The 144,179-nt window shown below is 38.5% G+C and overlaps 1 protein-coding gene across 2 annotated transcripts; it reads left to right on the top strand.

The window, feature by feature from the left end:
• Nucleotides 1-33,836: 33,836 nt before the first annotated feature.
• On the top strand, nt 33,837-119,907 carry PTPN2 (protein tyrosine phosphatase non-receptor type 2). Of its 2 annotated transcripts, XM_055324231.1 has the most exons (10): nt 33,837-34,016; nt 58,075-58,165; nt 82,554-82,654; nt 86,355-86,453; nt 90,718-90,855; nt 98,632-98,841; nt 100,664-100,816; nt 106,766-106,947; nt 112,070-112,171; nt 119,539-119,907. In XM_055324231.1, exons 1-10 carry the CDS (start codon nt 33,948-33,950, stop codon nt 119,558-119,560), a joined length of 1,167 nt encoding a protein of 388 aa, XP_055180206.1. In that variant the 5' UTR covers nt 33,837-33,947; the 3' UTR covers nt 119,561-119,907. The 2 variants fall into 2 exon arrangements, with proteins under 2 accessions (XP_055180206.1, XP_055180205.1); XM_055324230.1 differs by lacking the exon at nt 119,539-119,907 and having other exon boundaries at nt 112,070-119,532.
• The last annotated feature ends 24,272 nt before the right edge of the window (nt 119,908-144,179 follow it).

Genomic DNA, 144,179 nt, shown 5'->3' with positions numbered 1-144,179 from the left:
CAAGTCCCACATTGGGCTCCCTGTATGGAGCCTGCTTCTTCCTCTGTCTGTGTCTCTTATCTCTCTCTGTATGTCTCTCATGAATAAATAAATAAAATCTTTTTTTAAAGAAAAAGAAGCTGACAGTCTAGGATATGAGATGAACAAGGAGGAATGTGTAATAGAGTGATAGATGTTACAAGGTAGCACTTGCATGATTCACAACAAATGAGGGAAATAATAGCTAAGTGTTAAGGTACAGGAAAGAAGTCCCAAAGGAAACAAGTCTGTAAACCAAGACCTGGAGGATGGGTAGAGTAGCCAGGGACGGGATGGGAAGAAGAGGGAATTCACTCAGGGGCTCAGATTTCAGGCACTCAGTGTGAGTCAGATGGTAAAGGTCTTGTAAGTCCACACTGTGCTGTCCTTGCCCTCTGCACTTCTTTGCTGAGCATTGCGTGATCATGATTGACACCTGCTAACATCCTTGAAGGGAAACTCTGCTTCTAGTTTTTAAAAATTTGTTTACTATTATACTTTTTAAATTCTTATATATTTTTTAAGATTTATGTATTTAGTTGAGAGAGAGAACAAGCTGGAGGAAGGGCAGAGGAAGAGGGAAAAAGAGACTCAAAGTCCCTGCTGAGCGTAGAGGCTGACGTGGGACTTGATCTCAGGACACTGATTTGAATGGAAATCAAGAGTCAATGCTTAACTGACTGAGCCACCCAGGTATTCCATAATCTTTTATTTTTAAAAAATAATATAAGGGGGTACCTGGGTGGCTCAGTCAGTTAAGTGTCTGACTTTGGCTCAGATCCTTGGATCAGCCCGGTGTCAGGATCCCTGCTCAGCAGGGAGTCTGCTTCTCCTTCTCCCTCTACCCCTCCCCCTGCTCCTTCTCTCTCTCACTCTTTCTCAAATAAATAATAAAATCTTTAAAAAAATAGAATACATTTTGTGTTGTGTGTATTTTACCATAGTAAAAAAAAATAAATATCAAAAAATATCAAATAAGAAAAAAATAAATATCAAAAAATATCAAAAAAGAAAAAAATTATAAGACAAATACCCATATAGCTATCAAATGGAATAAACAAATATCAATATTATGTCATATTATATTTAATCTAAATTTTAAAAATAAAATATTACCAACTTAAAAATTGAAGCTGAGGTCCTAATTTCAAATGGGGCCTCAAGAAAACATGCCAATGATTCCCATGTTCCAAAGTAAGACCATCCATGCAAATGAGGAGGCCATCAATAAAGAAGATCAAAAGTAGTTAGCTTAAAAAAAAAAAGTAGTTAGCTTATTTTTTTTAAGATTTTATTTATTCATGAAAGACCCAGAGAGAGGCAGAGACACAGGCGAAGGGAGAAGCAGGCTCCCTGTGGGGAGTCCAATGCAGGACTCGATCCCAGGACCCCAGAGTCACACCCTGAGATGAAGGCAGACCCTCAACCGCTGAACCACCCGGGAGTCCCAAAAGTAGTTAGCTTTTATTTGGAATGAACTGCTGAAATAGTGAGCCAGTGTGATATTTCGTAGATGCCAAGCAGATCAAGATCCCAGAGGACTATATTGTGACACAAAGCAGAGTCCTAGAGCAAGACTGAGTATGTACTATTGTTCATTCCAAGTAAAAGCTAGCTACTTTTGATCCTTTTTATTGATGGATATTGAGAAGAACAATACTAACAGCTCAATAGCCACATAACAAGTTGTAGAAACTGTGTTGATTGTTCAGTCCATAGTACATGGAGCATGGCACCTGTGATTTGGGCTACCATTAGTTGAGTTTGCAGTAGGCCACCCTTGTCTGCCATGATTCATCTGAGTTATGAGGGGCAGCCAGGTAAGTGTTGAGGATCACCACCCCTCCAGCCTTGAAGTCTTTAATAGTGGTGCTAATCTCTGGAATTCCTCCTAGGATCGCTTCTAATTTTTTTCTTTTTTTTAGAGAGTGCATGTGAGTGGGGGGAGGGGCAGAGAGAGACAGAGACAGAGACAGAGACAGAGAATCTAATGCAGGCTCCATGCCCACTGTGGGCATGATCTATATGGGGCTTGATCTCTCGACCCTGAGATCATGACCTGAGCTGAAATCAAGAGTCAGATGCTTAGCCAACTGAGCCACCCACACACCCTGGATTGCTTCTAATTTTTATCAACTTGGTTGGGGGCAGTTTCAGTGACTTCTCCCTTTGTCTCTTATTCTACATTTCAGGAAATCATTGTAAGGGTTCTGCAAATTACTAAGTTTCTATTCTTATTACGCATGTGGGAGGTGGGAAAACAACCACAGGGCAGGTCCATAGACCCAGTGGATCCGCTGTAGGGTGTACTTGGATCAAGCTACATGTATTATCTGCCCTTCATAAGCCCCAACTTAACTGGAGATGGTATTTCAGGTCCTGTGGTATCTGTGTCAATCCAGATTTTCTACCCATGGCTGTAGGTTTCTTTGGGGGAAGGATTGAGGTAATATTTATCATTTATACTGTTAGTGGTGTTGCAGAGTCCTTCATAAAGGAGAACTGGCAGCCTTCCCTTCAATCAATGTGCTTTTAGGTCTGTGAATTGATTTAGCTTTGGACATTGAATAAGGTATTGTGATTTTCCATTGCTGTGGTAAATTTCAAACTTCAGCTTTCCAATACTCAAGTTTTTTTTTTTTTAATCCAAGTCAAAACTCACTGTAGTTGACGGACATATTCATTCTAGCTCACCCACTAGAACAGAGCACCATGATTTATCAGTCTCCACTGCAGATCTTTGCACTCTAATTGCCATTCTGGCCTTGCTGCCCATTTCAGTAATATCATCCTCCTTGTGCTGTACCTCGGCTCTACCACTTCAGAATCCTACCATCCACATTGACACTTGGCCGCCTATTGACAGTATCTCCCACTGGTCAACTCATGACCTACAAACTTCTCAAAGATGACCATTCCTCCCTTGCCAGGGTAGTCCTTGTGTTTTGTGACGGGTTTCTCTTCTGAGTTCTCCTAAGGAACATAGCCAGGTGGTGAGTTCTCTGCTCTCACATAGTGGACTATTCTAACATCCAACCTCCCTGAATTTTTCTAGAACTCTGCCGAGGAAATTCAAACATCTTAACCTCAATCTTTGTAGGTCATAATCCTGTCCATGCTTCAAGAAGCTATCTCAGCAATAAAGTAGAAGTGGATTTGGTGCTCTCACCAGGACTCCCAAATCACTGGAGTGTGTTTCCATATCAATATATTCTCAAGGCACTGGGTGGCTCAGTGGTTAAGCGTCTGCCTTGGGCTCAGGCAGTGATCCTGGGGTTCTGGGATCGAGTCCCACATCAGGCTCCCCACGGGGGGAAGGCCTTTGTCTCTGCCTTTCTCTGTGTCTCTCATGAATAAATAAGTAAAATCTTTTTTAAAAAAATTCTCTTCTACCCATCCTTATATTTGCCTCCTCCTTTATCCAGCACCTTTACAGTTACCCATTTTCTTCTCCTTCCTATTTGTGCATATTAGCCAGATCTTACAAATCTTTTGATTGCATATACTTTCTTTTTAGAGTATGGACTGTTTTCTCCCACTCAAGCTGTGCTGAGAGTGAACCCTGATTGGTGGCAGAGGTAAATCTTGAGAAGTAGAAGCATCATTTTGGACACCTCTTCAGGTGAGATCTTTAGCAAGCCTCGCAAGAATGAAGGTGTGCATCTGGTGCCTGGAGGTTCCAAAGACATTGAAGTTACAAGATCCCCAGGCTTCTCTACCCAATAATTCTTTTTTTTAATATTATTTATTTATTCATAGAGACACAGAGAGAGAATGAGAGGCAGAGACACAGGCAGAGGTAGAAGCAGGCTCCATGCAGAGAGCCTGACGTGGGACTCGATCCAGGGTCTCCAGGATCACGCCCTGGGCTGCAGGCGACACTAAACCGCTGCGCCACCGGGGCTGCCCACTACCCAATAATTCTAATGGCTTTGACTTTGATGAAGAAATCTTTTTATGGCTATGCATTTATTCCCCTCCACATCTCCACATCATTTTGTGTGTATGTGTGTGTGTGTGTGTCCCTGATTTTCATTCAGCACAATCAGTGGCTAAGAAGCTGTAACTTTGAACACGGCCATTGGACCCCCTTGTTTCTACAATCTGACTCAAGTTGGATATTACTGACCAAAACTTGCTTTTACTTTGTTGAAGTCTTCCAAAGCATTTGACAAAGGCCTGCCACCTCCAGAATCTTTATAATTACTCTTGCCCCAATACCATTTAGGTGCTAGAACTGTCACATAATCCAACATTTCACCTTCCACCTGTACCTCACCCAAGCCACCAGAGGTGAGATCCTTAGCATTTGTGATGTTACTGCATGCAGTTACCTCCAACAATGGGTTCCTTATTGCTGTATGATGCAGCTCCAAAATCCCATCCAGAATCTACTATCTATGGCAACTTCTGAGTTAGTTTGAATACTCTGAAAGCAGAGTCTGAGACAGGGCTTATGTGCAGGTACAATACCTGCAAAGGCACTTCTAGAGAGCAATGATGTAGGACTGGGGAGTGGAACAGAAGGAGAAAAAGTTAATAGGAGGAGAATGCCATACCATGTTGGCCATCTCTAGGGACAAATGGTGCCTATTCTTCCTGTGACCTTATAAGAAACCTTAAGAAACATATCTCAGAATTGTGTGCCTGAGGGATGAAAGAGGAAATCATCATTTGTTAAGGGTGACCCCATTTGTGCTAACTTTACCTGCACTTCTGAGTTGTTTTTTTTTAAGATTGTGTTTATTTATTTGTTTGACAGACTGAGAGAGAGAACACAAGCAGGGGAGTGGCAGGCAGAGAAAGAGGGAGAAACAGACTCCCCACTGAGCAGGAAGCCTGATGTGGAGCTGGATCCCAGGGTTCCAGGATCATGGCCCTAGTTGAAGGCAGACGCTCAACTGACTGAGCCACCCAGGCACCCCTGCACTTCTGAGTTTTGCATGTTTGGATGAACAGTGGGTACTTTAGGTTTTGCCATGGCACAGCATCAGAGAGACCCTAGGGCAGGAAGTAAAAGGTGCTCAGAAACAGAATTCATATTACTATGATGCTGAGTATAACCAAAAAGCTTTGGGCTTTTGAATGTGTATTCCATAGCAAGAATAGGGACACCTGGGTGGCTGAGTGGTTGAGCTCTGCCTTCGGCCCAGGGAGTGATCCTGGAGTCCTGGGATTGAGTCCCACCTCGGGCTCCCTGCATGGAGCCTGCTTCTCCCTCTGCCTGTGTCTCTGCCTCTCTGTGTCTCTCATAAATAAAAAAACAAAATCTTAAAAAAAAGCAAGAACATACTTCCTGTGATTTTTTCTAACGAAAGATATTAATTAAAACTGTATAGACGGCAGCCCGGGTGGGTCAGCGGTTTAGCACCGCCTTCAGTCCAGGGCATGATCCTGGAGACCTGGAATCGAGTCCCACATCAGGCTCCCTGCATGGAGCCTGCTTCTTCCTCTGCCTGTGTCTCTGCCTCTCTCTCTCCCTCTGTCTCATGAAAACATAAAATCTTTTTAAAAAACTGGATAGTCTCTGTCCCACCTAGGTGTAAAAGTGTTTTTGCAACAACATTAATTCTTTGTGATTTTTTATTTGAAAGAATTTATTTATTTATTCATGAAAGACACACACACACACAGAGGGGGGGGCAGAGACACAGGCAGAGGGAGAAGCAAGCTCCATGCAGGGAGCCTGATGTGGGACTTAATCCCGGGACTCCAGGATCATGCCCTGCACCGAAGGCAGGTGCTAAACCACTGAGCCAAGCAGGGATTCCCAATTCTTTCTGATTTTATATTAATTTCATTTTAATTTACTTTAGAAGCAGCTCAACTTACACACGAGCACAAAATAATAGGCAGTGGGGAGAATTGCAGACAAAAAGAAAGCAAAAGGAAAACAACATAGTGCCTTCAAATATCCTCAATTTGTTAAAATGATTATGGTTGGGCAGCCCAGGTGGCTCAGCGGTTTAGCGCCACCTTCAGCCCAAGGCCTGATCCTGGAGACCCAGGATGGAGTCCCACATCAGGCTCCCTGCATGGAGCCTGCTTCTCCCTCTGCCTGTGTCTCTGCCTCTCTCTCTCTCTCTCTCTGTGCGTGTCTCTCATGAATAAATAAATAAAATCTTAAGAAAAAAGAATGATTATAGTTACTAATGTTAGTAAGGATGTGGATAAACTCATATCATTTTATACTTCTACATGGAGTATACTTTGGTTCTATTCTTTCATAAATCAGTTTAGCAGTGCATTTCAAAAGGTATAGAAGCATCTTCAATAGATGCTCCAAGTGTCTTGCCCATATGCTGCAACATTCACTTCTGCTCTCAGAGGTTATCTGCTTAAAGATGTTCTGGCCATGGGCACTGTCTTAGTCCATACGGGCTGCTTTAACAAAAATATCATAGACTGAATGGCTTAAACAACATTTATTTTTCAGAGTTCTGGAGGCTGGGAAATCCAAGGTCATGGTGCCAACAGCTTTAGTGTTTGAGAGGAGATAGCTTTCTGGTTCACAAATGGCCATCTTCTGTCTTCTCCATGTGACCTTACATGGTGGAAAAGGAGCAAGAGGGCTCTCTGGTGTCTTTTTTATGAGGGCACTACTCCCATTCATGAGGGCTCCACCATTATGATTTAATCACACCAAAGTCCTCATCTCCTAAAACCATTGGGGGTTTGGATTTCAACATTCAAATTTTGGGGAATACATTTGGTTTATACAGGAATATACTCAGCTTACACACAGAACAAGCTGGAAGTGCCAGAGGGCTAATAGCTTCTAGAAGCATTCTTCAAACCCTGATTGGGCATTGGTGGATAATATCCCAGTTTCCTTGCCCTTCAGTTTGGCTAACTCAACAATATGCTCCATACTTCCTCTCAGAGTTCCCCAGTGGTACTGAGGTCTGGTTGCTTATGGTGGTAACTGGTTGTTAGCAAACCCTTTATTAGCTTCCTTTCTTGCCCTGTCCCCCTTCCAAACTCTCTTACCAATGTTTCCTGTAATCACCTCCCACATGGCTGACTTACACTCAAATCTCCACTTCAGGGCTTGCTTCTAGGAAAATCTTATGGAGATAACAATGACACTTTTTTGCCAATAATTCTCCTTCTGGGTAGTTATCCAAGTGAAATAATCCTTAAAAAAGGAGGGAGAGGGCAGCCCGGGTGGCTCAGAGGTTTATCGCCGCCTTCAGCCCAGAGTGTGATCCTGGAGACTCCAGATCAAGTCCCACATCAGGCTCCTTGCATGGAGCCTGCTTCTCCCTCTGCCTGTGTCTCTGCCTCTCTCTGTGTGTCTCTCATGAATAAATAAATAAAATCTTTAAAAAAAAAGGGAGGGAAAAGTTATATCCAAAAAAGATTTTTAAATGATAGGAAAATTGCAAACAATGTAAATGTTCATCAAAGATTCATTCAATCATCCTGCATCTGTTATATTCTAGGCACTATGCTGGCAGTCAGGATATCCAAATGAAATGCCATGTAATTGGATAAGATGGAGACAAATAGGAAAATGATGAAAATGAACTAAAATAGTAGCAGGAGGAAACAGAGAGTATAGTATAGATTTGGAAAATTTCTTAGACGGTATGAATAAACAGAACCAAATAACCTACGATAAAGGAAAATGTTGAAGAGAACTTCCAGGTTTGTGGCTTGGGCAAGTGAGTGATGCCATTAACCGGGACAGAGACTGAAGGAAAAGAAACTATTTCCTTTCTTTGACATTAACTTTTTCTGTAGTTTATAACTGGATTATCTTTAAATTTTTACATATAACATATATATGCATATGTTTTAGCATGTCTGAAAATATATTTATTCTAACTCTGAAATTGAGAGTTTGAAAATCCCTGCTTCCCTCTATATGTGTGTGTGTGTGTGTGTGTGTGTGTGTGTGTCATTCTTTTTTTCTAGCTACATGCTTTCTCTGCTTCTCTGGCCTTAATGGTGTAAAGCTATTAAATACTAGGTCAAAAATTAATTTATAAAAAATAAATAAATAAAATAAAATAAAATATTGTTAAAATAAAAAAAAAATAAATAAATAAATACTAGGTCATTAGGTGTAGTATTTTCATTCTATTTACCTCCAGAGACAAACTGATAGGCCTGATTCTAAATTCCTGAGAGAGAGAGAGAGAGGTTCCAATTGGTTCAGCTTGAGTTTGGCATCCATCTCTAGTCCAGTCAGCTGCACATGTATTACTTTTTAAACCAGAACAAAGATATTATTTGTCAATATGTGTAAAATCCTTAATTGCCTTTGTGCCAGATAGCCTGCATTTGCAACTGCAGATGCATACTTTACCCTTCTCTCCATCTCGTGTGCCCAGAGATTGACTTCGATAGACCTCAGGGTTTTCTTGCCTCTGCTACCTGTTTCTCAGCAGTGAGAGATACTAGCAGGATATCAGGGACAGGAGAGGGAAAGCAGGTAATGTGTAGAAGACAGAACCATGGCCCCTCAGACTGTCCATGTCCTAATCTCCAACACCTAGCAAAAGGGACTTTGCAGATGTAGTTAAATTAAAGATCTTAAGATGGGAAGATTACCTGGGTGTGTCCAATGTAATTACAAGGGTCCTTTGAAAGATGAAAGAGGGAAATGAAAGAAGAATAGAAGAATAGAAGAATTGATATGACAATGGGTGCAGGGGTCAGAGTGATGCCATTGCTGGAAATGTCCATGAGCCAAAAAAAATGTGGGAAGCCTTTAAGAGCTGGAAAAGGCAAAGATCAGATTTTCCTCTTGAGCCTCCAGAAGGAACACAGCTCCACCAACACCTTGATTTTAGTCAAGTAAAACACATTTCCAGATTCAGAACTCCAGAATTTAATATAATAAATTTGTTTCAATCCACAAAATTTGTGGTAACTTGTTACAGCTGCAGTAGGAAACTAATACAGTGTGCCTTCCCGCTGAAGTCATGGGATTGCAGTGTCTGTGTTCCTCTAAAGAAAGCCACTGTGCCCATCTGGCAGCCCTCTCCTACCTGCTATCTGGGTTTGATAACTGTCCCCTTACCTTGTGCCTTCAGACCCCTACCTATAGGATTTCTCCACCATTGCTAACCTAAGGTGTGTCATCCCGTTTTATTGATTTCCTTTAATCTTGTTCACGACTTTGTGAATGGTCCTGTCCATCAACACTCTTTAATTATTCTTTTTGAGTGTACCAGCTTTTCCTTCATAGGACATTGATGGAAACATCCAGAATTTCAAGAATTAAGGAGACTTAAGAACCATCTGGCACTTACAAAAGATTATGGTTATAATGAAGTATTAAAAAATGAATTATTTTAAAATCCTGGTCACCATTACCCTGTTTTTGCCTTCCTTCATCCATTATTTATACTTCCTTCTAAGATTGCTCAAGGCAAAAAGATGTCACAAGTTACATATTTATCCGTCTCAGGCAACTTCTCCTTTAACAGATTTTTATGCCACTTTTGTCCTCTGGGATGGTTCAAAGTGCCTCTACTTGCTAGAGCTTTACTTCCCCCAGTCAAAATGTACTTATTCATCCTGCTGGAAAAATTGTGGTTGCTCCAGTTCTCACCATTCTGGTGGGGATGAGAAATTATGTCACTGTGGATTTGCTTTGCATTCTCTAGTGACCTCTTGAAATGTCTAATGGCCATCTGAATATCTTCTTCATAAAATGCCTATTCAGATCTCTTGTCCATTTTCCTATCCAGTAATCTTTTATATACCAATTTGTTGCCATTCTTCATGCATTCTGCACTTGAGTCATCTGTTAGATCTATCCTTTGGAACACTTCTCCAATCTGTGGCTTACCATTTCCCTTTTTTAATGCTGTCTCTTGCTGAACAGAAGTTCTTAATTTAAAGTAGCCTAACATATTTTTTCTTGTGTCCCATTAAGGTTGCAATATGTCTTTTTTCATGTTTCTTTTCCCCAAATCTTTATTATTTACTTTCCATGTTTAGCTCTCTAGTCCTTCAGAATTATTTACTGTGAATGGTCTGCAATAGAGGGTCAAGATTCATTTTTCCATATGCTTATCCAATTGACTCAGCCTCATTAATTTTGTTTTTATCCTTCTTTTTTGACATAATTATTTATTAGGGAAGGGAGTGCATAAGGCAAGGTAGGTGAATTCCATAGAATGTGTATCATTCATTCATTTATTCAGTAATTAAATATATCCAGTTATCAAGAAAAAAGTGTGGACTTTTCTTCATTCAAGAAGCTAAATTTAAAAGCATAGTTGTTTTTTTTTAAAGCATAGTTTTTAAGTCTTTTTATTTCTCAGAGTATCACTCTGGGTCTAATCAGAAGAGAGAAATCACATAATAACTGAACAGAAAAAAATTAATGTAAAGATTTAATAACTATAGCAGAATGCTGGAGTAACAAAGGATTTACTAGAAAAAGTACAGGGAACTCTAAAGAATATGAGTAGTGGGTATAGGGGCAACTGGGTAGCTCAGTCTGTTAAGCATCTGCCTTTGGCTCAGGTCATAATCTTGAGGTCCTGGGATCAAACCCACAATGGGCTGCTTGCTCAACAGGGAGTCTGCTTCTCCCTCTGCCTCTCCCCCTCACTCAACCCCTGCTCAGCCTCTCTCTCTCAAATAAATAAATGAAATTTTGAAGAGTAGTAGGTATAAGAAGCAGCCATCACCCCTGTAGCTGAAGATAGTGCCCAAGCAAGAACACCCCCTCTGCTCACCTCCTGCCACAGACACCCCCTTGGGGCTGAGAGCCAGACCTTCTTGAGAAGCCATGCTCCTGACATTCTGAGTGGCAGAGAAGTCCCCGTGGTGCTGCAACAGTGGAACTTGCTGGAAATCCTGTACAGCTGGCTGCCAAAATTAATCACCACAAATCTAGTGGCTTAAGAACAGCAATTCATTCTTTCCCAGTTCTGGAGGCTGGAAGTCAGAAATCAAGGGGTCTGCAGGGTTATTCTCCTTCTGAAGGCAATAGGGGAGACAGGAAAAGATCTTGCCTTGTCTCTGCTGGCTTCTGGTGGCTGCAGGTATTCCTGTGGCTCCATTGCTCCAATCTCTACCTCCATCCTCACATTGCTATTTCCTGTCTCAAATGTCTCTCTGCTCTTCTAAGGACACCTGTCATTGGATGTAAGAACTACCCAGATAACTTAGAATGATCATATCATCTTGAGGCCCTTACCTTATTTCAACCACAAATATCCTTTTGTGGTTGAAATAGGGCCACACTCACATGTTTGGAGGACACATATTTTTGGAAGGCTGCAATTCAATGCACTACAGTGCTTTCTGAAGGCTGCTGGGAATCAGCTGTCTAGGGTGCACAGGAAAGCTGCCCCTGGGAGAAGGTAGTCTGCTACAAAACTGCCCAAGGAACAGGGTGCTTCAGGAGCTTAGAGTTGGAGAAGACTGCTGAGCTACAGGAGCCTGCTGAGCTACACTAGAGTCAGGAAGCAAACTCTTTGCTCTTGCAATGTCTCTCTACTGACAATGATTGACATTGTGTGAGCTGCCTTCTAACACAGGGGGAAAATGCTTAAAGGGCCCAGATCTCTTTTCACAGAAAAGACAAGAAAATGACATGTTGGAGCTTTAAAGCAATAAATGGATAACCAGTATACTCAGATACCATGAAAGTTCTTTTGAGAGTCTATCACATATGCTGTGATATGCAGTTAGTTTTGAAAAATTTTCAAGGTTTTAATTTTAATTTCAGTATAGTTAACATATAGTGTAAGTAATATTAGTTTCAGGTGTACAATGTAGTGATTCAACACTCCCATCACTTTTTTAGCCCATCCCCCTGCCTCCTTCCCTTCTGGTAACCATCACTTTGTTCTCTGAGATGAAGATTCTGTTTCTTGGTTTGCCTCTCTCTTTTCTCCCCTTTGCTATTTGTTTTGCTTCCTAAATTCTACATATGAGTGAAATCAGATGATATTTATCCTTATTTGACTGACTTATTTTGCTCAACATAATACTTTCTAGCCCCCAACCACATCATTGCAATGGTAAGATTTCATTCTTTTTTTATGACTAATATTCTGTTGTATATCTATTCTGCATCTTCTTATCCATTCATCAATTGATGGACACTTGGTTTGTTTCCATAATTTGGCTATTTTAAATAATACTGCAATAAACATTGGGGTGGATGCATCCCTTTCAATTAGTATTTTTATATCTTGGGAGTAAATACTCAGTAGTGTGATTGCTGGATCATAGGACAGCTCTATTTTAAAAAATTTTTAAAGATTTTATTTATTTATTCATGAGAGACACACACAGAGAGAGAGAGAGAGACGGAGACACAGGCAGAGGGAGAAGCAGGCTCCATGCAGGGATCCTGACGTGGGACTCGATCCCGGGACTCGATCCCGGGACTGCAGGATCACGCCCTGGGCCGAAGGCAGGCGCTAAATTGCTGAGCCACCCAGGTATCCCCCACTATTTTAAATTCTTGAGAAAACTCCGTACTGTTTTCCAGAGTGGCTGCACCAGTTTGCATTCTCACCAATAGCGCAAGAGGGTTCTCCTTTCTCCACATCCTCATCAACACCTATTGTTTCTTGTATTGCTGGGGAAATTTATTTAAAGCTACAACTTATTTGGGCTTTTACCAAAGCTATTTTGGAGGCTATGCATGAAATTGAATAAGTATTAGCATTTTTGTTAGATACATTAATTGCATTTGGTATAAACTTAGACCGCAGATATAGTTTATGGCTCCAAAATGTGGACTCATCTTAATCCCTTGAGCTTCATATCCATACATTGTTGTTGCTGGCAATTTGAGAAAATCAAAGTGCATTGTGTGGCTTTGTAATCTGTGTACAGTTTTTTTTTATATTCACTAGATGACATAAGCCTATTAAATACCATGTGAGACATATTTCTAAATATATTCATAAATATAATAGTACCACTGACCTTTTTAAAAATTTGAGTATTCGGGACACTTGGGTGGCTTAGTGGTTGAGTGTCTGCCTTTGGCTCTGGTTGTGATCCCGGGGTCCTAGGATTGAGTCCCACATTGGGCTCCCCACAGGGAGCCTGCTTCTCCCTCTGCTGTCTCTGCCTCTCTGTGTCTCTTATGAATAAGTAAATAAAATCTTTTTTAAAAAATAAAATAAAAATTTGAGTATAGTTACAGTACAAATGATGTTACATTAGTTTCAGGTATACAACATAGTGTTTCAACAACCCTATAAGTTATGCTATGTTCACCACAAGTGTAGCTACCACCTGTCACCATACAATGCTAATATAATACCATTCACTATATTCCCTATATTATGCCTTTTATTCCCCAGACTTATTCATTCCATAACTGAAAGTTTGTATCTCCCATTCCCCTTCACCTGTTTTGCCCACCCCCGACCCTGCTCCCCTCTAGCAATGATCAGTTTGTTCTCTGTATATGTAGGTCTGATTCTGCTATTTCTTTACTCATTTGTTTTGTTTTTTAGAATACACATATAAATGAAGTCAAATGGTAGTTGTCTTTCTCTGTCTGGCTTATTGCACTTAGCATAAAACCTTCTAGATCTATCCATATTGTCATGAATGGCAAGATATCATCCTTTTTTATGGTTGAGTAATATTTCATTATATATATAACACGAATATTATATATGTATAATATATATAACATTATATATATATAATATAAATATAACCTCACATTTTCTTTATCCATTCATCTATAAGTCGGCAATTGGGCTGCTTCCATAACTTGGCTATTGTAAGTAATGCTGCAATAGGGCCTCCCGGGTGGCTCAGCGGTTTAGCAATGCCGGGATCAAGTCCCACATCGGGCTTCCTGCATGGATCCTGCTTCTCACTCTGCCTGTGTCTCTGCCTCTCTCTCTCTCTCTCTCTCTCTCTGTATCTCTCATGAATAAATAAATAAAAATCTTTAAAAAAAACTTAAATGTATAGCTCAATAAATCATTATAGACAGATATACAAATATGTGTATATTATATACAACCCAGATTAAGATACAGAGTATTTCCAGAATCTTATAAATTTCTCTCATGCTCCTTCACAGTCAACATCTCCATCCCCCTGGCTGCCATATAGGTACTATTCTGCTGCCTCTTCTCAAATGTTGTATAATCTTCATTTAAATGTCTGCTGCCTATGTTTGAACTTGATATAATTAGAAACACATGGTATCTACTTTTTTGGAACAAGCACCATTTGAAGACACCTTCATTTCCTCATTGTACGAGTCAGCCTCTGTGAAATACACACACACACACACACACACACACACCCATATATGTGTGAGCCTGTTTTTTGACTTTCTATTTAGTTCTCCTGTTCAGCTTGTCAACTCTTGCATTAATATCACACTCTATTGTAGACCTTAATACCTGGAGAGATGAATCCTCCAGATCCATTCTTCTTCTTCTCTACTCTTGGAACCTTGAGTTTGTTTCTGGATTCTATCCTGTTTCATTCTATTTGTTTATTTTTGAACTTTTTAAATTAGCTTTAGAATATGTATTAACATCTAGCAGAGCAAAACCTCCGGTTTCCTCTTCCTCAAGATTATTTTGGCTATTTTCAGCTCCTTGTATTTTTATATAAATGTTAGATTCAGCTTGTCAATTTCCACTGTTAAAGAGAATTTGGGCCAAATTCAAGATGGAGTTACCTCCTGCTAAGCCCCATAGAACTGCTAAGCCCCATAGAGTCAATTTCCACTGTTAAAGAGAATTTGGGCCAAATTCAAGATGGAGTTACCTCCTGCTAAGCCCCATAGAACTCACCTTACTTTCTACCCTTGGCTCTCCCAGAAAAGAAAGGCCTAAGTCAAGCAGCCTGTACTTGCCTGCTCAGCACAACTTGTCTGACCCAGAGCCAAGACTTCCCTTTGCCCCATACAAGGAAAATAGCCCTGCTTTAACCAGTCAGCAAATGCCCATTATAACTTCCTTTTACACCAGATTTTTAAAAATTAAGCATAAAAGTCTTTTGCTCACTTTTGTCTATACAAATCTCTCACCTTGTACAGCTCTTTAGAGCTCCTTTCTACATGCCAGAGTGGAGGCTACTCAAGTCATGAATTGCTGAATAAAAGCCTACTAGATCAGTAAATCATCTGTGGAAGGTTTTCTTTTAACGCCACCAAATAGGATCTGGCAGGGTTTTGACTGAGATTGCATTGAATCCATACTCACTTTGGGAAGTATTGGTAACTTTATAACACTAAAGTTTTCAAGCCATGAGCATCATCCTTCTGTTTATGTAGTTCTTTAGTTTCTTTCAGTAATAGTTTGTGGTTTTCAGCCTAGAGGTTTTGTTAATCTTCTGTTAAATATTTCCTTCCACAATTTATATTATAAAATTTTAAATTTTCTATTTGTTTGTGGTTAGATAAAATTACAATTGACCCTTATAAATATTGACTTTGTATTCAATGACATTGCTAAATTCACTTATTAATCTAATAGTTTGGTTGTAGATTACTTTGGATTTTCTGTTTGTATATTGTATTGGTTGTGATAATATCAACTTTGTTTGATCTTTTACATTCATTATGCCATTTCTTAATTTTTCTCAGCTGTATAATGTTGAACATAAGTGATAATGATGGACATCATTGTCCTGTGTCCAATCTCAGGGGAGTGAGATTGTTCTCTATATATGTGGGTCTGATTTTGCTGTTTCTTTACTCATTTGTTTTGTTTTTTAGATTACACACATAAATGAAGTCAAATGGTAGTTTACTACCATTTGACAACTACCAGTCGACAACCACTCATAAATCTGTTCAGCAATGTATGGTAAAGCTGAACACAGACATACACCCCAAACTGAAAATAACCAAATTTAGAATAAATAAATAAACAAATAGTGGAATAATCAAACAATTGAATATTATTTAGCAATGAGAATGAATGAACTATTTCTACATGCAACAATATGGACGAATCTCACGAATGTGTTGAGCAAAATAAATCAGACACAAAAAAGTATTCACTGTATAATTAAATAAAGTACAATAAAAGCAAAACCAATCAGTGGTATTAAAGGGCAGGGTGCTGATTACCCAGGGTAAATATGGCATCTAGGCTAGAGCTAGAGGGGGCTTCTGGAGGTCAGCTAGAACCAGAGTATTGATGTACAGCTGTGTTCACTTTGTAAACACTCACTGTTACACATTTATGATTTGTGTATATTTCTGTATGTGTACTTTGTTAAAAGATGAAATTCAACTGAGTAAATTTGTTTTTTTAAATATTTATTTATTTATTATTTATGATAGACATAGAGAAAGAGAGAGGCAGAGACACAGGAGGAGGGAGAAGCAGGCTCCATGCTAGGAGCCTGACGCAGGACTCGATCCCGGGACTCCAGGATCGTGCCCTGGGCCAAAGGCAGGCACTAAACCACTGAGCCACCCAGGGATCCCTCAACTGAGTAAATTTGAAGACCTAATTGGTTATATTCAACAATTCATAAGTTAGGCAGCATCCCATATAGCAAGGAAAAAGAGCTCTGGAGAGCTGTATAGAATGGAAGACTTTTATAGGCAGAAGAAGGCAGGGCAAAGAAGTTATTGTAACAGAGTGGATTGTTTCAGACAAGGTCACCTTCCTACTGGTGACAGTAGGGATCTACCATGTGGGCTACTACACTAGTGCTGACCAAGTGACTTCACATTGATTGGTTAGAGGTTACATTCCTGGGAGAGGCTGAAACTGCAAGTAGTTCAGATATGAGGTCTTTGTTTGCTGCCATAGGGCCTATCACATGTGACTCCATTTTGGACTTTAAGAAAAATAATTTCTTATTTATTTATTTATTTATTTATTTATTTATTTATTTATTTAACAGAGAGAGAGAGCACAAGCAGGGGGAGCAGCAGGTGGAGGGAGAAGCAGGCTTTCCACATGGAGATTGATCCCAGGACTCCTGTATCACAACCCAAGCCAAAGGCAGACGTTCAACCAACTAAGCCACCCAGGGACTACCACCCATTTTTTTAAAAAAAATAATTTCAATAAAAGTTTTATTTCAAAAAAATATATGTACTTAATTGATGTTCCATTCTCACTGGAAACTATGCAACATAACAAAAGTATGCTCAGCTCTGTAAATGTACATCTTCTGTACAGACAGTACACTTTTTAGTTATGTTTTGATATATTTGTCCCTTTGAAGTTCCAGCTAAGGGGCCTAAGGGCAGTAAGTAGGTTTGCCCTGAAAGGGTTATAAATTTCTGATGTTAATTTGGGGAAGAGGAACTTCTTAGGAAATGGAAATTCAGAAAGCAGGCCTTATGCTAGTGAAAGAAGGGACTCTAAATTCTTGCCATGCCTCATTTCTTTTGGTCTTGGCTAGTGGTTCCCAATCTGTGGCAGCAGAAGCTGAATGGGCCAAGACATTACTATGATCCATCAAGCGTTATCTGTAAAATGAATAAATATCTCATATACATACATATATATATGCATTTAAAAATACACATGGGGGGACACCTGGGTGGCTCAGCGGTTAAGCGCCTGCCTTTGGTCCAGGGCGTGATCCTGGAGACCTGGGATGGAGTCCCACATCAGGCTCCCTGCGTGGAGCCTGCTTCTCTTTCTGCCTGTGTCTCTGCTTCACTCTCTCTGTGTGTCTCTCATGAATAAATAATAAAAATAAAATCTTAAAAAAAAAGAAAATACACATGGGTGCTTTTTAAAATTAAAATGTATTTTATTTTTATCTTTATTTTTATTTATTTATGATAGGCACACAGTGAGAGAGAGAGAGAGAGAGAGAGGCAGAGACACAGGCAGAGGGAGAAGCAGGCTCCATGCACCGGGAGCCTGATGTGGGATTCGATCCAGGGTCTCCAGGATCGCGCCCTGGGCCAAAGGCAGGCGCTAAACCGCTGCGCCACCCAGGGATCCCTTAAAATGTATTTCAAAAAGAATTTCTAAATTAACAGATTTGTTCGCTGTGTATTTCCTTAAATTTCTAAATACATGTACATAAGAGTATAGCTACTATCAAGGGGACTTCAACAATGTAGAGGCAAAAGGTGAGCCTGATACTTAAAACTCTTGAAAACTTCTGATTTCAATTTCAGATTGGGCAAAGGTCTAGGTTTGCAGCCCTTGGAATTGGCAAGGTAGGACCTTGTTGGGTTGGGCATTATACCATAGAGAACAAGCCATCCTGTGTACATAGAATATCTAGAAGCAAGTTACTTTATTGTTTTATTTTCATCTCTGAGCGTTTGGAAAGGCTTGTACACCTATTCTTCTAGAGCAATAGTTTCAAACTTCAATAGTGTAAGAATCTCCTGAAGAGCTTGTAAAAACAGTTTCCTGGACTCCCATCACCAGATATTTTGATTCAGTCCCCCAAGCTGGGGACTGAAATTTGCATTTCTAACAAGCTCAGAGTTGATGTAAATAATGCTGGTGAGAACCACTGCCTTAGAAACTTAGCTGCACCCAGCAAACTAAGGCAGACTGTTAGAGGAGCAAGCACTACTCCCCCAACCAGGGAGGTGGACAAATGAGTTCCAGAGGGATGGTAAATATCTGGATTGTTGCTTTTAAATATTTTATTTATTTATAAGAGAGAGAGAGGGAGAGAGAGAGAGATGCAGAGACACAGGCAGAGGGAGAAGCAGGCTCCATGCAGGAAGCCCCATGTGGGACTCCATCCCAGGACCCCAGGATCACGCCCTGTGCTGAAAGCAGGCTCTAAATCTCTGAGCCACCCGGGATCCCTGGATTGTTGCTTTTAGATCAAGATGCTCTTCCGTTTAGGAAAATACCCCCACTAATGCCAACTTTGGAGAAAATTGGTTCATCTAAATGGGCAAATGGATTGCCTTTCCTTATTGAACAGTATGTATTTTCAGGTTAGAAAGCAATCTGATGAGCTGATGGATGCTGAAGAAGTTCAGAACAAGTCTCCCCCAAATGTGCCACTTTGGCATGTGGACTATTTTCAGCTGATGGCACTCAAGACCCAGCAGACTCAAGAAAACCTTTAACCTCTCCCTTAAACTCCCTAAAATAATTTAAATAGGGGGCCTGGCCCAGAAAGAAAGCTATTCCCAAGAGATAACTTTTCAAACTGTATGGCAGGACAAACATCTAATTACCAAACATCTGCTCTTTTTATTGTCCTAGCCCATTCCTTCGCAAGCCTCAATTGCCAGGCTGTCCCTGACTCTCATATTCTTATGGGGCTCTCATATGTATGTAATTAAATTTGTTTCTCTCCTGTCAAATTGTTTTATGTTAACTTGATTATTAGACCAGCCAAAAAACCTATAAGGGTATATAATACAATTATTTTCCTTCCCAACAGTGGGCACAGTTGGCAGGATACCTTGCTGGCTGGACACTGCTCCTTGCTGTAGCAGAGAGATCCTGGGGCCTCTGACAAGTGCCAGAGAAGATAAAATTCTTACTTCATTTATCTCCTGGAGCTCTACCTGTAGAGTCAGGTGGAAATGAGAGCGGTGAGAGTCCTTTTTATTTTTCTACATTTAGATTAGCAAGAGAAAATATCTGTGGAACTGTTTCCTTGGGTATAGTGACCCTGTTAAAGATTTGTCATGAACACTCTTGGTTTTATTGATCCTTTTCCTCGCAGAGATGGTTGCTGTTTTTCTTTGTTTCTGTCCATTGTGTTGTTTGTTTTAGGGAGGAAAACCCATAGTGCAGAATGCAGGCATAGGCCCTATTAACCTGCTGTTCAGGCCAGCCTCATAGACTGGTGAGTTCATGGTTTTCACTAGACTGACATTTGTTTAAACAAACTTTACTGTGGCTCCTGATGAAGTTTTGCAATATAGGTGAGGTCTGTAGCTGACGACCAATAAAGAATTCTTGAGATGTCTTTGGTGTAAAATGGTGGTTTTATTAAACCTGAGGACAGGACCCCTGGGCAGGAAGAGCTGCTGCCCCAGACCTGGGAGGGGTAGCTAATTATATACCTGGGAGTTGGGAGGGGCTTGGGGATAGCTACTCTCTAAGATAGACTGCTTTCTCAGTCTAGGTCTGGGAGTGAATTTTTTAGATCTTTAGATCTTGTGAGGGCTACATCTTTTGCATTCTTTTGTGGTAATGAGATCCTACTCATCAGTGGCCAGACAATGGATCCTTTGAATTGTCCATATCTGAAAGAAACAAAAATTTCTTTTTAGAGAGCTCTCAATCTAAACAACCATATTATTATTATTTTTTAAGATTTTATTTATTTATTCCTGAGAGACACAGAGAGAGAAAGAGGCAGAGACACAGGCAGAGGGAGAAGCAGACTCCCTGCTGGGGGCCCGATGGGGACTTGATCCCAGGACCTCAGGTCATGCACTGAGCCAAAGACAGACACTCAACCACTGAGCCACCCAGGCACCCCTCTTACTGGTTTTTATGGGAGGACCAAATCGAATAGGAGACACACAAAAGTATAAGGGCTAGCCTTAGAGAATTCCTTAATAAGATGAAAGAACAGAAGTTAGACTTAGAACAAAAATTAAATGCAATGTAAATGTCCCTTCTCAAAATCCAGACTATTAACTTCCATCCATCTGCCTATTTTAACTCCCATCTATCTGCCTATTTTAACTTCCCTTTCCCCTATAAGCTTTATAGAGAGCACTCTGGCCTGATGTTCCCAGGCCCAGGTATACAGGTGTCTTGTGTACAAGCTGAAAGTCAGGAGCACCTGGGGCTGGCGGTAGCGCTTGCTTTGCTGGGTTCTGTAATTTGGCTCCACCAGCTTCAGGTCTTCCCGCGCAGTGTCCTTCCAGATATATCCTAGACTCTCACTCAAAGAATTCATGTCCCTGAGCAGCAGCAGATCCTTATAAAACTCCCTTATCCCCACTTTCAGAGGACCCCACTGAATTTGAATTTAAAAAGAAATTAAAAAGGATTAATGGCTATTTATAAACCCATTTAAAAGGAACTTGTTTGGCTGCTGAGGGGAATCCTTGCATCCATGATTATATTGCAGCTATCAGACAGGGAGACGACCCTCTGGAACATCCCCCTTCTGGAGGAAACAGATGACCAGAATTTCTCCTAGGTCTTCCTGCAAATGATTAGCTGAGAGTCAATATTCAGGGGCTGATAGAGAGCCCTTTCCCCTAAGGTGAATTGATCCAAGGTTGAATCCCACACTCAGAAGGAAAGCCTTTGTTAGAACACTTTATGCGGACTTTACAGAGACAGATTGCATTAAAGGCTGAAACTGGGGATCCCGGGGGTGGCTCAGCGGTTTGGCGCTTGCATTCGGCCCAGGGCCTGATCCTGGAGTCCTGGGATCGAGTCCCACATCAGGCTCCCTGCATGGAGCCTGCTTCTCCCTCTGCCTGTGTCTGTGTCTCTCTCTGCGTCTGTGTCTCTCATGAATAAATGAATAAAATCTTAATAAAATAAAATAAAATAAAATAAAATAAAATAAAATAAAATAACCCTGAAGCTGTTTGTCCTGGCTGAAAACTGGCAAGATGGCTAAAAGACTTTTTTTTTAATTTATGATAGTCACACAGAGAGAAAGAGAGGCAGAGACACAGGCAGAGGGAGAAGCAGGCTCCATGTACCTCAAGCCCGACGTGGGATCCGATCCCAGGTCTCCAGGATCACACCCTGAGCCAAAGGCAGGCGCTAAACCGCTGCGCCACCCAGGGATCCCATTTTATTTTTTTAAACGTAGCTCTGTAGTCAAAAGTTGGCCAGATTAGAAACTGATATTCAGCCTGATAAAAAAAATTTTAAGGTCTTTTTCGCTAAGCTAAAGTAAAACTATGTACCTAGAAGGAAAGAACCAAATCGAGGATAATGTAGTTGGATGGGTAGATCAATCTATGATGCCATTTAGGTTGTAACCCAATTCCTTGAGGGATTAAAAGCAACTGTCCTGATTTTACAAATCCTTGCAAAAGGAAAAACATGGCCCCAGAAACTATTCAAAGTCAATCTTTCCTTCTAACCAATTCTCAAACCTCCACTCTTTATCTCAAAAGACTTGTAAGTATTGTCTTCAAGAAACCAACGTTTTTATTGGAGGAACTTGGGCACTTTCTTGGTGCCTTTTTGAGGAAGATTTTCTATCTCCCATTTTCTCTAGAACCTAAGAGCCATTCTTTTTTTTTTTTTTTTTTTTAAGATTTTATTTATTTATTCATGAGAGACACACACAGAGAGGCAGAGACACAGGCAGAGGGAGGAGCAGGCTCCATGCAGGGAGCCTGACGTGGGACTCCTGGATTAGGCCCTGGGTGGAAGGCAGCTCCAAACTGCTCAGCTACCCAGGCTGCAGGGCTGCCAGAGCCATTCTTTGAAATGCATTATTTAGAGAGAAGTTTCTCAACAGAAGAAGAAGAAAAAAAGAGGAGAGGGAAGTATTGGAAATTGGTCATAGAAAAATATGTACAAATATTACTAACTGTAAGATCTCTGCATCAGTCTGTATGTCTATGTATTTCTATGTGGATATATTTAGATGTGTGATATTTTTCTGTCCCTGAAAGATATTGCTAAAATTAATTTGTAAAGGAGCTCTATTTAATTGGCTTAAAATTAATCACTTATAAATTAAGCATTTCTAAAACTCAGAAATAAAATAGAAATTAATCCAAATATTTCTCAAATTCTTGTGATCTAGAATAATTATAAGTAAATAAAATCTAGTTTAGGTGGCGCAGCAGTTTGGCGTCTGCCTTTGGCCCAGGGCAAGATCCTGGAGACCCTGGATCGAATCCCACATCGGGCTCCTGGTGCATGGAGCCTGCTTCTCCCTCTGCCTGTGTCTCTGCCTCTCTCTCTCTCTCTGTGACTGTCATAAGTAAATAAAAATTAAAAAAAAAAAATCTAGTTTAGGGGTGCCTGGGTGGCTTAGTTAAGTGTCTGCCTTCTGCTCAGGTCTGATCTTAGGGTCCTGGGATCAAGCCCTGCTGGGGCTCCTTGCTCAGTGGGGAGTCTGCTTCTCCCCCCCCCCCCCCCCGCACCTCCCCAAGGCTTGTGCTTTGTCTTTCTCAAATAAATAAATGAAGTCTTAAAAATAAATAAAATAAAAACAAGTTTAAGTATGTTGTTTTAATTAATACAGACATGTCTCTAGTATTAAATATAATACTTTTAGTTCACTTAGGTTTACTAAAAGTCATATGAGTTCATGTTATCTCTGTTACAGAATTTATCAGCAAGAAGCTCATTTAAGATGAGGCTTAGGGGATCCCTGGGTGGCGCAGCGGTTTGGCGCCTGCCTTTGGCCCAGGGCGCGATCCTGGAGACCCGGGATTGAGTCCCACATCCGGCTCCCGGTGTATGGAGCCTGCTTCTCCCTCTGCCTGTGTCTCTGCCTCTCTCTCTCTCACTGTGTGCCTATCATAAATAAATAAAACAACAACAACAAAAAAAAAGATGAGGCTTAGTTGTTTAATATCACATCAAATTGTCATGACTAATTCAGACACAGTTGTTAAGCAAAATGAATTAAGTAGATGTTAGATAAAAATTTGTAAATGAACTTGTCAGCAATATTTATGTTTTAAATACCTCAAACCATTTTGGTAACTTGAAAACTTAAAGTTTTACTAAGTTAAATTAGATGATAATTATTAAATATCTAGATAACTTCCAAATAAAAGAAAATATTGAACATTTATTACTGGGTCTTCTGCCAAAAGTCTTCCATTTTGTTCAGCTCCATGGATCTCCTTAACATTTGCTACATAAGATTCTGTTTGATTCATGCATTTTGCCAATTACATCATCAAATATACTCATCTGAGCTTTGTGGGATTTTAAAAACACCATTACAGGGAAAATGTGTCATATTGAAATATTATACTGTGAATAAGCACATGCTTCTAGAAATTATGAATGTATTAGTAAATTTGTGAATGCAAAGAGTGCTAGTATGATATGGTTCACAATTGCTTACTTTTTAGTTTTCACTAGGAATTAAGGTTTCCGAAGGTTAAGAATTCTAATTAATATATGTGATTAGAGCTACTGAAATAATAAGGGAAACATCTTCATGTGCAAGGAAAGTCAAATGTATGTTTTATTGAGGAAAAAGAAAATTTTAAAAGGTTTGTGGAAAAGGAATCTTTGGAAAGGATTTTTTTTTTTTGGTATGGTCAGAGGTGTTTGGGATTGAAATAAATTTAATTAAGTGAATGAGCTTAAATATCAAAAGTAGCTGATACACAATTAAAATTTGGTTTTCTCTCTGTTAAAAAGACAAAGCTTTCTTGGAGTATTGGTCTGCTCTTGATAATAAGAGATTGTGAAAGGATTTTCCTTACCCTTAAAATAATCTACCTAGAAAACAAAAATTCTGTGTTTTGTCAAAATGTCCTGTGCCTGGAGAGCCTGGGTGATGATTCACTTGGTTAAGCCTCCAACTCTTGATTTCAGCTCATGAGCTGACTTGGGGTTGTGAGATTGAGGCCCCTCCCCAAGTCTTGTGCTATGTCTTTCTCAAATAAATAAAGTCTTATGCTCAGCATGGAGTCTGCTTAGGATTCTCTCTTTCCCTCTCCCTCTGCCCCTACACCCACTCACACATTTTTTTCCTCTCATAAATAAATAAATAAACAAACAAATAAATAGTAAAAAAATAAAAATTAAATAAATAAATAAATTTATTTAAAAAAATGTCCTGTGTTTCATTTTGTCTTTTTTTTTTTTTTGAAGTTTATTTATTTAGTGGGCTCAAACTCACAACTCCAAGATCAAGAGTCCTATGCTCCTCCTAACTGAGTCAGCAAGGCACCCTTCCTTTTGTCTTAATTAGATATTTGGGGCACCTGAGTGGCTCAGTGGTTGAGCCCCTGCCTTTGGCTCAGGTCATGATCCTGAGGTCTTTGGATGGAGTCCTGCATCAGGCTCCCTGCAGGAAGCCTGCTTCTCCTCCTTCTTCTGTCCCTCCCCCCTGCTCCTGCTCTTTTTCTCTCTCTCAAATGCATAGATAAAATGTTTTTTAAAAAATCCTAAAATTCTTGTGTCCTGGTATAATAATTATAGATATGATCTTCAAATGTTGTATGTCACAAAAACAACCCAATTTCCTTGTCAATTACATTATAATGAACTATCATCAGATCTTTAACCATGCGCATTTTTAAGTTTTTGTTATTTATAGACAGTTATTGTTTTACTCTGATGCTTTTGCAAATATGTTTCATCTTCAAGATTTGTTGAAAGGATTTTGACTAAGATAGGTTTCTGGCAACTTTAAGATTGTGAAACTGAAAAAAAAAAAACATTGTGAAACTGAACTGGGTAAGAATTTCTAGAACAAATGGGAAACAAATCTGGATTCAAGCAAAACAAGTGTTAATTACATGGGACTACATGAGCTAAGGAAGATAATTATAATTATTTATGAGTTTTTATTTAAAATATTGCTGATTCCTGAGGTACTTGCCTGGCTCAGTCGGAAGAACACGTGATTCCTGATCTCAGGGTTGTGAGTTTGAGCCCCACATTGGGTGTCAATATTACTTAAAAACAAACAAACAAATAAATAAATAAACTTTAAGAAAAAAAGAGAAAAACAAACTATTGCTGATTTAAAGGTTTTTACTTTACAGACATAAGGTCTTTCCTCTCAAGCTAACAATGACTTACAGAAATTTGGTAAATTATTCCCTTATAAGTAGAGGTGAAATAGTTTTTTTTTCTCCCTGCTGGATCTCTGCAGAATTCAGAAGCTATTAGTGAGTATTCCATTTATTTATTTATTTATTTATTTATTTATTTATTTATTTATTTATTTATTTTTGGATTTTTAAAATTTCTTTGACAGAGAGGGAGGGAGCCAGAGAGCACAAACAGGTCGAACATCAAAGAGAGAGGGAGAAGCAGGCTCCCCGCTGAGCAGGGAGCTCAGATGTGGGGCTCCATCCCACGACCTGGTATCATGACCTGAGCCAAAGGTAGACGCTTAACCACTGCGCCACCCAGCTGCTCCTTACTGAGTAATCTTATTTTCATGGCAGTATAGTTTTTTCATAAGTTCAGTAAGAATCTGTTCTCCTGGGGATCCCTGGGTGGCTCAGCGGTTTGGTGCCTGCCTTCGGCCCAGGGCTCGATCCTGGAGTCCCAGGATCAAGTCCCACGTCGGCCTCCCGGCATGGAGCCTGCCTGTCCCTCTGCCCTCCTTGTAACAGGACCCAATTGGAAACATTGGTTATGGGGCACCTGAGTGGCTCGGGGGTTGAGTGTCTGCCTTAGGCTCAGGTTGTGATCCTGGAGTCCCGGAATCGAGTCCCACATCAGGCTCCCTGCATGGATCCTGCTTCCTCTGCCTGTGCCTCTGCCTCTGTGTGTGTGTGTGTCTCTCATGAATAAATAATTAAAATCTTTAAAAAAAAAAAGAAACATTGGTTATAATACTAAGGCCTTAATCATATTTGAGAGAAACATAAATAGATTTAGATACAACAAGATAGCTTTAAGGAACTAAAGTTGACTTTACGGAGCCAATAAAGTCCATTGGAAAATCTGGCCTGGTACCTTGCTTATAAGGTTCCCAACAGCAGGTAAGAAAGGTTGCTTACTGGCAGGCAGGCACAGGAATCTTAGGGTATTTTGGGGACCTAGAGAAAAGAGGAATTCACCCAACTCTATAGGTATTGCAGGCACAGTCTGATGTGAGTCCTTGGGGCGTCTTCTTTGTCTCAAGAGGCTTTTAAAAATTCAATCTTAGATTCCCTAGGAAAAGTTCCAACCAAGGACATATAAAAGAGCCTATGTGATCAATCACTATCCTTGATGCACTTATGTAAATAATCAGGCCGAGTTTATTGAAATTAGATTTGATTTGCAAATGAATTAGTCTTGCTGTGATTATCTTTGATACAAATGAGCAAAACTGTAGAGGGAAAAATTGTGTTTCAGTAATATAACTTTTTGGGTATAAAATTCTAGTGCTATTAATAGTCTTTGAGATTTTGTTTTCTCAACAATTGGACTAGATCCTGTATTCTTCTAATTTACTCAAAAATTCACCTATTTCTCTTCAATGTTTCCAATTTTCTCAGCCTTTTGACTTGGAATCATTGAGAACTAAAACTACCCTTTTTCTGAAGCCATGCAAACTAAAACTGGACAACTTGATATAAACTTCAAAGAAATCACCACAACCATTCCCGTATAGACAATTGTCATGCCTGCTACTGTGTAGGCCATTCAGAAAGACCACCAGGGACATTCAAGCTGCAAATCAGGAGAATCTATCAAACTGTTACTGCCTGCCCTCACTCCATCCAAAGATGCTTCAAGCTGGACATTTAGAAATCTTCTTGACCAGCTGCCTTCAGAATTCAGAAACTGGGATTATGATCAGCTCCAATTATTAACCTTTGTTTTTCTTTTTGTTCTTCACAGATATGCCTCTTAGTAAAATACTTGATTGCTTGCACCATAGGCCTAACATTGGGAGCCCACTTGCATCACTGTCTCTTGAAATGAGACACAACTGTTTAACTGAACTGGCCTATTCTCAGGACTGAGACCCCTGGTTCATTGAGCTGGAGCTTAAATTCTGGACTGTGAAACTTCTTGGCAAAGTTTCAAATGTATGAGGTAAGGAGTTCAGAACAAGTCCCCGCAAATGTGCTACTTTGACATGTGGCCTATTTTCATTTGAAGGCACTCATGACCCAGCAGACTCAAGAAAAACTTTTACTTCTCCTTAAACTACCTAAAAAAATTTAGATAGAGGTCTTGGTCCAGGAAGAGAGCTTTTACCAAGAGATATATTTTTTTCTTTTCTGTGCGGCAGAATAAATATCTAATTACCAAATATCTGCTCTTCTTACTGTTCTGTGAATTACCCTCCTCCTCTTTGAAACCCTAGGCCCCTATCCTATTCCTTAGCTCAAGATGGCATATTAGTCTCAATTGCCAGCCTCACCCTTTAGTCTCATAGTCTTATGGGGCCCCATATGTATACAACCAACTTTGTTTTTTTCTCTTGTTAATGATTTATTTTGAATTATTTGAAACACCCAAAGAATCTGAAGGGGTAGGATAACTTTTTCCTTCCCAACAATCTTGGGAGATATCATGCTTTTAATAGAAATAATCAGTTACAGTGACAGAAGTTTAGAAACCAGGACCATTAGATTGTGGGGTATTTCTGGAGGAGGTGCCATGTATTTGTAAATTACACCATGTAAGGAGAAAGGCTAGTTGGCTGCTTAATTTTCTTTTTTTAAAAAATATTTATTTATGATAGTAATGACAGAGAGAGAGAGAGAGGCAGAGACACAGGCAGAGGGACAAGCAGGCTCCATGCACCGGGAGCCTGACGTGGGATTCGATCCCGGGACTCCAGGATCGAGCCCTGGGCCAAAGGCAGGCGCCAAACTGCTGAGCCACCCAGGGATCCCCTTAATTTTCTGTTACTGTGATTTCTTCTACCTCGCATAGTTTACTGTTTTTACTGGTAAAAATTTTCACTATGCGTCTAAGGACTTTTTTTTCCCTCTATGTATTTTAATCCTTTCAAGCAGCTCTGTCTCATAGAACTCTAATTTTTATTTAAATTCTACTTAGTTAATATATATAGTCTAATACTGGTTTCAGGAGTAGACTTAGTAGAATTCATTACTTACATATAGCACCCAGTCCTCATAATAACAAGTACCCTCCTTAATACCCACCACCCTTTAGCCTCACCCCCACCCACCTCTCTCCATCAACTCTGTTTGTTCTCTATCATCAAGAGTCTCTTATGGTTTGCTTCCCCCCTCTCATCCTCTTTTTTCCCCCTTCCCTCACAGTCATCTATTTTATTTCCTAAATTCCACATATGAGTGAAGTCATATGGTATTTGTTTCTGACTGACTTATTCCACTTAACCTAATACACTGTAGCTCCATCCATGTCACTGCAAATGGCAAGATTTCATTCTTTTTGATGGCTGAGTAGTATTCCATTATATATGTTGAATATATATAATATGAATTATATATAATGATCAATTATATATATAATGATATATATATGTATATAATTCATCAGTCAATGGACACTTGGGATTTTTTTTTAAATTTTTATTTATTTATGATAGTCACAGAGAGACAGAGAGAGAGGCAGAGACACAGGCAGAGGGAGAAGCAGGCTCCATGCACCGGGAGCCTGACGTGGGATTTGATCCTGGGTCTCCAGGATCGCGCCCTGGGCCAAAGGCAGGCGCCAAACCGCTGTGCCACCCAGGGATCCCCGGACACTTGGGATTGAACTAAGTACTCAACTTTATTTTTTTTGTTTTATTATTTTTTTAATAATAAATTTATTTTTTATTGGTGTTCAATTTACCAACATACAGAATAACACCCAGTGCTCATCCTGTCAAGTGCCCCCCTCAGTGCCTGTCACCCATTCACCCCCACCCCCCGCCCTCCTCCCCTTCCACCACCCCTAGTTCATTTCCCAGAGTTAGGAGTCTTTATGTTCTGTCTCCCTTTCTGATATTTCCCACACATTTCTTCTCCCTTCCTTTATATTCCCTTTCACTATTATTTATATTCCCCAAATGAATGAGACAATATAATGTTTGTCCTTCTCCGATTGACTTACTTCACTCAGCGTAATACCCTCCAGTTCCATCCACGTTGAAGCAAATGGTGGGTATTTGTCGTTTCTAATGGCTGAGTAATATTCCATTGTATACATAAACCACATCTTCTTTATCCATCATCTTTCGATGGACACCGAGGCTCCTTCCACAGTTTGGCTATTGTGGACATGGCTGCTAGAAACATCGGGGTGCAGGTGTCCCGGCGTTTCATTGCATCTGAATCTTTGGGGTAAATCCCCAACAGTGCAATTGCTGGGTCGTAGGGCAGGTCTATTTTGAACTCTTTGAGGAACCTCCACACAGTTTTCCAGAGTGGCTGCACCAGTTCACATTCCCACCAACAGTGTAAGAGGGTTCCCTTTTCTCCGCATCCTCTCCAACATTTGTGGTTTCCTGCCTTGTTAATTTTCCCCATTCTCACTGGGGTGAGGTGGTATCTCATTGTGGTTTTGATTTGTATTTCCCTGATGGCAAGTGATGCAGAGCATTTTCTCATGTGCGTGTTGTCCATGTCTATGTCTTCCTCTGTCAGATTTCTCTTCATGTCTTTTGCCCATTTCATGATTGGATTGTTTGTTTCTTTGGTGTTGAGTTTAATAAGTTCTTTATAGATTTGGAAACTAGCCCTTTATTTGATACGTCATTTGCAGATATCTTCTCCCATTCTGTAGGTTGTCTTTTAGTTTTGTTGACTGTTTCTTTTCCTGTGCAAAAGCTTCTTATCTTGATGAAGTCCCAATAGTTCATTTTTGCTTTTGTTTCTTTTGCCTTCGTGGATGTATCTTGCAAGAAGTTACTGTGGCCGAGTTAAAAAAGGGTGTTGCCTGTGTTCTCCTCTAGGATTTTGATGGAATCTTGTCTCACATTTAGATCTTTCACCCATTTTGAGTTTGTCTTTGTGTATGGTGAAAGAGAGTGGTCTAGTTTCATTCTTCTGCATGTGGATGTCCAATTTTCCCAGCACCATTTATTGAAGAGACTGTCTTTCTTCCAGTCGATAGTCTTTCCTCCTTTATCGAATATTAGTTGACCATAAAGTTCAGGGTCCACTTCTGGGTTCTCTATTCTGTTCCATTGATCTATGTGTCTGTTTTTGTGCCAGTACCACACTGTCTTGACCACAGCTTTGTAGTACGACCTGAAATATGGCATTGTGATGCCCCCAGCTATGGTTTTCTTTTTTAATATTCCCCTGGCTATTTGGGGTCTCTTCTGATTCCACACAAATCTTAAAATAATTTGTTCTAACTCTCTGAAGAAAGTCCTTGCTATTTTGATAGGGATTGCATTAAACGTGTAAATTGCCCTGGGTAACATTGACATTTTCACAATATTAATTCTGCCAATCCATGAGCATGGAATATTTTTCCATCTCTTTGTGTCTTCCTCAATTTCTTTCAGAAGTGTTTTATAGTTTTTAGGGTATAGATCCTTTACCTCTTTGGTTAGGTTTATTCCTAGGTATCTTATGCTTTTGGGTGCAATTGTAAATGGGATTGACTCCTTAATTTCTCTTTCTTCAGTCTCATTGTTAGTGTATAGAAATGCCACTGATTTCTGGGCATTGATTTTGTATCCTGCCACGCTACCAAAATGCTGTATGAGTTCTAGCAATCTTGGGGTGGAGGCTTTTGGGTTTTCTATGTAGAGTATCATGTCATCTGTGAAGAGGGAGAGTTTGACTTCTTCTTTGGCAATTTGAATGCCTTTAATGTCTTTTTGTTGTCTGATTGCTGAGGCTAGGACTTCCAGTACTATGTTGAATAGCAGTGGTGAGAGTGGACATCCCTGTCTTGTTCCTGATCTTAGGGGAAAGGCTCCCAGTGCTTCCCCGTTGAGAATGATATTTGCTGTGGGCTTTTCGTAGATGGCTTTTAAGATGTTGAGGAATGTTCCCTCTATCCCTACACTCTGAAGAGTTTTGATCAGGAATGGATGCTGTATTTTGTCAAATGCTTTCTCTGCATCTAATGAGAGGATCATAAGGTTCTTGGTTTTTCTCTTGCTGATATGATGAATCACATTGATTGTTTTACGAGTGTTTACTCAACTTTAAATACAGACTGGGCAAATGGGAGTTTATAGCCAAGGTCCAGGGTGAGGCGTCAGCAGATAGGAAATTACTAAACAAATTCAGCAGATAGGAAATTACAAAACAAAATTCAATTGAATAAGTTATAATGATAATACTGGCTTTGTTCAATGATCCATGAATCGGGTATCATCAAATTTAGCAAACGGAAATGACCTGAGGAGCTGTACAAATTGAAAGACTTTTACAGGCCAAAGGGGGCAGGAACAAGTTACTTATGCTAAGCAAAAAAAAGGAGGTTATTGCAAGATTACTTTTTCTCAGAGGATGGCAGGGGTCTATCAACAGATTACCTAACTAGTGTTGATCAGGTGACTCCTAATTGACTCATTTAAGATCCCATTTCTTTCTTTCTTCTTCTTCTTTTTTTTTTTTTAAATATTTATATATTCATGAGAGACACAGAGAGAGAGAGGTGAGGCAGAGACAGGCGGAGGGAGAAGCAGGCTCCCTGCAGAGAGCCCAGTGAGGGACTAGATCCCAGGACCTGAGGATCACGACCTGAGCCAAAGGCAGATGTTCAACCGCTGAGCCACCCAGGTGCTTCAAGATCCCACTTCTGAGAGAGCTGAAACAGAAATTAAGTGTAGGTTTGGTGACAGGACGCTTAGCAAGCAACTCCATTTTAAGAATGTTATTTTGTTTTTTTGTGTAAGATTTTATTTATTCATGAAAGAGAGAGAGCGAGAGCGAGAGCCAGTGAGAGAGAGAGGCAGAGACACAGGCAGGGGGAGAAGCAGGCTCCATGCGAGGAGCCCGACGTGGGACTGGATCCTGGGACTCCAGGATCACGGCCTGGGCTGAAGGCAGGTGCTAAATCGCAGAGCCACCTGGGCTGCGCTGTTATTTTGTTTTTAACACAAAAAACATCAGGGGCATTCTGACTAAACTGACTTACTAGGATTCTTGCTGAAGGCAGGCAAGGGTGAAGTGCCTTGTGGAAGGATAGTGGAAGATGAGAAATCTGATTAAATATTGAGGGTGATCAGATATGAAGAATGGGGGGGACCTGGATAAACTGACTTAGCATGATTTTGCTAAAGAGAAACAGGGAAGTCCAAAAGTCAATGGCTAGTTGAAAAAGTGCTCAGAGGAACCTGAGTAGAATTTGTTTGAGGAGTGAATCTTTGTCATGTCACTTAATTTTAATTAAAATGTAAAGGATGGGTTGCCTGGGGGTTGCCTCAGTCGATTAAGCCTCCACTCTTGATTGCACTTAGGTCAGGATCTCAGGGTCCTGGGATCAAGCCCCAGGTTGGGCTCTGTGCTCAGTGAGGAGTCTGCTGGAGATCTTCCCCCTCTCCCTCTGCTCCTCCTCCTCCCGTGCCCTCTCTCCCTCTAAAATTAATAAATCAATAAATATTTAAAAAGATCTTTAAAAAGAAAAAATTTAAACGTCAATATTGGATAGCACCGCTAAAAGTTTTCTTAATCCTTCACATTTGTTAGGATGGTGATGTAACAAGCTACCGTAAGCATGCAGTCTACCAACAATGAATTACCTTAATCTGAAGCGCGGTCACTTCTATAACCAGCACGTTTGTGCGCTGTAACAGATTATTTGTTCTTTTTATAAGTAACATTAATGTCTAAGTTGTGTGACGTTTACTTAACCACCTGTATCCTCCGTAACTGCCGGAGAGGTTGCCTCTCCCTTTGCCGGAGAGGCTTATCTGGCACAAAACCCATAGGTATATAGGAGCTGGCACCCGGGCTGGTTTATACTCTCCCAGAGGGCTGAGAAATTTGTCTCGAAATTGGACACGGTCGCTACACTGATCTAAATGACGCTTAAAAATGAAACGAAAATACTGCATTAAAAAATTAAGACTAGAGCGAAAACCAGAAGTGGGACAGCAAGAGGTCGGGAGGTCCGCTCCAGGGAGTTCCGTTCCTGGAACTCGCGTACAGCAGCTCCCGCCTCCGACGCTGCTCCAGCCGCTCGAGCGCAGCCAGCCACCGAGTCCCCGGCGCCCTCGCACCGCAGCCTCGGCGCGGTCCCCTGGCCCCGCCCCACTCCACCTGGGTGCCCTCGGGACCACGCCTCCTCCGAGCGCCCCGCCCCGCCCCGCCGCCGTGCGACTCCGGGCGGCGCGAGTCGGCGCGCTGACGTTCGACGCTTCAGGTACTTTCCCCGCGGCCGGCCGGGCCCGGCGTGGGGGCGGGGCAGGGCACAGAGCGCGCATGCGCCGCAGCGCCAGCGCTCTCCCCGGATCGTGCGGGGCCTGAGCCTCTCCGCCGGCGCAGGCTCCGCTAGCGCCAGCTCGCTCCCGCCGCCATGTCTGCCGCCGTCGAGCGGGAGTTTGAGGAGTTGGATGCTCAGAATCGTTGGCAGCAGCTGTACTTGGTGAGTCGCGGGCTCGTGCAGCAGCCACAGTCCTCACCGAGGACCCGGGCTCGTGCCCGCCGGCTCCCTCCCGCCTCCCCCGCCTCCTGCCCGGGGCGGAAGTGGTGGCGCGCGGGCCGCGTCAGGGGCGCGCCTGCGCCGAGCGAGTCTCTGGTCCCTTCTGAAAAAAAGACCTCAGACGGGCGGGGGGGGCGTGTGTGTGTGTGGTGGGGGTACTTCTCGCGAGCGCGAGCGCGAGCGCGAGCGCGGAGCTAGTTCTGGAAGGCGGCTCCACAGCGGCGCCTGGTGGCGGGCGAGGGCGTGCTCCGCCGCCCGGGGGGGACGAGGGAGGCTGGGGGTACGGGGGAGACCGGGGGCGGGGGGCGTCCGCCAGGCTGGTTTAGACTCTCCCCTTCGCGCGCCCTGGTGCCTGCGTCTGCCCGCCGATACCTCGTTCCCTGGCCGGGTGTCCTGGGGCGGAGCGGGGCCGAGCGGGGCCGGCGCGGCGCCCGCTCCCGAAGGCTCGACCGGCCCTGGCCTTGCTGCCGTGGGTGGGCCCGGGGCCCCCGAACCGTGCGGACCGCCGCGCTCCCTGCGAACCCGCCGTCTTGGTGTTCGCTGGCAGCCCGGCGTCTCAGCGCCTGGGTCGTCCCCACAGCTTCCAGGAACGAGAGTATCTGGCTTTGGTTGTGCTCGTTAGAAGAATAAGGATGTTCCCTTTTAAACCTCTTTACTGGGAAATACTTAACATACAGCAGAACTCACAGGTTTTATGTGTGGGGTCAAGCGAGTTTTCTGGACACACAGTCCTGTGTGAGTACCAGCCAGGTCACGGTAAGGAACCTGCCCGTTCCCCCCGCAGGTGCTGTGCTGCCTGCACCTTCTTCCATCCCTTAGACCATCGCTGCTCATTCCTTGCCGCCAAACGATCATCTTGCCTATTACCGAAATCGTGTGAATGGAATCATCTAGTTGAATTCTTAGGAGACTAGTTTTTTCACATCAGGGAACCTTTTAATTCAGATAGAAATTTATGTCTTTGAAAATGATTTAGGTGCCTGTTCTGTACTGCTTAATTATTAGCCTATTATTCCCAAGATTAAATTGAGTGGTTGTTCAGTTAAAAGTTGTTTCTGCTGTTCCGTTCACTCTTTATACAGGAAAGGGGAAAAAAAAAAGGTTTTCCTATAAATCTGGATGATCTTAGGTTTCTCCCCATTTAAATTCATTTAAAGGACAGTAAGAATTGTTTGTCTTTATGTTCAGAATGTATCAGTTTCTTCTTGAAGACATTAGCAGGAAGTATAATAAATACCCTGACTCACATGACTACAGAGTATGTTAAAATAAGAGTACTAACCTTTAAGAATGCTGGTAAAGGCCTTGCCAAATATAGAAAATTTTAAATGCAAATTCTAGTAGGAATCTTTATGTGAGAGCCTGCCAGCTGTGTCTTCTCCAGTTACATTTGTTTAAATAGAAGCTACTGTCTCCAGGTTGCTGGTGGTATATCAAAGTACAGATCTGAGAAGAGAAAGGTGAATGCTATGATTTAATTGAGCTTAACATTTTGGTTGGGGGGGTGGGGTGGCAGTAGCATTAATATCTTTGAAAAAAATTTTTTAAGGTTTTATTTGAATGAGAGGGGGACAGAGCACGAGCAGGGGGCAGAAGCAGAGGGAGAAGCAGGCTTCCCGTTGAACAGGGAGCCAGATGTGAGGCTTGATTCCAGGACCCTGAGATCATGACCTGAGCCAAAGACAGATGCTTAACAAACTGAGCCACTCAGGTGCCTCAGTATCTTTGGAAACTTAATGAAAACTGTAATCCCTTTGACCAGAAAAGTATACTTACTTGCATCATCTGAAAATTTCACATTCAATTTCAAGGAATTCAGGAAAACCTTCCATGGACTTGTGCCAAGGAATCCTTTAGTGGGTTGGTCAATGTGCATACTTTTTTTTTTTTTTTTTCCCTAATGGAAGAAGAAGAGTATTAGTTTGGTCTTTAGAAATCATGCAATACATACTGGTGTTATAGTAAAAGGTCACAAAACAAGAAAGTAATGGAAAGCAAGTCGAGGAAAAGGTTTTCCTTTGACCCTAGAATATCCATTCAGCCATACTATAAATTTGTATTGAGCACTAGTGGTGTGCCAGTCCCTTCTCTGGACCTTTGAGATTTGGCATCTTGAAAATACAGTGAAGTTTATTCTCTTGAGGAGCTCACAATTCTAGGACTTCTTCTTTTGATGATTTCTTCACAGTTCCCTGTTTTCATTCATTGACTCCCAAGGTGCCTATTATGTATCACATTAGACTGAGTTCCAGCTCTCAAGGATCCAGCCTGGTGGGGAGTAGTAAATGGGTAAGAAGATGAAAACATAAAAGTGAGAAAGGCAAAACTGGTGTTAAGCACAGAATGTTGTCTAATCACCCAAAAGGGTGCACCTGGGAGTTCTGGTGATGCTTCCTGCAGGAGGGATAGCCTTCCCTAAGCCTTGAAGGACAGGTTGGCCAGGTGAAGAAAATAAGGGAGGGTGGAAAGAATTAGTGTTCCAGAGAAGGGAGGAATGTGTGCAGAGGCACAGAGCATAGAATGCCAAGAGGACTACCAATAAATTAGCCTCGTGAGGATAATGGAATGAAATTGAGATGCTGGAGGGATAAGGCTGGAGAGTAAGACAGAGTCTTACTGTACCTGTAGATCAGACTGGCATGTGGGCTAATTGATAGGACTCATCGAGGAATTTTAAGCCTGGAAGTACCATGACCATACCATATTTACTTTTTAGTAAGATCACTCTACTAGTATAATTGATGGGGCTAACCATAGGAAGGTAGTGCAGGGAAGTGGTCTGTTGGAATAAACCTGACGAGAAATGTTGACCTTCTAAACTAAGGCAGTGGCAGAAGAAAGGAAGGGGAAATACAGATTTGAAGTGGTAGGGGATAGATGTGTTTGGCTTGGAAACTATTCAGTTCAGTTGAAATACCTATAAGAGGGATCCCTGGGTGGCGCAGTGGTTTGGCGCCTGCCTTTGGCCCAGGGCTCCATCCTGGAGATCCGGGATTGAATCCCACGTCGGGCTCCCAGTGCATGGAGCCTGCTTCTCCCTCTGCCTGTGTCTCTGTCTCTCTCTCTCTCTCTCTCTCTCTCTCTCTCTCTGTGACTATCATAAATAAATTGAAAAAAAAAAAAAGAAATACCTATAAGACACCAATATGGAAATAGGTCCAGGGGAGGCCTGAGCTGTAAATAAGGTTTGGGAAATCATGAGCACATAGGTGGTGTTTGGGGTCCTAGATATGGATGAACTCATCCAGGGAAAATATGGAAGGTTTGGAAATGCTGAAGCCCAATGACAGAAATCTTGACCACCACCTACAATTAAAGGCATAGGTAGAGAAAGGAGCTTGCAAAAAAGACTGGAGGGAAATAACCACAGAAGTAGGGAGAAAATCGATTGTAGGTGTGAACAGAGTTGATGGTCAGGAGCGCCACATGCAGCAAATGGGACAAATAAAGTCAAAACTGAAAGGGCCCATTGACTTAAGGAGCAGATGGTCAGATACCTTTGTTTTTATTTTATTTATTTTTTTAGAGAGAGAGAGAGGGAGGAAGGGAGGGGAGGGCAGAAGGAGAGGGGGAGAGAGCGAATCTTAAGCAGGCTTGGTGCCCGGTGTGAACCCGACGTGGGTCTCAATCTCACAACCCTGATGAGATCATGACCTGAGCCTAAATCAAAAGTCGATGCTTAACCAACTGAGCCACCCAGGTCCCTTCAGATACCTTTAAGAAGAACAATTTCAGTGGAGTACAGAAGACAAGCTGGGCATTGAGAAGAGAACATGGGAAGAAGTACAACCAAGTAAATGTAAACCATTCTTTTAAGAAGCCCATATTGACCAATGGAGTGGGGCAGGTAGCTAAAATGAAGCAGTTATGTCCCTTACTGAAAACCTTCAGTGGTTTCCCATTGCTCATAATGTAGACCTCAGATTCTTCTGTGGCTCACAAGACGACATGGCCTGCCTCTCCGTATGACTTTCTTCCTTCTTTCCACTGGATTCTGTTCCTTGATATGTGTCTATTCTGTCCTGAAGACCTTCATAATTGTAGCTCTCTTTGCATTAGCACTACTTCTCCTCCTTTCCCCTCCATTTTTGCTTAACTACCTCCTACTCATTCCTGAAGTCTCACTTCCTTGGTGGGGTCCTTCCCGATCCTCTCATGCAGGATATGATCCTCTGTTACATACTCTATAGTGTTCTATGACTTCCCCTTTCATAGCAGTGTGTTGGATGTCATATGCAGCAGATTATTTAAGGAACACAAATTTGCATTAAGCAAACAACTATTTCTTGAGTAAGGAAAAACTGCTTAAGTGGGCTCTGCTTTGTCACAATACTGAGTGCTATTTGTGTTCATTTTTTTGGCAATGTTAATTGGATTAGGAAAAAGGCTTTGATCTTGGGCAAAAACTATATAAAACTAAAGTTGAACTTAGTAGTGTGAGAACTTTGACTTTACACCTTACTGAAAGTCTTGCAGGAAGAGAAAAATGAATTGATTATTTTCAGTCTGGGACTGGCCCCTTACTCCTTTTTACCCAGTTTTGAACAGTTGCTTTTATAACATAGTTTTTTTTTTTTTTTAAGGTTTTTAAAAATTTATTTGATAGAGCCAGAGAGTACAAGCAGGAATATCGGCAGAGGGAGGAGAAGCAGGCTCCCCGCTGAGTAGGGAGCCTATATGGGGCTCAGTTCCAGGACCCTGGGATCATGACCTGAGTGGAAGGCAGACGCTTTTTTTTTTTTAATAAATTAATTTTTTATTGGTGTTCAATTTACCAACATACAGAATAACACCTAGTGCTCATCCCGTCAAGTGTCCCCCTCAGTGCCCATCACCCACTCACCCCCACCCCCCGCCCTCCTCCCCTTCTACCACCCCTAGTTCGTTTCCCAGAGTTAGGAGTTTTTATGTTCTGTCTCCCTTTCTGATATTTCCCACACATTTCCTCTCCCTTCCCTTATATTCCCTTGGAAGGCAGACGCTTAACTGAGGCACCCAGGTGCCCCTATGACATAACTTGTGATAATAGGTTTCTTGGGAATGGATTATGGGGTCAGAGCAGAACAGACTATGAATTTATTTTCTGCACTATCTCATCAGAGCTTCATGCAGGCAGTACCAAGGTCTTGCATAGCATCAGGCACTTTTAAATGCATGATAAATATTTGTGGAGTAATGACTTCTTCCCAGGGAAGGGTAACTTGATATGTTTACATGAAGTAAGGGGTGGGTGGGTGGGGGAGGTGACAGAGGATGAGCCTAAAGAGAGAGATTGGAAGTTGAAGACATAGAAGGGATTACTGTTGGAATCAAAACCCTTGGAAAGTAGGTGCTGATGGGAGCAAGAGCACACAGATGGAAGAACTGTCTTGAAAGGGCACAACTGGCAGAGGTGAGATTGCTGGAAAAGCCTAATTTGGTTTGACAGACAAACTAGTGACATTTTGTTTTTAAGATTTTATTTATTTATTCATGAGAGATGCAGAGAGAGAAGCAGAGACGCAGGCAGAGGGAGAAGCAGTCTCCCTGCAGGGAGCCCAATGTGGGACTCAATCCCGGGATCTGGGATCATGCCCTGGGCCAAAGGTGGTGTTAAACCACTGAGCCACCTGGGCTGCCCTATTTTCTTTCTTTCTTTCTTTCTTTCTTTCTTTCTTTCTTTCTTTCTTTCTTTCTTTCTTTCTTTCTTTCCTTCCTTCCTTCCTTCCTTCCTTCCTTCCTTCCTTCCTTCCTTTCTTTCTTTCTTTCTTTCTTTCTTTCTTTCTTTAAGATTTTATTTATTTATTCACGAGAGAAACACACACACACACACACACACACACACACACACAGAGGCAGAGACACAGGCAGAGGGAGAAGCAGTCTCCCTGCAGGGAGCCCAATGTGGGACTCGATCCCAGGACTCGGGATCACGCCCTGAGCTGAAGGCAGATGCTCAATCACTGAGCCACCCAGGGGTCCCCAATTAATGACATTAAGGTAGTCTGAGGTTAACTGGCTTTTTGAGAAATGTTCATGATTGCTTTTTTGTCTTTAGTCACTGCTGATTGCTGTCTGAATCAGGCTGGGGTATGAGAAGGGCAAAAAAAAGAATGGAGCTTTTATGAGATTTCAGGGAAGGGAATAAAACTATAGGGAAATGGAAAAAAACAAACAACAAAAGACAGCCAAGCCATGGAATAATGTTTCTAGTAAATGGTGGCTCAGAAAGAATCTAGTTGACTAATCAGAGTTTAGGAACCATGAAACTCTTAACTGGCCATTTTTCTTCATTAGAAATTTGCAGTTCAACTATTGTCAGAGTAAAAGCCACTTGTGAGTCAGCTAAGTTTTAGAAGTAGGGTATCAAGGGAAGTCTGTTTTTGTAGTATTTATAACGGGTAGCCAAACGATAGATCAAAGCTTTCTTATTCTAAAACAGTTCCTTTGCAGTGTGTACTGCACATTGTCCTACAAATGTTTAACCCTAGGGCTTGGAGTTTTACATGGTTGCATGTGTTCTTGCTATACAGAGTCCTTGAGTTTCCTTAAAAATAGCCTACTTCTCACACTTTTGGAATCTTTGCACATGTTGGATGTATTCTGTGCCTACCTTATCTACCTAGAAAACCTCTTCAAGACTAGTCTCTGGTCTCTTTAGGTAAGGTTATATGTTCCTTCTCTGACTCCTTATTAGAGAATGAATCACATTGTTTTATAACTGTCTACATCGGTGTCTAGCTCTTTCAGGGGTACTTTGTTTTTCTTTCCCCATCATTTGCCTGTAGTTCTGAGACATGTTAGGTGCCCAGTATTCACTAAACAAAAAGAATGCTGTTCCCCTTTTAAAATGTCAGTACCTTGGGGTGCCTGGCTGGCTCAGTTTGTGGAGTATGTGACTCTTGATCTTAGGGTTGTGAGTTTGAGCCCTATGTTAGATGTAAAGATTACTTAAAAATCTTAAAAATAAATAAAATGTCAGCATATTGGTTTATTCCAGCCCCTTTATTCACAGCTGAGGAGATGCCCCTCCAACATGAGATTGTGACTTAGGTAAGGTTACCACCGTGTCTAACAGTGACATGGGTGGGACCTAAATTTAGTCCTTATAATTCTCATTTCTGTGCTATCCCAGTTTGCCACCTGACTGCTTACACTGCTTTCTCCTTAAGATCTACCTGAGAATAATGATGCTGAGGGAATCACTTAAATTTTTCATAGCAAGGAGAGAATGGAATGTGTTAAAATAGGTGGGGTCATTTTGGGATTGGAGGCCTTCAAGACAGTATATGAGATCCATGGATTAAACTGGAAAGTGATTTCCAAGTCCCCTGAAACTGTATGTTGAATCATGTGTATGTGTGAGTGTACTTGGGTATTTTTGTCTGTAGAGATTCCATAATTTTTGTCACATTCTCATGTAGATCTCTGTGACTCTTCAGTAGATAAGGACCCCAGGGGATGCCTGGGTGGCTCAGTGGTTGAGCATCTGCCTTCGGCTCAGGGCATGATCCCAGGGTCCTGGGATGGAGTCCTGCATTGGGCTCCCTGTGGGGAGCCTGCTTCTCCCTCTGCCTATGTCCCTGCCTCTCTCTGTGTGTCTCTTATGAATAAATAAATAAAATCTAAAAAAAAAAATAGGTAAGGACCCTATTTTTAAAGGACCCAGCTTTAAGGGAAAGCAGCCTTGGGAATGGTGCCCCAATAGATAATATATAACTAGAGATTATAACTATGTTTTGCCTTTGATATACGTTCTGTAGTTACTGATACTGCCTGTAGTTGTGGAAATCCAGTCAGTGTTTGTCCTCTAGCCTTTTTAGCTTGCCTTTTTCAATTTCTTGATTTTTTTTTTTTTTTTTTAATGGGCAGAGGAGCAGGATAATCTTTTTTTTTTTTTTTTTTTTTTTTTTGAGCAGGAGAATCTTAAGCAGGCTTCACACCCAGCACAGAGCCTGCCTGATATGGGGCTCCATTTCACAATCCTGAGATCATGACCTGATGAAGAGTCAGATGCTTAAGCAACTCAGCTACTCAGGCTCCCCTCAATTTCTTGATTTTAACTAGAATCTCCAAGAACTCTTTTTGGCTTCTCCCAGATAGCTATGACGCACATAATTCCCTTTTGCCAGTTAGAGATATATTATGGCTCTTCCAGTCTCCTGTTTGCCTCTTGTTCTGTCTCCCTGCTTGATCTCCTCTCTTATCCTTCACAGTCTCTTTTCAGAGACTAAATCAGAGATGAGGACATATCAGCTCTAGGAAAGCAAGATTAAAAATAACACAGGTGTGCTTTTCACATTCTCAAATGAGCATACATAGGATTTGTCTTCCTTGGAAATTCTTTTTTTTTTTCCCTTGGAAATTCTTATCCAGATTCTCTGTGTTCTCTGTTCTCATCATGGTGCATGTGGTAGTTTCACTTAGTGCTCATTAAAGTAGCTGTTTCTTGGTAGTAAGCTTTTGGGGCTTGTTTATTTATTTAGAAGAGAGAGAGCGAGCATGAACAGGGAGGAGCAGAGGGAGAGAGAGAAGCAGACTCTGCTGAGTACAGAGCCGGACGTGGGGCTTGATTCCATGACCCTGAGATCATAACTTGAACCGAAATCAAGAGCTGAACACTCAGGCAACTGAGCCACCCTTGCAACCCTGTTGGGGCTTCTTTAAACTAACTGGCAGATTAGAACTTTTATAATACTCTCTATTATTTTGGGTAGCATGCTTTAGCTATGTACTAAATCAGTCTAGCATGTAAAATTTAAAACATAGCAGTTGATAATTGAGGAAGAAATATGGTTTAGCATGATAATTTTAAAGTATGTAAATTCTGACTACTGTTCTGAGTAGAATACTAAACTTAAACTTTTCTTGTTACAGTCTTAATTGGAATGATGTTCTAGCTTGCCTGGCTATTGTCTGAAATAGCTATTAAAATTAATGTCTTTAATGAATGCTAATTTAATGTTCTGTTTATGGTATAGTAGTGATGGTTCAGGCAGTTGTTTTGGCTTAACAGTGAAATCCTTGCTTTTAAAGATCTTAAGCAACTTTAGACACCTTTCAAGTGAAATGTATGACCAAGAGAAATGTCTGCATACTATAAAATCCTCTAAAATTTAGCATGTCATTTTAGAGTGCTGGGGTTGATGACCTCTGGGAAAAAAGTCCTGGTCGTCAAGAAACTGATTACACATTAGACACTTCTATCTATGAATTTCTGGTGCTTTTCAGTGTGGTATTTTCATGTTTGTTTTAATATATGCATCTTATTCCTTTTGCAACCAGTATGTTTGATTTAATATGCTCTTTGTTCTGTCAGTTTAATTTGGCTTATGTCACTGATCTTTTGTAACTTTTTTTCAAACTGCTTTCATTCCTCTAAAGAAAATCTCATACTTTGTTTTTTCACTGTATTTAGACAGTTTTATACTCTGAAAGCTATCAGTTCCTTTTTTGCAGTTTCTAGTTGACCCTTCGACAATCAGGGTTAGGGGCCCCAACCCCTGCACAGTCAGAAATCTACATATAACTTTTGACTTCCTTAAACTTAGCTGCTAATAGCCTATTGTTGATTGGAAGCCTTATCCATAACACAGTCGATTAACACATATCTTGTATGTTATGTATATTATGTACTGCATTCTTACAATAAAGTAAGCTAGAGGAATGAAAATGTTATTAAGAAAATCATAAGGAAGAGAAAATACCCATTTTGTTCAAGGATCAACTGTACTTAATGGTGCTTCCAGGAATTCTTTAGATGGGTTAGAGTTAAGGTGGTATGGCTCCCAGAGTCTGTTCCTAGTCAAGGGCTGGTATGCTCAGGTAACCTTAGAAAGTTGCAGTTAGTCCATGACAGAACTGCTTCTGCATTGATTTATATTTTAATCATTGCCTGCTTCCCTTTCTACCTCCCTCTGTCTATCCCACCCCTATGAAACAAATATTAGCATTCTGTTCTGCACCTTACTTTTTTCGCATTAAGTACACTTCCATCAATGGTATAAGAAAGTACTTGTTTCCTTATACTTTCACCTACCCAGTATATTCTAAAACTTTCTCATTTTTACCTGATAGGTGAAAAATGGTCTTACTGTAGTTATAATTTGCAATTTCTGTTGCAGTGAGTGAAGTTGAACAACTTCTCTTTTTTAGGAGCTATTTGTATTTCCTTTCTCTTTTTGGTATGTAGGAGTTCTTTACACATTAAGGAAGTTAAGCCTTTATCATGTATTGTAAATATTTTTTTAATGTCTCAATTACCTTTGGCCTTGTTGATAGTATTTTTTTCCTGTAGAAAATTTAAATTTTTATGAAATCAGATTTATCAGCCTTTTCTAGGTTTTCATGCCACAGCTTAGAAAGCTCTTGTCTATTCTATGATTACAAAAAATTTTCTCCAATGTTTTCTTTTTCTTTTCTTTTTTTAATATTTTATTTATTTATTCATGAGAGACAGTGAGAGAAAGGCAGAGACAGGCAGAGGGAGAAGCAGGCTCCATGCAGGGAGTCTGACATGGGACTCGATCCTGGGTCTCCAGGATCCCACCCTGGGCCGAAGGTGGCACTAAACTGCTGAGCCACCGGGGCTGCCCTCTCCAATGTTTTCTTAAACTATTTTATGTTTTTTTTTTAATGTTTAAATAATTGCTCAACTAGGATTTTATTCTGATAAAAGGAATGAGGTAGACATCCAGTTAATTTTTTGTGATAAAATATATGTAACAAAATGTTCCATTTTAGCCATTTCTAAGTGTACATTTTAATGTCATTGATTCCATTTGTAATGTTGTGCAACCATCACCACTGTTTCCAAAACCCTTTTAGCACCCTGAATAGAAACTCTGTACCCATTAAGCAATACTTCCCTATTTCTCCCTCCCCCTGGTAACTTCTGCTCTTCTTTCTTTTTTCTTTTTTCTTTTTCTTTTTCTTTTTCTTTTCTCTTCTCTTTTCTTTCTTTTTCTTTTTTTCTGCTCTACTTTCTTATCTGTGAATTTACCTAATCTAAATACCTCATACAAGTGGAATCACACAATGTTTGCCCCCTTGTATCTGGCTTATTTCACTTAGCATAATGTTGTCAAGGTTGAGCTATGTGTTGTAGCCTGTTATCAGTTTCATTTCTTTTTATGTCCAACTAATTTTTTTTGTATGTACCTACCACATTTTGTTTCTCCATTCATCTGTTAACAGACACTTGTTTCTACCTTTTTACTACTATGTATAATGCTGCTGTTAACATTGCTGTGCAGATAGCCATTGGAGTCCTTGTTTTTAATTCTTTTGGATTTGGACCTGGAAGTGAAGTTGCTGGATAATACGGCAATTCTATGTTTAACTTTTTGAGAAACTGCTAAACTATTTATAGAAAACTATAGAAGTGGCTGCAACATTTTATATTCCCATTAGCGGTGTTTTGAGGCTTCTAATTTCTTCATATCCTCCCAAACACTTTTTCCATTTTTAAAATTATAGTCATGCAAAAATAAAATTATAGTCATACCAGTGGGTATGAAGTGGTTGAGATATGCATTTCTGTAATGACTAAGGATGTTGAGTATATTTTTCATGTGTTTATTGACTACTTGTATGTTTTTGGAGAAATATCTTTTCAAGCCCTTCACCTATTATTTTTCCTAAGACTTCATTTTATAAGAGCAGTTTTAGGTTCACAGCAAAATTGAGGGGAAAATACAGAAATTTCTCATATACCGCCTGCCCCCACACATGTATAACCTTCCACATTATCAAAATCCCCCACCAGAATGGTTATGTATGTTAAAAGTTGATGAACCTACATTGATATATTGCAAAGACCCAAAGTCCATAGTTTATCTTGGGGTTCATTTCTTGTGGTGTACATTCTGAGGGTTTGGGCATATGTACAGGTGTCCCATCATTATGGCACCATATATAAAAATCCAGTTCTCTCCCTTTTCATTCCTACCTTCTCCAACCCCAGCAACCACATTGATCTTTTTATTGTCTACATAGTTTCACCTTTTCGAAATGTTCTATAGTTGGAATCACATGGTAAGTAATTCTTTCACTTAGTAATATGTATTTAAAGTTCCTACATGTCTTTGACGCTGGAGAGTTCACTTCTTTTTAACACTGAATAATACTCCTTTGACTGGATGTACCATAGTTTGTTTATCCATTCATCTGCCGAAGGACATCTTGGTTTCTTCCAAGTTTTGGCAGTTGTGCATTAAGCTGCTGTAAACATCTGTGTCCAGTTTTTGTGTAGACATAAGTTTTCAACTTCTTTGGGTAAATAGAAAGGAGTGCAATTACTGGATCATATGGTAAGAATATGTTTAATTTTGTAAGAAACTGCCAAAATGTTTTCCAAAGTGACTGTACCATTTTGTATTCTCACCAACAATGAATGAGAGTTCTTGTGCTTTATATCCTTGTCGGCATTTGGTGTTATCAGTGTTCCAGATTTTGGCCATTCTAATAGATGTCTTCCTTTTTTATGTTGTTTATCCTTTTATTATTAAATTGTAGAAGTTTTTTGTATATTGTGGCTTATGATCCCTTGTCAAATATATGATACCCAAATTTTCTCCCAATCCAAGTGTTTCCTTTTAACTGTATATTGATGCACAAAAGTTTTAAATTTTAAGTCCAGTGTATTTTTTGGTCACCTGTGCTTTTGGTGTCATAATTTAAGAAACCATTACCAAATCCAGGATCATGATGATTTTCAATTCCTATGCTTTCTTCTAAGAGTTTTTTAGTTTTAGCTCTTACATTTGGTCTTTGATCCATTTTAGTTAATTTTTGTATATGGTGAAAGTCAGCTTCATTTTTTTGCATGTAGATATCTAGTTTTCCCAACGCCATTTGTTGACTTTTCTTTCCACCTTAAATGAATTTGACCTGCTTGTTGAAAATCAAATGACCATAGATCTGAGAGTTTATTTCTGAGCTCTGTATTCTATTCCATTGATCTCTATGAACATTTTTCTGCCAGACTACTCTGATATGATTAACTATAACTTTGCAATAAGTTTTATAATTGGGAAGTGTGAGTCTTCCAACTTTGTTACTTTTTCAAGATTATTTCAGCTAGAGTCCTATAAAATTCAATATAAATATTATTATTTTTTTAAATTTTTATTTATTTATGATAGTCACACAGAGAGAGAGAGAGGCAGAGACACAGGCAGAGGGAGAAGCAGGCTCCATGCACCGGGAGCCCGATGTGGGATTTGATCCCGGGTCTCCAGGATCGCGCCCTGGGCCAAAGGCAGGCGCCAAACCGCTGCGCCACCCAGGGATCCCCAAATATTATTATTTTTAAAAAGATTTTATTTATTTATTCATGGGAGGCAGAGACACAGGCAGAGGGAGAAGCAGGCTCCATGCAGGGAGCCCAATGTGGAACTCGATCCTGAGACGCCGGGATCATGCCCAGAGCTGAAAGCAGATGCTCACTGCTGAGCCATCAGGTGTCCCCCATATAAATATTATGATGAGGTTTTTATATTTCTGCAAAAATAGTCACTGGAATTTTGATAGAGATTACACTGAATCAGTATATCACTTTAGGTAGTGTATATTCTTAGTATTTAAATCTAATTCATGAATACAGGGTATCTTTGCATTTCTTTAGGTTGTCTTTAATTTCAGCTGTGTTTTGTAGTTTTCAGTATACAAATCTTTTACCTTTTTGGTTAAGTTTATTCTGAAGCATTCTTCTTGATTCTGTTGTAGATGGGCCGGCCCTTCCTTCCTTCCTTCCTTCCTTCCTTCCTTCCTTCCTTCCTTCCTTCCGTTTGCTTATTCATGAGAGACACAGAGAGAAAGGCAGAGACACAGGCAGAGGGAGAAGCAGGCTTCATGCAGGGAGCCTGATGTGTGACTCAATCCTGGGACTCCAGGATCATGCCCTGGGCTGAAGGCAGGCGCTAAACCGCTGAGCCACCCAGGCATCCCCTTAAGTGGGATTTTCTTAATTTCCTTCTTTGGAGTTACTGCTCGTGTATAGAAATACTGATTTTTGTGTGTTAATTTTGTGTTTTGCGGCTTTGCTGAATTTATTAGCTCCAACAGTTTTTTGTGTGTAGGTTCTTTAGGATTTTCTACATATAAGATCATGTCATTTGTGAATAGAGATAGTTTAACAACTTCCTTTCCAGTTTGGATTCCTATTTATGTATTATAGCCCAGCTGCTCTGGCTGAAATTTCAGGACTCTGTTGAATAGAAGTGGTAAAAGCGTGGGATGCCGGGCTGGCTCAGTTGGTAGTGTGTGATTTTTGATCTTGGGGTTGTGAATTTGAACCCCATGTTGGGTATGGAGATTACTTAAAAATAAAATCTTTAAAATAAATAAAATCTTTAAAAAAAAAAAGAAGTGATTAAACTGGGAATCCTTGTCTTGTTCCTGACCAACTTTTTTCTAAATAACTACCAGCTTTTGTCTGTTTGCTGAGTATCTCATCCCTCTTTCCTCCCTCTTCCTGCTATTTAGAATACCATCATTAGCTTCCAAGATCAGATGAGATCGAGTGTGTTCACAGTGGTATGGCCGTAGAGTACCATCTTTATAGTTTGCAGAATTACTGTGTGTGTATTGGGTAAATGAAACATGAATAATTGCCTATATAATCTGACCTCTCTGCACCTGTTCATCTTCATTTCTTGGATTGTCCTCTCTTGTCCACCATAAGTTTTGTGCTGCTTACACTTCTTTTTTTTTTTTTTTTTTTGGTGTTCAATTTGCCAACACATAGAGTAACACCCAGTGCTCATCCCATCAAGTGCCTCCCTCAGTGCCCGTCACCCAGTCACCCCCACCCCCCGCCCACTTCCCTTTCTACCACCCCTTGTTCATTTCCCAGAGTTAGGAGTCTCTCATGTTCTGTCTCCCTTTCTGATATTTCCCACTCATTTTTTCTCCTTTCCCCTTTATTCCCTTTCACTATTTTTTACATTCCCCAAGTGAATGAGACCATATAATGTTTGTCCTTCTCGGATTGGCTTATTTCACTCAGCATAATACCCTCCAGTTCCATCCACATCGAAGCAAATGGTGGGTATTTGTCGTTTCTAATGGTTGAGTAATGTTCCATTGTATACATAGCTTCTTGATCCATTCATCTTTCGATGGACACCGAGGCTCCTTCCACAGTTTGACTATTGTGAACATTGCTGCTATAAACATCGGGATGCTTACACTTCTTTTAAGACATCAGTTATTCATTCTTCCATTTGTTCATGTTTATTTTTTCATTTGTCTTTTTAAATGTACTTTCACATCTTTGCATAAGCTGTTTTTTTTGCTTAGATCTGTCATTCTTGTTTACATGGCATAGCCCTGGTCATTCTTTTTTTTTTTTTTTAAAGCTTTTTCTTATTGTAAGTAATCTTTATACCCAATGTGGGGCTCGAACTTGCAACCCCAAGATCAAGAGTCTCATGCTTCTCCAACTGAACCAGCTGGGCACCCCTCCTGGTTATCTTTTAGGTCTGTTAATGTACTGTGCCCCTTACTCCCCCAGGTGAAAATAAATCCACCTTCTGTGTTTATTTTATTTTGTTTTTTTTTTAATTTTTATTTATTTATGATAGTCACAGAGAGAGAGAGAGAGAGGCAGAGACACAGGCAGAGGGAGAAGCAGGCTCCATGCACCGGAAGCCCGATGTGGGATTCGATCCCGGGTCTCCAGGATCGCGCCCTGGGCCAAAGGCAGGCGCCAAACCGCTGCACCACCCAGGGATCCCCCCTTCTGTGTTTATTTTAAATATGAGTGTACTTTTCTTACAGCACTGGCTCCTTGATAGTCTTAAGGAAAATTCTGAGGCCTGATTCCAAAAACAGTTGTTAGACACAGTTGTACAAATAGCAGTGAACATTGACAAGAATAATGATAAATAATGAGAAATGCATATAATTCTTCAGGTCCTTAATCCCATGCAGTAGAAGCTTTTTTGTTCTTATTTATCATTGAAATGAGTAAAATGCAGTGATTTAAAAAAATCTACATTATTACTTGGCATCAGAGAAGGGTCTTACCCCCATATGTTTGAGACTTAGAGGATTTTCAGTTTTATTAATAAATGATTGACATGCATCACTGTATACGTTTAAGGCATACAGCTTGATGACTTGATTTATATGTATTATAAAATTATTACCACAGTTCGTTCTGCTAACATCCATCTTCTCATATAAATACAATAAAAAGACAGGAAGGAACACTCATATGAATGTTGTGCCTCCCAACACATGATGAGAACTTTAGGATTTACTCTCAATAACTTTTCTCCGTATCACACAGTAGTGTTCAGCTATAGTCATCATGTTGTACATTACCTCCATAGTACTTATTTATCTTATAACTGGAAGTTTGTATCTTTTAACCAGCTTCTTCCAGTTCCAAGATTTAGGGGATTTTGATATTAAGCAGTGGGAGCATCCACAAAAACTTGGTTAAGACTTGATGCCCGTACTTTTCTGTGAAGATGAACAAATGTTACAGCTGAAAAATTCAGCACCTCAAGAAGATGAGACTAATTGGACCATTTAGAGCATGTGAAATAGTATAAGAAATAGGGAAAACTGGAATTCATTTCCCAAAACAAGAGGAGGTTATAAAAACAAACAGAACAAAAGGATTCTTAAACTTATAAAAACATACTTATTTAAAAAGTTAAGACTCAGTAGCAAAACAGATGGTGCAGAAAATACCAGGTTAGTTTGAGAAAAATCTCTGAATTCAGGAAAAGATATTTAAAGTGAATATTACGAGAAAACATTTAAAACACGTAAAAGTCTCAAACCTCTGTGTTACATGGTTCTGAGAGAACAGCAGACCTTGAGATGAAGCAGTGACCAGAGAAATAATGGAAGAATGTCTCTGAGCTGAAGAACATCTTTAATTTCAAGATTAAAAGGCACCACAAAGTCCTCACCAAGACTATATTTAAAAAAACAATAAAAATTTAGGTGCGTCCTGGTGAATTTTCTAAATATTCAAAATAAAAGAAAAAGCCCTTGCAAGGTAGAAAAACAAGTTATCTTACAGAAGAACCGGTCAGACTTGCATCAGACTTAACACATTCTGACATTGAATGCCAGAAGATAATAGAAAATATTACTCAAGAGCTGAAAGAAATAAGTATAGAAAGTAGGTTTGGGCATTGAAACCAAGTAAAATATAGAGTTAATGCTAAATAATTATAATTATTGTTGTGAACCTTACTATAAATGATAGTTTTGAAATAATTGAAAATGTAAAAAAATATGGATTCAAAGTTCTAGATTATTTCAAGAAAATATGGGAGATTGGTCTATAGGAAGAGGTAAGTGAAACCTATGATAATTGTACCATAGATATTTTACCAGATGGGAATTTATTAATAGATGCTTTCACACTAGTAGAAAATAAAACTTCAAACATGCTTTTACAAAATTTTAAGACTAATCCCCACTAGGATAGAAATGACACTTTTTCCCCCTTAAACTACTAGAGGGAAAGAGGAACAAAGAAAACTTGATAATACAGAAAAAATGGGGAAAAGGAAATAAAGAAGCATAACATATGGAAAGCAGCAGCTGTTACAAATCATTTTTGGATGAAAGAATAAATCAGTACTGCCATTAGAGACTCTAGAAAATAACTAGATGATGCTTTTCTAAACAGGATTTGGCCAGCCTTTAAAGCAAGAAGGGAAAAAAAGGATATTAATAGGCTAAGCATTTCATTCAAGCTTGAAAATAGTAAAATGAAACAAAGCTTTAGAAGGATTGATTGAATAAAAGGAAAGGTAAAAGTAAATGAGTTCGCATCTCCCCTTCCAAATAGACCGTTTAATTTTATCTATGTTATAGTCCTTAAGTTCTAATGTGTCATTGACAGTATCTAGAGATATAGTATAGAACACCATTCCCAAATTCTGGGAATATAAAGATGGTCAGTATGAGGGTGTGTAATACTTTGTAATTCATCCTCGTTGATTAAAGGAGAAGAAAAGTGTAGTCATGTTAAAATCAGTTAAAATAAAAATTTTTAAATATTTAAGAATAAACTTAAATGTGTTGGATTTGAGGCACATGAGTGGCTCAGTCAGCTAAGCATCTGACTCTTGATTTCCTCTCGGGTAATGATCTCAGAGTTGTGGCTTTTAAACAGCTGCATGATATTCTGTTGGATGTACATTATTTTTTTCAATTAGTCTTTCCCCTGTCATTGGACATTCAGGTTATTTCTAGCTTTCAACATTATTAATAACTCCACAAAAGAGGTCTTTGTACATGAGTTACCCACATCTTGGATTATTGCCACTAAAAGAGAAATAACTAGCGAGTCAATTATTTGAAACCTTTTTTGAGCAAAAATTGTAAAATGGATGTAAAATTTTTTTTGTTATTCTTTAAAAGAAGATCCTTCCCATTTAGATTTAGCATTAATTAGATAAGAGTTGGTATTAGATTAGAACAGTGGTTTTCAACTGAATGATTGATAGGGCATTTGTGGTAGATCTTGCTGTCCATGGGAATTTGACAATGTCTACAGAGTTTTGTCACAGGAGGAGGGATGCTACAACATCTCATGAGTAGAGAGGCCAGTGTTGCTGCTGCTAAACATCCTGTAGTGCACAAGACAGTCTCCCAACGAAGAATTATCCAGCCTCAAATGTCAGTAGTGCTGAGGTTGAGAAATCTTGGATTTGCAGGTTTTGGTGCTGACAGGAAACATCTTTAGTCTTTAGGGCCTCTGTTTATGGGTTGTCTCTGCTTTAGGAGGGAAATGTTTTAGCATCAAACATCAATGGAGACCGATTTTCCCAAATACGATACAAACATAGTGAATAACTCAACACCGATTTTCCCATTTCCATTTTGAGAAACACCATGAGTTTTATTGTTTATACAAAGTACTTATAAAATTATTTATTTTTGTATATTGAGTGTTCTTGAAAATGACTCCTTCAGTGTCAGACCTAGTTAATTTAACTGAGATTTGGCCATACCATGAGTATTAGAGATCTATGTTTAGCTGCATGAGGAGGAACATCAGGCAGTAGCTGACATAACAGATAGAGGTTTATTTTTCTACTACAGTGAAAATTCTGGAGCTAGGAGTCCGGAGTTGTTACTATGGCTCCATGAGACTGCATTTCCTCTGTTTCTGCTTAGCCTTCCTTAGAATGTGCTTTTTGTAGGCCCAGGATATATTGTGCCCATTCTCACCCTTCACCCCCAACATCAAGGCAGGCAGAATTGAGAAGCAACAGGTCAGCAGAGCCAGCCCTTTGGATAAAAGCTTTTCTGCAGCCCAGTCCAGGGATTTCTGCTTGTTCTCATTGCCTGGGACTGTCTCATGATCATTGTTACTTATACGGGAGGCTGGAAAATACAGGTTGTTAGTTGGGCTAACAGGTTGTAAGTTAGAAAGTAAAGTTAGAAAGTAAAAATTAGAAAATTTGAGTAATAAAGAATGGATATTGGGATATGCAACTAGTATGGACCTCTGGAGGTACTTTTTAAAGTATTGGGGGTTCTTTGTTGAGCTTGACTGTAATCCTGCACAGTGAAGGAAAGATGTATTGGGAGTTCTGGTCTTCTTAAATGCACTGAAATTAAAGGTAAAGAGGAACAAACATTGGAAATTTGAGAGAATGGACTCTTACAGAGTTTTGTGGGGGGTTTTTTATTGGTGAAAAAATAGAATGTGTTTGTTATGAATGTATTTCTTTACCCCCCCCCCAAACTTGGCTGTTTTATGGTGTTTGGGAAATTAAAATCTCTTCGATACCTCTGTTACTTGAGACTACCCTATTTAAATTTTTTTTCAACGTCAGTAATGACTTGTTGTGGTATATACAAATAAGTGTGTTTCTTTAGTTTAAAAATGGGAATCAGCAGCTGAGAGATAGATGCACTTAAGTGTGGAACATAGGTGTCTATGCATAACACAGGCATTGAAGAAGGGCTAGTGTAATAGAGGGACCTTCTTTGCCCATTCAAAAAATTTTTAATTGGAGTTGTATATAATCTGGATAGCAGTCCTTTATCAGATAAATGATTTACTTCTATTTTCTCCCATTCTGTGGGTTGCAACAGCTTTTCAATGTGATTTTTAAAACTATAGCATTAGAACTGATATTAATACTAGTATTTATTAGTGTTTTAGCTAGTTTAAAGTAATCTATGAATATATGGTTTGAAATCCAAATGGCACAAAAAGTGTCCAATAAAAGGAGTTAAAAGGGCAGGTTACTTTAGAAAGAGAGAGGGGCTGGGATACCTGGGTGGCTCAGTGGTTGAGCCTCTGCCTTCAGCTCAGGGCGTGATCCTGGTCTGGGGGATCGAGTCCCGCATCGGGCTCCCTGTGACAAGCCTGCTTCTCCCTCTGCCTGTGTCTCTGCCTCTCTATCTGTGTGTCTCTCATGAGTAAATAAATAAATAAAATCTTTTTTAAAAAAAGAGAGTGAGGTAGGATAGGGGAGAGCATTTAGCTGTATCTGATATGTAGAGGTTTTTTTTTTTTTTTTAGTTGTGTAAGTTTCAGGTGTACAGCTTTATATTTGACATCTTTATACATGACAGAGTGATGGCCACCACAAGACTAATGACTATCCATTACCATACATTTGTCCTCCTTCACCCATTTCATCCACTCTCAAGCCCCCTTCCCCAGAGGTAACCACTAGTTTGTTTTCTGTATATGTGAATTTGCTTTTATTTTGTTTGTAGTTTTTGGATTTCACATGTGAGTGAATCATGCAGTGTTTGTCTTTCTCCTGTGATTTATTTCATTTAGCATATCTCAAGGCCCATCCATGCTGTAACAAATGGCAAAATTTCATTCTTGTTTTTGGCTGAGTAGTTCATTGTTTTATTTACATTTGAATACTCTGGTTTCTCTTCAGATCGTATAAATCTTTCGCCTTTTACATTTGTGTGTGTGTGTGTCACATCATCTTTATCCTTTCCCCTATAAATGGGCACTGAAGTTGTCCACATCTTGGCTCTTATAAATAATGCTGCAATGATGTGTTTTATTCCTTTTCTTAAAAAAGAGATTTCAGAGCTCCGGGGTGGCTCAGTTGGTTGAGCATCTGACTCTTGATTTTTGCTCAGGTCACGATTTTAGTTTCATGGGATCGAGCCCCATGACAACTCCATGGTCAGTGTGGATGGAGTCTGCTTAAGATTCTCCCTCTCCCCTTTGCCCACTCTGCTGTGCACACTCTCTCTCTAAAATAAATTTAAAAAAAAAATAGAAGATCTGAAGCAGATATTCAAAAGTGGCAATAAATGTTTAATGTCACTGATGGTAGCAGTGTGATATGTATATTTTTCTGTTTGAAATATTTCATAATGAAAACACATTTTAGTTACATAAATCTGTACCCTTCCCTAGATGTTCAGCCTTCCATCAAAAGTTACTAATTTCTCATCCCTTCTAGAATTACTCACTGTATGCTAGACATATTTATGTTTGAGTGGATTGTTCCCTCCCTGTCATAGGAGCATATTCTTTTGTGCTTTTTTCACTATGCATAAATCTTTGCACGCAGGTGTGTGGCTATGGGATACAAATTCCTAGTAGATAAAATTGGTAGGTCAGATTTATGATCTTAATAAATCATTCTCAACCATTGTATCTGTTTACATTCTGCAGTAATGTATGAGAATACTTTATTCTCATCTGCATAGTGTTATCAGAATCTTTTATTCTGGCCAATGTATTTTCTCTACACTTGATACAGAAAAGTCATTAACAGAAAACTGTTTTTGTATTATTTTAAGGTAACATTTTTCTATCAGTTACTAACTTGAAATATAAAATTTATAGTGTTTCAGCTCTATAAAGTGTTTGAGGTTATGCAAATAACTTTAAGCCTAGAACTGAATGTGTTTAGTTTTACATATAACATTTATTATTTAATGTTTAAAAACTTACCTAATTAATGTGTAGTTAATAGTTAACACTTTTTCATGTTTTCGGCTAATTACAATTATTTGTTATAATATGCTTTCGTGGAAAAGTATTTGAAACTGAAAGATAGTATTTCTGTCCACATTATTATATGAGGCTATATAAGTTTCATACTAAAACTGAATAAATCATATAAAAATAGAAAATTGAAGGTCAGTTTACCTTAAAAACATAGATGTACATCTTATGTAAAATAATGGTGGTTCATCCAGACAATGGGATATTATTCAGCACTAAAAAGAAATGAGCTATCGAGCCATGAAAAGACATGGAGGAGCCTTAAAGGCATATTACCAAGTGAAAATGTGTAAATTGTAATTCAGCACATTACCAGAGTAAAGGTGAACAGCTATATGATCACTTCCATAAATGCAGGGGAAACATTCAATAAAATTGAACACCCACTCATAAAAAATGTTTACCCAACTAGAGATTGAAGAGAACCCTTTTAACTTGAAGAGTATTAACCAGAAACCCAAAGCAGGTATTACGCTTAGGGACAGTTGTTTTAAAATCAGGGGGAAAAATATCTACTTACTATTGAATAGGCAATCTTAGCCAATGGAGTTAGATAAGAAAAAGAAATGAGATATTAATAAATAAGAAATCTGAAGGATAGGGAAGAGACAGAATTACCACTATTTGATAGTATTGAGAAATTCAGAGCCACTCCAAAAAATTAGAGAGCTCAATGAGATTGCTGGATGAGAAGGAAGCATTAAAAAGTCAGTAGCAGGGGATCCCTGGGTGGCTCAGCGGTTTAGCGCCTGCCTTTGGCCCAGGACGCGATCCTGTAGATCCGGGATCGAGTCCCACGTCGGGCTCCTGGCATGGAGCCTGCTTTTCCCTCCTCCTGTGTCTCTGCCCCCCCCCATGTCTATGTCTATCATAAATGAATAAATATTTAAAAAAAAGTCAGTAGCAACAGTTGTAGCGAATATGTAGTATGTGTTTCTGATTGTGTGTGTGGCAGATTGCATTTTCCAAAGTGGCTGTACCAACAATAAGTTATGTTCCACATGCTCTTTGTATGCACAGTGTGACTGAGATTCCTCCCCCTGAAAGGCTGTGTTCCCTACTCTTTGCATCTTAAACCGTGGACGAAAATACAGGCTAGAAAGTTAACCTGTTCTGAGGTTGGTGACATACAAGCATGAGGAACCAATAGTAGGGGCATTTGTCAAGAAGTGACTTGAATGATTTATTTATGCTTAATTTATACAATTGAGTGGTGCCTCACTTTTGAAAAGTGGTGCTTTTTCTTATATGTGATAGTGTGAGCCAAAACCCAATTAATTTTTACTGTTAATGCAAATATTTTTTAATGTTTCTGTTTTTACCTGAATTCTCAAAATAATATGTTCTATTTGGGTGAAAAAAACATACACCAAATAGCTGAGTGCTTAGTGCACTTATGGAATTTCTTATATAGTGGAATGCAGAGAACTGTAAGGGTCCTAGAATGAGCTTCTGGCTTAGTAATGGCTGCTGTTTAAGGCTCTAGAAATAAAATTTGAGGATATTTCTGGACTCAAAGTAACAGTAATAATGGCACGAAGATGAAGAAATAGATGAAAGTTTTAAGATGGAAACTCCAAAATAGAGGTGGATATTACTGAGAGTTTAGTGAGAATCTGAGTATGATGTTAGCGTTAGATACACCTCCATTGCATTAGTTTTGTGTTACATATAGTGTTTAATGTTGCTTGTAGGGGTTGAATATTGCTTGTCAGTATATAAATACCTCAAGAGCAGAGACTCTGGTGCCTGAAGGACGTCTGTGGAGTCCTGGGTCCTGCCACTTTCCTGGCTTTGTGAACTTTGGCAGGTTGTTTAACCTCTCAAAGCCTGTCATCCCTCACATATAACCAGGGATGATAATTGTTCCTGTTGGTGTTGTAAGAACTGAATGAGATAATGTTGAAAATGAGTTCTGTGTTGTACTTGGCATATCATCAGTGCTTGATAAATGTTACTTTATACTGGCTGGGAAAATATCTGTTTTGCTATATACAATTTAAGAGGAATGTTAAAATATATTTTTGTTATTTTAAGGAAATTCGCAATGAGTCCCATGACTATCCTCATAGAGTGGCCAAGTTTCCAGAAAACAGAAATCGAAACAGATACAGAGATGTAAGCCCATGTAAGTACTTGTGGGTTTGTGTGCATGTGTATGTTTGTTGATTTGTTTTAGGAGTCAGGATACAATGAAAAAGAAGGTTTGGGATCAGGGTTAAGTACAGTGGTTTTCTTCATATTAACATAATACATGTTCTTTATTTTATTTTTTTAAAAATATTTATTCATGAGAGACACAGAGAGAGGGAGGCAGAGACACAGGGAGAGGGAAAAGCAAGTTCCTCACAGGGAGCCCTATGTGGAACTCAATCTCTGAACCCCGGGATCACACCATGAGCCAAAGGCAGACGCCCAACCGCTGAGCCACCCAGGGGGTCCCAATACATGTTCTTTAAAGAAAAACTTCTACTACATAGTAAAAAGGAAAGAAAATTGCTCATAATTTTTGCATCCTTCAAACACAGTCACCATTATTTTTGTGTATGTCCTACTAACTTTTTTATCTTATGCATAATTTTTTTCTTTAAAATAATTATCACATGTGTGTATGTGTATATATGTATATTTTCTTATTGTTCCATAACCTTTTAAATATTGCTTAAAATGTTAGTTAGTTTGCTTTTTTCCCCCAAATTATAAGAGTAGTATTTGCTTAGTGTAGAAAACTTAAAACAGAAATGTGTAAAGGGAAAAGCTTCATGATTTAAAAAGAAATGTAAAACTTTTGGATTTATATTCTTTTTGTATTTTTTTCCTGAATAAACATACATACATACTTTTATTAATTTTTATTTTTAAAATATTTATTTATTTGAGAGAGAGTGTGAGTGTGCATGTGAGCAGAAGGGGTGGGAGAGGGAGAAAATTTCAGGCAGGCTCCATGCTGATCGCTGAGCCTGACGTGGGGCTCAGTCTCTTGATCTTGAGATCATGACCTGAACTGAAACCAAGAGTCAGATGCTTAACTGACTGAGCCACCCAGGTGCTCCTACACACGTTCTTTTAAATTTGAGATTAGAATCCTTCACGTATTAAAATTGTGGCTCTTTTCCTACCTCACAATATGTTGTAAGCCTTTTCCTGTCATAAGTCTTTCAGTGTCTTTGGATATGCCATTCTTTTATGTAATGGTTCCTTTGTGGTTGGACATTTGGGTTCCAATACATGTGGTTTTAAAAATGTGTTTATCCTGAGGTGATTTTATTTTTTGTTCTGATTGATAACCATTCGTTCAAATACTAAATTAGGCTGCCTTACTATTCCACAGTGTTATCCCATATTTGATTTTAGTGGGCATAGGTGTTTTCTTTAGGGCTGCTTGTTAGTAGGAACGTTTAAAAAAAGTACTAATTTTGGTTCCTGCTTGTGTGTAGCTCTTTTCCTCTAGTTGATGAGGTATGGTGCTAGTATGCTGAGGCCTCCTATGTAGGCTGAATAAGCTCACTCTACTCAAGGCCAAAGAGTATATACCCTTATTTATGTTGTATTCCTTGTTAGGAGGCTATGGATATACCACTGAAAATCTAATTGCTGGGGAAAAGGTCCGTACTTCCTTTCTTAAAAAAACAAAATGTTTGTTTTTCTGTTGCCCAAGTACATTTTCATGAAAAGTGTATTGGCTGATTTTGGGCAAATCAGAGATTTGAGACTACTTTTGAGAAGTAATCTCCTGGGCACCCCCGGTGGCGCAGCGGTTTGGCGCAGCGGTTTAGCGCCGCCTGCAGCCCGGGGTCTGATCCTGGAGACCCAGGATCGAGTCCCGCATCAGGCTCCCTGCATGGAGCCCGCTTCTCCCTCTACCTGTGTCTCTGCCTCTCAGTCTCTCTCTCTCTCTGAATAAATAAATTTAAAAAAATGCTTATTAAAAAAAAAAAGAGAAGTAATCTCTTAAAATATTTCATGTTTATTTTAAATTACTTACTGAATATTATGTTCCTCTGACATGTTTTCTTTACCAATTAGTGGTGTTTGTAAAGATAAGTCACAGCGGAGAGTGGTTTTCTATTGTTCTTCACTTGCAGCACATTTGAAGATATGACAAGCTTCCTCTGAAACCTGGCTCACCATGGCAACAATTCTGGGGGTGTGTGCAGGGAATGGGGGTGGTGTGGGCAGAGGTTCTAACGTGTAGGTGCCCCTTCACCCTCTCAAATTTCTGTTGAGTATCATTGAGCTAGAACACTAATCTCTAGTGTTTACCATGAATTTTAAAGACTGTTCCAGTGGTACACCTTGCTTTGTTGCCTCTAATTAAAAAAACCCAAGCTTCTTATTTTGATAATTGTAGATTTGTATGCATTTGTGAAAAATAGCACTCAAAGATCCTGCATACCCTTCCCCTGGTTTTCCCTGGTTGTAACATCTTGCATAATTGCAACCAGGAAATCGACATGGATGCCATCCATCCAGATCTCCCTGGTGTCACCTACACTCATTTGTGGCTGCGTTCAGTTCTGCTCAGCTGTGTTACATGGTAGAGTCTGGGGTCTCCACCACAGTTTGGATACAGACCAGTGGAATAGCTCTGCCACGAGATCCCTCCTATCTTCCTGTGCCAAGCCACGAGTTGCCTTTGATTTTTACATACATCTGTTGTAATTGCAATCTTTGGATGTGATAAACTGTGTTTGAACCCTCTCATTAGTTTGAGAATTGATCTAAATGGAGGAATTGTTAAAAATTGGAACTGAGACACTTAAAAGTAATACATTTGCAACTTAAATCTGTCTCAAGTATGTAAACACGTCAATGAAACTCTTGTGATTTTTCTCTTACATGTTAGACTCATGTACTCAACTGCTTGTTGGACTGCAAGGAGAGCTTGATTTACTTACTGGTGTACTTACTAACTCCACCTCCAACCTCACTAGCTTGAGCTTTTTTTTCTGTGTGTCTTCTCAGGAAGGGAGTCATTTGCTTTGTGTAGGTACCTAGTATTAGGAAGAGACGTTTCTTCCTCAGAGAAGATGTGATTCAGTGCCCCTCTGCTGTCTTTCTGGCCACTGTATCTATGACATCCCCTGGAGCTGCCTTCTGCTGTGAGCATGCCACTCAGCTAACCCTCTCCCCTACACCTCCTTGAAGCCTGGCTCTTCTCTGAGTAAAATACCTTTCTGTCTCTCTGAGGTAGAAGCTACTTATTTTTGCTTCCCATGTAACCAGAGTTTCCTAAACTAGGCCCTTATTCTCCAACTTGCAAATTAAAACGATCTGCTCTGAGGCTTGTGCCATCCAGACATGTCACATTACCAATCTTGTATCTGTCCTTACCTGACTTCATAGTCCCTGCGTGGTAGCCACCTCTCCCAGGTTTGCTGACGGCTTGAATGCTGACGAGCCATTCGTTATCTTCCTCTTTGCCCTCTTCTCTCAGTACCTCTTTCTTTGTTTCTAGATGGGATTGTGTCTCTGAGAAGGGACCATATGATGCCTTAGCCTTACAGTTCTGGACCTCTTTAGCTCTCAACCGGAAGTCTTAAATGCTGCTACCTTGAGGGCTACTCTCTGTTTTCCCAGCCCTTTGACTTCATCAGGATCTTTAGTTTGTTGACTTTTTCATTTATTACAGTACATTACTTCCTTCTCCACTTTACTTATTACTTAATGACTTTCTTGCTGTTCTGATATGTTAGGAAAATAATCTCTGTGGCTCTTTAATTCTCCCTCGCCTATGAAACCTAGTGTCAGATAGTCGTTTAGTTTCTGTAACCTTGGGGTTCATGAGTGTACCTTGGGTGGGCTTGTGCACTGACTAGACCTGGGGGTGTTTTACTGTCTTCCTACATGCCCTTGTCACTCCCACTGCCCCATGTCCCCCGGGAAACCAGCTCTCAACCCACCTCCATGCCCACCACTTGTAGAATGTGATCCGCCTTTAATTCTGCAGAGAAACATTTTAAAAATTCAGAAATAACTCTTCAACTTCATGTTCTACCACCCAGAAACTTACTTCTCTTTTCACTCCTCTTTTCATGAAGTCCCAGGGGGAAAAAAAACCCTTCTCCCTCATGTCCTAGGTTTATATCCTGATGCCTCATTCCTCCTCAGAGACCTCATTCACCATCAACACCACTATTACTCTGTCTTCAACCTCTTTCCTGTAGCTCCTTTCCCTTACTATGTAAATGTGCTTCAGCCTCTTCTCATCTCAACCATTGTATCCCATCTCAGCTCCACTTACTCTGTTACCTGTGTGGGTACGAGCACATGCACACCTGTGTGCACACACAGTCTGAAAAAAAAAAAAGACACCATATTATTTGTCTCTCCAACCTCAACACATGTACATTCTTTAGCCCATGGTTCTACCCCAGCCTCCCCACTGAAACCTTTATTCTTAAGTACTATTTTCAAGCTTTCTAGTTTTCAAATGCAGTGAGGGACTTTCCATTGGTTTATTTTCTTATCCCTCTATGACTTTTGACATTGTTGACTCTGCCTTGCTTCCCTAACACTGTATTTTTTTTAAAATTTTGCTATTATTTCTCTGGCTAGTCAGGCATTTTCAGAACTTCTGTTCCTCAGTTGACTATGTTCTTCAGGGTTCTGTCTCCCCTTCCTTCTTACTCTAACACTTGTGTGAAGAATGGTCTCATCTTCTGTGGGTTTGGTTACCATCTGCTTGTCACTCTAAATTTCATCTGTAGCCTAGATCTCCTTTTAGCTATAGATCCATTTATGCAAAGCACTCATCTCTGTGTGGATGTTCTGTAGCTGCCTCAGACTCAGTATGTCTAGATACTGAGTTAGCATTGCTCCCAACGTAGTCCATTGATCCTGACCCTGAGACCTGCTTTTTGTTTTATTGCAATGTTCATAAATGGTATTACTATTGACACATTTGCTGCAGCTAGAAACTCAGACTCCTCTCCTATTCAGCTCCCGTATCTACTTGATAACTAAGTAATTATAATTCCATTTCCATAATATTTTATTTTTTAAATTAATTTTTCTTTTTCTTGAGAAGAAGAGAGTGTGTGTGCACTGAGAGGGAGGTAGGGTGAGGAGGAGCAGAGGGAGAGGGAGAGAGAACCTCTGACATAAGGCTCAGTCTCACAACCCTGAGATCATGACCTGAGCTGAAGTGAAGAGTCAGACATTCAACAGACTGAGCTACCCAGGCGTCCCCGCAATGTGTTTTATTTTTTTGATTTTAAATTTTTTTAAAGATTTTATTTATTGAGAAACACACAGAGAGAAGCAGAGACACAGGTGAGGGAGAATCAGGCTCCATGCAAGGAAGTTGATTTGGGACTCGATCCCAGGACTCCAGGATCACGCCCTGGGCTGAAGGCAGGGACTAAACCGCTGAGCCAGCCAGGGATCCCCCCACAATGTGTTTTAAATCTCTTCTTCATTCTGTTAGTACTGGCTTGGTTCAGGCCCTTACTCTTCCTCTTCTGGATTTTTATAGTAGCCTCTTAACTAGTTGCCTTGTCTACATTCTGTTCCTACTTCAGTCTGTTCACCATATGGTATCCAGGATAATCTTTGTAAAAAGCATGTCTGTATTCACTCTCCCCTCCAGTAGCATTCCATAAGTTTTATGAGAAATTAGTTCTGTATCATTATCACACAAGATCTTTTGGGGACTGATCCTTCACATACTCAGATTTTTTCTACCCATTTTCTTACATTACTGATTTTGGTAAAACTGAATCACTTAGAGTTCTCCCAATCTGACCAGTTTCTAAGATTTTTTTTTTAAAGATTTTATTTTGTTATTTTTTAAAAGATTTTATTTATTTATTTATTCATGAGAGACACACAGAGAGGCAGAGACATAGATAGAGGGAGAATAGGCTTCTCTGTGGGGAGCCTGATGCAGGACTCAATCCCTGGACCCGGGATCACAACCTGAGCCGAAGACAGACAGATGCTCAACCACTGAGCCACCCAGATCCCTTAAAATTTTTATTTTTAAGTAATCTCTACATTCTATTATGGGGCTCAATTGAACTCAAAACCATGAGATCAAGCATCACATGCTCCTCTGTCTGAGCCAGCCAGGCACCCCCAAATGTGACCAGTTACTAATAACTCAGTGTCTAAAAATGTATCATTCCCTTTTTGGAGCATGTAAGTCAAAATCCTCTTCCAAATATCTCCATGACCACTTCCCCTTGGGTGTTAGTGGAGGAGGTCATGGAGATGATAGCTCTCATTAAGTCTAGACAGACCCAGGAATGTATATTTTTTAAACACTCCCCAGATGATGTAGATACACCTTTCGTTATTGATAGTCATTGTATCATTTAAAAATGTATTTCCATACATAATACTTAGCATTGTTGGTTTGGTTCAGAACATGTGTATTGAAAACCAGCTGTATAGCTGACTGACACTATGCTATGCACTGAGAATACTGTGAATATATGTATCCTGCCCTCTGATAATTCACAGTGTAGTGAGGGAGATACAGGCCCATTGTGCTGTATATGTATCATGAGATAGGAGCATGTATTGGTGGATCTGTGTCTAGGGAGTTAGGGATGGCTTTTAAGAAAATATATGATAACCAGCTAGTTAAAGGGAAACTGGACATAAATTATTTTTTATGAGTCTCAGATTTTTTTCTTGATTTTGATTCAGTAGGTCTGGAAATCTGTGTTTTTAAACAGTTTCCTTACATGATCCTTATGTACCCAGCTCAGCACCAGTCCTAAGATTAACATATAGAAACTACATTTGGAGGAGTGAATATGAGAAACATAATCAAATGGGGATATTTTGAAACAGAAAGAACTTGAGGAAGTCCACAATGTTCCTATAATTGCCATGACCAAAAGATAACCTCCATTGTCTCAGTTGTGAGACAATTGTGAAAGAGATAAGCAAGAACTTGGTTGGTTGAGAAGAGAGTAAAAGATCTTAATAATCACTTCGAGAATTGAATTTATACTACTAGAGACTACTGCTAATCTGCTAATTTTGAAATTTTCCTTACTTTTTGCCTGACAGGTAGAAATTCTGGAAATCTTGTGTTTGGTCTAAAAGGAGTTGTCAGCAAGACTTAGTGAACTGTCATTGTTTTTACTGACCCTGAAACAGTTTGTTGCTTTTTTTTTTTTAATTGTGGTTAAAAAAACACATATAAATTTTACCCTCTTAACAATTTTTATATGTACATTGATATAGTGTTAACTATATGCATGTTATTGTACAACTGATCTTTTCATCTGCGTGACTAAAACTACCTATTGAACAACAGCAAACATACATTTCCCCTCTAGCCCCTGGCAACCACTATTCTACTTTCTGTTTATGAGTTTGATTACTTCAGATACTTCATGTAAGTAGAATCATGCAGTATGTGTCTTTTTATGACAGGCTTATTTCACTTAACATAATATCCTCAAGGTTCATTCATGTCAAACTGTTAGTTTTTAAAGGAAGGTGACACAGAGACTTTTGATTCTAGTAGTATGGCAGATTAGATAGTCCATAGCCCCTTACTGCTGCAAAACAAGATTTTCAATAAACATACTTTTTTAAAAATTACCAGGTGTGGGGTGCCTGGGTGGCACCATCAGTTAAACGTCTGACTCGATTTCGGCTCAGATCATAGTCTCAGGGTCATGAGATCAAGCCCCATGTCTGGCTGGTTCCCTGCTCATTGAGAGGTCTGCATGAGATTCTCTCTCTGCCCCCCCCCCCATATACATGCACACTCTCTCAAATAAATAAAGTCTTACGTAAAAATTTAAAAAAAAATAAAAAAATTACTAAGTGGGGAGGAAGTAAGAATTCCAGACCTCCTTCACCTCACCATTCCCTAAAAAAAGAAATCTCAGCAAATGGCATAGCTACTCTAAATGAAAATGTCAGTATTAGCTCTAAGATTTGTATAATAAATGTATTTGTATAACAATAAGATAGCCTCAGGGTCACTGAGTGTTATGCTATATGTTGGCAAATTGAACTCAATAAAATAGCCTCAAGGTATGTTAACCAAAACTCAATAGAATTACAGGAAGAAATCAACACTTCTATGTTTATGGCCTTTTAGTAAGACAGAATATTGGTAAAGAACTAGAAGATCAGCCACATAATTAAGCTTATTTAATTTTTTATTAATTTTTTATATTTTTTAAAATATTTATTTATGAGAGGGAGAGAGAGGCAGAGACACAGGCAGAGGGAGAAGTAGGCTTCATGCTGGGAGCCTGACGCGGGACTGGATCCTGGGACTCCAGGATCACACCCTGGGCCAAAGGCAGGCCCTAAACTGCTGAGCTACCCAGGGATCCCCAAGCTTATTTTAATAAGAAAAATATATAGAACCTTACGTCCAACAATTAGAGAATACATTTTCTTCTAGGACTTTGGAATATTTATAAAAAATGGACCATCCAATTGGCTGTAAAGTAAATCTTAACAATTTAGGAATTGCTGTCTTATAGGCCATGTTCTTTGACCAGAATGCAATTAAATTATAGATTATTAATAAAAAGGCAAAAGTTCACATAAATTTGGAGATTTAAAGATTTCTAAGTAATTTATGGGTCAAGAAGAAATCATAGTGGAAACTTTAAAATGCTTAAAAGTGAGCAGTACATAAAATACTACTTACCAAAACTTTTGTAAAACAGCAAAAACAGTAATGCAAAGAAAATATGTTGTCTTGGGGTTCCTGAGTAGCTCAGTCAGTTAAGTGTCTTGTCTGACTCTTGATTTTGGCTCAGGTCATAATCTTAGGTCCCGGGATCAAACCCTGCATCGGGCTCTGCGCTCAGTGAGGAGTCTGCTTCAGGATTCTCTCTCCCTCTGCCACTCCCGTTGCTCACTCACATGCAGTTTCTTTGTAAAATAAATAAGGAAATCTTTAAAAAAAAAATGTTGTCTTAAATATATTAAAACAGAATGATAAAAATTAATGTGCTAAGAAAAAGGCCTAGTTCTTTCTGTGAACTTGTTACAGAACTTGAATAACCAAACCTGAAAAGTTTAATAATAACACTAAAAGTTACAGGCGTATTTCCCTCACGAATATAGATGCAAAGATTAGCAGACTGAATATAGCAGTCTGTAAGTTTATTTTAGGAATAAAAGGGTGGCTTAACATTAGCAAATCTTTTTTTTTTTTTTAACGTTAGAAAATCTTAAAGATGTTGGTTCACCACAGTAATGAGGTAAAGGAGAAAAAGTCATATGAATATTTCAGTAGATGCAGAAAGATTATTTAAAGTCAGTGCTTGCTCATGATTAAAAACAAAGCACATAGCAAACTGGAAAGACCTAATATTAGCTACTTAAGAGACACCTATAATAACTTAAGTCTGAATGATAACAAGTTAGAAACTTTTTTTTTTTTTTTTTTTACAAAATGAAGAACAAGACAAGGATGCCCACTCTCACTACATCTACTTAACATCATGCTTTAGGTCCTAGCCACTAAAGAAAAAAAAAGAATAAGAAATAAAAGGCATACAGATTGGAAAAAAAGAAACAAAGCTACCATTTTATTTGATGCTATATAACAAACCACCCCAAAACAGTGCCTTAAAACCATAGCAGTCATTTTTCATCAGTGCAAAATTGGGGGTTAATTGGACTCAGGAGATTCTTGCTCAGGGTCTTGCATGCAGTTATAGTTCAGATGATAGCCGAGGCCTTCTCACTCGGTTATGGGCTGTCAGCTGGAACACCTACATAGGGCATGACCATGTGACCTGGACTTCTTGCAAAGAGTAGCTGGGTTTTAGGAGTGAGTGTCCTGAAGGAGCCATCTGGGAACTGAAATGCCTTGTACCACCTAAATTTAGAAGTCTCATCATTCCATCACATTCTTTTCATTAGTGGCCATTCAGGTTCTAGGAGAGGAGATTGATGCTCCACCATTAGATGGAAGAATTATCAAAGAATTGTGGACATGTTTTAAAACCATCACTATTTACTTCATAATCCAGAAAATGTACAGACAAGTCAAAGAATTATGAAGAAACATTTTGGTAGTCTCAGAATAAGAAGACAAAAGACCTTTGAATTATTAAAACAGACCTTTATACATGACAGGCATCTGTCATCTTTCTTAGTAATCAAATTTAGATAAAAGCTGTTGTATAATAGTAATCAGAACATGTATAGATATAACTTAAATTTTATAGTAACTCTTATGTAAATATTTGCTAACATTCTCCCTTATCCCATCTAAGCTTTAAAAATAAAGACCAAATGCACTTCACATTTTCAAACCATTCTATTGTCAACTTTTTTGCTTAAAGGTTTTCTCATTATATGTTAGGACTTTGACCTTTGGTTCTCTTTTTAATTTTGTTATGTTTTTAATCTTCAATTTTTATCCATTCTAAATCAAAGATATTTTAATAGTTTATTTCTACAGATCATTGATGCACTGGAGTGGATCCAAGAAATAAGAATTAGAATTCTTGGAGCACCTGGGTGGCTCAGTGGTTGAGCATCTGACTTTGGCTCAGGTTGGGGTCCCTGGGGTCGAGTCCCTCATTGGGCTCCCCTCAGGGAGCATACTTCTCCCTCTGCCTATGTCTCTGCCTCACTCTGTATGTCTCATGAATAAGTAAATAAAATCTTTAAAAAACACAATTCATAGTGAAGAAGCTAGAATTGATTAGATGGGGAAAGAAAACTTATACTGAACAACATGATAGCTGACTTCAGATATCTGAAATTCATACGGTAAGGGATGTGTTGTCCTCTGTTAAGCTTGAACAATAGAACTGCAGTTCATGAATGGATAACACTGTTGGTGAATTTCAGGTCACCAGCTTTTTGACCTATAGAACGTTGGTTAATTATTTTTGAAATACCTCTTGTATGCTTTACTTCTTGCCCCATTCCTTGTCTCTTCCTCACTTTCTTCATCCATTTACCTTTTTCTCATCTTACACTGTTGATTCCTTAACAGGTGCCGCCTTTTTTTATTTAATTTTTATTTATTTATTTATTTATTTTAAAGATTTTATTTATTCATGAGAGAGAGAGAGAGAGAGAAGCAGGCTCTGTGCACAGAGCCCGACATGGGACTTGATCATGGGTCTCCAGGATCATGCCCTGGGCCAAAGGTGGTGCTAAAACTGCTGGGTCACTGGGACTGCCCCCCCCTTTTTTAAACTGGACTACCTGCCCCCCCAGTAAAGTTTTGTTGAGTCTTCAAGACATAGGTGTCACTCCTCTGAGAGGCACTCGCTAGAAGTTACTAGTTTGTTTCTATAGCACTTTATTTCTATACTTAGGCACTAATCTTACTGCCTTATAATTTAATTTATTACATATACTCTGTAGAGGAGTGACTTTCATTCAACAAGGGTATTTACCATTCCCTAAGAGACATTTTGGAAATTTGTGGGGGCTTTTTTCTTCTAGTGTATTTCTACTCAACTATTTATATATATTAAACTAGATATTATCTTATTGTAAACTATTTTCCATTTATTTTGTTATATATTTCAGCTAGGGCATTATTGATATTTAAAAAATTATATATAGTTCCTGTTACCTCTAATAGTAGGATAGTAAAGGAAGTATTAAAGACTTCATTAAGCCTCTCCTCTCTCCTCTGAATAATTAAGCCTAAAAGCCCTTGGAATTGGGGACCAGCATGTGGAAGGCATGTAGATAAGAGGAGGGCATGTTTGAAGAATGGAGGAAAGGCGGAGTGAACCCTGTGATGTTAGACTAGAATTACTGTATCAGTGTATGAACTCATGGTTTTCAGTGAATATGGATATACAGATACATAGAAATGTATGTGTGCTTATATTTCCTAGCCCTGACTCCTGAGAAGCCTTGGGAATAATGACACCTTCTTAGTATTGGGCATGCCTAGCTTTTCATATCTAAATTTCATTCTCCACTTAGAGGAAACAGGGCTCCTTGAAGAAATTACTGATTCCAGGGGTGGGGCAGGGAGAGTATAAGAGTAGCCTGGAATATCTTGTAGTCCCAGAAGGTAAGGTTGATCAAGAAATGATGAGGCTATGTCAAAAAGGACACAGAAACCATCTTGAAAGCTCATGCTCCAAATCTGGTGTTGATTTGAACATTTGAAATTAATAATAGTTATAACCTACTGAATAAAATAGGAATCCATGAATTTGCACTAGTATAAAGAAATATGAATAAATACATGGGGAGAAAGGAAAGATCTACCTTAGGTTGGCAAGTAATAAATGTTGAAATAGATGGTAAACTCAGTGGGTAAAATGCTGATGAGGAACAGAAGATTTACATAGTCTTAAAAAACCCTTACATAAAATAGTTATTAATACAAGAGGAGAATAGTAGCTGTGCAGAGAAGTTTGGCAGAATAAACGAATAATCAGGACCAATAATGAAATACATCACATTGAAATCCTGAACTGCCCCATAGAATGCGGTGAGTATACAGCATCACACTGCTGAACTTGCCAGAGTATACAACATGTACTCCTTCTTGAGGAATATCAGACAACTCAAATGGATTGATACTCTGTAATCTTTAAAGAGTTATAAAACTCTTCCCAGGGAAGACTGATGAATGGTTCTAGGTTGGAGACCAAAGACATGTGACATCTAAACCTGTTATGTGTTCGGGGCACCTGAGTGGCTCAGCCTTGGTTTTGTCCCAGGTCATGATCTCAGGATTGTGAGATCAAGCTGGATCAGGCTCTGCACTCTGCACAGAGTCTGCTTGGGGTTCTTTCTTCTCCTTCCTCCTCTGCCCCTCCCCCAATGTGAGCACACTTGTGTGCTCTCATGCATGCTCTCTCTCAATAAATAAAATCTTTAAAAAAATGTAACATGTGATCCTGTATTGGATCCTTTTATTTAAAAGGCATTATTAGGACATTTGGGGAAACTTGAATAGGGTCTGAATTAGTAAAGTATCACTTAATTTTATGATTTTGATGGCTATACTGTGGTAAGTAGATTGAGTCCTTTGTAGAAAATACACAGAAAAATATTCAGGGGTATTATATCATGTTTGTAACTTGCTCTCATGATTTAGGGGAAAAAAATCTTTGTGTTTTTCTTGGCATTTTTCTGTAAGTTTCGAAATTATTTCGGTTTAAAATTTTTAAAAGATTATTTAAAGGGTGGGGGATATTCTAGTAAATACATGAAGGCAAGAAAAGGAAATAAAAGGTAAACAGAATTGAAAGGAAGAAATAAAACTCTTTGCAGAAAGTCTAAGCATGATAGTCTACATAGAAAATCATAAAGAATCTACCAGAAAAATCTCCTGGAACTAATAAGTGAGTTAAACCAGGTTGCTGTATATAAGATCACCATGCAAAAATTAATTATCTTTATTTAATTACTATCAATAGACACATGGAAACCAAGATTTAAAATACAAAGTCACACACACAAAAAAATAAATAAAAAATAAAAATAAATAAAATACAAAGTCATTTAGGGGCACCTGGGTGGCACAGTCAGCTCAGGCCATGATCTGAGGGTTGTGAGATGGAGCCCTGTGTCAGGCTCCATGCTCAGTGTGGAGTCTGGTGAAATTCTCTCTCTCCTCTCCGCCCTTCCCACTCATGTCCTTTTTTTCTTTTTCATTAAAAAAAAAAGTCATTTACAGTTGCTCTTAAGAAATGAAATATTTTGAAATAAATCTAATAAAACATGTATAGGACCCACATGTTGAAAACAACAAGACACTGATAAGGGAAACCAAATAAATGGGGAAACATACCATGTTCATGGATTGGAAATCTTAACATAGTACAGATATCATAGTACAGTTCTCCCCAAATTTTTGTAGGTTTAACACAATTCCTATCATAATCTCAGGAAGATTTATTTATAGATACAGACAAGCTTCCTCTTAAATGTGTGATGTACTAAAATAAAATAACTTTATAAAAGGTGAGAAGGAATCACTCTGATTTTTAAGACTTATTGTATAACTATGGTATCAAGATGATGTGGTATCGGCAGATGGATAGAAACACAAATTGGTAAAACTAGAGAATGCCTGGGTGGTTCAGCGGTTGAGTGTCTGCCTTCGGCTTGGTGTGATCCCAGGTCCTGGGATTGAGGCCCGCATTGGACTCCCTGTAAGGAGCCTGCTTCTCCCTCTTCCTAGGTTTCTGCCTCTCTCTTTCTCTGTCTCTGTTTCTCATGAATAAATAAATAAACCTTAAAAAAAAAAAACTAGAACAGAGAACCTAGAAATGGCCTCATGTATATATGGTGAACTGATTTTTGATAGAGGTGCAGAGCAATTTAATGGCAGAAGGATGATCTTTTCAGCAGTCAGTACTGGAGCAATTGGACCTCCACAGTCCAAAAAAAAAAAAAAAAAAAAAAAAGCTCAACCTAAACATATAAATATATAAAAAAAAACAAAAAATTTTTTAAAAAATTTAAGACAGAAAATTCAGGACCTAAGGTTAGATAAGAGTTCTTAATGTGATGCCAAAAGCATAGTCTACGAAAGAAAAAAATCAATGAATTGGAGTAAACCAGAATTAAAAGCCTTTGCTCTGCTAAAGACCTTGCTAGGATATTGAGGATGAAAAGACAAGGACAGACTGGGGGAAGATATTTATAAACCACAAAGAATTTGTACCTAGAATATATACAGGACTCTTAAAATTCAAGAGTAAAAGGCTAAACTATAAAACCAAAAAAAGTACAGTTAGGAAATGGGCAAAAGATTATGAACACAGATGGCAGGTAATCATGTAAGCATATGAAAGACATCATTAACTGTTAGGGAACTATCATTAACCATTAGGGAAATGAAAATTAAAACCATGTTGGTTTTAACCATGTTATATACCCACTGGAACAGCAAAAATAATGAGGCTACAATATTCCAAGGATACAGAAACTAGGTCTCATATAAGGCTAGTGAGGACATAAAATGTGTGGCCACTGTGGAAAATTGTTTGACAGTTTCTTGAAAAACTAAACGTATCTTATATAACTCAGCCATTGTGCTCCTGGGCATTTATTCCAGAGAATTGCAACCTTCTGTCCATACAGAAGTGCATTTCCTGAATGTGTATAGCAGCTTTGTTTGTAATAGCTCCAAATTGGCAACAGCCCAAATGCCCATCAACAGGTAAGTGGTTAGCAAACTGGTTTATTCATACCTTGGCATACTACTCTGCAGTAAAAAGAAGTGAGCTATTGATAACATGCAACAAGTTGGGTGGATCTCAGAGGACTCATGCTGAGTCAAAAAATCTAATCTCAAAGGTTACATATTGTATGATTCCATTTTTACAGCATTCTTGAAATGATAAAATTATAGAGATGAAGAATAGATTAATGGGTTAGGAACAGGGTTAGGGGAGAGTGTGACTATAGGGGTTGCACAGAGGATCTTTGTGGTAATGGAACAGGACTGTATCTTGATTGTGGTGGTGGTTTCACAGTCCCCACATGTGATAAAATGGCATAGAACTATACACACCCACACAAATGGATGCTTGTAAAACAGGAAACTGGAGTACAGTGTAGGTTTTACCAGCATCTTTCCAGGTTTCTGAATTTGATGCCTTGATTTAGGTACTGGGCAAAGGTACTGTGCTAAGCAGTGGGAATACATGGTGAGCATGACAGGGCCCTGGCTGCAGATGGCTGAAAACATAGGTGCACCAAGGCTGAGTGGATCAAAATCTTGCCATAACGGTAGCCTTCTAACAGATGGCCCCTGCTGTAGCCACAGCTCATCACTTGGGCAGCTCTGCTGTAGAGTACTTACTTACACTGGGGACTAGAGAGAGGAGCACAGTGTGCAGGGAGGGTACTAAATGTCCCAGGGAAACATGGCACATCTTCCAGGACCATTGATTATACTCAGAATGTGGGGAGGGAAGGTGTGGTTACCTATATATTAAAATACAGATGCATAATGAAGTAGAATTTTTAAGTTCCTATACATTTTTTCTTTTTTAAAGATTTTATTTATTTATTCATGAGAGACAGAGAGAGAGAGGCAGAGACATAGGCAGAGGGAGGAGAAGCAGACTCCATGCAGGGAGCCCAATATGAGACTCAATTCCGAACCACGGGATCACACCCCAAGCTGAAGGCAGGCGCTCAACCTGAGCCACTGAGCCACCCAGACGTCCCAAGTTCCTATAAATTTTTAAGATGAAACAGGAGTTTTCAAGGAGTCTTACTTGGATGCTAATAATGTTTCTCAAGTAGTAGGTTGCTCTTTTCTGTATAAATCACAGCTGTGTCTGTGGTCACATTAGTTGGTAGATCCAGGACAGACATCAGAATCTACATCTTTAGGCCCCCTTAGCCTTCTCACCCATTTTCTTTCATTAGTTCCAGATAGGTCTACTGAGAAGTTCTGGAGGTGTCTGAGCTTGTTCTTTTTGTTGAATTAGGTCACTCTTCAAGTCAGCTAACATAATCTCCTCTCCTCTGTTGGTTTCAGAATGGTTTATTTTATTTTATTTTTTTAAAGATTTTATTTATTCATGAGAGACACAGAGAGAGGCAGAGACACAGGCAGAGGGAGAAGCAGGTGCCCTGCAAGGAGCTGGATGTGGGACTCGATCCCAGGACCCTGAGATCACCCCCTGAGCCGAAGGCAGACACTCAACCACTGAGCCCCCCAGGCATCCCCTCAGAATGGTTTAATAGTGATTTGTCATTCTAACAAAATTCTATCATATTTTGATAATTTGAATATGAAAATTTTCTGGAATTTGTTGTCTAAACAATGCTTGAACAGTTGCCAACCTAAGTTTTTATTTTTTTTATTTTTTTTTTATTTTTTTTTAAATTTTTATTTATGATAGTCACATAGAGAGAGAGAGAGAGAGAGAGAGAGAGAGAGAGAGAGGCAGAGGGAGGAGAAGCAGGCTCCATGCACCGGGAGCCCGACATGGGATTCGATCCTGGGTCTCCAGGATCACGCCCTGGGCCAAAGGCAGGCGCCAAACCGCTGCGCCACCCAGGGATCCCATTTTTTTTTATTTTTTTACCTAAGTTGTTTAGAACACTCTTCTAGGTAAACACTTAAGGTGAAAGTACAAACTTTTTCTCTCAGTCAAGTTTATAAAGTTAGACAAATGAATCAGTACAGATTTTCTTGATTCTCTGAACCTAAATTGCAGCCTGCTTCTCTTCCCTTTGTTTCTGGGCTCAAGCTCTATTATCTGTGTCCCTCAGATATCTTAGGTGCATACCCACCTTAAGGTATTTACTCTGTGCTTGGAAAGGTCTTAACCAAAATATTCACATGATTGACCTCCCCAAGTCTTTGCTTAAATGTCACTGTCTCAGTGAGGCCCACCCTGCCTACCCTATTTAGAATTGCCTCACTCCCTAGCATGACTCGGCTTTTTTTCCCCATAGCATTTGTTACTGTGTAACATTTATTTAGTTGTTTTACTTATTGCTATCTCCCTTTCTGAGAAGGTAAGGTTCACAAGGGTATGGGTAGGTCCTAAACGCCTAGAGCCGTCCTTGAATATAGAAGGAATTTAATAAATATTTGGTCTACGTTGTTTCCATGGTGTCCCATGGACTTTTGGATGTTAAGGAAAGTACTTTCCCCCCCCCCCACTCCCTCTACCCCCCTACCCCCCTCCCCCGTTTTAGGCTCTATCTCTCCTTAAAGGAGAGATCTGACTTTCGAAGAAAATAGTGAGACACTTACTGATAATTAAATTTAGTATGTCTTATTTTATACAAAGTATCAAAGAGGAAGATGTCCATGTTCCATAGTACATTAATAGATTTTATACTTTTTTAAGATATTTCCCAGGTGTTCTTTTCTTTGCAGAGACTCTTTGGGCTAAAGATCTGTTTTCAATTTGGAGATGTGTGGAAGACAGATTTAATCAATTAATATTGTGTATCAAGTTTAGGAACTTGAAATCTTGGTGGATTGAAAGAGATTGAAGTCACAGATGGTCAACCTATTGTTTGAAGAAGAACCTACTCGGTGTTTCTTGAACAATGCGTACTTGGTTAGCAAGTTGGTGATGTTGTGCACCCACGATGTGCTTCACTGTAACTGTCTCCATTCCTGCCACTGTTTGGTTCTGTACTCATCTCTAGATTGAACTGTTAATGCATCAGTGCATTGTCTTCCTTCTTCCTCCAGCTGGTAGTTATTTTCTTGAAATCAGATGTGCTTCTGTCAGTCCTTTAAAGAGCTTCATTGAGATAGCCTTAACATGTTTTGGGACCTCTTCAGCCTTTTTGAATTTGCCAGTCCTTCATGATATTCCTTTTTACTCCTTTTTGTGTGTATGCTCCTTCTTCATCTGTGTAGTGAAGCCTGCTTATCTCACTCAGCTTCCTCAGGTATCAGTTGGTCAGCTTTCTTCCTACAACACATAGTCTAATAAAGATGACACTAGGAATTACTACTTAATAGAACTTTTTCCTGGGACACCTGGGTGGCTCACCTGTTGAGTGTCTGCCATCAGCTCAGGATGTGATCCCAGTTCGGGGAATCGAGCCCCACGTCAGGCGGGCTCCCTGCTAGGAGCCTGCTTCTCTCTCTGCCTATGTCTCCGCCTCTCTCTTTCTCTCTCTCTCTCTCTCTCATGAATAAATAAATAGCATCTTTTTTAAAAATAGAACTTTTTCCTTTTTTTTAATTTCAATTTTTTAAAAAATAGGCTCCCCACAGAGTATGGAGCCCAATCCAATGCAGGGCTTTAACTCATGACTCTGATATCAAGACCTGAGCCAAGATCAAGAGTTGGTCACCTCACCAACTGAGCTGCCTGGGCACCCCTAGAAAGTTTTCTTTTAAAAAGCTTTAAACAAATTATGTGTTATCTTTATGTCACTTGCCTGGCTCCTAAAATATATTATTTGAATGAAAATTGTATATAAAGTTGTTGAAGAATATAAATGTAAAGAACGGATCTTCATGGTGGTAGCCTCAGAGAGGCTATTTAGAGCAGATTAAGTCCTAGTCTGGATCTTCATGGAATTGAGCTTTGTGTTGCAGAGATGAAGACAGTAATCATACCTGATGGAAAGAACGGTGTGAAAGGTGATTCCAAAAAGAATTTAGGATGTGTGCAAAGGAGTAAAGTAACCAACCTGGACATATCAGAGATAATGTAGTGTGGAAAATAGTCTCCTCAATCGTACAAACCTAGTTTAAATCTCCTCTTGTGCTTCTCTAGTGTGTGTATGGTAATGACTTGATTCCCCAAGTGTCAGTAAAATGAGCATGATAATGTCAACTTTATAAGGTTGTGAGGATTGAGAGCGGAAATGTAGTAGGATGTGTCATATAGTACCTGACAAATCGTAGGTGCTAAATCCTATATGGTGGTCATAGTTGGTTATGTCATCAGTAAAGAAACTATTCATCAAATCAAGTTTTATTTTCAGAAGAAACAATTAAAATGTTAATTCTCTGTGTGTACTAAAGTATGTGATTCTTCATTAATATGGTAGTGCTTTTACGGTGACTTGGATTTTAGTTCTAGCTTTGCTTTTTGACTTATTTCTTGATTCGAGAGAGAAAAATAACGATATTTATGTCTCAAGTATTTAATTTGTAGAGTCAAGGAGGATAAACATGTCTATGAAATGCTTTGCATTCTTGCAGGGAGGAAACATGGAAATATAGGCATCAGTATTTGAAAACTTACAGTTTTCCCCTGGTTGAGACAGAAGAATGAAAGGGGAAAGTCTTTCAGTGCTGTATTACTTACTAATGGAGCTAGTCTTCTTCCCCAGTTGATTATAATGATTATCTCTACCATGGTATAACCTATGGAGGATAGTTATGATGAGTGTGAATCCTTTTTCCTGTTTGACTCACCTTCCAAAAGGAGATCTTTTTTACAATAATGATGAAAGGTGAATCAGTGAAGGGGGTAAGGGATGTTAAAAAAAAAAAAGACTTTTTATGACATTGTTGAAAGAGGAAGCTAATCTGTATTGTCAGCTCAGGCCACAGCTAGAGCGTCATTTCTTGACAGATGAAACCATTTCTCAGAAAACATACTGTTTGAGGGTGGGAGGTGAAGGGAATCTTCATCAGAAGTTTGCTCAAATTTTATCCAATTTATAAGCTACAATTCTATTGGATATTGTATTTCTTCATTCAATTGGTGGCAAGAATTAAGAACAGATAGGATATGTAGTGTAAATTTCCTTCAGGGGAGCAGTTTGATACATTAAAAATATATAGATACATATTCTTGATAGCTGAGCTTTTGGTGTTATTGGATGTTATTAGACATTGAAAAATAAGATTTCCTGTGAAGCATGGTTTGATTGCTTTTCGTTATCTCATGCAATGTAGTTTGAACGGTCTTCATTTTTCTCCCTTTGCTGGATTTTTTGAAAAATAAGAAAGAGGAAGATAACTATATACTTACTTAATGATGATAAGGTACTGTGGGCTTTGAGTTTTATTATTTAGAGCCAAAGGACTCAATGTGATAATCTCATTTCAGAGGTTTCTGGACAGAATAAACTCTGGGAGAGGAGAAAGCATTTAACTTTCTGGTGTTTTCATTTTTGCTTTTTGTACTAATTCAGAAGTCAGAAGTTTGGTTTGGAATGAACATTTAGTAGATTTTGGGCTGACTGATAGTAACAGGGCAGAGAAAGGGGACATTTGACTCCCAGGGGACCTGTGAGGGGACCTGTGTCCACGGTCACACTTTAAACCATACATGAAGTGATTCTTAATTGGAGAAGAAGCATTGTCTGTTATCTTTGCTAGAGAATATAAATCATAGTCATAATTTTTCATAAAAAGGCTTTGATAGTTTCACTTCCTGAAATGTACTGTATAGTTATTATCTTTGTAGATAATTTGAACGTGATATGTTTTACTTAACACTAGAAACTCTTACTTTTCCTTCAGAATCAGTTAAATAACTTTAAAGTTTTTATTAATCTATTATAGAGCAGACGAATTAAAATAAATTTCTAATAATGTAGGTGAATTTGAGAGTTTTGTTTTTAATTACTCCTGAGGAGAAAATATAGATTCAACCAACATTTGTAGCCAGTTCTAAATAGTTAGTTTTCCCAAGGATTACCTTCTTTTTTTAGTCTTAATCTGCTAGCAAAATTTTTTTAAAAAATTTATTTTTTCCTGAAAAAATTCATGTTCCTTTGCTTTTGTTGACTATATAAGTAAATGTTATAGGGAAGCAGAGGCCAGACTCTGCAGAACTCTGGATGTCTTTCAGGTAGCACCCTGTTCCCCTTTGGTCAGACCACTGGGCTCCAGGAAATATATCTGTTGTTTTACCATTGTATAATTCGGTATTTTCAATGTATTAAAGTGACAGATGATGTAGATTTTAAAGGTAGGGAAAACAACTGAATTCTAGTTCAAGGTCCTGAGGGCAATGTGTCAAACACTCTTAAAAACAAACTGCCGAAGGTCTTTCTCTGGGCTTGATTTTTCCATAACTCTGGATGGCAACCTGCAAGATAACTCAATTCCCAGGTTCCTGCAGAGGAACCTTCCCAATTTTTATGGATTCTTGTTTCTTTGGCCAAATTGCTTTTTTCACTTGTGCAAGAGATATGATTAACCTTTGGGGTTTGTGTTCTTTCTGTGATTACAATATGAGGAAACACATCCCTTTGGTATTATATTCTAGTGAAACTAGAATTTTATGGGTAGTAAAAGCATACATTCTCCTGATAAATCAGTGTTTTCTAGGAGATATATGGTCTTTGTTTTGCTAATTGGATAGCTGACCTTTTTACCATCTCACATAATTTAACAGTTAAAAGGTGATTAAACTGTTAAAAAAAAAAGTGACTTTAAAAAAAAAAAGTGCTTGCTGACATCATCTTTCCGAGAACACTAGTATAAGTGATTTACTATAACAAGATCTTAGTTTTTCCTGTTGGCAAATGACATGTAATATTTACAGAGGTCTTGAGTTCAGGCCAGCACATACATCTCAGATAAATTGATGTGTGAAACTGTAGCCATTTAGCATTTTCTTTCATACAGAGATAATGTAAACAGTTTTTTGTTTTAGTTTAAAAGTGGAGAGAGAAAGGATATTTAGTGTAAATTTCCTTCGGGGAGCAGTTTGATTGAATGTATCCTCCAAAATTAAACATCAAACATGTTTGGTTTAAAATTCAGTTACATTCTTCAGATGGTTGCATATTTAGGATACTAAGCCAGTGTTAACTCTGTTATGATGCACATACCTTCTCTTCCTGAGAAAACTCCTCCTTTGCCACCAAAATGATATAAGGTCAAGTTTTGTAGTCTACATATTTAAATCAGCATAAATTCTAAATCTATGAGACTTTTACTTTTTTCCCCCTAAAGCATGGTTTTTAATAGCTCCATCAAGGTGTAATACATCTTTCATATATACTGTAATTTGCCTTCTGTTGGACATATTGGAGATTTGTGTTATTTCCTCTTGTGTCTGTTACTGTTAATCCCTGTGCTATGTCTGGCTGTATGTGTTGGTTTCATTCACAAAAATGGAAACCTTGGATTTTAAAGGATTTACACCTGTTATTCTAAACCAGGCATATGAAAATTCTCTTATAGTTTCATCTAGTGCTTGCTAAGGGGCTAGACATGGCCTCGGCAGCACTGGGCATTATTTAAAAAAAAAAATCTGCCAAAAATTTTTTAATTAAAAAAAGTTTTCATTTTAATTTGCATTTCTTTGATTAATAGTGAGATTAAACAAATGTTTTTCACATTTGTAAGTCCTTTGTGTATTCTCTTTGTTCACTTTTTAAAATGGGGTTCCCTGCCATTTCTTACTGATTTGTAGGTACTCTTCATATCTTAGTGCTTTGGTTGTATATGCTGCAAATATGTTTTAATTTTGAGGCTTCTCTTTTTTAAATTGATATATATTGGACATATATTAGTTTCAGGTGTGCAATAGTAGTGACTCAACATTTATATACATTCTGAAATGCTCACCACAATAAGTGTAATTAGGTCTGTCACCATAGAAAGTTACTACAATGTTATTGACTATATTCCCTGTGCTGTACTTTTCATCCAGGGGCTGGCTGACTTAAAACTCTTGTAACTCTTAATTCCCTTCACCTATTTTCCTCACCTCCCCACCTTCCTCCTCTCTGACAACCACTGGTTTTGTTTTTTTTTTTTTTGTTTTTTTTTTTAAATTTTTTTTTTTTGATTTTTTATTTATTTATGATAGTCACAGAGAGAGAGAGAGGCAGAGACACAGGCAGAGGGAGAAGCAGGCTCCATGCACCGGAAGCCCGATGTGGGATTCGATCCCGGGTCTCCAGGATCGTGCCCTGGGCCAGAGGCAGGCGCCAAACCGCTGCGCCACCCAGGGATCCCCCAACCACTGGTTTTGTTCTCTGTTTATGAGTTTGTTTCAGTTTCTTGTTTGTTTTGTTTTTTTAGATTCCATGTATAAGTGAAGTCATATGGTCTTTTTTTTTTTTTCTTAACCTGTTTATTTTAATTGGTATAATACCCTCCAGGTCATCCATGTTGTTGCAGATGGTGACATTTTTACTTTTAAAAGGTAGAAATATAATTAATTTATAAAAAAAAAAAAAAAAAAAAAAAGGTAGAAATATGGGGTACCTCGATGGCTCAGTCATTAAGTGTCTGCTCTCTGCCTTTGGCTCAGGTTATGATCCCAGAGGTCCCTGGATCAAGCCCCACATTGGGCTCTCTGCTCAGTAAGGAGTCTGCTTCTCTCTCTCCCTCTCCCTCTGCCCCAACCCCAGCCTCCACTGTCTTAAATAAATAAATAAAATCTTTTAAAAAAATTAAAAGGTAGAAATATATCTAAAATAGACATTTGTCTATTGTGTTATAATACAATCTAAGTAATAGAAGCATCTTTAGTTGTCTTATAAAGAATTAGAATATTCCAGGGCATGGCTGTTTGAATCAGTAGAGCATACAACTCTTAATCTTGAGTTTGTGAGTTCAAGCCCCATGTTAGGCATGGAGCCTAGTTAAAAATAAAGAAAAAGAATTACAATATTCCATCTGCATTTAAATATTTTTAAATCTTAATTTAAATATAGTTAAGTACTCAAAATTACTTAAATATAGTTGAATGCAGATTGGTTGAGGAATGAAGAAAATGAACTGTAGTTACCATGGGAATCTAGTCTCATCTATTTGAGGCCAGTTTTTTTTTTTTTTTTTTTTTTTTTTGTAGATAGACTTATCAGTTCTTAGGCACCAAGACTCTAAATGATCTTTTTACTTTTAGGAAGATAGGTGCTTTATTCCTTTTACTATGTTTTACTCTTTGGTCAGTTTTTCTAGTTATAGTAGCTATCGTATTACAAACAAAAGCATTTCTAATACCACAGTAACAAACAAAAAGATTTCATTTTTATACTTACTTCAAAAAGAAAAAGAATAATTTAGGATTTGACTCAACTCTCTAATGGTGCTAATTTATTTTTCTTTGTTTTGTTCTATCATTCTATAAATACCTAGAACATTAATATTAAAGTAAAAAAGAAATGGGAATTTTTAAATGACAATTATGGTTTATCATTCTCTGTTTCAGATGATCACAGTCGTGTTAAACTGCAAAATGCTGAAAATGATTATATTAATGCCAGTTTAGTTGACATAGAAGAGGCGCAGAGGAGTTACATCTTAACACAGGCAAGTGATGTGATGTGAAACAAATGCCTTGACAGTGCGATTATTATGGTTGGTCTGCTTTGAAACATAGTTAAAGTATGTCTTTACTTCTTTTGGAAATGAAATGCTATTTCAGTTTTTTCTGTTGTTACATGGTAAAATGTAGACCTTTTGATGTTTTATATGGTTTTGCAGGTTTGTATGTGAACATGAAATTAAAGTTATTTTTAAAAAGGAAAAATTTTTAATGAATGTCATAGGCCACTTCTTTTAAGGCAAATTATCTTCTTGCTTTATATTGATACAAGGCATTTGTTAATGCTTTGTTAAGTTCTCTTCACATAATCTGTATCATAATCAGAGGCTCTTTGAAAGCACTTCTCTGGCATATATTTTCAGAGAGTATGAACATCCCTTTGATGGTGGTGTCTGACATTTGTTCAGAACAAGGGTGGTAAGACCAGGTGCCCAGAATACTGTCTGGGAGACCATCAAGTGTGATGGTTCCTTGTGAAATTCTGCTTGCATGGTACACTGGCTATACACATAGTTGAGCACTACTGTTCTTTTGTTTTTTGATAATAGAAATTATTTTGGTTTGTCCACACCAGCTACCCTTTATCAAATCAGAGACTTAGTGAACAGTGCTTTTATATCCCCTGGTGAATGATTTTTAAATTCAAAATATAAGTTGTAGGGCACTTGGGTGGCCAGTGGTTGAGCGTCTGCCTTCGGCTCAGGGCATGATACCAGGGTCCTGGGATGGAGTTCTACATCGGACTCCCTGCAGGGAGCCTGCTTCTCCCTCTGCCTATGTCTTTGCCTCTCTCTCTGTGTCTCTCATGAATAAATAAATAAAATCTGCAAAAAATAAAGGTAGATAGTATACCTATGAAAAGATACTCAATTTTTCTAGTCCCTAGAAATATAAATTTAAACCAGTGATCAATTACAGCTTTTCACCAGTCAAAATAGTGGAGAATTAAATATTTATAAAACTTAGTGGTTAAATGTGTACAGATATAATGATATATGAGAGTGTTTATTGCAACTTAATTTTAATAGTACAAGGCCAGAAATAATAGTATAGAAATAATCTGTGAGGGACTGGCTAAATAAATTCTACATATACCATTAATATTGGTTATTTTAAGAATTAGGAATAAGTAGACTTTAATTTGCCATTTTCTGCCTTTTTTGTAATATTTGGAGGTTTTCTTACAAACATTCATGACATTTTTAATAAATTCATTTATAGAATTTCAATTTACTTTGTACCTGAAAAAACTATAATGTTCAAGAATAGAAAAGAATAATTACTCTAAGTCACTTACCATACTTCTTTCTTCTTTTTCTCTCCTTTTTTCCCAGTCTTGTTTATTGGTTCTTCTTTCTCATTGTAGTCCCAAATTTTGTAGGTGATTTTCAGGATTCTGATTTAGGAATTTTTTCCCCCTTTTTCATTCTACACTTGAGACTTCAGCTCTCTGGCACCGTATGTTCAACCCTAATATCTTAAGGAAATATAGATGTTGGATTCACAGTATCTATGCCCAAATTCCAGTCCAACTACTTTATTGGATGTTCATTCATCTGACGAAGATTTATTGACTACCTACTGTCTGGTAGGCATTGTTTAAATAAAACAGTGGAGCATCTGGGTAGCTCAGTCAGTTAAGTATTCAAATCTTGATTTCAGCTCAGGTCATGATCTCAGGGTTGTGAGATCGAGCTCCAAGTCAGACTCCATACTAGGCATGGAATCTGCTAGGGATTCTCTCTCCCTCTCCAGCTGCCCCTCCTTCCCTTAAATTTTAAAAAAAATTAGACATTAAATAAACACTGTTGTTATGAACTTCACATTGTAGTGGGAAATAAAATTAATAACAGCAATTTTGTAACATTCTATACTTTATATGTTTTGTATAATTTAAGGCTCAGCATAACTCTCTTATAAACGTTGTTATCACCCTGGTTTTATGCATGAGGAATTATCTAAAGAGACCAGGAACATTAAATGACTTTACCAAATCCATTTAAGTGAGTTGAAGCCAGAATTTGAAGCCCCATTGGCTCCATTGGTCATGCCCTAATCATTCAGCTCTGCTACCATAAAACTGCTGTGTGATCTTGGGCAAGCTACCTAACTCCCCAAGTCTATATATACATATCTATGTCTCTATTATAGATGTATACCTATATTATCTGTGAAACAGTGTTGAGTGAAACTCTTATAGTGCCTGGTACTGTGGTAAGCCCTCCATAGATTATTGGTTGTGGCATTTGTTACTGCTTTGTAGTAGTAGTAGTAATAGTAGTAATAATAATCCTCTTATAAAATATTGTAAATCCCGTCATAACAGAAAATACTTACTAATTGTGTTTAAGCATCCTGTCCCTGTTGGGCTGCTCTGTGTGTCCTGATAGAGCCGTATGTATTTAGACCTGGGGGACCCAGAAGGCTGTTTTCAGCTTTTTATTCTTTCCCTATATTTTCCAGGTCCTCACTGGATATTTTTACGCAGATGACTTGTTTACTCACAAATTCTGCATTTTCTACATCTTACTCTCTTTTTCCTTCTTTCTTCTTCTTTTTTTTTTTTTAAACCAAGCCAGCTTGGAATGGACCCTGACTTGATCCCTGTCCTTCCATGATGCTTCCCTATATCAGTGCCGTCCTCATTTTTAAGGCTCCGCTATAGCAGGAAGATCTGATGGCTTACCCTTTACTCTTGTGGCACTTCATATGTTTTAGTTAGTAGGACTTGTAGCACTTAATATGTTTCAGTTAGTAGGACAAGGACTTCTTGCTTCTTAGCAAGCTCTTTGAAGGCCAAGAACATTCTACTAGAGAAAACTAGAGATGCTGAATGTTTATTATAACCTTAGCTGTTCTGATTGTCTTTTGTTACTTATTTTTGTCATATTTTTCCTCTGAATTAAAAAAAATGTATCAGTCCTTGGTATAAATCTCCATTTCGTAGAAAAAAAATTGATAGTATTGCTTGTAGGTGGAAGAGTTGAGAGAGACCCCACCCCCACCCCAGAACCACTGATAGAATGTGTTTTGTGTTTCCAGTATATATACACACTAAGAAGTGACTTCTCTGGTGAATCGTTAGATCCATTTGTTTTTAGACGAAAGAAAAAGCATTCATTTTACAGGAGATTTTCTCATTGCCCTGTTTTACATTTACACTTTGTTTTGTTTTAAAGTAGATCACATAATAGATATATAGAGTGAGGAGAACAGTATCTTCAAACATTTGGTTGTCATTTCTCAGGATTCTGAGTAGATTTCTAGCCTTTTTATAACTTTCTAAGTTATTCAAATAATATTAACGGAGCATCTGCTACACACCAGGGAATACAACTGTCCAAAAGATGCTTTCAGCCTCAAACCATGTGAATCACCGTGTTTGACATTGAAAGCTAAAGTTGGGGATCCCTGGGTGGCGCAGCGGTTTAGTGCCTGCTTTTGGCCCCAGGGAGCGATCCTGGAGACCCGGGATCGAATCCCACGTTCGGCTCCCGGTGCATGGAGCGAAGGCAGCCCTAAACCGCTGAGCCACCCGGGCTGCCCTCAAGTGGATGTAAAGTCATGATTTACTTACTAGGATTTGATACATTGTTCCTAAACTAGAGCATACTTGAAGGAATTTTCCTTGAGCTTTGTTGAATCTCCTTTGTCTTATCTACTTTTTCTTCTCTGTTCTTACAGGGTCCACTTCCTAATACAGGTTGCCATTTCTGGCTCATGGTTTGGCAGCAAAAAACCAAAGCAGTTGTCATGCTAAACCGAATTGTGGAGAAGGAATCGGTGAGTAACACTTAATATTTACAACTTAGTGTACTGCCTGTATCTTTCACTTGTAAATGTTTTCACATTTCTTTTGGGATACTCATTTTTTCTTAAAAGTAGTAGTATATCATTTTCCTTCTTGCCTTAACTATTTAAATAATAGTTGTATACCACTACCCTTCCAAGATGTAAATATAATGAAACAAATATTGACCAATAGTGACATAGATCTTTGGAATCCTTAGGCTTTATTAGAATTTTTATAATTTATTATTATCAAAATCTCAAAGAGTTTGTAAAAGATTAAAGTGACTGGTTTTTGTTAACCTATATGAAGTTTTATTGGCTCTTAGTCATAAGACAGTAAGTATGGAAATGTATGAGTTTATTGAAACCTGAAGTACAATTTAAACTCAGTGCTAATTAGTTAAGTCTTAACTTTTGTAGCTTTAGATTCTTTTACTGTCAGTGAAGCAAATTGGAAAGTATTGTCAGCCTAAGATCTTCTTCAGATTCCTGATTCTTACTTTTTCTAAATTCACAGTTGGTGGCTTTCAATGGTGGTGCAAGTTATTCTACTCTGTTTCTAATCTGAAGTGGCACCCACATACCAGGATGTCTAGCAGTGTTAGCATAGTTATTTACAGTGGCTTTTTTATGGCTTCCAATATGACTTAAAAATTAAGTGATGATATTTGAACAGTTTGAGCAGTATTGCAAACTAGATGATTTAGAAGATTCATCTCTCTTTCTGGAGTATAATTACTATATTAATACGATAAGACTGCCACTGGAAATTAGAAATCATATTTATGGTGGGTTGGCTCTAGATGCTTAATAAGATTCAGATTTAATTATTTTCAGAAAGCTACTACATGGGTGATATTGCTTTGTTTATGAAGAGGCCCATAATGTCTGATTATCTTTCTTTTTATGGTGTTAGCAGCCTTTGCTGGTCTTAGTTCTTCAATTAGTTAAGGGTTACAAAATAGTGGTATTCCAATTTTATCATTCCTTCTTAAATTTTTGTTGGAATACTTCTATAGAAAGAAACTTTGAGCACCTGGAGGCACAGTTGGTTAAGCATCTGACTCTTGTTTGGGCTCATGCACTGTGATCTCAGGGTCGTGAGATCTAGCCCCACGTTGAGCTCCACGCTCAGTCTCTTTCTCTCTCCTTCTCCCTTCTGTCCTTCCCCACCCCATGAGGGTGTATGCACATACTTTCTCTCTTTCTCTCTCAAATAAATCTTAAAAAAAAAAAAGAAAAGAAACTTCCCTTCTAGTTAGTTGGCCACTTTTATATAGAAAAAGCAATTTTCAAAATAAGTTGATTCCATAGTGTCCTCAACAGGTGACCAATTAGATTTTTTTTTTGGGGGGGGGTGTGAGTCAGGGGAAGGGGGAGATGAATTATTATGAACTCATAGATATTTATTATTTATTTTTTTAAAGAATTGATTGATTTGACAGAGCACACAAGTAGGGGAAGCAGGAGAGGGAGAAGCAGGCTCCCCACTGAGCAGGGAGCCTGATGTGGGGCTCGATCCCTGGACTCTTGGGTCATGACCTGAGCCGAAGGCAGATGCTTAACCTACTGAGCCACCAAGTGCCCTGAACTCATAGGTTTAAACATATTTGATGCACTGCACTTCAGTGCAGTTATTATCCATCTTAGTAGTTCAATTACTTCTCTGTTGCCTAGCAGGAATCTCTTCAAGTTGGGCTCTGAGTCAGAAACCTAAGAGACAAAACCAAAGAGTCTTTAATAATTTTCTTACTCTCTGAAATGACTAATTGTTGCAGGCTCATCTTAATCTCTTCATAGAATCAGACATTTCTCTAAGGAGCCTTAGTGTTCTTACAATGGGCAGTGGTATTTCACAATGACAATAAAAATAGTGATGTTTACTGCTGCTGGGTTGATCATTATTTTTAGAGCTTTTTGGTGAACAGAGCGAAAGAAAAAATGGTGTGTTACTTAACATATTTCAAGGGCTCATACTGATACTTCCGATTCAAATTTAGGACTGCTTAACCCTTTCTACCTTCTATCTTTTGCCTCCTTTTTCCATATCATGAATCCTGCTTCTCAAAGATGCTACGGATAAAGAATATCTTATAATGACTCATTTACTTTGTCCCATATTACACACAAATAATACTCATAATAAGAGTATGAACTCACCAAAACAATTACTGAAAAAGTTTTAAGTTTAGTTTTTCTCATCTCTTTCTGTTTTTATGTTGTATTTTACCTGCATTGTCAGAGTATATAAAATACTATATAATCTCTCTCTTATATCCCTTTAAAAAATCTTAGTTCTACATGTAAGCATATATTTAATTTTCCTTGCTAGTCTTGTTGATGTCTCTCCAGTTGTTCTGTATAAGCTCATTCTGTAGTGGATCCTAAGAAAGGACTCATGGGTCTTACAGTTCCTGATTTCCTACCTGTCGATGAAAGTTTAATCTGCTCTCTTAATGCTTAAAAATCATTTTGGCAGGATATAAAATCTTGGCTCACATTTGCTTTTCTTTGAGCAACTTAAATACATTACTCCATTTCCTTCTGGCATTAGAGATTACTGACAAAGTCCATTGGACATCTGATTTTATTTCCTTTAGAAGTCATATGTTCTTTTTATTTAGGTTACCCAAAGGCTTTTTTTTTTCTTCAAATCCTACTAATTTTACCAAAATATATCTTAGTGTTGGTTATTCTGGGTCAGTTTTTCCAGGTGTGTAGTATGCTTTCAGTTGTGATTTTTTAAAGAAAAAACATATTGATTATACTTGTTAGTGGTTACTGTTTGCTTGCTTTGGTGTTCCTCTTTGGGTCCCTATTATACGTGTTAGATTTTCTTTGCTTATTTCTTTTAAGTTCTGTCTGTCTCTCTACTTCTCTTTTTTTATTAAAAATGTTTCTTTTCCTCTTCTTTCTTTCCTGAGACATTATCTGCTGCATTATTCAGTCTCTTTTCCTCTCAGTTTAGTCTTCATTTCTGAATGACGTATTCTTTGATTCCTAATTTTTTTTCTGTCTCATATCACCTCCTTTCTGAGTTGTTCTCATTCTCATTTATGCTCTTTCACGTCTTGTATCATATTTAAAATGTCTTTTAGCACATTTGGAAATATCAGCTCATAGTAATTATTTGTTGGAGATATTGTTGCTGTTTGTGATTTGGAAAAAGAAGAAATGACCGTATTTTATAAGGATATTTTTGTGGTGTTTTTTTTTTCCTAATGAAGTGGCTCTTTATCTTACCTTAACATAGTTCACTGGCCTCATAATTTGGCTTTTGGGAAGATGCTTTTATTGTCACAAATAGAAATTCCATATCAGTTCTGCCAAAATGTACCAAATCTAGTTAAAGAGGGCTTTTCTTCTTTCTCCTCTTTTTTTAAAAAAGATGTTATTTATTTATTTATTTATTTATTAAGGAGAGAAGGGCAGAGGGAAAAAGATAAAGAGACAAGCAGGCTGATTGGGGAGCCTGATTCTGGTCTCGATCCCAGGACCCTGAGATCATGACCTGAGCTGAAGACAGATGCTTAACTGACTGAGCCACCCAGGTGCCCCAAAGGGGGCTTTATTCACTTCCCTGACTTAATTTTAGTAAGTGAATATAAAATGTTTTTTCTGGATAAGTAATATTTGGTAGCAGATTCATAGTATTTGTAGAAAATACTTGTAAAATAAAGCCTTTCAGTACTGTTTGAAGAAAAGATTCTTACAAGAGTTAGACAGTTTTAGAAATATAAAGTGAATACCAGTATGATGTTGAGGTACAGGTTATCATGCTTCAGAAATGACAAATTTACTTTTATGGACATATCTCTTTGTGGTTTTTCTATTTTTTTATTTTTTTATTTTATTTTTTAAAGATTTTTATTAGTCATGAGAGAGAGAGAGATTGGCAGAGACACAGGCAGAGGGAGAAGCAGGCTCCGTGCATGGAACCTGATGTGGGACTCGATCCCGGGACTCCAGGATCACGCCCTGGGCTGAAGGCAGGTGCCAAACTACTGAGCCACCCAGGGATCTTCCAGTTTATGGCTTTTTTAGTATAAATAATAGGAACATTTTATAAACCTGCCTTGATAAATGTCAATCTTATTAAAATACATTAAGTAAAAAAATACATTAAGCATCAAATATAGTGTAATTGTTCATAGATTTATAATGCGTGTGTGTGTGACTTCCTTTCCTAGCTTTTTAGGGTTTCATAATGTCTATGAACTAATATATATATATATATATATATTCTTAAATTTAGGTTAAATGTGCACAGTACTGGCCAACAAAAGACGATCCAGAGATGCTGTTTAAAGAAACAGGATTCAGTGTGAAGTTCTTGTCAGAAGATGTGAAGTCATATTATACAGTACATCTACTGCAGTTAGAAAATATCAATGTAAGACCTTTCATGCCTAAAAGATTGGACTTTATATACTGATTTTCAGAATTATTTTTTGCCATTATATTTGAAGTTTGGGGTTGCATACACATTTCATAGTATCTATAATAGTATATAATCATAACCATTGTGTTTACACTGTGTTTCTTATATGTAGTAGCTAGCTCTCTGAAGACTCTTGAGAAAACTTAGAAACTAAGGATTTTAAAGTTCAGGTTGATATATAAGGATTGAAGATAATTTATTAAAATTAGTTGGGGATTAAGGGAGAGAACTTTACAAGCAGGTCAACCTGGATTCAAATCCCAGCTCTCCTGTTAAGTAGAAAAGTCCTTGGGACTTGTTCCTCAGCATCCCTCATTATTTCCTCATCTGTAAAGCAGAGATTGTAATACTGTTGTGGAGATCAAATGAAGATATGTATGCAAAGCACCTGATGTAGTTACGAGTACCTGATTGTACTTAAGAGAGTGCCAGGCTGTTCAAGGAAATAACTTGTTAATTCAGATGATTCACCGCAGAGAAATTTGTCCTTACTGAATTGGGGGAAATGGTGAAATTAATGTAGCATATGGTCTCAAGAATACTTACTTGGGTCTTTCCAGAAATATAAGAATTGTTCCTTATTTCTTTGTTGAGATACATGTACATGGTGGATTGTGAACCTGCTCTTGTCGAGTTGGGGATGAAGACCTTTCTTTCCCTTCCAGCACCTCCCTGTTTTGTCTTGTGTTGTAATCAGGATAACTGGAAAATGTCAAATGACAGTGATTCCGGGTTGCTCTTAGGAAATAAGAAAATGTTTGTCAAAAAATGATTTCAGCAATGTATCTGGTCTGTACAATGAGATACTTTTAGTTAACCATTAACTGAATTAAATGATTAACATGGACTCATTGACCAACAAGTTTTATAGAGAAGGGATATATAAAGTGTGTACACACACACACACACACACACGCACTTTTAGCTATGTAGAAGTACATTTTATGGTTGATCTCTTGGAATGCTTCTGTTGTTGCTGTCTACTCTTCAGTACAGGTGCATATATGCACACAGGGGGCCCAGGCCCAGCTTCTCATCATATCCATAACTAAGCTTTTTATGTGATCCCTTGGGTTATCTAAGAAGTCTCTCGGTTGGGTATTACAAGACTTCAGATTTATTTATAAGTTTCCCTTACTGTAGTTATTTTGCACCAACTATTCCATTTCCTTATGTCTTTTTTTTTTTTTTAAGATTTTATTTATTCACAAGAGACACACAGAGGCAGAGATATAGGCAGAGACAGAAGCAGGCTCTCTGTAGGGAGCCCGATGTGGGACTCGATCCCAGGACCAGGTCATGCCCTTAGCCCAAGGCAGATGCTCAACCACTGAGCCACTCAGGTGTCCCACATTTCCATATCTCTTAAGCTGCCCTGAGATACATCAACAACTTTGATTTTTGTTTAAGATTTTATTTATTCATGAGAGGAAGAGAGACAGAGACATAGGCTAAGGGAGAAGCAGAGAAGCAGGGTCCTCTCAGGGAGCCCAGTGTGGGACTAGATCCTGGATCCTGGGATCATACCCTGAGCCAAAGGCAGACACTCAACCGCTGAGCCACCCAGGTGTCCCTACATCAACAACTTTGTGATACTAGATTGTGCAGTACTTATTCCCAGAAACAGAACTGCTTTCCTTTAAACTTCTCATAGTTCTTCAAATCATCTTCTCATGGTATTTATCCCAGGTACCTCATCTGCTTCTGGCATTAAGACTGATTTGGATGGAGAAGGGCATAGATGTTTTTCCCTGTTTCTGAAACCTATCCTAATTAAGAGTGGATTGTACCTTAATAATAAAATGAAATGACTTTTATATTTTACCATTTTGTAAAGCGCTTTTATATATATGCATCATTTGACCCACAGCCTTCCTCTAATTTGATAAATATTCTTAATATTTCTGTATTTCCTGTATTTTTTTAAACCTAAAATCCACTAGATTATAAATTTTTTTCCTGTAAATAGATTACTCAGCTAATAAGTGACAGGCTGGAACTCAAATCCAGATCTCCTGACTTCTAATGACATGCAGCTAAGTCTTTTGAAAAAAGTGTTAATTGTCCTAGTAAAGGAAGAGTCTGGTTCTGAAGGATCTTTCTGAATTTGAGGCCAGCATGTGAACTGGCCAACCACTGTTTTAGTTGCTAGCAACTCTGTGATTTCTTATTGGCCTGGGTTCAGAGTCCACTATAATTAATAGCAACAATATGTTTACATTCTACCTTACAATCTTTAGTAAGAACTAGGAATATTAGAAGAACAAAGTAGCTTTTCGGTATGAAAAGCAGAATTGCATTTGGCTAGACTACCTGAATTTATTTTATTTTTTTCAAAGATTTTATTTATTTGCAAGAAACACAGAGGGAGAGAGAGGCAGAGACACAGGCAGAGGAAGAAGCAGGCTCCACGCAGGGAGCCTGACGAGGGACGCAATCCTGGGTCTCCAGGGTCACAACCTGGGCTGAAGGTGGCGCTAAACCGCTGGGCCACTGAATTTAAATCCCAACTCTACTCCTTCCGGCTGTGTGATTGGTCCCACCTATTTACCCTCTATGCCTCAGTTTCTCATCTACAGAATGAGGATATGGAAACATGTACCTGAGAGGGGTGCTGTAAGGATTAAGTGAATTAGTGCTGTAACGGGCCTAAGACTCTGCAGAATTCACAATTACTAGCTTTAGTTGTGCATCTGTTTCCTTTGTAATGTAAATGAATTGGGAAGGACTGTAGGAGCAGGGGCAGTTGAAAAGAACAAATTAAGGAGTAAGAAAGGTGATGCTGCAGGAGGGGAGTGGTCATGAACCTCACCCTGAGCTGTGAAAACCAGTTTGCTGCTAAAGGAGTCTGACACGTGTGTATTAACAGGTCTGGGGCCAAAGCTGTGATCTGTGTGGGCTCTGCACACCAGCAGCCCTTTCCAGTGTCTTCATTAGAGCTAAGAGTTTGAACTTTTGCCCCTGAATGAGGAGATTCCATCTCTGCTTTTAAAGTGGCCCCATGGCTTAAGCTACTGAGAAGGTTTTGCAGGGCTTTTAAAATATAAGGTCATCTGGAGTGCTTATTTGTCTTTCAGGATTTTCTTTTTAGTTGCCCTTCACTGTTTTCCATAATATTGTTGGCCAGCTTTATGTTTATCAAGTTCCAGGAATGGTATTGTAATGCTGGCTGCCTTCTCTGTTCCTGTGGATTTGCCGGAAACCGGATGAGTGCCTAATTATTATCATGCTCATCTGGGATTTGATACAAAATAGTTTAAACAGTTAATTCCACCTGGAATGTCCTCTTCTCCTCTCTGCCTATTTATATCCTGCACATCCTTCAGGACCACCTTGTGGCCCGTTTCTTACTTAGATCTTTCTTAATTCATCTATGACTCACTCATTCTTAATAGCTATGATCTTACACTTCTCTCTGTAATTTAAAATTTTACCATTTTTCTGGCTTGTTCAGTACTTGTATACGTATGTACTTTGACTCTGTAACAAGGTTTTCAGCTCCCCGTGGGTAGAGCCCTTACCTGTTGCCTTTGTGTTTCCCTCCACCATTGCACCAAGTGAGTGATTATTCTAAAACATAGGCATGACCCTTCTACCTTGCTCTAAAAAAATCCTCCCATGGCCAGTGCAGAAGAAATCCAGGATCAGCCCAGACTGGTCCTTCCTCCTTGTTTATCTCCACAGGCACTCAGGGTTTCTTCTTGCTAACAGTCCTACACTTCTCAAATAGCTTGTTCCTTGGGGGCCCACATCTCTGTGTATTGCTTTTCTCTCTGCTTAGAATGCAGTCCCCATGCCTACCTGCTTCTGTCACTCCCCCATCCTCCTGATGGTGAGTTCTGTTCACCTTTCAAAATGAAATTACAGTAACTAAATATTTAATACAGACCATATAATGATCCTGGCAGAAGTTGATGAGAGATTGAACTAAGGCACTTACAGTGAGCTACAGATCTGATATAAATCTGTATTTAGGAGCTAGGGTTCACAAACTTTGCTACTCCTTGATGTATAGGAAATATTAAGCGAGGCAATTGAAAATGTGGAGAGGTTTACAATTGAGTGGAGCTTACTAGGGGCTACAATAGAGACAATTAGTATGGTTGTTTCAGAAAGTTATCTGTTAAGCCTTTACCATATGCAGGCCTAGATTAGGTACTTTACATTCAGTCTTTCATTTATCCCTCACAATAGCCTTATAAGGTAAGTACTGCTTTTAACCATTTACAGATGACCAAAATGGGCTTATGACAGTCTTTTGGAAACATAATCTTAGTACTTCTGTAAATGTCCAAAGTGTGTTAATAATTGGGCCCAGGACCAAAGAGCTGCACAGATTTTTTTATATTAATTAGAAGACTTATTATCTTGTCTATCTATATAAAATAATAGTTAACTTGAATGTGAATGGCTTTAGATGGCATACACTTAAATTGCCATAAACCTGGCTATTGGCCGTTGTCTTATTGTACCTACTGAGTTCCTAGATTGTCTTCCTGGCCTCCGTATACAATGAATTAGATAACCTTACTCAAGGATAGAATTCTCCTTCAAGAAAAGTAGATAAGATTTTGCCTTAAAAAGAACAACGAACCACTGACATTTTGTGCAGTGTGTGGTATACATAATGCAGTGTTTTACAAAGAAGATTTGGCAAACACATGCAGATGGAGATGGGGATGCATCCAGATGGCCATGTAATTGTGGATGCAACCAGGTGTTGCACACACGGGGTGTGAGGTCAGCAGTAGAAGGGGATGGAAGAGGCTAACTGGGCATCACAGGAGGATTGATGTGACTTGATGACCTGGGAAAAAGAAAGGGGGCTTCCACCAGTTTTGAAATAAGGAATTTGTCAAAAATTGTAAAGTCTACATATATAGCTTGTTTGGAATAAAGATGAATTTTGTTTTAGCCCTCTAGCCTTTGGCAGTCCTTCCACTCCCCCCTTTTTTTCCAGCAGGAAAAAGAGGGAGAAGAGGTCCAATCAAGCGTATAAACATTTCTTTTCTATCTTAGTAGTAAAACATATGGATCTTATTGCTTCATGAAGAGGTGGTCCGTTGGCAATTGTATGACTTTTGTGGGCCATGATTTTGAATCTTGTTTCTGTAGGGACACATTAATAAAAATTAATTTCTTAAGAAGTTCTTTAATCTGGTCTTTAATCTGGTCCTGATAGGGAAAGAAAAACACTGATTCTCAAAAATCTATTAGTGGGGAAGACTGCATTATAGAAACAGTTGTGAACATTTCTGGGAATTGGCTTTGAGTATCCCAGACAGCGTGACCTGAATTTGAAAAAAATCAAGAGACTGCTAGTCTTGAACCAGAATTATACAAGTGCAAAAAAAAAACAAAAAAAAAAAAACAAGTTGTTCAGGATTGTGGGTTAACTCTAAGTTTTAAGCCAGGAGGTGATGCAGTAAGTGAGCATAAGTGAGTATACAACCATATGGGAAGACTGGGCCATACCCTGTAGAGGTGAGCAGGTGAGCAGGGTTCTATCCCCCTTCCCTAAGCGCCCCCCTACCCCCCAGACCTGGGAGCTCCACATGGGATCTGGTTTTATTCATGATGAAGTCTAGCCCTGCTATGGGAGGTCAGTGCTTCATGGTTGCAGATGACCACAGCACAGCCATTGTCAGGAGGAAAATGAGGATAAATACTCCCATTGGAGTCTTAGACCCTATTTAAAGGAGGATATGACTGAGTTCTCCATACCCCTGGGCTACGTAAGGAACGACCACTGTAGCCCATTTCTCTGCTGTTACTGTGTTATCTATTTATGGCTAGCCTTCATAATTTAGAATATTTTAAATACGTTTTTTATTTTTTAAATTTATTTTATTTTTTTTAAGATTTATTTTAATTTATTTATGATAGACATAGAGAGAGGCAGAGACACAGGCAGAGATTGAAGCAGGCTCCATGCCGGGAGCCCGATGCGGGACCCGATCCCGGGACTTCAGGATCATGCCCAGGGCCAAAGACAGGCGCGAAACCGCTGAGCTACCCAGGGATCCCCTAAATACCTTTTTTAATACAGTAAATTTAATTCCCCACCTTTTTTACATATAATAAGCTGTAATTTTAAAAGGAAATGTTTTGATATTTAGTAATCCCAATGACCCTAGTAATAAATTTCTATCTTCTAGTACCTTCATTTTATTGAGAACCTATGGATCAGAGTGTATTTGGAATTATGAAAGCTGAATGTTAAAATTACTCACTAAAAGTATATAATTTGAAATTTTTAAAATAATTTCTGCACTGTATTTTATCAGTGTTATACCTCATATAACCAAGTCTGGGGCTTAGGAGTCTTAATTTCTACTAAAAAAAGGGGGGGGGGATTTACTTTGTAAAAAATGAAAGTTAACTTTAATTTTGAAAACTTGTACTGAAAGCAGGATGCTGTAATAATCATCTTTAGCTGTTAACCATTACAGATATCATGTTTTGTTTTGTTTTCTGATGTTGCTTGTATGGCTTCTCCCTCCAAAACATCCTACAATGAAACTGAGAAATTACGCAGAGATATGTTAGAGGATTACTGCTTTGGTTTACAGAAATGAAGACTAGAAGGCACCGAAGTGCTTCTTGGGGCAAAAGGCAGCTGGCAAAAGCTTAGGAACATTTTCATAATGAGTTAGTCAGAAATAGAGCTCATCAGGAATATCCAGGAAGTGATAGTGAATGCCAGGCAGGCTTTAAGAGACAGGAAGCATTTAGCATATTGGTAAACCATTTTAGCACATCAGCAAAGTCCTAGAAACAGTTTTAGGATTGGAAATTATTACCAGGGGAAAAGCAGCAATTAGAAGAACAGTTTCAACAAAAAATATAGATTTTTTTTAAATTAATTCTTGAGTTGCTCTTCTGAGCCTATGTAGCAGAATCTACAAGATAACTCATATAATGAGAAAAATTATATCTAAAAATGTTGGACATTCTTAAATAATTAATTAATTAATTTATTAATTAATTAATTTATTAATTAATTAATTTATTAATTAATTAATTTATTTATGATAGTCACAGAGAGAGAGAGAGAGGCAGAGACACAGGCAGAGGGAGAAGCAGGCTCCATGCACCGGGAGCCTGATGTGGGATTCGATCCCGGGTCTCCAGGATCGCACCCTGGGCCAAAGGCAGGCGCCAAACCGCTGCGCCACCCAGGGATCCCCAGTGTTGGGCATTCTTAAAAAAGGAAGCCATTGAAGAATGTAAAACTATACTGGTAGGATTTTTTTAAAATAGAGGTGGGAAAACAGTAACACTCATCATGATGTATGAATTAAAATATTGGCAATCTATATAGGTCAGTGGCTAAGAACCCAGACTGCTGCTTCAAATTCTGGCTTTGCCATTTTCTTAAATGTGTCACCTTGGGTAAATTATTTGACCATTGGCCTTTGTTATCTCATCTGGAGAATGAGTTTTATTAGGGTTGGTGTATGGATTGAGTTAATACATAAGCTTAGAACATGCCTGCAAAATAATGTTTTAGAAATGTTAGCTATTATTAATAAATTCCAAATTCTTCTGAAGAACTCCAAACTTGTGTAAGTGATTATCAAAACAAACTTTATGGCACAAAGTCCATAAGGATTAAAAGTATTACATAAAATACATATTCTCTTTGAGGTAGTTTTTTTGTTTTTTGTTTTTTGTTTTTTTTTTTTAAATTAGAAACTAACTTTTCCCTTGATTTTCACTTTTTAGAGTGGTGAAACCAGAACAATATCTCACTTTCATTATACTACCTGGCCAGATTTTGGAGTCCCTGAATCACCAGCTTCATTTCTCAATTTCTTATTTAAAGTGAGAGAGTCTGGTTCCTTGAATCCTGAGCATGGGCCTGCAGTGATCCACTGTAGTGCAGGCATTGGGCGGTCAGGCACCTTTTCTCTAGTAGATACCTGTCTTGTTCTGGTAAGTGCTTCTTATGATCTAATTTTAGTCTTGTTTAATTTTTTATTTTATTTTTTATCAGCAGAAGTAGCTCTAATGTCAGTATCCCAGAACTGTGATTTTTAAACTTAAACTTCTGCCTTCTTTAGAAAACCTAAACAAAATTTACTTATATACCCTTTATAACTGCCTCTTATTTGTGAAGCGGTGGGGCTCTGTCTGAGAGGATTCTTAGAGATCTCTGAGAAACCTTTTTCTCCTGGTAGCTTTATATTAAAGAATAATAGATTTCCCTTCTTCCTTGTTTTTCAAATATAAATTGATATATAATATTGAATTCCTTCCAGCTCAAACACTTTATTTCTCTTGCCCTTAGTTCCCTTATTTACAAGCTAAGGATAATGATACTATTTTCCCCATAGGGTCGTTGTGAGAATTAAGTGAATTAGTACGTTAGAACACTAAGAAGAGACCCTAATGTTTTCTAAGCACTCAAAAAATCTTAGTATTGTTATTTCCTTGAGATTCCAATCTGTGCCCCTGATGGCCGGATTCTTTCTCCACCAACCTATTCCCAGCTCCACCTTGATACAGGCCTGTGCCTTTTCTTTTAGAAGAAAAGGTCTGTTTTTCCTTACTTGGGACTTAGGGCATCTCTAGAGTATAGGAATGGTTGAGTCTGTATTCCCTTACAACTGTATTGTATTACTTTACAACTGTATTGTATGATTACATATCATACTGTATTCTTTACAGAATGTATTACTTTACAATTCTGCCTATATGTAATATGCTTAAATCAAAAACAGTATTGTTATGGGGCACCTGGATGGCTTAGTTGGTAGAATGTGCAGCTCTTGATCCTGGAGTCATGAGTTGAAGCCCCATGTCAGGCATAGAGCATATTTAATTTAAAAATAATATATATTTTTTTAAAAGATGTTTAAAAGAAAACTGGGTTGGAGCACCTGGGTGTTTCAGTCAGGTAGGTGTCTGACTCTTGGTTTTGACTCAGGTCATGATCTTGGGATCATAAGTTCAAGATCCAGGTCGGGCTCTGTGTTCAGTGGGGAGACTGCTTGAGATTCTCTCCCACTCCCTCTGCACCCCCCCTCACATTCTCTCTTAAGTAAATAAATAAAATCTTAAAACTGATAGTTACATTAAAGTGAACTTCAACACATTTAAAGAAAACTCTGTTCACTTAATGGTGAATGACTATTAAAAACTGAATTGTGTATTTGTGCCTCTTTCCTGCCAGACATAACTTCCACTTTTTTCTTTTTCAGTTGGGGTGAGGGTTATGTTAGTTATAATACCAGATTGATAGTCTAGGGCTGATGCAGTGACTTAACGGTATCATTGTGGATCTGGGATCTTACTATCTTGTCCACCATCTTTAGATGGCTGCTGGATACAGACATGAAGGCAGAAAGGGCACTGGGCAAAAAGGTTTGACTTCTGCCAAGACTTTAAAAAAAAAAAAAACAAAAAAAACACTAATCTCCATGGATTTATCTTTACATTAAGCTAGAACGGGTCATAATTACTTCCTTAAGACAAACACTGGCCAAAGTAAATAAGATTACCATGATTGGTTTGGAATCAGTTGTGTATCAGCTAAAGGCCTCCATATACTGCTCAGACAGTTGAGATGTGGGGAAGTTGGTGGATTGAGGTAACTGTTTTGTACAGAAAGAGTTACAGCTACTGTGGTAACTTCATGTTCTTGGGGAGGGGCAAACTGCACATTGCAAAATGCTTTGCAGCTAGCTGTTCTGTATTGTTTCTCTTTCTTGGACTCTACAACAAAAGGCTTGAATAATTTTTACCTTTCTTACAGATGGAAAAAGGAGATGATATTAACATTAAACAACTATTACTGAATATGAGAAAATATCGAATGGGACTTATTCAGACACCAGATCAACTCAGATTTTCATATATGACTATAATAGAAGGAGCAAAATTTATAAAGGGAGATTCAAATATACAGGTAAACTTTTTTAGGGAAATAAATAATACCTGTGTATTATATAGGATTAACATCAAATAACTGCACTCCATTTAAGCACTTGTTTTCTCCCTTTGTTCAAAAAAGCAAATTTAAATTAATGTGAAAAACCCAGCTGGCCATCTTAAAATTGCAAAGTTTAAGTTCACTTCCTCATGTGTGTTTCAGCATCATGGTAAATCTTAGATGCCTTTTACTCAAAAGCCCTAGTGGGAACAAGATTTCATTAAAGAAAGTGAAATTTTCATGTAAGGAGGGTTTAAGCATTTAATCATTAAAATAAACCAGATCATTTTGGTAATTTTGGCACATTAAAAAGGAATTCTACATAAAATTATAGAATACTCAGTTTACGTAATAGATTCTTATTAATTCTTTTAACAGTGAGCAACTCCAGTACTTACAACCAACATAATGAAATTCCAGAGAAAGAGAAAGTTCTCTGTCTGTGTTTGGTGGCGATACTCTCTTGAAGATACTTTTATTCCACATTTGCAAAAACTAAGTTCAAAGACTGATGATCAGAAATCTGTGTTATGTACTAATATAAGATACAGAATGGAAACAGAAGTAACAGACCCCCATTTCTTGTTTGATCTGGTCACATAGTATTGCTCATAGTAGATCTAATGTCTGTATTTCTCTTATGAACACATAACTGCCTCTTTAATTTCTATAATTACTAGGTGAAATAGTATTCTAAATAAGCCTTCTTTAACTCAAACCATTTTATGATAATGATAATGGAATTAAATATAAGTTAAATGTGTAGATTTCAAAGACATGAAAATAATCTTAAGCAGTTCTGTTTCTCAGATAACTTTTGTTCTGATCATTAGTATTGTAACTATTCAAGACAAACTATTATCAGTAAAGCTTTAAAGTTTTGTTAAAATCTTGCCATTTGCAACAACATGAATGGAGCTAGAAAGTATAATGCGAAGCGAAGTAAGTCAGTCTGAAAGACAAATACCATAGGATTTCACTCACATATGGAATTTAAGAAACAAAACAAATAAGCAAAGGGGAAAAAAAATAAGAGAGAGGCAAACCAAGAAATGGACTCTTAACTATAGAGAACAATGTGATGGTTACCAGAGAGGAAGTGGGTGGGGGGATGTCTTAAATAGGTGATGGGCACTTGTGATGAGCCCTGGATGATGTATGGAAGAGCTGAATTATTGTACCCCTGAAACTAACATAACACTGTATGTTGACTAGCTAGAATTGAAATTTAAAAAGTTTCATTTAAAAGGTTTTTTTTCATATCTTTAAATAGCAATAAGAATACTCTTTAATGAAGAAAAATATTTCATCAGTCCATAAAATACTCAGCATGTAGATTAGGCCCACAAAACATGAGATCCTTCTTCAGAAGTTAGACCTTGGGAACCCTGGGTTTGCTTGGCAGTGAACAATGTGATTCAGAAGTAAAAGTTATCTCAAATGTATAAGTTTAGGATAATCTCTCTCTCTCTCTCTCTCTCTCTCTCTCTCTCTAATCTCTGTGAACTTCTCTCCAGTTTAAATCAAGTTGAAAAAGAGTTAAATGGGTACACCAAACCTTTTTCACACATTTGTAGGTTCCTTGGTTGTTTGTTGCTTATTTCCTGGATGTTCTTACAGACAAATTATAGGGAAAGTATACTGTCCTTTGGATAGTATTCCTTCTGCCACTTTAAAATTTTTTCAAGTTTCCTTAGTTTCAGAATATATACTTACTCACTTTGAGGGTCTACAGAGATGAGTTTTATGGTGGTCTTTATTATTATGATGGTGTAGTTTGTGGCTTGGGAAAGTTCTTTCTGTTTCAATTTATCTGGTACAGTTATAGCCATCAGAGTCTCTGTAGCTTTATCCAGCACTCCTTGTAAACCCAAGGCATTCTCTGCCCTTTCATCAGGTAGGACGTTGGAAAGGTCTCTATTTTTCAGTACTCAGGATCAGAAAAATCTGTTACCCATTTGGAGGGGTCGATTTCCACAGAAATAGTCTTAAGCCTCCTGTAATTTATGTGGGGCTGTAATATTTTTTATTATAAGGATAATTTAATGAGTATATGTATATTAATGAGTAAATGTATATGGATTTGTTTATTTTACATAGATCTTTTTCTCTGCCTGGAACTTTGCTATCCAATACTATAGCCATTAGCCACATGTGTTATTGAGTACGTGAAATATGGCAAATCTGAATCGAGATCTGCTTAAAGTATAAAACACACCAGATTTTGAAGATTAATATAGGGAGAAGTAGTATAAAATATCTCAATTTTTAAAATATTATATGTTCAAATGAATATTTTTATATTGAATTAAATAAAACATTGTTACAATTCATCTTTAAAAAAAAACACAACTACTAGACATTTGAAAATTTTATGTGTGGCTACCATTATATTTCATTGGGCAGTACTGTTCTAGAACCTTAGCTTAGAATAAAAGTCTAAGAGAAGTAAAGTTCTCTGAAATTCTAAATCATAAGGTCTAAAGTTAATGTAGAAACCTTAAATTGCATGAATATAACTGTGACCCATAAAAATGTTTCTTTGACATGTAAAGATAAGATAGCCAATTTATAAAAAGACTCTTTCTCTCCATATGTCTACCTCTTCCTCTTTACCTCTGAATTTTGGGAAAAGTTAATATTTGTAAGAAGAAAGAAAGGAGCTTCTTTCTGGTGTGAGCCCTGTGGCCAGGAGTGTGGGAGGGTGATGTTTCCTGAACCTCTGTATCTTCAGAAAACTGTTCAACAGCACCTGAGCCATATTTCTTTGTTTCTTGTACTTTTTCCTAAAGGGAAAAACTAAAGGGGCATCTGTCTTCACCATCAGCCTTAATTTAGATTTATATTATGTGAGTGGTATTTTCATTGGATCCGGTTTTATGTTAATTTTTCTGTGAAGATTTCTGACATATGTAGACATAAAGTGATCTAGAACCTGTTGAGATAAAAGAGAGCTGTTAATATTCACATCTAAAGTGATGGTTTCTGAAATTAGTAAATACATGTGTTTAAAATCACACAGCATGTGTTTACTTTTGTAAATACCTAGATAAATAGAGGTAATTTCTTGTTGTCTCTAAAAATATATCATTTACCTTACATTTTCCTTGGCACAAGGTTGGGCATAAAAAGACCTTGTAATTACTGGTATTATCACTTATTAGCACACTCCCAGTATCCATGATGACAGACAACCTCACAGAGTAACATATCTAGATTGATAATTCAGAGTTGATGTTGTAAGACCTCTAACTGGTAATTTGAAACAACTAATAAAGTAATTACAGTGTGTTTCAAGTTTAATGACAGGACTTTAACTGCTTCTTTGAGGGACTTTCTTCAGTGAGAAATGAGTGGGGTTGCAGGTGGTATGCAGAGAGCATTGCTCATAGCAGCATGTGACATGTGGGAGTGTGGTTCAACATGAGTATAGGTTTAGGAAGATAAGAAACTCTCAGTCCAGAAAGCTGTACTCCAGGGCTCAAGATGAGAGCTTGAATGAAGTTGTAGCTGAGTGCAGTATTGATTCCTTGACTTCCCAAGTCAGCAGTGACAAGCCAAGACAGGTGACTCTGGATTGTCAGCTTGCTGCTTGTAGGTTACAGAGAAGGCAAAGTTGAGTGAGTTTGCTGGCCAGAGATGTGGCAAAATGACAGTGCTTTTTTTTTTTTTTTTTTAATTCACCACCATTAAATACCTCCTATTCTCTATCCCCATTCCCTTGTGCTGAGTCCTTTTCTTGTTGAGAGATTCTGAATTTGTTGCATATTCTGGGAAGTAGTCCAGTGAAACTTGACTTTTGTCATTGTCCTGTTTATTGACATTGTTGAGTTTTGTCCAACTCTAAGGCCAAGTTGTTATAACTAGGTCCCAGTGAAGAATCGAAATTTTAAAAAATTGAACAGCCTAAATTTTGGAGGCAGTTTTCATTTTTTTGGGGGGGGGGATCTTTATCTGGTATATGAAATTGATGAAATTTTCAGAGATACAGATAATCATGAAGAATTATAACATTAAAGTTTTGGCCCATCTGTTAATTAGCTGCGTGGCATGGGCAAGTTACTTCTATGCTGTTAACCCATCTCATCTGTAGAAAGGGGATGATAATAATAAGGGTAGTAGCACCTACCTCCTGAGATTCTTCTGAGGATTAAGAGCTGGTGCAGTTGAAGCATTAGGTCAGTGTGGGTATAGTAAATGTTTGAGAAATTTCTGCATGTGCATCTTCAATATACAAATCTAGACTGAGTAACAAAAATGTAAAACGAGAAGAAAGAAAACTGACATAATCATCTAAAGTGAAAATACCTACTCTTAGTTCCATTATAGCAGTCTCTCAGGTATTGGTAAAATATTCTTCTGGATATGGTTTGTATCCTCTTAGGTCCTTGCTCAGGAGACGTGGGTTCCATCCCATTGTTTAAATTAAGTTCAGAGCCATTCTTTTCCTTGAGGTCTACTTCCTTTCTGGCCTCATCTCTCAGAGTCAAGCTCTACACGTTCTTCATCTTCTACCAAACTGACCTACTCGCTGTCCTCCAAATGTAGCAAATTACAGAATTTTACATTCTCTTTTTGTAAATCAGCTACTATAAAAGAGATATGTTAATTATGCATCTTAATAAAATAGCTATATATGGGAAAGGTGGAGTGTGGTAAATGCCTTTTTCTTTTTAAAATTTCTTTGTTGTAGGATAATGAAATAAGATAGGAACTAACTTATCAGTGTATCAATGAAATTTTCCAAAGATTTTTTTCCCCTACAAACTAAATATACAAGTGCTGTTTTTAACAATGCCATTTTGTACCAAAGCAACTCCAGGGAAAGAGTGTTTCATTAAGTTCCAGACAAGTATAAATTGCAATGTTCCATCTGTGTTCGAAATAATTAAAGTCCTCAGGCAATAAGTTTATAGAGTCTCTTATTCATAAGATTCTAGACTCCTTGCTTCTGTGATAAGATCTTCAAAGAGGGCCATCCCTGTCCATACCAGATCATTTTGCACCAGTGTCAGAGTCCTAGATAATCAAACCATTGGCTCTCACTGCCATCTTTCCTACTCTTAACTATTGGCAGGGAGATGGGTGGTTGTATTCCCAGCCCTTGAAGGACTCGAGGAACCAGAGGTCCCCCCATGGTGAAGTTATACCTGCCATCTCCCACTCTGGCTAGCACTTTGTCACTGCCCCTCATCTTCCAGGGGCTGAGATATACTTTGCACCACTTCCACTCTTCCTAGGGATGGTGGCAGTGAGAGCAAAGGAATCTAACATTTGCTGGACATGGTGCTAGGCATGTTATGTCATTAATCACTGCAGGCTTCCAAGGTAAGTGATGACGGCCTGTTTAATAGATGAAGGAAATGGAATTTCTCTTCATCTTGGGCTGAACCCCACCTCTTGAAGTCTAGACATGCAAGCGGAGTTTTTTTCTAACCTGGTGGTGGGCTACCTGGAGCTGCTAGCATACCTGATAGGAAAAAACAAAATTAAGGTCCTCTGGCATCAGAAAGAACTGCCTGGAAATCTTACTGTTGTTTCTCTGTTCCTCACTGTTGTTCTACTGGCAGGGAATAAGGAGATGCCAGATCACATTCAAGTGCCATCTTAGTCACTGTTTCCAGTGTTAACATACCTGTGGATTAGGAATCCAGCAGAATCTGGCTCTAGCTAAAATCTCACTTATCATGAATATTTTGATGAGGTCCTAGTATAGTTTGTCTCAAATAGGTTAAAGTCTACTTACTTTCATTAAGACTATTATATTCAACTGCATATAGCCATGTACATAAATATTAAATGCTTTATTATTTTTTAATAATAAAGCTTAAAATAGATAACATCTCAATTGATACATCCTTTTTATTTAAAGAAAAGTAAAATTTTAGTGTTTGTATTGGTTTTTCACTTCTCTTCCCTACCTAGAAACGGTGGAAAGAACTTTCTAAGGAAGACATATGTCCTGCTTTTGATCATTCGCCAACCAAAATAATGACTGAAAAATACAATGGGAATAGGATAGGCCTGGAAGAAGAAAAACTGACAGGTGACAGATATACAGGACTATCCTCTAAAATACAGGATACGACGGAGGAGAACAGTGAGAGGTAAGCTTATGGTAATAACATGCTTGAAAAGATGAAACATTTTTCTTTCAATAAGGTTAGTGGATATGAACTAATCTAGGCCCTTTGTTTATTGAATTAATGTAGCTATTCATTTATTTATTACCTAAGGGTATTTAAGTAGTATATGATGACATCATCGATCTCAAAGAGCTTTCAGCCCTATTAAAGAAGCCGGTACTTACAGACAGAAACCAGTTGGAAAGTGGTTTAACTCAATTCTAATTTGAGTGCTTAAATTAATACAGTTAAATGCTAAAATGTATAATAGGATACAGAAAATAAGTGGTACAAGTATTAGTGTTCATACTGTAGTTGTAATGTAATTGATAATGTGCCTTTAATGAAATTATAAAATATTTAAATGAATATTTAAACTTCATTCCATTATTGAAAGGGGAGAAGTCTTTTAAAAAAATTACCCAAAATGCCCTTTTACACTTTTCAAGAGTTTTGAATCCATATGAATGTGTAAACGATTTAAGTTTTTGAATTAAAATGTTTACATTTCTAAGGCTCTAGTAATCTCCCACCCATTAGGAAACTGGTATCCTAAGGTGTGAGTGAATGAGTGTGTTCACTTCCCCTCTTCAGTGCCTCTTAGAGATGTTTTCTCTCTTCTTTTTGTCAAATATGCTTTTTATTGTGGCACATTTTATGTTTTAGTCCTATTTGTTACATTGCAATGCTGAGGTACCATGAAATTTGTTGAGGTCTCCTGTAGATTATAGTAGCTTCACTTATTTCCCCAATTTAAAAATTACCTGAAATCTTATGAAAGGTAACATTGCAATAAATACAGATATATGTGTTGTTAAGTATTCTACTGAAGAGTTCATTATGACTTAGCCGTATTATTCCTTATTTATGGTTCTAATGGTTTTAGACTATAAGCTAAAGCATTAAGATGCTATTCCTTCCTTCATCATAAATATAATAGTTTTAAATCAAGAAATGTTTTAAGTTACCTTATCTTTTTCAGTAATAAGATCCTCATGTTCCTAATGTTGTTTTGGCTAGTACCATGTGCAAAATTAAATGGAAAACAGGCTTGATGATTGAGTCAGTGTCCTTAGTTGTCGAGTTTTAATTTTTAAGGACACAGACCCCAACAAGGTACATCATGCATTGTTCAAGTTCCATAGTAGCTCAGGAAAACCACTCAGGAATTACAGAGTGATTGAAGAGGTGGTTTTATTAGGGGTGAGGGGGTGGTGTGTGTATATGCTGTTTGTTGCCCCCCACCCACAGGAGAGAGGAGACCACATCATGCTTGAAAGCAGAGACAGAATCCCAGAAGGAAAGTAAGGATTTTGAGTAGAGAAAGCTAGTTGAAGGAGCAAGGTTGTAGAAAAGTAAAAGCATAAAGATTGCTGTGAAAAATTGTATTGTTGAGCCTTAATAAACTTTAATACTAATCTATAGTTTTGTATTAGGGAGGCTAATAAAATCAAAATCTTACTGAAAGAATTTCAGTTTCAAGAGAGTAGAACTCAATACTTCATTTTCTTTCGTTTTCATTATTAAATATCCTTCAAGACAGTTTTTTCCTTTTTTTTTTTTTAAGGCAGTTTTTTCCTATTGAAGGTCACATTTCCACCATCTTGAAACCAATTTAATGAGTCATAAGAAAAGCATTTTTAAAATAATAGGATAAAATAAAATAGAAATTAGAGTTTAAGTTAGAGAATAAATCAGTATCATAGATAATAACTAGGTATTTTAACATTTTTATGTATACATAATATATAAATTCTACATATTAACATAAATATTGTGTATGTGTATAAATATGTCTTGGTGTACAGTTACTTTGTTGTGATGGTAGGGTATTTCTTGCTGTTAAGGTTTAGCATCAAAGCTTAAAAGCTGATGTTCTCAATTATAGTGCAACCCATAAGCCCAGATCACTGAGTGAAGAACCATTCAGATAAATGAGAAGTCAGGTTATTTGGATCCTTCTCCTATGTGTTTGCATAGTGTGAAGTATGCCTGTTGAAAGCTGTATGGGCTTTCATAGCTAACACACAGCCTGCTATGTGTGCCACAATGAAGAATTCTACATGGTCTTCTGTAGGCAAGGGTCCACAGGAGTCCTTTCCTGCCAATTTGTGGGTTTTGATTACATAACCGTGTAGGAAGACTTGGGCAGTTTATCACGTGGACATAATTTCCTGAGGCCAAACTAGGTATAAAGATTTTATTGTATCACAAATGGAGAGTGGTTTTTATTTCTCTGAAATTGCAGTCTTAAAACTAAGTGATGCCATCTCTTGGTACTTTAATTCCATTCCTGAAAACATATGTATAGTACATTTTTTGAAAACAAGAATCTCTATTCCTTTAATAATTTTAAATGGGAAAAATTGTGTTCTTAGCCCAACCAAAACCATAACCAATTTCTCTAAATATCATAAAAATCCTCTTTTAAAAATCCTCTTGGGATCCCTGGGTGGCGCAGCGGTTTGGCGCCTGCCTTTGGCCCAGGGCGTGATCCTGGAGACCCGGGATCGAATCCCACGTCGGGCTCCCGGTGCGTGGAGCCTGCTTCTCCCTCTGCCTATGTCTCTGCCTCTCTCTTTCTCTCTGTATGACTATCATAAAAAAAAAAAAATCCTCTTAAACTGCTGTTTATTTGAAGCACTAATTACATAAATCATGTGACACTCCATGAACTCCTATTGGGTTTATATGGTAAATATCAACACTGAATAAAAATTGTAATTATCCTCTGTACTGCAATGAAAAAAAATTTTTTTAAGATTTTATTTATTTATTCATGAGAGACACCCAGAGAGAGAGAGAGAGGCAGAGCCACAGGCAGAGGGAGAAGCAAGCTCCATGCACGGAGCCCAACATGGGACTCAATCCCAGGACTCCAGGATCACGCCCCAGGCCAAAGGCAGGCGCTAAACTGCTGAGCCACCCAGGGATCCCCACAATGAAAATTTTAAATGAAATCTATTCAAGAATCCACCTAAATTGGAACCTGGTTGTTTGGTGGCCTCAGGCTCCTGACAGAAACAAATACAGGGACCCATGGAAGTCTGGCCCCTTGGATGGGACTCTGTATTCTTTTTACATATTTTATATATGCTTTGCTTTCACTTAAATACAACTTAAATTTTTTTCACTGATAGATATACACGGTATTTGTACATGTGAATTTTAAATTCAGAGAGTGAATTCTGAGTAACAATTTTTGCAAGCCATCATAGCAAATATTCAAAGTTCAGACAGCCAAAGATACCTGGTTATATGATAGGTAAAATGAAGAAGACATTAGAAATCATAGGGTACACAGAGACAGGCAAAATAGAGTCCCTGAGTTGCAAACATATTTAGGGGGTAAAATAGGATCCCAAATTAGCAACATAAGTAATTTACTATAAGTTAAATGCTGTAAGATAAGAATAGAGGGGCTCTGAGGGAGAAATTCAAGAACAGAATTGAAATGAGAGGACTAGAGAGAGGAGAAGATTTCTAGTTTAGAAGGGAACAAATTTGGAGAACAGCAAAACAAAACAAAACAAAACACTTGAGCAGGAACAAAGTTGTGCAAGGCCGGTGAATACTGGCTAGTGTTTGTGTGCACAGGTGTTTTCCAGTTCTCTTGGGAATATACCTAGGAGTGCAGTTGCGGGGTCATAAGGTAACCTTAGATTTCACATTTTGAGGACCTACCCATTTTATGTAGCATCTGCATCCTTGTACATTCCCACCAGCAGTGTTTGAGGGTTCCAGTAGTCCAGAGAATTTGAACATTGATAAAATTACCTAATATATAGTCGTTATTCACATTTCTCTAGTTGTCTAAAAAATCTACCCTATAGCTTTATTAAAAAGTAACTTTGAAATATAAAGTTCACTCATTTCGCTTGATGGAATGAGCACTGGGTGTTATACTATATATTGGCAAACTGATAAAAACAAATTAAAAATAAGGTTCACTCATTCAAAGCATATACTTTAGTAGATTTAGTGTATTTACGAAGTTGTGAAGCCATCATCATAATCTAATTTCAGAATATTTTCATGATCCCAAAATTTCTTTAGCTCTTTAAAGAAATAATCCAAGATATAGTCAAGGATCATGCATTGTATTTGGTTGGTTTGATTCCTTAGTCTCTGTTAAATTGAAATTGTTTACCACTTTCTCTTTTTCCTTGCTTTGACCTTGACATTTTTGCAACTGCTATACCAGTTGCCTTTTAAAACACTCCACAAAAAAAATAAAAATAAAAATAAAAATAAATAAAACACTCCACAATCTGGATTCCTCTGATTGTTTCTCATTATTAGATTCAGGTTAAGCATTTTGGCGGGGAAAAAAGTTGGCTCTTAATGTAGTACACTGAAAAGGCATTCAAGATTTTTAATCAAGCTACAGAACCAGAGAAACCATACTGTAGAAAAAATTACTGTGGTGATAATACTTAATTCAGAGGCAAAGGTTAGGTTTTTGCTATATTATAGGCAATAAGTGAAAAGAAGAGATAGATTTTGAGGAAGTTTTTTAAAGTGAAGAAATAATAATTTACATGTTAGTCATTGGTCATTTTTTACAGTGTTCTAGGACCATGTGTCTTGGGAGCCTGAGAGCTTCCGTTGGAACAAACGTTCTGTGGATGTGAATAGGAAAATGGAAGCCAGAAATATGTGTGGACAAACAGCAATAGGCATCCCATGATAGAATCTTTACAAAGTATTAAATAGCTTTTACCAGTGACCTTTGACAAATCACGTGTAAACATTAAAGGGCCTTAGATGCCAGGGACTCTTATCCCCCACCTCTTCCAGCTGGTTAGCAAGAAAAAAAGCTGACAGCCACCAGCTCCCATTTCAACGAAGAAAGCACTATGCTTATTTTCAGGTCTTCCAAAAAGTATTTATTAGTTGAATATTGTACCAGAAATTGTTGATGAGATATCAGAGTACATCTCTAGACCACTTGGAATATTGAAACTTTCCCTCTTTTTTTATTCCAGTGTTTTAATGAGTTTAAAAATACGGGGTTTAGGGGGCAGGTATTTGGGCTTTGGTGCTCTGTATTAGAGTAATTAAATCCTGCCATGAACATCCTTTTGTTTTTATTTTTTCCTAGCGTTCTACGGAAACGTATTCGAGAGGACAGAAAAGCTAACACAGCTCAGAAGGTGCAGCAGATGAAACAGAGGCTAAATGAGACTGAACGAAAAAGGAAAAGGTGGTTATATTGGCAACCTATTCTCACTAAGATGGGGTTTGTGTCATTCATTTTGGTGGGCGCTTTTGTTGGCTGGACACTATTGTTTCAGCAGAATGTCCTATAAATAAACAATTCTGCCTAGCAAGCCACTGCACTAGTAGGTGACAGTGTTGCATTAGTCCCAAGGGTTTGTCTCTCAGCAGACTCCTTGCACCCCAGAAACAGTGCAGTAGAATAGACACCAACCAGATAAATGATATATTCAGACCCCAGCCCAACATCTCAGGGCGCTGTCCCCTAACTGTAAACGGCTATCTGAAATAAAGACTTGAATACTTATTGAAAACTGGTACATTTTGCAACTGTATTCATACATGTTAAGTGTAATATTTCCTGATCAGATTGAGAAATCCTTTATCACAAGGATTTGTTTTTGGAGGCTCTCTGGATTTTAACCTGCACTTGATACAAGCAATAAATATTGTGGTTTTATCTACATTATTACTGGAAAGAAAATGACCTTTAAATAATGCGTGTAATGTATAATGTACTGTTGACATGAGCATCAACATTTTATATTCTTAACCATTTCAGGGTAAATATATTTTATAAGTATTTAATCTTTTGTAGTTAAATGTACTTTTTAAAAGCTCAATTTGAAAAATCTGTTAACATAAAAAATAAATTGTGTGTTGATTCAATTGTACTGAATACATTTTCCTAAAGAGAAATTTGATATGAGCAGTTAAAACTAGCTCTAAGCAGTTTTTATTGTATATTTGCATTTCTTTTATGTTTTACAGTTTTCCCAATTTTAAAAAGAAAAATAAAGAAACAAAAATTTCCCTAAAAATTTCTTTGAAGGAAAACTCCTTACTGGCATAGTCAGGTAACATTTGGTTGAGACTTTGTAAAGAAAGTGGTTTCTGTAAAGCCCGTGATGAATACTGTTTAATTTTCATGAAAATGTCTATGTAATTACCCTAATTTATAATTAGGGTAAATCATGACTTAGAAAATAAAAATAAGGAGCAGCATTTTATTATACATCATTTCAGTTTACTAGACTGAAGTTTTGAAGTAAATTTTTTTTCAAGTTCTTTCTATTCAATAAATAGTATGATGATGTACAAACCTGACCTTGTCCCTTTAACTTCTTAATGGGTATTTTTAAAGCATATTGTTTGATGAACTTAACTGCTCATTTGAGTGCTAGCCTTCTTCAGATCCCAACATTCCATTCAGTGTTTAACTTAATTTAAACTTTAAATAGTTGTTATAGATTTAATTGCTAATATAATAAAATCACATTATTTCAGTGGTTTTCAAGCCATGCTCATTGGATTTCTGAGGGGTCTCCGAGAGGTGGTTGGAAGGATTCCAAGCTACCAGCCTGTACTTTCAACCAGACCATCTCTATTTTTCCTATTTTCTACATTACGTACAATCTCTGTATGAGGTGTAATTATTTTAAGGGAACAGTTATAATTTTTAAAACAGTTTGAAAACTATTTGTATAGATAGGTATTTTGAATTGATTTGAGTAGCCTTCTTGAATGTGTTGAATTATGCTGAAATCTGAAAGCAGGATGTAGGTGGTACTACATATTAAATCAGATTTACATAACTTGTGCCTGTGTCCTAATTCAGTATTACTGTGTCCTGTAACCTTTAAATGGAGAGGAGGTAAGAGGGACTTTTTTTTTTTTTTTTAAATGTCTATCTGCACTAAACCTGTGTTCAGGTACCAGGACCCGTCATTATTGGTTTAAAACCTTTCTAATTTTCCTAATTTGCCTTGGTTTATATTTGTAAAATACAGTATATTACTCTGTAAGTCAAATACGGATAAATCATACTAAATTTCCAACTGAAGATAGCCTTGCCTTAAACAAAAAGGCAGAGACTTCTTACAGGAAACAAAGGCTGTTAATGATGCACATTGCCCCTTTGCAGGGTAAGTGTGCTTCACTGGATTCAGGATTTTAGCTTTGCTGTTTGTCTTCTTTCTGTTCTCTGACTGGTGTATGTTGTCATATATCTTAACATGATACTCAGTGAAGTAAACATTTGTTGATGAACTTCTGCAAGGGTTATTCATCTTTCCTCCTTTCAAGCAGATCCTGAAGGATAGTGTGTTAAGTTTATACCAGTAATAATATTTTTGGGGTCCATGTATTAATTATTTAAAAATGTGCTGTAGTGCTTGGGGCTATCATCTTGACCCTTTATTAAGTGGGAAAGACACAGGGCTCCTGCCTTCTCAGGTAGCAGCCAGAGGACAAAGTTAGCAATCCACGATAGATTTTACATTTTACAAAATTTGTGCATCCTTAAGTCTTCCTAATATTTTCTAAATATAACAGACTTTTTTTTTCAATATAACAGACTTTTAAAGTCAGTTGTATAGTTTGATTTTAATGAGGTAGTGTTATTTTTTGAACAAGGAAGAAAATAAGGTTTTTAGAAAACCAGAGGCTTCATTATTTCTAAGAAAGGATATTTGCATTAATATATAGTACATTCGTGTTCATATGCCTCTACTGATAAACTGACAGCAGTCTGACTTAATGCCATCTTCTCTCGATATACCAGCTGGTTATGTATCTGTCTCCAGGTTTAGCTAGGTATTCTATGCTGGCCTCTTAGCAGTTTTAATCTATGCTCACATATATAGAACACGTAAAAATATAATTCTTCATTTTTCAGTTTATCCATATATAAAATAAAAATAATACCTTTTCTTGAATTCTTAGATGATTAAGAAAAATGTAGTGTCTTAAAGTGTATAAAGAACTTTAGAACAATATAAAGATCATTCCTCATGTTTAGGGAATACTTTATAATATATGCTCTGTCCTTTTCCTATTCTATCTTCAAATTAATACTGACTGTGTATTAATATTTCTACCAAAAAATGAACAAAAAGAGAAAGGAAATGAAATATTGACTTTTTTTTTAATAGCTCTGCTTAACAGGTATGTCACAAGAAGGAACTGTAACTCTTAATTTTATGTGTATTTGTGCTTGTCCCCTTCGTTTCAAATAAACTAGAATTGATGGTATGAATCAACAAATATGTATTGGTTTGAAAAGTAGTTTATGATATGTAACTTTTTATAGCAAGTTCTTCTTTGCTCTCAGTGTCAATTGAGAATGGTGGTTGTAATCATTTATTGATCATTTACTATGTGCCAGGCACTGTGCTAATAAGCACTTTAATAGATTATCCCATTTAATCCTTACAACAAGCTTTTGAGGTAGGTGTTGTTATTATTCACCCATAATCAGCCTGAGACTTGACAGTTCTATATTCTTTTATGCTGCTATTGTTGAAAAGTCTCCTATATGTAGTATATTTTAGAAGTAGGTTATTCTCAAAGACAAACTTAGCTTTTGCAAGTCATTTCCCTTTTAGAAAAATACATCTGACTAGATTCTATGTAAATAGACACAGGCCAGAACCTGATTGTATTAGAAACACTGTCATTAACCTTTGTATACTCTACTTCATCGAGTACCTACATCCCCAAAGTGCCTGCCTGGTTATTGTACAGAGTTTAAAATCTAGTCTGCCTTGATTTTTACTTTGAGACACAAAACTTACAGAGGTTTTATTTTAATGTAATCTACTATAAGCCTGGTGCCATTAGGTATATCATCCATGTCTTCTGTGTTTAGGCAGAAGTCTAGTAATCACTCCTTCTCTAAACATCGATTGATTTTTTTTGTCCAACAGTCAGTCCACATGGATTTGTTGCGGGCTTAGGGAGTAAGGAAGGAGCAAGGGTGTGAATCTCTAGTCTGCTGCACCCCAGTAGTGCGGGGAGCTGAGGTCAGACCTTGGTGCAGTGATCCTGGTCTGAAACTAAGGTGTTTCTGTGTTCTCATTTCTGTGTCAGCAGATAATGAAGTTTCTCTCACTTTAAGAAATCTTTAATTTGGCCTTATTTAGAGGATAGAGGCACAAAAGCTTACAAATAAAATTTTGAAAGTAATACTCTTCCACAGGACAAAACTAAGTTCTCCTGAGTTAATTTCCCTGGATGATTTATTCCAAAATTGACCTGTTTCTTAGGTCTTTTTCCCTAGTTCATTTGTTTGGATTTGATTTTTTCTTATACTTATTTTCAAAGCAGTATTTATAGGACAGTATCACCAACAGCTCCTATGAGAGTGAATGAGTATTTTAGAACTTGCAGCTCTCTTGTTCCATTAGATATGTTACATATAAGTGATGACATGCCTTCATGGGAAGAAACTCGGGTTGTTTAAGCTACACAAAACCTCCTCTGCCTGGGCAGGAATCCCCAGTCCAGATACTGCACACTTTAGGCTATATTTCATGTATTCACCATAATATAGCTATTCTGTTGTTCATCCAGATCTGACAATGTAAGCTTTTAATTTAGGAATTTTAAGTTACTCACTTTCTTGGGTAGTGTTTGAAAGAACAGACTCCTAGGAGAATGGTAGAGTTTGGCCATCTCATTTTTTCCTTAGCAACAGGAATTTTCTGAATATTTACCACATTCAGATTTCTCCAAGAACACCCAGTTCTGCACAGGTGCTTTTCCTCAACACTCCTCAGAGAAATGGTTATCTCCTTTGGCTACTGATTTCTGGAAACTTCTTTGGGGAGAGTGTTTTCCTCACTGTCCTTTATTCTGTCACAGAGCATTGCTAAGTGGAAGCAGTGTATCAGACAAGAAGCTTGAACTTGGTTTGAAAGGCTTTGTCTTCATCAGTAACAACCCCTGACAATGAAAAAGTTTTAAAGAGCTCTGGCCATCTCTGAAGTCTGCTGGGAGAATGAAAAGTTCAATTTTTGAACTCTTTCTATTTTGGATTTATAATGTACAGCAGAATAAAGAAATTGTAGGATATAGTGACAATATACTTATGGAGTCCAGTACTGTCTGGTTTTTCATTACATAGTGTATTTTGGGAAATTATAAGGAGAATTGCATGGGGATTTTCTTTATGGAGACCATTTTTGAAAGAACATCCATTCTTTATTGTTGCTCTAATTTGACAGATTTTATAGAGACGAAGGTGTTGGTATTTCAAATTACTACCATAAAATCATTGAAGTTATTTTGAGTTTGGTGAATTCGGGAGAGGGAAACTAGATAAGTTTGTTTTGTCTGTAAGGTAATGCTTTTGCTCACCTTACAGAAGGTTTTTGATTCTTTTCAGTAAAAAAAAAAAAAAAAAGTGTGAATATCTGGTGGCAAAGAATACTTTGGATGCAGTTTGACTTTCTATTACTTCGGATATGGAGCCAGCTTGGGAGGATCATTCTCTGTTTGTAAACCTGGCCCAGTTCCAGAATAAGGGCAGTGGGCAGTATGTGCAGGCTGCTTTCTCCAAAGAAGGAAGCAAGCATGGTTAATTATTCCACTTAATTTCTTTGAACCCAGTTTACTTTTGACTTATTGAACAAATCAGCAAAAAAATGATTCAATTGAACATATTTTTTTCCTAAAATAAAGCCCATTTGTCTTCAGTTTTGCAAATAGATACATTTTATAAAAGTTAATACTCCCAGTGATTTTACCTTATTTCTTATCCTTCAGAATAATATTTACAAAGAAAAAAGTGAATTTTAAAAAACACTTAATTTTTTTTAGTTATTACAAACAATAGTTTATCCTTCATAGGTGAATCTCTGTCACCGTGCTAGGGAAAACAACAGTGCATGTTGGACACTTGCAGTGCTGCCAGTCAGCTGACCTGCATAATCTAAATTGAATCTGCTTCATACCTCATCTAGATGCATCACCCTGTTTTAAAGTAAGAAAACCAGGTCAGAGAATAAGTAACTTGCCCATGATTGCACGGCTATTACATGAGAGCTGAAATTCACACTCCCGTCTGTAGAATTCCAGTAACTCCAAACCACATGCTGCTTCCATTATGACATGTGGGCTCTATTTTTTATGGAATATTCAAATATTTAAACAGAAAGAATTAAACTGCTACTTTAACTTATTAAAATTCAAAGTAGTGCTTTTTTTTTTTAAGTCAACCAAGTCAAACTTTACCTCCAAAAAAAAAAATTGTGAAAACAGTCTGCACTGCCACTGAACCAAAGAAATACTGAAACGTCAGAATATTCTCTAAACCAGACGATTATTTCATTCACCTTGATTGATTGAATGGAGTTACTTTGATGAGCAGGTTTTCTGAATGTGTGGGAAATAAATACGTATTTTGCAGCAGAGTCAGTAAGAGGTCCCTTTCCTTACTTCCATCCAATGTGGTGCAGGGTTCATTAGAACCATGCAGTAAGCACCTGTAGTAGGTTTCGTGACTTACAGACATCTCCTTAGAAGGTTTTCTTGATACCTTGACATTTCTGTGTCAATGTTGGACAATAAAAGAAAAGGACTGTTCAGAACACCACCAGGTGCTTGGTATTATTCTTTAGTAGGAAGAGTCAATAGTCAGGAAGAAGCCCAGTTTGCAGTATTTTGAGGGGTTTTTGACTGGGGGGTATGTGTGGGCATGGTTTATATTCCTATTTATATATGTGGAGACACAATGACAGGTATTTACATTTGGGGTTTTTTTGTTGATGTTATGGTGAGGGAAGTCAGGAGAAGAACAGAAATATCATTTACCTCAAAAGTTCAGTTATTTGCAAATATTGTGAAATACCATCAAAAACTGCACTTAAAATAGTTATTTCATCTGTTGCTTAAGTTCTCTTTCATCTTTACTTTTCAATATTAAAATACAGTAAGTCTCAATTATTTTATGTCTCTGTTTTTTTTAATACTTTAACTTAAATCATGTCACTTTGGTTCTGTATTACTATAATCATTAGTATTATCCTTCAGGACCAAAAGAAGCATGCTGCTAACAGTCTGATTTAAAGATTTAAGCCAATTTTATGTTAAGACATTACATTCATAGTATTTTTAACAGTATGATACAGTGGAGGTTCAAATTGGATTAGACTTTTGCATTGAATTCCAAAGTATTGGTAAGTCTAGCACATGCCATAAAATCTTGTGAAACTGTTGTGGCTACATTTTTTGAAAACCTTTCCATCTGTCAGTATCTCACATGGAGGTCATTTCTTAATACAGGATGACCTGAGAAATTCAGAGTTGGTAATTCTTTAAAAAGTCATGTAAGTTATGGTGCTTTAACATGAGTCTACCTCACACCACCAATTCTGTTTGAAAATTGAGTATGTAAGCAGATTTACCAGGATAACAGTGAAGCACTTAGTGTGGATGAATGTGACATGTTGGAATGTTTTTTAGTTGACTTTTTATTTCACTGTTAGTCCTTTTATGTTTGTGTGTATCTGTGTATGTCTGTGTGTTTGGTAAATATGAATTGAATAGATGACTTCTTATTTTATGTTTTAGGCCAAGATTGACAGACACCTAAATATTCATGACTTGAGAATATTCTGCAGCTATAAATTTTGAACCATTGATGTGCAAAGCAAGACCTGAAGCCCACTCCGGAAACTAAAGTGAGGCTTGATAAACCTGTAGATTGCCTCACATTTGTCTGTTTACAAAGTAAACTTTACATCCAGGGAACGAAGAGCATCACCAGCAGAAGACTTGGCAGAACCCTCTAATTTGATGTATTGTTAAGTTTTTTAATACATGTATGAAATGTAGAAAGATGTAAAAGAAATAAATTAGGAGAGACTACTTTGTATTGTACTGCCATTCCTACTGTATTTTTATACTTTTTGGCAGCATTAAATATTTTTATTAAATAGACTATGTTGGTTTGTGTGCATTATCTTAGGTCAGCTCTGCTTCAGATAATGTTTCCTTAATGGTTTACTCTCACTTTTTTATAACTTAAATTGACATTTAAATTGAAATTGGTTCAAAATGCTGGTCACTTGCTTTTTGAGATCTTTTTTAGTTACTTATCAAATAGTCTTCCTATCAAAATAGGTTAGGTGAAAGCACAAAAGAAAGTTAGAAAAAAAAGAGTATTCCTTTTGTTACTTAGAAAAGTATTTATGGATAGATATTATCCATTAATAATAATGGTATTAAATTATTTTCAAGTGAGTACAGCAGTTCAATGCGGTTTTTAAAATCACTGTGTTATTCTGTGTTGGATGTTGTGCTTTCCTCATTTTCTATTATAAAGAGACCAGAGTTCTTCCTGAGTGAAGCTTTGGCTTCTTTACCATCTAATTTCCCAACCAAGTGTTGAGTCTGGGCTAAATATCCAGTCAGTTGTCAGGTTACTGGTGATATATTCTTGTTGTCTAGACAAGACACTCAAGCCTCTGTCACATGAGCATCACCTTAACAGTCTAACAAACTCATAATTGTTTTCATTTTGCCAAATGTGAAAGTTTGATAATACCATTCATTGAATATATCTGTTTCATCTTTTAAAAATGTAATGACTCACCTTATGTTCCTTTTGCCTTGTTTTCCAGCATTTTTGGTTTATTTTAGGAGTAAGCAAACTTTCAGTCCCTGGTAAATCTTTCATAAAGAATGCATGTAAGGTCCATTATACCACAAAGTAGTACAGGAAGATAATCTTTTTGTGTCAAGAAAGTTCTTGAAGGTCATCTACACTCAACTAATTGCTTCTATTTCCCATTTCCCCTTTACCCACCTAGTGTCTGACTTTCTCCTGCATCACTGCAGAAATGACCCAGGATAGTCATCTTAGCTCGTACTACAGCCAGAGATAGTTTACTCTTCAGTTTTTACCTTACATGACTTCTTGACTTCAAAGGAGCTCTTTGAAGCTTTCTCCTTTGACTCAATAAGACTTTTCTCTGCTTTCTTTGCCTCAGTTTTTCTGACTCTTGATTTATTATGGTAAGGACACTTAACATGAGATCTACCCTCAACAAATCTTTAAGTGTGCAATATATTATTCTTGACTATAGTTACAGTGTTGTATAGCAGATTTCTAGAGCTTTTTCATCTTGCTTAGCAGAAATTTTAAGTTTGTTGAATATAATTCCCATTTCTTCCTGTCTTCCTCTCCCCAGCCATTGGCAGCCACCATTCCACTCTGATTCAATGAATTAGACTATTTTAGATATGTAAATAGAATCACCCAATATTTGGCTCTCTTTTTTTAAATTTATTTTTATTGATTTAGTATTTGGCTTTCTGTGACTAGCTTGTTTTACATTCACATAATGCTCTCAAGGTTTATCCATGTTTCTGCATATTACAGAATCTCCTTTTTTAAGGCTGAATAGCATTCCATTGTATGTATACAGTTGACCCTTAACAACACAGGGGTTAGGGACACTGACCCCCCCATGCAGTCAAAAGTTTGTGTGTAACTTTTGACTCCCCCAAAAGCCTACTGTTGACTGGAAAGCTTACCAATAACAAACAGTTGACACCTATTTTATGTGTTACATGTATTCTATACTATATTCTTAAAGTTGGCTAAAGAAAAAATGTTCAAAAAATCAAGGAAAATACATTTAAAGTACTGCACTATGTTGATACCATAAGTTTATGTTCTCTGTTTATAAAATGAATTATCTGCCAGTACCTGTATCAGTATTATACAAAATACTGGAGATGTGATACATATCACTAACACTAGACATCAAAAATGAAAAGGTAATGTGGAAAAGAAATTCAGATTTCTTTAGAATAATGATTCATGCATTGATAACAGGCAGCAATATGATGGCTTTATGGTAACCTAATGTAATCAATACAATTGCTTCACAGTGGCCTACTGTAAACAATATGGTAGCTTCCAGGTAGCCTAGCATTACATAAATTAATGAATCACAAAATTTTTATGGCATATAGTATTACAGTTATGTTCATAATACAGTATTGGAAACATTAACACTTAGTAAATCTAAGCAACATGGCTCATCTGTGTTTTCAAATTGTTGCAAATCTCAAAAAAATGTGTCTAACATAGTGAAAAAACATCTGCAAATAAGTTGCAGTTGAACACAGTTCAAACCTGTGTTGTTCAAGGACCACATTTTCTATATCCATTCATCTGTCAGTGGACTCTTAGGTTGTTTCCACATCTTAACTATAATGAACAGTACTGCAGTGAACATGGGACTGCTAATACGTCTTCAAAATCCTGATTTTTAATTCTTTTGGGTAAATACCCAACAGTAGGGTTGCTGGGTCATGTTGGTAGTTGTATTTTTAATTTTTGAGGGAACCTCCATACTTTATAGCAGCTGCACCATTTTATATTCTCACCAGCAGAGCACAAGGGTTAAAGCTTCTCCACATCTTCAACATTTGCCAGTATAAGGTGATTGTGTGTGCACACATTTCCCCAATTAGAGCGTTTTTTCATATACTTGTTGGTCATTTATATGTCTTTGGATGGCTGTGTATTCTTTGCCTTTTTAAACTGGTTTATGAGTTTTTCTGCCATTGAGTTGTAGGAGTTCCTTATATATATTTTGGAGACTAATCTTTCATTGAGTACATAGTTTGTAAATACTTTCTCCCATTTAGTAGGTTGCCTTTTCACTTTGATGGTTTCTCTTCTGTCTGTTGAATATTGGAGTTCCTAAGAACTCCATCTTTGGGCTTTTGATTTTAACACACTTGTCTTGAATGATCTCATATTTGCCCAAGTCTTTATCAAATTCCTCTGTGCTGATTAAATGCAACTTCCTCCACTCCTGCCCTAGTGTTAGGTCTGAGTTATAAACCACATACACAATTCTGTAAATGGTAATGGCATTATTTCTTATATTCCAAAATTGAGTGTTATCTCCCTCATCCTGAACTCCCCTTCCTTCTGTCTTTTCTAGTTAATTTGTTGGCACTCATCAGAAACCTGAGATACAGGACGCCTGGGTAGCTCAGCAGTTGAGCGTCTGCCTTCGGCTCAGGTCGTGATCCTGGCGTTCCGGGATCGAGTCCCACATTGGGCTCCCTGCATGGAGCCTGCTTCTCCCTCTGCCTGTGTCTCTGCCTCTCTCTGTGTGTCTCTCAGGAATAAATAAAAGCTTTAAAAAAAAAATAAAAACCTGCGATTCGTTCTAAATTCCTCTACTGGGCTCCACATCCAGTTGGTTACAAAGTTCTGCTAACCCTACTTAAAACTTTAATTACAGATGAGGAGCACAGCAGTAGACTCCTGCCTCCTGTGCTTCTTTGTACCAATCCACTCTGCACAGCCTCCTAAGTGATTTAAAATACAGATCTCCGTGTTACCCTCAAAATTAGCTAATGGCATCTTAGAAAAACTTGCCTTAATTTAAACCCCGAAGACCTTAATACATATATTAAGTGAGATTATACAGTATTTGTGTTTTTCTTCTTCCACTTAGCATAATGCCTTCAAGGTCCATCTATGCCACAAATGGTAGGAATTCCTGTTTTATTGTGGGGTTTTCGTTTTGTTTGTTGTTTTTTGTGATTGAATATTCTACCACACAAAGCACATCTCCCTTATCCATTCATCCATTAGTGAACACGTAGGTTATTTCCATGTTTTGGCTATTGTAAATAATGCTGCTATTAACATGGGAGTGCAGATACCTTTTTGAGTTCATTTTTAAAAATTTTTGGATATATTCCGAGAAATGGAATTGTTTCACGACAAGTAGTAGTAGTATTTTTTGAGAAGCCTCCATACTGTTTCCCATAGTCACTGTGCACCAATTTACACTTCAACAAACAGTGCACAGGGGTTCCCTCTTTCCATATCCATCCTTTTTTTGATGATGGCTATTTTATCAGGCATGAGGTGATATCATGGTAGTTTTAATTTGTATTTCCCTAATGACTGGTGATACTGAACATTTTTTCATGTACCTGTTGGCCATTTGTATATCTTTGGAAAAAATGTTCAGGTACTTTGCCCATTTTTTAATGGATTTTTTTTTTATTATTTGGATTCCCTAGCTATTGAGTTGTATAGTTTGGATATTAACCCTTTATCAAATAGATGGTTTGCAAATATTTTTTCCCACCTTGTTGATGATTTCTTTGTGCAGAAGCTTTTTAGTTGGATGTAGTCCCACTTGGTTATTTTTGCTTTTGTTGTGACTGCCTGTCCTTAATGGGCACCTTAAGGGGCAGCTAGACCAGACCATTTGGAATTAATGGAATAATCCTTGCTCATTAATTTGTTGAATGAATATTTATTGAACATTTATGTGCTAAGCACTAGGCCTTGTATATTCATTGAGGGGGGAGAACACGATTGTGGTCTGCTAGTCTTGCCGGGGAGAGCTAAACAATAAGCATGTAAATAAGCAAATATGCAAATAAAACTAGTGATGAAGTACTGTGATGAACAGAGGTACTTACTTAGATGTGGAGAAGTGGGCTTTCCAGATTTGGGAAGTTAGAAGCAGAGTTAATTACTCAAGGATATTGGGGCACTCTGCTGCTCTCCTTGGATAAGCATAGGGCCTGACAAGAAGTTTGGCTCAAGAAAAGGAGAAGCCAGTATTTGAAGACATGAAGTTAAAGGAAAGTGCATCGGTTGCTACTGTGTTCTTTTAGAAGCCTCCAGTTTGAAAGGGCAGTGGCAAGCCAAGAATCAATTTTCAGATCTGGTAAGACCTTACGCTGTGGTCTTTGAAGACTCATGGGCACATAACTCCTGAGGTCTCTGGGGTCTAAGGGAAGCTCCTCTAAAATAAGCTCTATCTGCCTGTGCCCTGTGTGATCGCCTTACTTTTGATGTTATCTTAATTGAATCAGGAGTTTAATACAAATATAATCAGGGGTCTTCAGATGGATCTCAGCAGTTCTTAACCCATCTGAAATGCTGCAGCTACTGTCAAAAAGAGATTGATGTGAAAGCCCCACCACTACAATTGTACTTTGGACAGAGTAATAGGAAACCCAAGACATGGGAAGTGAGCTGACTCTTCCAGGTAGAGACCAGATGGCATGTGGCATGAGACGTCTGAGTGGTTGAGGGACTCTAAGAGCAAACCAAAAGCAAAATTCACCCTCTGTTCCAGGTACTTCAGATTGCATAAGTCGAGGTAACAGCAAGGTAGCCCAGTGCACAATTCCCAGCTTCTAATCAAGGCTGTAGGAATACTTAAGGCTCTCCCCAAAAGTTGAGCAGTGGAAATAAGGGGGATCCTAGGGACACCTTCTCTGGCTGCCATGCAGTGGCATTCCAAGAAGTTGAATAACTACCATTTTAGGTGTGGAGGAGAAAATGGGACTGAGAAATTCTGTAACTTTTCATGTCTTTAGGGGGAAAATGTGCCATGGGGTATAGAGGCAAATTGCAAGGAGGGGGAAAGAAATCAGAATTCCTCTAAGTAGTAATTATATTGGCCTCTGTGTGTATTAGCCTTGCTGTTCTTATAGGTAAGATTGGATAGATCTGTGCTAGAGCTCTGTAAATTTTGCACAGTAAATGAGGCAAAAAATCTAACAAATTGATATTAAAGCAAGGAATAAAAACTAATGCTTAGAAAATAATGGCTTCTAAGTAGAAAACTAAAAATTCTCAATCCAAATGACTGTAAAATGATTCGATTTAAGTGTTAAATCTGATTTCAGTCCAGTTGTGTGTGTGACTTATGGCAGGAGCTTTTACTCCTTACCAAATACTCTGTTGACTCTTCTGTGTTCCCTGTTTCCCAGCCCCACCCCGGCAGCTGCATGGGGCCTCTGACTAGGCCTGATGGAATCGTGAGAAGCAGTGAGGTGGGGAAAGCCCACACACAATTCTGGCACTTTCTCTGCCCAGGCAACTGAAGTTTAGTTTAAAAATGGCAGAGTCTGCTGGCTTAAGTCCCTAAAAGTGGTAATAACAAATGGACCTTCTTGCTAGCCTTCAGCACACGTGTAAGGAGAGTGAGAAATCAGTGGTAGTGTTCAGCCACTGATATTTCACGATTGTTTATTATCCATAACAACTGAGATACAGAAGGTTGATAACACACTAGAAGTGTTGGGGTGGCCAGGGGAGATGCATATTTTGCATTTTTATGGAAACTTTGCTTGAGTCCAGGGCTTTTAATCAGAGGAAGAGAGGCTACTCCACTCTTCACAAAAGATTATTGTGGGGCACCTGGTGGCTCAGCAACTGAGAGTCTGCCTTCAGCTCAGGGCGTGATCCCGGGGTCCTAGGATCGAGTCCCACATCGGGCTCCCTGCAAGGAACCTGCTTCTCCCTCTGCCTGTGTCTCTGCCTCTCTCTGTGTGTGTCTCTCAATAATACATAAATAAAACCTAAAAAAAAAAATTGTTGTATTGCAGTCAGGAGGTTCTACTACTTTCTAAAAATCTATATTGATCTATTCAAATTAAGTGAATTCTATGGTTAAGCTGTCACCTAACTTTAAAATGCAGAGATGGACTTCTTCTACAGGGAGGTAGAAATTTTAAAAGATACTAAGAGTGGACATACACACTAGAAGACTATTACAGAAACAGAAGAATGTTATGGATATTGACGAGCAAAGAGGAAATTCATTGTCCTGGAGAAGGAAAAATAACTGGTGTTCATTAGTAAGTGTGTAATGTTGGTATGATCCGGAAAAATGAGTACCTTGTGAAGAGACCAAATGGAAGCACAGAAAGAAGTGGAAATAGGCCACAGCACCTCTTAGAGCTCAGGAGAGAGGAGCAGGTGTAAGGAGAGGCGTGGAGCCTCGGCAGGCTCCCTAGCCTTGGCTGACCGTCACCCTGGAGCTCCCAGGCAAGCCGTCCTGCCGTTTCCATCCTTGGAAGCAGCTTACCATGCCTGTCGAGGCACGACTCTGGCTGAAAGAGGCATGGTGGCAGGAAATAAAATGAGTTGTGAGGGGGAACTGCACCCCCCTGCTGCCAAGTGAAGAGAAAGGGAGTCAGGTTTAGATGTGCTGCTGCTCAGAACAACGAGCCTTCGGGTGGAGATGTTAGCTGTTCCCTGCGAGGAGGCCAAGTTCTCATAACCTTTGCACCCCAGGAAACCAGTGGCTGTTTGTGGAGGTGACAGTAGAATGGACTTGGACTGTCCTAATGCAGTGGTGAGTTCACCTAGAAAGTGGAAATACCTTAGAATCACAGAGTATACCAGTTAGGAAATATTGTGGCCCCTACTAATAGATTAGAAAAAAGTATGCTGTACACAGGATACAAATTCAGATATAGTTCAGGACGGGTTGGGCAACTTGGGGATCCACGAGCTATCTATTTTTCCTCTCTACCACACATCGCTCTTATTCTCAATATTAGCTAAAGGTCCCAGATAGCTGCTGGAGCTCCAGTGATCACATTCACATTCCAGGAGAGCCAGCCGTAGCCCTCCCGGCCCCATCAGCTCGCATTAACGGGGTTTCCCTGAGGTTGGCATTCATTACTCTCTCTGACCTCACTTGCCAGAATTTGGCTGCATGCATTCACCAAGTTGCAAGGAGTCTCAATATTTCAGTTGGGCATATTGCCAGTCCGTGTAAATAGAGTCCAGCCACACACACACAACCTAGTGTAGGCATTAAAAGTAAGTCCATTGCCAGCGAGCCTGGATGGCACAGTGAGTTAAGTGTCCAACTCTTAGTTTCAGCTCAGGGTCCTGATCTCAGGGTTGAGACATGGAGCCCTGCGTCTGGCTCCGCACTCAGCCTAGAATCTGCTTGAGATTCTCTCTCCCTCTCCCTGCCTCTCCAGCTTGTGTTTTCTCTCTCTCTTGCTCTTTGATAAATAAATCTTTACTAAATGAATAAGTAAATCCATTGCCCTAGAAAAGAGCTCACATCCAAGCAGGAAGCCGAATGCCTGGTAAATGTTTGGTTTGGGGGGAATCACTTCGTATGTTTCTGGGTCCATGTAGCACAGGAGAAAGTGTCTTTATATTTCACTTTTGTGGTACACAAGCAATAATTATAGAATGCAAAACTGGAAGAATGAACAAGCAGCATTTCCTCATGTAAGGATTCATGTTTTTACATTGAGTTTTCTATGACCTGTACTTTCTCTAAGAAGAAAAACTTAAAGGATATCACTACTCTAGCCAAGATTTTAGTGGAGGGTAATAAACAGATGTAAAACATGGTAAACATAAAATGTAACTGATGCATATTATCAAGATGTGCCAGTGTCTTTTATGAATTAATTCTTGTAGGATCCAGGCATCATTGTAAGTTATATGAATCAAAAGAAATGATTTCCACTGAATTTTTTAAAGTTACAAAAGTATCTGAATAATTCTTACTTTGCTTGTTTGGGGTACTCACATCCACGTTCAAAATTGTGTGGACAGTCCTGTCCTTGGTAACCTCCAAACTGAAGCTATACTGGGACGAAGATTCTAGGAAATGTTGTTCTTGGCATGCTTCGTTAGAACCTGCCCATATGGCCCCATTCCAGTTGTCTGCAACCCATTCCTTTCTAGGCAGTGCCCTAATGGTACCACAAGAGACCCTGGGCGGCGATTCAATCTGCTTTGTAATTCAGCCATACTCAGGTTAGACTTGGGGTGTGCTTTTCAGAAATGTTAGCCCTCTCTGTGTATACAGATCAGGGTTTTGTTTTGGGCAGCCACAGGAATGTTCAGATCCCTTACGTGGACTTTGAGCTGGGAATTTAAAGCCTTGAGATTATCATTCTCTTTCTTTCAAGTTCTCCAGCACACTTAGAAACAAGCAACTAGTTCCATTGTAGTCTTTATTTTCACTAAACTCATCTGTGGCCACAAGTGCTTGGTCATCTAGAGCCTTGCCTTCTCTAGGTATCTGATTACAAGTATCTATAGAAGATAATTTGAGGGACGCCTGGGTGGCTCAGCGATTGAGCGTCTGCCTTTGGCTCAGGTCCTGATCTCAGGGTCCTGGGATCGAGTCCCATATCGGGCTCCCCACAGGGAGCCTGCTTCTCCCTCTGCCTGTGTCTCTGCCTTTCTCTCTGTGTCTCTCATGAACGAATAAATAAATTTAAAAAAAAAAAGAAGATAATTTGAGTAAACTGTTTTGCCAGAGCATGTCACAGACTGTCAGTGTCCCTGTTACCACTGGAAATGGAGTCATTAATATCTTTAATCAGACCAGACAACCAATTTCAGAAAGCCCAGAATCAATTAAGAGAATTCAGCCTTAAGATTCCATTCCCCTGGAACCACTCCACTTCCAGCACCAAATTCTGCTATCAGTCAGGAATCAATCAGAGAAACAGAACCACTTGGAGGTATGGGTATATGTGAAACTATATGTTAAGGAATTTGGCCTCATGTAACTGTGGGAACCAGTTAAGGAGCCTCTTTAAGGCTATTGTCTTAGCACCTGCAGCTAGAACCTGAAATCCACGGGCTTGGCAGTGGTTGTAAAGGGATATAACATGGGGAAGGAAGGACAATTTGGGACCCACAAGCATGAACTGGACCCATGACGGTGGACTCCAAGCTGTGACAGCTCTGACAGCTTCTAATGGTACAGGCATCCTCCGGGAGAAGCTAGCACGATTCGTCACAAAGCTGACATCCATACCTGACCCAGGTCTTGGCTCAGGGAAGGTGGAACAATGCAGCACACTGCTTTTCCACACTCACAGGTGAGCCCACGGGTAGGTGACAGTGTGTACAGGCCTACTGCTTCATGCCTACCCTTCCATACGTCCGTCTCTTATGGCCACCTTCAACTAGACATGTACAAGGAGGTGAATTCTGGGAAATAGAGTTCAGCCAGCAAAATTGGCCATGTCCCAAAGCCACCACATTGCTACTATTCATATATTAGGATTAGATATCACAAAGGATTTCCATAACCAGATGGACGAAATTGCTGAAATGGACCACTCTCTAGAAAGAATGGAAAGAACTTCCTCCGAATCCTTCCTTGCAATGGTATTTAGTGTAAGCAATTGTATTGGTAACTGGGCAAGCTCTTCCCCAAACTGCTAACGCTGGTGTTATGAATCTGCGAGTCATGCTGCGTTCAGTTAAACTAATAGGATTCCGGAGGGAAGCAACAGTGCTCTGGTGTGCAGTGCAGTTTGTCTTAGTGACCTTCCTGTTAGTCTTTGCCCTGATGGTCCTCCAATCTGCAGGGGAAGAAGTACTTCAGCTTTTAATGTCTACTAACCAACCGCTATGGGTTTACTAACTCCCTGCCCTGGATTTCCCAGAGCCCAACTCTAAATGACTTGTAAGCTAGGGAAACTGAAGATCAGTAGGTGGGGATAGACACAGGTGGACACACGCACGCATGCGAGCACGTGCATGGGTAACCACATCCACATAAGTGGTTTTTGTTGTTAGTACAAATTTCACAGACCACAGCTTGGGTATAGAAAACTGTTAATATTTTCCTATAATTGAGCTTAATTCTTGCCTTGAGTATTCTATCTGCTTGATAAGCAGAAAATTAAGGCCATCTTTTCCAGGTAAATGTGGTCAGTCGAGGCAGGTAAAGATGTGAAACGAAGGTTGTGCCCCTCCTTCTGTCTGCAGGGGCATCATCGCACAGAAGGTGAGGAAGAGTGGGATCGTGGTCCAGGGGCATCTTATGCGGGACTCTGTGGTCCTGCACTGCCTCTGGTTTGTGCAGCCTGGGCTGGGTTGGCTGGAGCCCAGCCCAGAGGCCCCTGTAGCCCTCTCTCGTCATCCCAGGAGGCTTGAGCATGGGGTGGGGGGCTCAGATGGCTGTCTCGGACCATCACCTGTTACTTCTGCTCTGCTGCCATGTCCTGTGGTACCAGGACTTCTGGGAGGCTGGCAGTCCCCTTGGGCTGTACCCTGAAAAGAGGGCCCAGGCCTCTTCTGCTCTCAGACTCCCCAGCATCTCTCTGGGGTGTCTGTTGTTCTTTGTCCATGGTTTTACAAAACAGCAGACAGTGGTTAGAACAGCAGATGTTTTTTCACAATTCTGGAGGCTAGAAGCCAATGATCAAGGTGCCTGCAAATTCACTTTCTGGCTAGAGCTCTCTTCCTGGCTCACAGACTTCTGCCTGCTCCCTGTGTCCTCACATGGCCTTTCCTTGGTGACTGTGCATAGAGGGCGCAAACGCTCTGGAGTCTCCCTCTTCTTGTAAATGCACCAGCCCTTGGAATAGGGCCCCATTCTCATGAACTCATCTAACCTTAATCACCTCCTTAAAGGCCCTGTCTCCAAAAACAGTCACATTGGAGGTTAAGGCTTCAGCATGTGAATTTGTGTGGGAAGACACAATTCAGTCCATAACACCCCATTCTTGGCTTTAATGGAAAGCAGGGTGCAGGACGTCTTCTGAGAGACAAATGTTTTTCTCCTAGAACATGTCATCTCTTTTGGAAGACATTTTAATATATAAACTCTATGCTTTAATCTCTTCTTATTCTTAATTTTTTGGTACTCAAAATCTCTATTTCTTTTCCGAAAGCCTGACTCTTTCCTAGATGTCTGGGAATGTTTCATATCTTAACTATGAAGGGAGTTACATGGAAGTTAATTTAAAATTTAATCAAGCTGTAAACTTAAGATTTGAGTGCCTCACTATCTGTATTACTCAATTTTATTTTTTTAAAGAAGCCCAACCATTATTAGCAAAAAAAATTCACTTTCATGACAACACTGTGGGTTTCAGAAACCTAGATTTTAAGCCCAGAATAAAACATGGGCTCTCTCTTATTGTATTCCTCTTGGGACAATCCTTCCTGATACTGAAGCACTGGGTTATGTCTGACTAAAGGGAAGACAGGTACCAAGGACCTTGCAGAGGCACCAGGAGGATCTTCGCTGAATGCCCACATACCAGTAGCACAGTGTCTTCGGGTGGATCCACCAAGAAGAAAAACCCAAATAGCATGGCTGCTTCTGGGCCGGGGAACTAGCAGCCTGGGAATGTAGGGACAAAAAACAGCCTTTTGTACTGTTTACATTTTTTTCTTTTTACCATGAGCATGAATTACAGAAAAAGTAGCATCTGCACCATTAAATAATACTTCAAAAGATCTGCTAAAAATGACATGGAAGATGTCCATGACATATTGTGAATTCAAAAGAGAAGATTAAGTGGGACACCTGGGTGGCTCAGGGGTTGAGCGTCTGCCTCCGGCCCAGGGTGTGATCCCAGGTCCTGAGATCGAGTCCCACGTCAGGTTCCCTGCAGGGAGCCTGCTTCTCCCTCTGCCTGTGTCTCTGCCTCTCTCTGTGTGTCTGTCATGAAGAAATAAATAAAATCTTTAAAAAAAAAAAGGAAAGAAATCAAAGAGAGAGAGAAAAGTAATACAGGGTTTAGTAAGAGCATCACATTGCTCTTGCTCGCTCACATACACAGCTGGAAAGAATCATTCCAAAATGTTAGCCTGGGGAATGACATGGAATTGGGGCTTTATCCCTTTTGTTTCTACACATCTTTTCTGTTTGAAATCTTTGCAACTAGCATGTGTTACTTTTACGATTAAAAATTCTTCCTAACAAAAATATTTTGCCAGTGGGTGTAATTCTGGGTTTGACTTTTTCCTATTAAATTTGGGAAATTTCATTAAGAATTTTAAGCTACAGCTTTGTGGCTGATTCAAACCCTTTACAATCAGGGAAATTCCAGCTGTGAACTAATGCATGGGAAGTAATACCAAAAAAGCCTAAACATGTGCCAACAGAGAGCATGCCTTCTGTTCAGTGAGGTCGCCGGTGAAGCATAACTGGGAACTTCAGCTCAGCTTTCCTTGTTGGAGAAAGTGTGGGGGGCCCTTCCTCCCTGCCTCATGTTTAAGAAATTTGAAACCATAGAAGTTCTAGGGCAGATCCTTAAGAAGACTTGGTTAGTGTTTAAAGACAATGACCAAAAGGGAAAACTGGTAACTCTTATTATAATGTTAAAGTATCATTTCACAGAAAACTCATTTCCGAGAAATTTTTTTAATGCCAGGTTTAGGCTGTGGGAACACACAGGCATTTTAAAGGAAAACTGTGGATATAAAGCAGATTTTTTAAAGAAAAGATATTATCGGGTGCCTGGGTGGCTCGGTCGGTTAAGCATCTGCCTTAGGCTCTGGTCATGATCCCAGGGTCTTGGGATCGAGAGCCACGGGCTCCCTGCTCAGTGGGGAGTCTGCTTCTCCCTCTCCCTCTCCCCCTCCCCTCTGCTCATGCTTTCTTTCTCTCTCTCTCTCTCTCTCTCTCTCTCTCTCTCAAATAAATAAATAAATAAATAAATAAAATCTTTTTAAAAAAAAGAAAGAAATCTATTCTGATGCCTTGGTTCAGAATTATTAACACTGAGGTTGTTTTTTAACATTTCCTGGTGTTATTTTTTTTTCATTATATTTTCTCATTACTATCAATCTATAGTTGTGCATTTGGAGGCCATATCTTATTATATGCAATAATAGGTTTCTGTCATCTTTTATTGTTTTGGTGATGTGACATCAAAATATTGGTATTGTTTGGTGACATTGGGCTAGAGGTTTATGGGCTGCAACCAAGGAGACATCTCTTCTAATCTTCAGAGACAGCATAGATGACAGAGAAGGGCAGCCACATGCTATTTAACCAGCTGTCTGCACAGGGATGGCACTGGGGGACACAAGAGGACATATGTGATTCGTTTGACCAACACACATTCTCGAGTGCAGTGCTAGCAGAAAGAAGAATGAGCAGCTTATCTAGTACCTTCTGTTCTTTTGTAATTTAATACAATTTTTGTACCATGTTAAAAAGGCGAGTACTAACATTGCTAGCCCCATCTATATTTGAGGAGGAAATCAGCATACCAAAAAAGAAAGGAGAATTACAAACTATCTTTCACCTTAGATGAAGTTGAGAGACAGTTTTGCCAAACTTCAAAGTATAAAAGAAAAATTTTTACAATTATTTCTTCAAACATTCTCTGCCTTTTACTCTCTTCTTTTGAGACCCCCATAATGCGTATGTTGGTCCATCTGATGGCATCCCACAGATCCTTTAAGCTCTATTCACTTTTCTTCAATCTTTTTTCTTTCTATTACTCAGACACCATAATTTTAATTGTCCTATCTTCAAAGTCTCTGATTCTTTCTTTTGCTTGTTCAAATATGCCTTTGAATCCCTCTAGTGCATTCTTAATTTGATTGTTGTACTTTTCAGCTCCAGAATTTATTTTATTTGTTTCTTTTCTAGGCTTTTTATTTCCTCATTGATTATTTCCATTTTGTCCTTTTAAGATACTTGTTTTAAAGTCTTTGTGTAGTATATGTGCCATCAGGCCTTTCTATTTGTTTGTTTGTTTGTTTGTTTGTTTAAATGGGCCATAGTCTCTGTTTCTCTGTATGCCTTATTATTATTTTGTGGAACACTAAATATTTGAGTCTAATAATGATAATTCTGAACATTATATTATCCCCCTTTCCCCAGGGTTTTCATTTTAATCTTTTCCCTTTATTTTCTTTCCCTTTCCTCTTCCTTCTCCTCCAATTCTCCCTTGTCCCCCTCTCCTCCTCATTTTTTATTATTTTTTTCTCCTTCTCTTTCTTTCTTTCTCCTTCCTCTGCTCCATCTTCTTCCTTCTCCTCTTTCACTCCTCCTTTTCCATGTCTGTCTCCTTCTTCTTCTCTTCTACTATTGTCAGCTGTTTCTATACCAAGGATCAGGTCTGAAGGGTAAATTAGTGTCTTTTCAGATCTTTTCTGAACCTGCACCTTTTTCTTGGCATTCACAGTGATTTTCCAAGTCCCTCCATATATGCGGTTGTTTCTGATTGCCCCAGTGTTTAATGTCTGGCTCCCAAAAGGGAGAAAAGAATAAAATTAAAGGGAAGAAATCCACTGGCCTATTAAATCCTTGGGGTTTCGCTTGCAACAATAATTTTTCCCACTACTTTGAGTGTACATCTGATAGAAAAAAAATCATAAATCAGAGCACAGAGCACTAATATTTGGAGGAGATGTTTTTTTTTTATTTTTATTTTTTTAACTATCATAGCTCCCAAAGTTTGTATGTAAGCTGCTCCTGGAACATGTGCATAGATGTTTCCTACATGCTGGGGCTGAGTAGCTGTTATTGTACTAAGAACTGAAATTGACTGAAATTAAACTCAAATTACCATTCAAGTCTTCAGTGGAAATGTCAAGCCTTCAATACAGTCTAGAGTTCCAGAGGTACATGAGTGGCTCAGTTGGTTAAGTGTCTGCCTTCTTCTCAGGTCATGATCCCAGAGTCCTGGGATAGAGCCCCATATCAGGCTCCCTAATCAGCTGTGAGTCTGCTTCTCCCTCTGTCCCTCCCTGTACTTGTGCTCCCTCTCTCAAATAAATAAATAAAATCTTTAAAAAGATACAATCTAGAGTTCTAAAATAGTTACACCAGACAAATTTTGCCAGTGCAATTGTTGTCTATATAGGGAGACAGATTCCTGGGTCTTCCTACTTCACCATCTTCCTAGAGTCCTTTTCCTCTTTACTTTTGAAGGATAATTTAACAGGTTACAGAATTCTAATTGGCAGATTTTTTTTCTCTCAACACTTTAAATATTTCATCCCACCTTCTTCTTGCGTGTGTACCTCCTAAGGAGACATCATGTGTAATTTTTTGTATTTGCTTCTTTTTAAGCAAGGTGTTTTTCCTCCTCTGGATTCTTTAAGGATTTCTCCTTATCTTTGATTTTCTGTCATTTGAAAATGATATGCCTAGGTATAATAGGGGGTTTCGTTGTTTTGTTTGTTTTGACATTTATCATACTTGGTGTTTTCTGAGATTCCTGGATCTGTAGTTTGATATCTAACATTAATTTGGGACGAAATTCTCATTTATTATTGCTTAAGTCTCTTTTCTGTTCCTTTATGTATTTAGTTTTCTTTTTGGTATTCCCATTATGCCTATGTTGCAAATTTTTTTGCTGCCCCACAATTATTGGATATTCTGTTGTTTTGTAGGAGTTTTTTCAGTCATTTTTTCTCTTTGCTTTTCAGTTTGGGAAGTTTCCATTGACATATTCTCAACTTTAGAGATTCTTCCCTCATCTGTTTCCAGTCTACTAATGAGCTCATCAAAAGCATTCTCCATTTCTCTTACAGTGTTGTTGATCTTTAGAATTTCTTTTTGTTTCTTTCTTAGAATTTCCAACTCTTTACTTACATTGCCTATCTCTTCTTAGATGCAGTCTACTTTTTTCATTAGGGTCCTTACCATATTAATTATAGTTATTTAAAATTCCTAGTTGATAACTCAAACCTGCCTGCCATGTCTGCTTCTAATGCTTTCTTTGTCTCTTCAGATTGTCTTTTGCCTTTGGTATGCCTTTCAATCTTTTCTTTGTGGCCATATATGGTGTACTAAGTAAAAGGAACTGCTACCAATAGGTCTTTTTTTTAGATTTTATTTATTTATTCATAAGAGACACACACAGAAAGAGAGAGAGAGAGAGGCAGAGACACAGGCAGAGGGAGAAGCAGGCTCCATGCAGGGATCCCGATGTGGGTCTCGATCCCAGGTCTCCAGGATAAAGCCCTGGGCTGAAGGTGGCGCTAAACTGCTGAGCCGCCCGAGCTGCCCCCAATAGGTCTTTAGTATTGTGGCAGTAAGGTGTGTGTGGGGGGGAGTAAAAGCATTCTATAGATTTAAGATTGTGTCTCAGTCTTTTAATGAACTTTCCAAGTACTTCTCTTTCCCCATTCCTACCTCCACCAACTTACCTGGAACAGGATAGCTGGAGTGGGCTGGAATTGTATATTTCTCTTCTCCCAGGTGGTTTAGGTCCTGATAAAATCCCAGATTTGGCTCTGGCAAATAATTTCTTCTGAGAACAGACCTTGTTATGAAGAAGAACGACAAGGGAATGATCCGGTGAATTTAAAAATGATTACTTTTCCCCTTCCTCTGTCAAAACCAGCTGGGTATTTTTCTCCAGTATTCACTGTGAACTGGTAAAGTGTGGAGGTAAAGCTCACAGAGGTGTGCCTCCCCTCTCTCTGCCTGGGGGTCCTTGAAGTATTTACTCTCAGACTTGTCCACAATGAGCCTCCAACAGTTTTTCACTGATAATTCATGTTTTCCTATCCTGGCACTGGTTTCCCCAAGGGTTATTATTATATATAGGATTCTGCTCTGATAACTTGTGATTCTCATTATCTGCCTAATTTCGATTCTCATTATCTGCAGAAGTTTGCCCCATGACCCCCACTTCTCTGACAGATTTAGGAAGAGTCGTTAATTTCGCAGTTTGTTTGGCTTTTTACTTGTTAGGACACAGTGACAACCTTCAAGCTTCATACTTGCTGGACCAGAAATCGTAACTCCCCTTTGCTTTTTCCTCTTTAATATTTTGTTAATTTTAGTGCCAATAATAAAACTGAAGAAGGAAAACTACTAAAAGTTTTAAATATTCCTTTAGCTAAATCATGATTGCTACATTCCAATCTTATTTTTCCAAATTCCTTCCTTTCTTTCTTTCTTTTTCTTTCTTTCTTTCTTTCTTTCTTTCTTTCTTTCTTTCTTTCTTTCTTCTTTTTCTTTCTTTCTTCTTCTTTCAGATTTTATTTATTCATGAGAGACACACAGAGAGAGGCAGGGACACAGGCAGAGGGAGAAGCAGGCTCCTTCAGGGAGCCCAATGCAGGACTCCATCCCATACCCTGGGATCATGCCCTGAGCCAAAGGCAGACACTCAACTGCTGAGCCATCTGAGTCCCTCCAGATTCCTTTAAAGAGTTTGAACTAAAGCTACTACTAATGAAAGGATATTGTCAGCTGAGAGCTCTCTGCTAAAATGAGGCTTTACAAAATTGGAGACAACTTAAATGTTCATCAAGAGAGCCTTGGATTGGACAGCTCTGGTGGCTCAGTGATTTAGCACTGACTTCAGCCCAGGGCATGATCTGGGGGTCCCTGGATCGAGTCCCACATCAGGCTCCCTGCATGGAGCCTGCTTCTCCCTCTGCCTCTCTCTCTCTCTCTCTCTCTCTCTCTCTGTCTCTTATGAATAAATAAAATCTTTAAAAAAATTTAAAAAAGAGAGCCTTGGATTAAATAAACCTTTATGTATGCATGATGAAATATTATATACTGATATTGAACAGTGTTCGTGACATATACTTGGTAAAGAATAACAAATTGTCCTAAAATATATATGATATATAATTCAACTTTTATGTAAATAAACAACTTACACATTCACTCATACACAGAAACATATAAGTCGTTTTTATATATTCCTGTTAAAGGTCTTCAAGGGAAGACCTCAAAATGTCAGCAGTGGTTTCTTCTATTGAGAGGAACTCATTGGAGAGGGTGAGGTGAAGAGAGATAGGAACTTTTGCTAATAACTATATACACTTCTGCTAGGGTGTTCATGTTATCATTCAGCTTTTTTGGCTTAAATGGAACCAGAGATAATCCTTTGCATTAAGTAAAATTCCAGGACCTTATAAATATGATATAAAATAAATAACTGAGAAACTTGGTGACAAATACAAAATCCAGGGAAAGAATTTTCTAATTGTCACGACTTAAGAATAGACTCAGGCAGTTTTATTTCACAGAGGACATTTGTGTATTTGAGAACAAGCTATTTAATATTCAGTTTCACAGTTGGACACATTTTTCCCAATCCTAAAACCAAATATTTGTGTAATGTGTAATCTGCTCTCCTTTACCTGGTTCCATGGATGACATGATGTCAATTCCTTTCCAAGCAGCTAAGCAAATAAATTCTAAAACCAAAATACTTGGCATTTAAAAGCTATAGATATCTCTAAACTTTCTTGTTTTAAAACATAATATGATATTAAGAGGTAAAGAAGTGTATTCAGAGATTATTCTTATGGTACCCCTGACGCAAATCTGGAAATTGCATCTCTGGTCATATATCAAGCCATGAGTTGACATCTTATTTCAGTACTTCTGGGGATAACTTTGCCCTTCAGGAATTTTAAATATAGCCAGGAATGACCTTCTGGGACAAGCTGGCCAAACAGGTCCAGGAAGATGTGCAAGACCCCCTGAGGTAATATGTATTGGGTGGAATAGTTTCCACCAAAAATTATGTTCTTAAAAAAAAATCATGATCTTACTAGAACCTTAATTAGAAGCAGGGTCACTGGGCAGCCCCAGTGGTGCAGCGGTTTAGCGCCGCCTGCAGCCCAGGGCGTGATCCTGGAGACCCGGGATGGAGTCCCACATTGGGCCCCCTGCATGGAGCCTGCCTCTCCCTCTGCCTGTGTCTCTGCGTCTCTCTCTAGCTGTGTCTCTATGAATAAATAAAAAATCTTAAAAAAAGAAGAAGAAGCAGGGTCACTGCCGATGTTATAAGTGAAGCTGAAGTCATATTGGAGTAGCTGGGCCCATAGTCCAGTATGACTGGTGTCCTTATAAAAAGAGAAAAGACACAGACATAGACACCTAAGGCAAGGGCCATGTGATGATAGAGACAGAGGTTGGAGTGATGATACTATGCACTGAAAAACACCAAGAACTGCAAGCCACCACCCTAGGCTGGAAGAGGAACGGGAAGATCCTCTTCTAGAGCCTTCAGAGTGAGCATGACCCCACTCATACCTTTTGGACTTCTACCCTCAGAGGTGTGAGGAGATGCATTTGTGTTGTTTTAAGCCATCAGAAAACAAATGTACAAGTGTCTGTTTTTTAAATTGTAAAAGTATTAATAAATTTATAGACGATACCTTATAATTTTAGCAGAATTTCATATAGAGATGACATGGTAGCATTTTATAGGAAAAATTTTTGAAAAGAATTGTGTGCATTTTTTTAACTTATAGAAATTTCAAGTGCAGAGAAAAGTAAAGAGAACTGTATAAATATATACCCATCAACTAGATTTAAAAATTATTTTTCCCCTGGGGCACCTGGCTGGCTCAGTCAGAAGAGCATATGACTTGATCTTGGGGTTGTGAGTTCAAGCCCTACATTGGGTGTAGAGAGTACTAAAAAAATAAACTTCAAAAAATTATTTTATGGGAATTATTTTTCCCATATTTGCTATGTCTGTTGTTTGTAAAGCATTGTGAAATACATTACATATATCATACTTGTACTCCTAAATGCTTCATTATACAATTCTGAAAGAATGCAGAAAACATCCTACATAGCCACACCAACCAGTATAATACCTAACAAGATTAAGAATTCCTTAATGCCATGTAACAACCCATCCACATTAAAATTTCTTCCGTTTTGTCCCCAAAATATCTTTTATAACTGGTTTGTTTAAACAAGGATCCAGTCAAGGACCACACATTGCATTTGGCTGTTATGTTTCTAGGTACCTTTCATCAGCCCCCTCATATTTTCTGTTTGTTAATGTTGTTGACTTGTTGGAGACATCGAACAATGAATGTTGAGTGGATTGAATTCCCAAAACTCATATGTTGATGCCCTAATCCTTAGTTATGCCTGGAGTGAGGACTTTTCAGGGAGTAATTAAGGTTAAATGAACTCATAAGGGTAGGGCCCTGATTTGATAGGACTGATGTTCTTAGAAGAACAGGAAGAGACATGAAGCCCCTTTCTCTCTCTCCTCTTATATACACCAAGGAAAGGCCATGTGAGGACATAGCAAGAAGGTGACTGTCTTTGAGTCAGAAGAGAGGACTCACCAGAAACCCACCCTGCTGGCACTTTGACCTTAGAGCTCCAGCCTCCAGAATTGGGAGAAAATAAGTGTCTGTAGTTTAGGCCCTCCAGTGTGTAGTATACCATTATGGTACCTGAGTTGACTAACACAACTACTGTCCTATAAAATGTTCTGCCTTTTAGATTCATTTGTTTCCTCATGGTGGTGTTTAACTTGTTTCCCTGCCCCATATATTAGAATTTAGATCTAAAGTGTTGAATTCGAGCTAAATACTTTTGACAAGTCTTCATGAGTCATACTGTATACTTCATATTGCTTCATATTACTTCATATTACTTCATACTGCACACCATACCTGGTTGTGTCACAGTTGATGCTACATCAGTCATTTAAGGTGGTGTGAACGGATCTCCCCATTGCAAAAGTATTAACATAGCTTTTAACTTTTGACTGAATTATTTCAGATATCCATAAGTTGTTTTCAGACTATAAGATTGCTCTAAATATTTTCCATTAATGAACTGAGGCCAAGCAGGAGAATTTGCAAAGTATCCCATGATAGACTGTCATGTAGGAGGCACAGCTCAATATTAGGTTCAGAAATACAATAAAGACATCACTTTTTAAAAATTAATGTGCCTTTGTCTTTTACCTTTCTGATTCTGAGTTAGGATGTTCTTGATTGTGAGCAACAAACTTGACACAAACTTGCTTAAATAATAAGAGAACTGTGTTTATCTTATAGAAGGATCTATATGTAGGGTAGGGTCCAAGTTAATTATAACTCTGTCTTAATACATGGGGCACTAGATTGGTTCTGTGTCCCTTTCCACAGCCGTGACTCACCCTGAGGCCATGGTCCTCTGAGGTTAGCAGATGGCCAGTGCTGCGTATGTCCTCATCCAGGAGAAGGGAAAATCCTGGGAAGGGATCTAGAACCCCTCTTAGAGGCACTTAGCTGTACTATGTGGTGGCCCCGCTATCTTTGCCAATTCAACACCTTACTGCCTCTTTCTGGTATGACCCTTTTTAAAAAAAAGAATCTTACTAATTTTAAGTAATGTCTATACCCAACATGGGCTCAAACTCACAACCCCAAGATCGAGAGTTGCATCTCTAAAGATTGTGCTAGCCAGGTGCCCTTGGTATGACTCTATCTTCCTCCTGCGTGCTCTGTGCATGCATTTTGGAGGGGTCAATTGCCACCACTTCCCATCACTCAAGTGCACTACATGGCCAATCCTAGTTATGGTCATTGGTGCAGGATATGGCATGAACTCCCAGGTTCTGTAGGCCCTTAGAGAAGAGAAGCATGTTCACTGGATGTGAGTCCTGAAGGATGTAAGCCTGAAGTTACTAGGATGCCCCCTGGAGACGCTCTACGAGCGGGTTCAAGATAGCAGAAAACAGAGTAAAGAAATGGACAGGGGCGGGGATCCCTGGGTGGCTCAGCGGTTCAGTGCCTGCCTTCAGCCCGGGGTGTGATCCTGGGGTCCTGGGATCGAGTCCCACGTTGGGCTCCTTGTATGGAGCCTGCTCCTCCCTCTGCCTGTGTCTCTGCCTCTCTCTCTCTCTCTCTCTCTCTCTCTCTCTGTCTTTCATGAATAAATAGATAAAATCCTTAAAAAAAATTGGACAAGGACCAAGCCCAGGTGAAGGCATTAGTATGCCTGAAGCAAAATGGCCTCTCTCCACCATTACTGAGTCCAAAAAATGTTGCTTTTATGCTGTTTGAACCATTTTGAGGCTCTGTCATTCACAACTGGAGAGTCATATTTATATACTACACTATACTATGCTGTAGTATACTTTACACACACACACACACATTCCACAGTTAAAATACAGGAAACTACATGCAATATCATTCTTGAATTTGGAGTCGGTCATTCTTAACAAATGTCCTTGTTGAATGTACTCACTCCCAAGTTAAAGAATTCCTCCTTGTGGATTTGGCACCTGGTCTCTATTTTCCTGTTGTTCTAGAGTGCAAAGTGGGTGGGCAAAGTTGGGCATGCTGTTCCTCTTACAGAGTTCCATCTTGGGTCCCCAACATGGGGCCAAATACATTTTTTAAGGTTTTATTTATTTATTAGAGAGAGAGAGAGAGGCAGAGACACTGGCAGAGGGAGAAGCAGGCTCCTTGCAGGGAGCCCGACATGGGACTCGATCCCGGGACTCCAGGATCATACCCTGAGCTGAAGGCAGACGCCCAACCGCTGAGCCACCTGGGTTGCCCCAAACACATTTTTTTTTTTTAAGTGAGAGGACAGGCAGAGTAATGGAGCTTCACTTTTTTTAAGGTGTAAGATGTTACATAGTCGGCTAACCAGCATTGAATATTTGTCTTAACTGGCAATTGGTCAATCCCATTAGACTCATTCTCCTACACACCTATACAGGAGTATGGGTTCTGATTCTTTGTTCCATCAGACTCTACTGTTACTGGGAACTCCCTGCTGGAAGGAAGCATTTGGAAGAGTTCAGGCAGTGAGAAGAATCTGCTGTGGCCGGAGGCCCAATTCCAGTGCTCCCAGACTTTGGGAAGTCTGACAAGGGAAGCACTCATGCCATTAGCATGAGGACTTTGCCTGAACTCCCAAGTTCAAGGCTCATGTTTTGCCCCAAAGTCCTATTATCTCCAAATTCTCCTGCAACAAGCAACAACCTTATGTAAAAGCATATGGCTTTTACAAACACTGCTAATATCCCATATTTTCCTGAGATCTAGAAGAAGATAGGAGAAAAAGGAGGCTGACAGATCAGATATGAAAACAGAAGCCACCAAGGACAGCTGTGTCTCTTCTGGATTTCACTGTGCATGGCCTTTTTTGTAGGCTATCTAAAGTCTCAAAGATTCCGTACATCATTTGCTACAACCCCAAGTTTTTCTGTACTTAGAGTATTGAGCTAACCATCATACTTCTCCGTCATACGCTATTTGTTCCAGGGGCTTCCATGATTATTTTTAGTCTTTTAAAAACAACTGGGAGGGATCCCTGGGTGGCGCAGTGGTTTAGTGCCTGCCCTTTGGCCCAGGGCGCGATCCTGGAGACCCGGGATCGAATCCCACATCGGGCTCCCGGTGCATGGAGCCTGCTTCTCCCTCTGCCTGTGTCTCTGCCTCTCTCTATCTCTCTGTGACTATCATAAATAAATAAAAAATTTAAAAACAAAAACAAAAAACAACTGGGATTCCTGCGTGGTGGTTGAGTGTCTGCCTTCCGCTCAGGGGATGAGCCTGGAGTCCTGGGTTCGAGTCCCCCATCGGGCTCCCTGCAGGGAGCCTGCTTCTCCCTCTGCCTATATCTCTGCATCTCTCTTTCTGTATCTCTCATGAATAAATTTAAAAAAATCTTTAAAAAAAATAAAAATAAAAACAACTCATTGATTGGTGCTTTAATTATTTTTGCTGTGTGTATTCAAGCTCAGAGCAGTTTCAAGAGGATGCTGTCAATAAAACCTATGGCTGTGGCTGGGTTTTCTTTGTGCAAAGCCCTTGATTCCCCAAAGCAGGCTGCTGGCTTTGCTAAAACACCTGCCACCTTTTGTCATCTCTCCTCTCCATCCTTTGCACGCACAGTCACTGAAAAGCAATTCCTGGAAGAAAAGTCCTC

The sequence above is a fragment of the Nyctereutes procyonoides genome, unplaced genomic scaffold (genome assembly GCF_905146905.1).
Source record: "Nyctereutes procyonoides isolate TBG_1078 unplaced genomic scaffold, NYPRO_anot_genome, whole genome shotgun sequence".
Lineage (NCBI taxonomy): Eukaryota > Metazoa > Chordata > Mammalia > Carnivora > Canidae > Nyctereutes > Nyctereutes procyonoides.
The sequence above is the reverse complement of the archived record's forward strand: the minus strand, read 5'-3'. Positions and strand labels throughout refer to the sequence as shown.

Coding starts and splice junctions, on each gene's coding strand:
- PTPN2 (XM_055324230.1), top strand. CDS start 33,948: ATGTCTGCCGCCGTCGAGCGGGAGTTTGAGGAGTTGGATGCTCAGAAT. Junction 86,454..90,717: donor GAATTGTGGAGAAGGAATCG/GTGAGTAACACT, acceptor TCTTAAATTTAG/GTTAAATGTGCACAGTACTG. Junction 106,948..112,069: donor ACGGAGGAGAACAGTGAGAG/GTAAGCTTATGG, acceptor ATTTTTTCCTAG/CGTTCTACGGAAACGTATTC.